This window comes from Molossus molossus, unplaced genomic scaffold, assembly GCF_014108415.1.
Source record: "Molossus molossus isolate mMolMol1 unplaced genomic scaffold, mMolMol1.p scaffold_m16_p_20, whole genome shotgun sequence".
NCBI lineage: Eukaryota > Metazoa > Chordata > Mammalia > Chiroptera > Molossidae > Molossus > Molossus molossus.
The window spans coordinates 14,133,730-14,258,801 of NW_023425356.1; the positions used below are offsets into that span (position 1 = coordinate 14,133,730).

The following is a 125,072-nucleotide window of genomic DNA, read 5'->3' on the forward strand; positions in this document are numbered from 1 at the left end:
TTGGTTTGAAAGACTGGATGCAGATTAATAAAACATTGTAAATTAAGTTAATACTAGAAGTAGTATTTTGGTTGTCAATAAAAAAAGACCATAGTTGAATTTTTCACTGCTGTAAAACTTAAAAAAAATTGAAATATTTAATATATACCCTCAACTTAAAAAGATTTTATTAAGCATATCACTTATTGCCTCCAGGGGGTACCTTGTGCATATTCTTGGTATTATTTCTTGGAGGGAGTATTTTATCTTTTTTAGGATACCTAGACTCAGTTTTCTTAAAATGTAAAATGAGTAACACTTGATCATCCTTTCCAGCTCAAAAATTTTGTAATTTTACCATAAACTAGTATGTCTGGTAAATTACATTTATACAAACAAAATGGGTTATTTAAAAATATTACTAAAGTCCGTTGGAAAGCCATCACATATTATATCTACATGCAGAAAGTTAAAAAACACAGTCAGTGTGTCCAAAATGAAACTCGTCTTAGTGTTCAAATCTGGGTACTTAGCACCACAATATTTATTCAGTCTAGTGAAACCAGGTAGTAACCTTAGACTTTTCTCCTTTCGCTGCTCACTATTAAAAAAATCATCAAATCCGCCCTGGCCAGTTTGGCTCAGCGGTTAGAGCGTCGGCCTGCGGTCCAGAGAGACCCGGGTTCGGTTCCCGCTAAGGGCACGTACTTCGGTTGCAGTTTGTCCCCGGCCCTGGTTGGTCGTGCGGGTGGCAGCTACTCGATGTGTCCCTTTCACATCGATGTTTCTCTCTCTCTCTCCTTCCTCTCTCTCCCTCCCACTCTATCTGTACAAAAAAATGGAAAAATATCCTCGGGTGAGGATAAAAAAAAAAAAAAAAAAAAAAAAAAAAAAAAAAAAAAAATCATCAAATCCTATTCACTTTAGTTCCTATCTTTTATATTTGACGCCTCTTTCTTCATCTCCACTTCTACTGTCTTAGCTCAGGTCCTCACACCTTACCCAGGTTATTGAAACTACACACACACACACACACACACACACACACACACACACTTGTTAACCCTCATCCAAGGATATTTTTCAGTTGAGGTGGGCTGATGCTCTAACTGCTGAGCCAAACCAGCCAGGGCTGAAACTATATTTTTAACTCCAGTCTCCTAAGCCTAAACCATTTTCATACAATAAAATTTCCTCTGAACTTGATCGTACCTTGTCCGCTCAACATTCTTCACGATTCCCATTCATAAAGGCTAAAATCCAAGACTTTGCGAGGCTTTCATATCTGTTCTCCAAGTCTGCAGTCTCATCTTCCCACTTTGTCCTCAAAACCTACACCACACTTACTGGACCCCCTCACTCTTGTGCGAATCTCTCCCACAATCCCAGCGCCTCTGCCGACCTTCCTTCTGCCGGGAATACTCTTTCCCCTGCTCCCTGTCTAGCCATCTGTCCGTCCTTTCATTCTCGATGGAAGCAATAACAGAAGTGTAGCACATCGCGAAGCCTCCCCTGAACGCCTCTCCAAGCCTCTGTGAAGTCCACGTTCCTGTGTCCTTACGACTCCGGCAAAATGACCACTTTTCAATGATGAGACGCGGCTACAACTGTTCGCATATCTGTTTCCTTCCTAAGACTGAGCTCGTGAGGACAGAAACTGATTTCTCACTCTCAGCCCCCAGCTATCATAGCGCTTGAGAGTTTTCCTAGCGTTCTTTAACAGCAGCAGACGCCCGGGAACTGCAAACAGCAACGCAATCTGGGAAGGAATTTCTACCGCCCGAAGGGGAAACCTCGCGAGATGTGGGTCGTGCACGCTCAGCACGCTCGCGGTTGACGGTTACTGGCGGTTATTTAGCCGGCGGTTATTTAGCCGTTAACTGCTGGCCGCGCACGTGGAGCGGTTTCCCGCCTTTTCTGAGGTTCGGAGGCCGAAGCTCTCGTGGGTTCTTTTGGCTGCCCTCCTAGATGGCAGGTGGCGGTTCTTGTGGACTTTGAAGGTATTACCGGGCAGGTGTAGCGACTTCCTTTGTGGAGGAGGAACCCGGAGCTGGGCCATGTTTTGATACTGCGCCATGTTTTGATACTGCGCCATGTTTTGATACTGCGCCTCCCTCCTCAGGCAGCCGTGCCTGGTGCCTTCTGGGTTGAGAACATAAAGTAGTGAGGTCCTCGCGCAGCGTAACTGGGCTGCTGCACGGGAGGACTTTCTTTCCAGGGGGTCGCAGCTGATGCCCTGTTCGAGTGTCTCGCTGATCTACGCCATCGGCGGGGGAGGGGAGTGGGAACAAGCCAGGGGTGCGTTTACTTGGACCACCGCAGCGCGAGGCGCTGTAGGCTCACACCGCAGCCCGGGTCCCACCCGTTCCCCTGGGTGGCCACTGAGTGTACAAACACCGCCTTTTAAAATACTAATGAGACAATGTAAAACATTCCCCCTCCCCCTCCCCGGCTTTGTGGCAATAGGTCGTCCCGGGCCAAGGCCCCATCCGTTCCCCTGGGTGGCTACTGGGTGTACAACACCGCCTTTTAAAATACTAATGAAACAATGTAAAATATGCCCCCTCCCCGGCTTTGGGCACTAGGTCGTGCGGACCGCGAGAGAGAATGGAAAAGCAGAAGCCCTTTACGTTGTTTGTACCACCGAGGTCAAGCAGCAGTCAGGTGTCTGCAGTGAAACCTCAGACCTTGGGAGGAGAGTCTCATTTCTTCAAGGTAAATTTGCATTTAAGTCTTGAATTGGACTATTCTTAACTTGAGGCAAGTTATACTTTCTTAGTGACGATATTTTTATAAGTATTTCTTTTCAGTCAATGTCTGATTTATCCAAGAATTTTGCATAGCGTTGCTTCCAATGACTAGTGAGCATTACTGTGTGTAGGCATCATTCTTTTAAAGAAATAATCACTGTGGCTTTAGGACTCAGCAGTCATAATGGAACCTGCTTAAATTAATTCTTCCTCTTTCCTTAAATAATTAGAGACAACTTATAAGATATACAATGATGTAGTAAAATGTAAATTAGGAGAATATCAGGATCAAGGAAAATTAAGAACACTGGGATAAATATATCAACATGCTCATAAAAATCAGTGTATGACTGACCTTAAAATTTGCCTCTGAACTTCCTGGTCAACAGGATAAAAGGGGAAATTCATTTATATAGTAGAGTTCTTATCTCAAGGAAGAGTTATACCAAATTTCTCAGATGAAACAAAGCTTTGCCTACCAGATTATTAAAAAAATTTCTCATATTGAACTTTATATTGGATGGAATGAAACAATATTTAAATTTTTACATACCATAGAAAAATTTTTATGTCTCTTTAGCCAAGAATGTAACATTAAAATACTATATAATAAAGATAATCCTTAATTACATCAAGAGAAAGATCATAATGAAATTGAAGAAAACTAATATCCTATTCTAATTAAAATTGCTAATGTTATTTTTGAATATTTACAAAGCATGTATTGCATAATTGATAGTTTAGCTTTATCTTTTTTTTTTTAATCCTCACCCGAGGACATTTTTCCATTTTTTTTGCTCAGATAGAGTGGGAGGGAGAGAGAGGGAGAAAGAGAGAGAGAAAACATCAACGTGAAAGGGACACATCGAGTGGCTGCCACGACCCAACCAGGGCCGGGGACAAACTACAGCCGAGGTACATGCCCTCAGCGGGAACCCAACCTGGGTCTCTCTGGACCGCAGGCCGATGCTCTAACTGCTGAGCCAAACCGACCAGAGCCATTTGATGTTTTAAACACTCTATATATATGTTAAGGGATTTACAATTATAGTTACTTCTTTAAGCAAGTATATATTATATATGTAATTACATATTACACTGCTTGTTATCAGAGTGGAACAGTATGTTTAAGAACTTCTTTGTGTTTCTAGAGTTTCAACAAAGATTTTGAAGATGACACTTGTTTTCCATTTGCAGTGACTAATCGCTCCAAAAATGGGGGAAACATTGATTCAGGTAGGAGACTAGAAAAGCAATATATCACCTCATATAGAAGCATTTTTAAAATACACATTGCTAGATATTGAAAATATAACGTAAATGTTATATTGATAGCATTGACATTAAAGCTAAATATAATGCTTAATATAAAACTAAGGTGTTGGCATATTTAATACCAGTTGTCTTTTATCTTGCAGATGCTACTTTACAAAAAGTAAACTTTTTGCCCATGTTGGAACAGGTCAGTATAGTGCCTACAGATATAATCTGTTTAGGTATTGAATTGCTTGCTTGAAAAAGAAAAAAAAAATTCTTTAGTTTCCAGTATTTAATTGCTACTATTTAGAAACTTTAATCAGTAATATTTGCTTACAGGAAACATTTACTCATTTTTTAGGTTGATAATTCTGACAGTTGTCACTACCAGGAAGGATTAAAAGACTCTGATTTCGAGGTCAGAAAATTTCCCATCCATATGAAATTTCTTGTAATTAGAGTATCATTTGTATATATTTTTCTTTTGAAGCTTCAGAAGAAGTATTTGGTTAATGATTTAAAGTATACCCCCCTTTATTTTTTTAAAGTATACCCTTTATTTTTCTTTTAAAATTGCCAAGCCCTGCCTAGCCAGTGTGGCTCAGTGGTTGAGCATGGACCCATGCACCAAGAGAAGAAGAGAGAGATAGAAACATTGATGAGAGAGAACATCGATTGGCTGCCTCTTGCATGCCCCCCACTGGGGAGTGGGTCCACAGCCTGGGTATGTGCCCTGGCCAGGAATTGAACCACGACCTCTTGGTGCATGGGTCTATGCTCAACCACTGATCCACACTGGCTGGACATTGTCATTATGTTTTAAACTTCATGTTTTTTTTAGTTAATTCTCAATCTGTTTATATAACCAAAATGTTTTAAGACCATTGTTAAAATTTATAGATTTCTTGTAGAGTGATTTATTTTAGCTGTTAACCAACCAGATTCTCTCATTGACTAAAATATTTCTGACTTTTGGCTTAGGTAACTATTGAAGTTATTTGATTTTATTGGGCAAGGTATAAACTTAGTCAAGTGACCAGTAACTTTGTGAAGTGAAGTAACTGGGACTGACTTAAGAGTTCAAAAAAGTGCCCTGGCCAGTTTGGCTCAGTGGTTAGAGCATCGGCCTGCGGTCCAGAGAGACCCGGGTTTGGTTCCCGCTAAGGGCACGTACCTCAGTTGCAGTTTGTCCCCGGCCCTAGTTGGTCATGCGGGTGGCAGCCACTCGATGTGCCCCTTTCATGTCGATTATTTCTCTCTCTCTCTCTCTTCCTCTCCCTCCCTCCCACTCTATATGAACAAAAAATGGAAAAATGTCCTCGGGTGAGGATAAAAAAAAAAAAAGAGTTCAAAAAAATTAAGGTAGCTTTCAGTATACTGTCAGGGCATAAACTAAGGAGAGAGATCTCAAATTATTATTTTTTGTTAATTGAGAATTTTTTTCATTGATTTTTAAAACTTTTTGTTTAATTAAAATAATTTTTTTTCCTTCATTGATTTTAGAGAAAGGAAGAGAGAGGGAGAGAGAGCTAGAAACATCGATGAGAGAAATATCAGCTGACCGCCTCCTGCGTGCCTCACATTGGGGATTTGGCCCACAACCTGGGCATGTGCCCTGACCAGGAATTGAACTGGTGACACCTCAGTACATGGGGTCCACACTTAGCCACTGAGCCACACCGGCTGGGATTCTATTGATTTTTTTTTTTTTAATCCTCACCGGAGGATATTTTTCTATTTATCTTCAGATAGAGTGGGAGGTAGAGAAAGGGGGAGAGAGAGAAATATGGATGTGAGAGGGACATGTCGACTGGTTGCCTCCTGCAGGACCCCAGCCAGGGCTGGGGACAAACCACACCTGAGGTGTGTGCCCTTGGCTGGAATTGAACCCACAACTCATTGGTCTGCAGGCCAATGCTCTACCACTGAGTCCAACTGGCCAGGGCTCCATTGATTTTTTTAGAGGGAGTGGAAAGGCAGTAGTGAGGGAGGGAGGGAGGGAGAGTGAGAGAGAGAGAGACAGACAGACAGACAGACATCAATTGGTTGCCTCCCAGATTCCCCCCACCCCCCACACCAGGGCTGGGGGATCAAATCTATAACCCAGGTTTGTGCCCTTGACTGGGAATCGAACCTGAGACCCTTTGGTCCATCGATGCTCTAATGACTGAGCCACACCGGCCAGGGCTGGTCTCAACTATTAAGATACTGTTACTCATGAATATTTTTAATAAGTAGATGTAGTTTGGTTATACTAAAATTATGAACAATTAACAATCATTTAAAACCTATTTTAACAGAATTCAGAGCCAATGAGCAGACTATATTCAAAATTGTATAAGGAGGCTGAAAAGATTAAGAAGTGGAAAGTGAATGTAGAATCTGAACTGAAGCAGAAAGAAAATAAGTTGCAAGAAAATAGAAAGATAATTGAAGCACAGCGGAAAGCCATTCAGGAACTACAGGTATAAGGAGATTTGGAATTGAAAATGTAGTATGGTAAATCTTGTAATACTGTTTAAAATAGAGTATTATTTCAGGGTAAGTTGCATTTATCTTGTTTCTGTGATGTAGATATTAAGGACAGTGCTCTTTTGAAGTGTCATTAATATTAGTTGCATGTCAACTTCAGAATGAACACAGAGGACAAGTTGCACAAAATAATGCAAATGATAAGGGAGATAATAAATTACTTTAGATGAAGATTGATTTAATGATTCTAATTTATTGGGGTTTTTAAAAATCAAATTGTTTTATTTGATATAATATCTTTTATTATATTGTAATATGACATTTATGATAAAACTTTACATTTGAAACTTTAGCTTCCATTTTTATGGCATAGTGATAGGAAAATGTTGAGAAAATGCAGCATTGTGTTAGAATGAAGATAAAACATCATTTCAAAATATTTAGGGAAGATAATAATTGCATTAAAGTGTTGGCTTTTTTGTTTCGGAGATGATTCAGCAAATTTGGTTTTGGATTGATGAAAGTGAGACCCATTGTCTCATGGGAAGTCCGTAAGTTGTGACAGAAAAGTACTTTTTGGTGTTCAAAGAAAATAATTTTTATAGACCATCATAGCATGTTGGCAAAGAAATACTGCTTTTGCTTTGTTTACATAGCAAAAGTATTTGATATTTTAAACACTATATGTTAAAAGATTTATAATTATAGTCACTTCTTTAAGCAGATGTATACTACACATGTAATTGCATATTACACTGATTGTTATTATACTCTTATCTTGTTAAGCAAAATGTGATGAACTATTCTTCTGTTTTGTAAATTAGTTTGAAAATGAAAAAGTAAGTTTGAAATTAGAAGAAGGAATTCAAGAAAATAAAGATTTAATAAAAGAGTAAGTAATAATTTAATGAATTTGTTTTTTCCAAATTTATTATTAAAATAATTTACAAAAAATTATTGAGCACTTCCTGTTATAAGCACTAACTTATATGTAGAATTCTACGTGGGTGCTGTGGAGAAATGAAGATGTGTTGTTTTTACATTCTTGCATTGGGCAAACTGTGGTCATTGACTGCTAATAAAGTTTCAATTTTAAACATTGAAACAGGAGGAGAAACCATTACTTGGTTTCAAGAAGTTACCTGATAATTCTGGATCCACAACTGCCTGTGTATATTGTCTACCTTTCTGTTTGACTGTTGTTTTAGGTGCAGCATTTGCAAAATAGGGCTCTACTTAGTTCCAAGAGAATTCTCACTTTCAGATTCCTATTTTTGTCAGTAGCACAATAATTCTTCCATTTACTTTGGCTTAAGAATATCATCTTTGACTTTTCCTTTCCTTTGTTCTAGGCAAAAGCCTTATTTTATGCATTTATCACCTCATTCAGATTATATCATGCAGAATTTAATATAAATACTATTTAGTTATTTTATTCAACTGTCAAGTAAATATTGAATAATTAGAATATAATGTATGGGTTTACATGGAGTGCTGAACTTGTTTATTCGTTACTTGCTTTAAGCTAAACTTGCTAAACATGGTTCTAGAAGCCTATCTATCACCTGTCAGTGAAGTTGCTAAGTAAAAAAATGCTTTTACAACGGACTGTTTTAGCCCAATTGAAAGTCAGCCTGTGACTTCCTAGATAAAATTTCAATGTTACACCTTAATTTTTTTCCCTGCCTGAATGAAGTTTCATTATAGTGGGAAGGGAGAGAAAAGAGGAAGTCTAATGTGTGCCTACTGTATGTTTGGTACTCACTGGTTACTTTTATATGGGTATGAAGTTGATTTTTTATAGTATCTTATAAGCTAGATCCTGACTCATTGGAATTTCCTAAGTGTTGAGAGTGACAGTGGTGTCTCTTATTATGCTAATGAGGTGACTTTGGACCTTAACCAAGGAAGGGGGCTGGCTGCCAGGAGAATCAGCCAGGTGATTAGAGGTTTGGAACTTTCTGTCCTTCTGCCCCTACTACCACCTCTAGGGAAGGGAGAGGACATGGAGGTTGAATCAGTCGCCAGTGATTTAATCAGTCATGACAATGTAACGAAGCCTCCATAAAACCCCCAAATGATACTATTTGGAGAGCTTTCCAGTTGGTGAACACTAGGAGGTTTGGGGAGAAAGCATGGAAGCTCCACATCCTTTCCTGATACCTTGCCCTCTGTATCTTTTCCATCTGGCTGTTCCTGAGTTAAATACTTGTATAATAAACTGGTGATCTAGTAAGTAAATTGTTTCTCTGAGTTCTGTGAGCCATTCTAGGAAATGAATCAAACCTAAGGAAAAGGGCTTGGGAACTTCTGATGTATAGCCAGTGGATCAGAGGTTACAGGTAACAACCTGGCCTTTTGACTGGTGTCTGAAGCCTAAGGAGTAGGTTGTATTTTAATTAAAGAGGCTGTCTTTGTATATCCTTGACTCCTTTGTCATAAGTGAATTGACCATATATGCTTGGGTTTATTACTGGGCTCTCTACTCTGTCCCATTTATCTGTGTGTCTGTTTTTATGTCAGTACCATACTATTTTTATTACTATAGGTTTTTTTTTTTTGTATCCTCACCCGAGGACTTTTTTTTTCCCCCGTTTATCTTCAGACAGAGTGGGAGGGAGAGAGGGAGGAAGAGAGAAAGAGAAACATCAATGTGAGAGAGACAACATCGACTGGCTGCCACTCACACGACTCCAACCAGGACCAGGGACAAACTGCAACCACGGTATGTGCCCTTAGCAGGAACCAAACCCAGGACTCTCTGGTCCATGGGCCAATGCTCTAACTGCTGAGCCAAACCGGCCAGGGCTAGCTTTTTAATATAGTTTGAAATCAGGAAGTGTGATGTCTTTAGCTTTGTTATTCTTTCTCAAGATTGCTTTGGCTATTCAGGATCTTTTGTGGTTCCATACAAATTTTATGATTGTACTATTTCTGTGAAAAACGCTATTGGAATTTTCATAGGGATTGCACTGAATCTCTAGATTGCTTTGGCTAGTATGGACATTTAAACATATTATTTCTAATCCATGAGTATAGAATATTTTTATATTTATTGGTGTCTTCTTCAGCTTCTTTCCCCTCCCTCCCTCCCTCCCTCCCTCCCTCCCTCCCTCCCTCCCTCCCTCCCTCCCTTCCTTCCTTCCTTCCTTCCTTCCTTCCTTCCTTCCTTCCTTCCTTCTCACCCGAGGACATTTTTCCATTTTTTATTCAGACAGAGTGGGAGGGAGGGAGAGGAAGAAGGAGAGAGAGAGAGAGAGAAACATCGACATGAAAGGGACACATCTAGTCGCTGCCACCTGCACGACCAACCAGGGCCGGGGACAAACTGCAACCGAGGTACGTGCCCTTAGTGGGAACTGAACCCGGGTCTCTCTGGACCGCAGGCTGACGCTCTAACTGCTGAGCAAAACCGGCCAGGGCTTCTTCAGTTTCTTTTCTTTTCTTTTTTTTATCCTCACCCGAGGACATTTTTCCATTTTTTGTTCAGATAGAGCAGGAGAGAGAGGAAGAGAGAGAGAGAGAAACATCCATGTGAAAGGGACACATCGAGTGGCTGCCACCCGCACGACCAACCAGGGCCGGGGACAAACTGCAACCGAGGTACGTGCCCTTAGCGGGAACCCGGGTCTCTCTGTACCGCAGGCTGACGCTCCAACCGCTGAGCCAAACTGGCCAGGGCTTCTTCAGTTTCTTTAATCAATGTCTTAAAGTTTCCAGTGTATAGGTCTTTCACCTCCTTGGTTAAATTTATTCCTAGGTATCTTATTTCTTTTTGTTTTTTAATCCTCACCTGAGGACATTATTTGATATTTGATATTTTGTATTTTGTTCAGATAGAGTGAGTGAGAGAGAGAGAGAGAGAGAGAGAGAGAGAAACATCGACGTGAAAGGGACACATCGAGTGGTTGCCACTGACACGACTCAAACAGGGCCGGGGACAAACTGCAACTGAGGTATGTGCCCTTAGCAGTAACCGAACCCGGGTCTCTCCGGACTGCAGGCTGATGCTCTAACCACTGAGCCAAACCAGCCAGGGCAGTATCTTATTCCTTTTGATGCATTTGTAAATGGGATTTTTGCTTAATTAGTGTATAGAAATGCAACTGATTTTTGTATATCGATTTTGTATCTTGTAACTTTATTGAGTTCATTTATTCTAACAGTTTTTTGGTGGAATCTTTAGGATTTTCTATATATAATAACATGCTGTCTGCAAACAGTGACAGTTTTACCTGTTCCTTTCCTATTTGGATCCTTTTTATTTCTTTTTCTTGCCTAACTGCTGAGACTTCTAATACTATGTTTAATAAAAGTGGCGAAAGTGGGCATCCTTGTCTTGTTTCTGATCTTAAAGGAAAAGCTTTCAGCTTTTCACCTTGGGTATGGTATTAGATGTAGGCTTGTAATATATGTCCTTTATTATGTTGAGGTACCAATCTCTCTATACCCACTGTATTGAGAGTTGGTTTTTTTTGTCATAAATGAATGTTGAATTTTGTCAAATGCATTCTTGACATCTGTTGAGGTGATCAGAGGTATTATAATTCACATAATGAAAGGCTAGTCAGAAAATTACCTATTTTATGTTTTGAAGGTAAGATAGTTAGATATTTATGGGTAATTAGTAAGTGAAAAGCCCAGCCCTTTCTTCTTATTTTTTTTTCCTTAGGCAAATCTGGAACTGTTTACTGAAAGGTTATTGTTGATAGCTACTTGCGTAGAAATTTGTTGAGTTGTTCCTTTTACTTTATTTATTTTTTTATCCTCACCCGAGGATATTTTTCCATTTTTTGTTCAGATAGAGTGGGAGGGAGAGAGAGAGAAACATTGACGTGAAAGGGACACATCTAGTGGCTGCCACCTGCACCACCAACCAGGGCCGGGGACAAACTGCAACTGAGGTACACACCCTAGTGGGAACTGAACCTGGGTCTCTCTGGACCACAGGCTGATGCTCTAACTGCTGAGCCAAACCGGCCAGGGCTTATTCCTTTTACTATAAAAGGGAGGCAGCTTTGCTAATAGTATAATCAACCCATTTTTCTTCATATAGCCATTTATGAACAATTTGTGATATATACACACTACAATGTTTAAGAATTCCTTTAAAAATTGTAACAATAGCCCTGTCTGGTTTGGCTCAGAGGTTAGAGTGTGGGCCTGCGGTCTGGAGAGATCTGGGTTCGGTTCCCGCTAAAGGCACGTACCTTGGTTGTAGTTTGTCCCTGGCCCTGGTTGGGTCGTGTGGGTGGCAGCCACTCGATGTGTCCCTTTCATGTCGATGTTTCTCTCTCTCTCTCTCCCTCTCTCTAACTCCCACTCTATCTGAACAAAAAATGGAAATATGTCCTCAGGTGAGAATAAAAAAAAAATTGTAACAATAATGTTTTATAACTTTTATATATGATTTTGCTTGCAATCAGATTAAATTTAGTCTGTTTCCTTTGTTCCAGGAATAATGCTACAAGGCATTTATGCAATTTGCTGAAAGAAACCTGTACCAGATCTGCAGAAAAGACAAAAAAATGTAAATATCTTTCTTGTTCATTGTGATTTTATAAATTTATTCTTATTTATTATTTTTGTTGGGGGTTAAGAGTGGAAGAAATTGTCTTTTCAGTGTTCAATTATAGGCAAAGTCAGAGATCAGATGGTGGTTTGAAGAATCTCTTAAACATTTTTCTCAGTGATCTCTTAAATGAGCTAAAGATTATATCTTGATGTGACACATAGAGGGTTTTTTTCCTTAAAAAATTCTTAAAAAAATATTTTTTTTTTAATTGATTTTTAGAGAGAGAGTAAAGGAGAGGGAGAGAGAGATAGAAACATTGATGAGAGAGAACATGGATTGGCCACCTCCTGCATACCCTGCACTGGGGATTTGGCCCACAACTTGGGTGTGTGCCCTGACTGGGAATTGAACCAGTGATGTCTTAGTGCATGGGCTGATGCTCAACCACTGAGCCACACCGGCTGGCCAAAAAATTCTTAATATTTGCCTTATTATATCTGTGGCCTATTCCTTCTTTATGACTGTATCTACCTCTTTCGTTGAGGCCTTATTGTCTTGGTTCTGTTGAGAATATTGAGTAGTTTTCTGAAATTTTTCATCTGGATTCTGTAGAGTTCATTTTCAGAGATAGGCTGTTCATTTTAATCTTTCATGTTGTTTCCTTTCCTTTGTTTGATAGTATTTTTTTTATAGGCATCATATAGATTTTCTTCCCATATACATCATTTGAAAAATCAAGAACTATGCAGACTAAGTAAACTAGGTGATAAATTGACTTTGGTCCTAATTTACCTCCCTTGGTTTAGTGGTTGAATCTTCTTTTCATATTTATAATTGTTTGGTAGGTCACTGAACAGTTTCTAAAATTTTCACCTTGCATAGTTGCATCTTCTTTCTGCCCCTTCTGCTGGTTTTCTGGTACTTAGTTTTTGTAGAGTATATATGATTCTGAGTAATTTTAGTGAACAAACTCAAACATGCACAAATATTTTATATCTTAAAATAGTTTTAAAAATCTTAGTTTTTAAAAATCATAATGCCTTGATTCTGCTGTTATGGAAAAACTTAGTAAATCTGGGAATTTTTCCTTTTTTCCTGGGGTTATATCTAAATTCAATACCATGTGGTAGAGAGGGACATTTGTTTCTCAGTCACTGAGCCATTGAGACTTTCATCATTTCAACTGGTATTCAGTTAATGGTCCACATGGGTTGCTGTTGAGTTGTCCCTTGTATCTGTCATCAGGGCCCATTCAGATCCGCTGGTTCTCTGTATTTTATCCCACCATGCTCATTTGCACACGGTGTTGAAACGAGAAACTCCGAAGCTGTCTAAGAGCCCATCTATCTAGATATATTTCACAGCCATTTCCCCCCCCTCAGGGTTTGTCACCTTACTTGAGCCCTACTGAAGAAAAAGGCACAATTCCACTCTGCTCTTAGTTTGCCCAAACTATCTGTTGTTTCTGTGATCCCCAGTACTGAGACTTAGCCTGGTGAATGTAGAGGTTACAGAACCCCTTTTTAAGTATCCAATAGAAGCTAATAAGTTCTCTCAGCTTCCCCATCTAAAGACCTCTTCTTGCCCTGACTGGTTTGGCTCAGCGGTTAGAGCGTTGGCCTGCGGTCCAGAGAGACCCAGGTTTGGTTCCCACTAAGGGCATGTACCTCAGTTGAAGTTTGTCCCCGGCCCTGGTTGGGTCGTGCGGGTGGCAGCCACTCTATGTGTCCCTTTTACTTCGATGTTTCTTTCTCTCATTCCCTCCCACTCTATCTGAACAAAAAATGGAAAAATGTCCTCAGGTGAGGATTAAATAAATAAATACCTCTTCTTCACAAATTGGTAAATATTTCTTAGACCTAGGATGGGAAGCTTTGTTCTGATCTATATATTTCTAAAATCTATTATATGTTTATGTCCAAATTCTTTCCCTAACCCAACACTTGGCTTTTGAAACTCAAATACTTTTTTTTTTTGCTTTTGGTTGAATCATCTTTTCTTTAAGGCAAATACTGCAAGATCTAGTTGCCCAGTATGATGGGCCAGAGTAGGTAGGCATGTGTGTGTGTGTGTGGGGGGGGGGGGGGGAGAGAGAGAGAGAGAGAGAAAGAAACTAGGGGCAAAGGGCAAAGGGAAAGGAATGGAGAGAGAGGGAGGGAGGAGGAAGAAGGGAGTAAGGTGGAAGGGAGGTGGGGAAATAGATTGATAGATGAATGAATCAATGGATAACTAGGTAAGTATCAAGAAGAAAGACCAAAAAGGTACGGTTATATTTTTACAATATTATACCACCATATTAGAACACTCTGCTACCAGAGTACCTACTTGATGCCACCTATAGCAACTTGCTCCTGACAACTGTAAAGTATATCTATACCAGTTTATTTTCTTTTCTATACTCTTATTTATTTGATTTTTAGTACTCACCCATTGGAAGAATGACTAGAAGGTATTATGGAATTACTGGTGGTAGTGGTTGTGGGGAAGGTTGAAAGTGTTGGTGACAGAATGCAATTCTTTAGATAAATAGTTTCTGATGAATAGAGAAGGTTTGTTGCTGTGTGTTAATTAGTGAAAAGGAGACAGTGAATAGATGGAGTAAGAAGTTTGAACTATCTTTCTGTTGAAACACTGATGTGTTCTGCCTCTGTTTCCTTACATTTTCCAGCCTTATAATATTCAAATAAAAGTGGTTCAGCTCCTGTTCCACATGCTATGATTAGTTCAGAGCTCTCTCCAGTATTTTTGAGGGGTTTAGGATACTTGTATTCTTCTGAAGTCAGTTCATGTTCCCTCTTGTTGGTTGTTTTGTCTCCTTGTTGACATTTGAGTAGCTGCGGTTCTCTTGTTTTGTGGCTGTTACTGAGAATCTTGGACAGACACTCCAATTCAGTGTGGTTTCTGTGTTGCTGGCCTCATTTGGGGGAATGATGAAGAAATAGCCACATGTTCATATACTGCCTTGTACCTTAATTCCTCACAGCACTACCTACCAACATTTAAGTTTTACTGACTTTACTGAAGGCTTGAGTAGAGTTAGAGGGAATTATTGCTCATGTAAAATACCAGAGAGAGAGAGAGAGAGAGAGAGAGAGAGAGAGAGAGAGAGAGCGCGCGCGCGTGCGCATGCAAGAGCAAAAGAAAGAGATCATAAGGGATTCATAGGGGATTTCTCTTTGGGGCCATTTTTAAACTCTTTCTTTCTTGCAGTTTATCTTCCTTTCTGCCTCCTTAGAGATAGAACAAGAGACAAGAGCAAGCTTTACCTTACATGTGTACCTCATGAATCTTAAATATACAAAGGGAAAAACAATACTTTATTGAATAGTTTTAAATCCCTACTTTGTTCTTTGTAAAGGCTAAAATTATAAATGTGTTTTACAAAGCTTGAATAAATTTATGGATAATAATTTTAAGGGAGGAAATTAGAGATAATTGAACGGTAGCAAGCTTTTGAGGTTGATATGAAGTATGTAACCATGCCTTCTATGAAACTGCTTTTGGTGCTACTTTAAAAGACTGAAAAGATATAACAATGCTCTTCTCTAACACAGAATTTTAAATATTTTAATGTTTTTCTGAGGCATTTTGAGTATTGTTGGCATCATAATTGTTTTAAAAATTAATTTAAAAATATTTTATGTTAATAATAGATGAATATGAACGGGAGGAAACTAGGCAAGTTTATGTGGATCTAAATAATAACATTGAGGTAAGTGGTAGTGAAACTTTAATATTTTAAACAGAGGTATTTCTAAGCAAAGTAGAGATAGCTACAGAGATATAGAAAACTGTTTTTGCTAAAGGGATTATTATTTATTTGTTGACATGATTATATCACCAATAAAACTCCTAAGGTTTATACTGTGAGTATTAATGTTTTGTTAATATTTTGAATTTACATGTTAGTGACACCATTTAACTTAATTTATAAATATTTATTAACTTTGTGTCAGTCACTAGCACATCGTGACACACAATCATTAATTTGTAAAGCATTGTAGTTTAATGTGTCTGGTTCCTGCTTAACCAGTCTTATTCCATCCTCTGTCATTCTCTACTTTGCTTCTCTGAGGTAGTCACTCTTTTTTATATTTCTCACACTTGCTAAGCTCTCTCTGATCTAGTTTCTTTGAATTTGTTATGTCTAGACCTTTTGTGTGCAAGATCTTATGCAAACTCTTAAGCTTCATTCTTCTTTTTTATTACCCCATACTACTTTATCTAAAATATGGTTCTATTCAATTATTAATCTCCTCACCTTAACTTTTCTGAAGAGCACTTAAAAATACATGACAATTATCTGATGTATATATATGTGTGTATGTGTGTTCTTTCTTATATTGGAATATAAGTTAGTTCCAGTAGGATAAGAACTTGGTCTTATATCCTAAGTGCCTAAAACACAGTGCCTGGCACATAAAAGACACTCAGTAACTACTAATTTGAATAAATGAATTCATCCAGTTTTGCAAATCAAGATTTGTTGAAAGTTGAATGAACTCATGCTGCCAGATGATGAACATATAATGTAGACTCCTATGGGAAGAAATCTCACAAAGATTATGCTTCAGTGGGGAAGACAGATATTAAATAAGTAAAAATAAAGATAAATTACAGATTTTGATACTACGGCTATTAAGTAAATGACTAGATTACTAACAATCGTTTTACTACTGTTGATATTATATAACTTGTCTCTAGTACCTGTAAGCATCTGAGAAGCTAATACAATAAGCATTCAATAAGCTTTTAGAAATTATTAAAAGTTACAGGGTTCTCATTATTCAAAGTTGTATGGTTTTAAATATAATGACAAAAAAATAAATTTAATGACCATGTGATACAAATTTATTAATATTTTTATAGTTTGAGGAAAGCTATTTAAAAAGTCTAGTGTGATTCTTAATAGTTAAACTTTATATTTCAGAAAATGATAACAGCTTTTGAGGAACTTCGTGTGCAAGCTGAGAATTCCAGACTAGAAATGCATTTTAAATGTAGGGATTCTATTTAATTTTTATGTTATTCTTCTACTGTTTATATTTTTATTAGATTCTGTTAATGTTTTTGTACCTTCAGCTTGATGCCTCAACTCTCTTACTTTCTGTGTTGAATGTGGTTTTATAAGCTCCTCAGAATCTTGTGGAATACGGCAAGGAACTGAAATATGTTAAAAATACATTTTTGAAGAAAAATAAAAAATACATTTTTGGCTTCAAAGCTACATTTTCCCTGAAATCAAACTTATTATGGTTTGTACTCAATTTTTGGAAGTATGATTTGTTCTTATTTTTACATTTCTTGGTAAAGTTGCATGTAAAAATAACAATATGATTTAAAATCTGTTATTTCAAATTAGTGTGTTATAAACAACTTTTGTATGTGCACTATTATAAAAATAGAATTTTCTTAAGTTGTTGTAACTTTCATATTAAAATCACCATTTTACTAAAATTAGCAAGAAAACAGCAATTTTTACTGGTCAGAAACATTTAGGGTTTGATATCTAGCTAAATAAGAACATGAAATAAGACACCAGAAACTGTCTGGCTGGTATGGCTCAGTGGTTGAGCATTGACCTATGCACCAAGAGGTTGCTAGTTTGATTCCCGGACAGGGCACATGCCCAGGTTGTGGGCCCCATCCCCAGTGGGGTGCATGCAGGAGGCAGCCAGTCAATGTTTTAAAACATCAGAAACTTAAAGTTTTCTTTGTTATACAATTATATTAATATATTAAAGTATATTTGTTTTATTTTTAAAGTAAAGGAAGATTATGAAAAAATCCAACACCTTGAAGAAGAATACAAGAAGGAAGTAAATGACAAGGAAAAACAGGTGTGTTTTTAAAATTAACTCTGTGTACTTTATATTTCCTAATTTATAAAACATTTAACATTTCAAAAGAAATTTGTATTTGCTGACTGCATGATAAATTTCTCTTAAGAGAATTTTAATATTCTATATATCCAAATATTCAGCCTTTTGCCTAGCAGAATTAGTTTCCATTGACTCAAATATGCACACATGATGAATGCTCGTCTTTATTTTTTATTTTATTTTATTTTATTTATTTATTTATTTACTTACTTATTTATTTATTTATTTAATCTTCACCCGAGGACATTTTTCCATTTTTTGTACAGATAGAGTGGGAGGGAGAGAGAGGAAGAGAGAGAGAGAGGGAAACATCAATGTGAAAGGGACACATTGAGTGGCTGCCACCCACACGACCAACCAGGGCCGGGACAAACTGCAACTGAGGTACATGCCCTTAGCAGGAACCAAACCTGGGTCTCTCTGGACCGCAGGTGGACGCTCCAATCGCTGAGCCAAACCGGCCAGGGCTGAATGCTTGTCTTTAAAATAAATGAATAAATCTTCTACATTAGTGAGTAATATTAGTGAATAATAGGACATTACTGCAAAAATATTTTATTTTTGTGAGAACATTTGTTCAAGCAAAAACCTCATAAAAAGATGGTGACCATTGATCATTCAGCCCACATTTCATAGTTTATTGCGAAATATACTATTCACGACACCAGTGAAGGTGGACCAAAACATTTTTTTCTTCTTTCTATTAATGTTACATAGTGTTAGACTTGAAAATTGTGAGTCTGTTATGTTCTTTGACATTAACAAGAATGTTGGTTTCAGATAATTATTATGCCAACTTTATCAGTTTCAAGCCTTTTGCTTCCCAAGGCAAGCAACATGTAGAAAGGAATCCTCTGTTTCCCCATTTTTTGTTTTTCTTCTCTGATTTGTCACATGATACCTTGTAATGATAGATAACAAAGATATCTACTTAACCAATAGTAGCAAAAGTTAATTGAAACTACAGAGAATATAGAGTTTTAGTTCCGATTTAATGATAGATTAATTTATGTGTTATGCTTAGATACTTTGAATTAGCAATTTTCTATATTTAAATGAATTTTTAAACCAGATTTTTAAAAGGAGGGGGTGTTTATTTATTTATTTATATATTTATCCTCACCCGAGGACATTTTTTCCATTTTTTGTTCAGATAGAGTGGGAGGGAGGGAGGGAGGGAGGGAGAGAGAGAGAGAGAGAGAAAGAAACATCGACGTGATAGGGACACGTCGAGTGGTTGCCACCCACACATCCCAACCAGGGCCGGGTACAAACTGCAGCCGAGGTACATGCCCTCCAGCGGGAGCTGAACCTGGGTCTCTCAGGACCACAGGCTCTAACCGCTGAGCCAAACCGGCCAGGGTGGAGGAGGCCTTTTTAAATGTTACAAGTGCGCTTACTATAAAGAACACAAAAATAGGATGCAGTGCTTAAAAAGCTTGTTGGAGTTTTGGGTGTATGGGCAGAGCTTACAGATTTTTGGGGTTCCCTTAAAATGATGGTGTGGGCAGGTAGTGTTTTTGCTGGGGACTCCTAAATGTCACTATTTTTAAGACTTTTTTTTTCCCTTCAGATTTTTGCCTGGGGATATAAACTTGATTGCTGGCATTTTGGAGCTAGATTGGCAGGGTAGGAAGACAGGCTGAGTCTCATCACTCCATGTGTTGACTTTTCAGTTATATCCTTCACCCCTACCCCTCCCTATGCTTGGTTTACCCAGGTTTAGAAATTCTCTTTTTCAATTTGATTCTGCCTCTGTCTGTTTCAAAGGTAGAGTAGGGTTAGTTCTCTGACTACATTGGCTGTTAGGGAGTAGAGTCTAGGAAAGGAGGGTTAGGTGAACGTAAGGAGGTCTGCTCTTTACAGACTTTCACATATTCTCTTTATACTTAGTCTCCTGTTTCATACCTACACTCCAAAGTGTCTGTTGTCTCTTATTCTGAAACATTCTAGGGTTCTTTGGGGTGGACTTACTTTGTTACTCATTAGTATCTTCCTTGCACCGGCTGTTTGACCTTGTTTTCCTGTGCTAAGTCATTTTCTGTTCCTTCCAACTGCTTTCTTTATATATTGTGGTCTCATGGTTTCATGGAAGGTGAAGTATGTTTCTGTTGTTTTCCTGGTTATATTTTTGGGTGATTTGGCGGTGAAAATAGGACAAAGAAGTTTTTCTGCCATCTTGAATCTGCAAAAGTCTTCAGCTTATCTTTATAAGTTTATCTTTCACCTTTTCTTCACATGCACTCAGTATTTTAGCCATCTGAATATTTTAATTTCTCTGTATGAAGCATGATCTTTTGATCCTTTGTGTCTTTGTATGAGTCTAGAATGCTTATTTCCCCATTTGCCTGATCAGTTTTTGTCTGTCAATACTCACAATTCAGTCCTCTAAGAAGGATTTTTTATTACATCCCCCAAAACTGATATAGGTGTTCCTTTCCTGATTCCTATAACATTTTTGTCATGCTACTAATAATATTCAAGTAGAGTTGTTTGTCTCCTAGTCTAGGTTATGAGTTTTTGTGAAGGTAAGTTCTCTCATATCTATGTACTCATTGGTTATTATGGTTTCTGGAATGGTGTAGGTGCTCAATAGTATTTATGGAATAAATGAACCAAATAGATTTTATTATACAATCTTCTCAGTAATAAGTTAAAATGCATACTGTAGTATCATGTGTATTGTATTACAGTAAGTCCTTACCTGATGTCATTAATAGGTTCTTGGAACTGCAGCAAAACGATATATAATTAAACCAGTTTTATCATAGGCTAATTGATATAAACAAAAGTTAAGTTCCTACAACATCTCATCAAAATTATAATCAAACAATATTGAATGAAATAATCATTTTCAAGGACCTGCTGTAGTTTCTTCATTCATTTAAATAAGTTTTTTTTTTTTTTGCAAGCATGTACTAAATGCTAGGCACAGCCAGCTGAAAAGCATATAAACAAATATATAAAATAATCATAGGTGATGATAAATGCTAAGGTGTCATATTTTATTTTTTCTATCTATAATATGTTATTTAAATTCTTAATTTTAGGTATCACTGCTATTGATCCAAAACACTGAGAAAGACCATAAAATAAAAGAGTTAACATTGCTGCTAGAGGAATCCAGAGATAAAGTTAATCAATTGGAAGAAAAAATAAGTAAGAATTTATATAATAAAATGTATCAATATGTCTTATGTATTCCTGTTGTTATATTTTAATTTTTGGCTTTCATTATAATTTTGTTATAATGCTTTCTAGTGCTGTAATTTCCAGCCTGGGGTGCACCAGTTCAAGGAGAGCATAATATTAGAATCACGTAGGGAGCTTTTGCAAAGTACATACACTCCTCTTTTTCCTTTTCATACTCTCACATTTTTTAGTTTCAACAAAGTGTTCCATATAAACAGGGACCTATGTCCTTTTGTTCACTAATGTATTCTAAGAACAATGCCTAGCACATATTAGGCACTTACTAAATATTTTATGAATGAATACTCTGAGTTCACAGTGGAGGGAATTATTAATTATTTCTGGAGCAAGACATTTGGAAAGGCATTAGGGAAAAATTGTTTGTTGACCTAGACCTTAGATAACTAAAGATCATGAGTCTGTAAATTGAAGGAGAGTGTAGGCGGAAGAAATGGCCTGTGCAAGTCATGAAAATGTGAAAGTTAAGGTATATTTGAAACACTAATTAGTGTGTCTATATCTATAGCCCTGGCCGGTTTGGCTCAGCGGTTAGAGCGTCGGCCTGCGGTCCAGAGAGACCTGGGTTTAGTTCCCGCTAAGGGTGTGTACCTTGGTTGCAGTTTGTCCCCAGCCCTGGATGGGTCGTATGGGTGGTGACCACTCGATGTGTCCCTTTCACATCGATGTTTCTCTCTTTCTCTCTTCCTCTTTCTCCCTCCCACTCTGTCTGAACAAAAAATGGAAAAATGTCCTCGGGTGAGAATAAAAAATAAATAAATAAATAAATAAAAATAAAATTCAGATAGATGAGACTGGAAAAGGATGTTTGGATCAGATTAAGAAAGATCTTGAATGTCATGTTATGTTTAATCTATCGTATTATTGAATTTTTTCCAAACTTGTTCAAGTGGCAGGGCACTTGATAGCATAATACCCTTTGTGAAACACTGCACATTTTAGAACATCATAGATCTTGTGGCATTTGTCACTTTTCTCTTAAAAACCTTTCTTCTTTTATCCTCACCCGAGGACGTTTTTAAATTTTTATCTTCAGATAGAGCGGGAGGGAGAGAGAGAGAAACATCCATGTGAGAGAGACACATAAACTGGTTGCCATCCACACAACCCCAACTGGGAGGGGGGACAAACTGTAGCCGAGGTACATACCCCTAGCGGGAACTGAACCTGGGACTCTGGTCCGTGGGCCGACGCTCCAACTGCTGAGCCAAACCGCCCAGGGCTTAAAACCCTTTCTTTTTTCACATAGCAAATAATTATCTGGTTCTCTCTAATTTAGGCCTGCTCATCTCATGTTACTGTCATTACTAGTATATCCTATACTCTAGATACATTGAAATCACTTAACTTCCCCTACATTTTATGTTCTTTCTATCTCACCATCATGATCTTGGCTACTTTTCCTGTGGTGTTTGGCTGTTGCAGCCTTGCTAAGCTGCCCTTTTCCTTGTCCTTTTTGCTAGAGAGAGCGTTTTTTGGAGCTTTCTTGGTCTCTGACGATTGGTCTTTCCACGCTGTTGGCTTCTTTAGCTCTAAGTCTAGAATATGTGAGGCAAGCAAACACAAAACACCCCCACGCCCCTGCTGGGGTCTCACCACTTGTTTCTCAGGTCTAAAGGCCTCTAAGCTGGTCTGTCTTCTCTCCGCTTTTCAGAGTCTTCTTATATTTGTTTTATGTATAACGTTGAGAGTTTGGGTTGTACTTGGGAGGCATAGGGAAAAATATATCTATTCCATCTTCCCAGAAGTCGAAGTGCTAGTGTCATTACATTTTATGGTTCCAATATTTACCCTTCACTTTGAAAGTTATATCATCTGTTTCTATTTTTTTAGAAGATACTACAACATGGATTGATTACTGTTCTCTTTTTAAAAAATATATGGTCTCTATTTTAAAAATATGTTTTTATTGATTTTAGAGAATGAGGAAGGGAGAGGGAGAGAAAGAGGGAGAGCGAAACATCCATTGGCTGCCTCCCACTGGGATTGAACTACAACTTGGGTATGTGCCCTGACTGGGAATTGAACCTACATTCTTTCAGTGCATGGGTAGATGTTCCAACTAACTGAGTCACAGCAGCCAGGGCTGGATTCTTTTTTAAAATTTTCTTTCTCCTTTGTTGATTTTGGAGAGAGGAAGGGAGAAAGAAAGATAGAAACATTGATGAGAGAGAACATGGATTGGCCGCCTCCTGCATGCCCCTTACTGGGGATTTGGCCCACAAGCTGGGCATATGTCCTAATTGGGAATTGAACCGGCGACCTCTTGGTGCATGGGTCGATGCTCAACCACTGAGCCACACTGGCAGTGCTGATTACTGTTCTTTTTCAATATGTTTTTATTGCTTTTTTATTTTTATTTATTCATTTTTTTATCCTCATCCGAGGACATTTTTGTATTTATCTTCAGATAGAGCGGAAGGGAGAGAGAGAGAGGAAGAGAGAGAGAAACATCGATGTGAGAGAGACTCTCACATCGAGTAGTTGCCACCCACACGACCCCAACTGGAGCCAGGGATAAACCGCAACTGAGGTACGAGCCCTTAAGGGGAACCAAACTGGGGACTCTCTGGTCCTCGGACTGATGCTCTAACCGCTGAGCCAAACTGGCCAGGGAGTTTTTATTGCTTTTTTAGAGAGAGAGATAGAAACATTGATGTCAGTGAGAAACATCGATTGGCTACCTCCTGCATGCTCCCTCCTGGGGACTGAGTATGCAATCCAGGCATGGGTTTCAATGTATAAAGTTAATACATTTACCTTCTTGGGTTATTTAAGGACTTTAGAACATTAATTACATTTAGTTCTGTCCCCTTCTATTTTTGTTTTGTATTTTAATTCTATCCACAGGACATTACTATTGCTGTTTTATTTATGCAGTGTTTATTTGTTTCTAGCTATGTATTTTCTTCTTTTATTGCTCTTAATTCTTTTTTTTTTTTTTTTTTGGTATCAGACCTTTCATATTTTTTTTTTTTTTTTTTTATCCTCACCCGAGGATATTTTTCCATTTTTTGTACAGATAGAGTGGGAGGGAGAGTGAGGAAGGGAGAGAGAGAGAGAAACATCGACGTGAAGGGACACATCGAGCGGCTGCCACCCGCACGACCAACCAGGGCCGGGGACAAACTGCAACCGAAGTACGTGCCCTTAGCGGGAACCGAACCCGGGTCTCTCCAGACCGCAGGCCGACGCTTTAACCGCTGAGCCAAACTGGCCAGGGCCAGACCTTTCATTTAAATCATATTACATCTTTTCTGTCTTAAAGAGGACTATTTAGAATATTTTTTAGTGAGAATATACTTGAGATACTCTCACTTTATTTGCCTGAAAATTTGTTTATTCTCATCTGTGAAGGATATCTTTGTGTGATGTGTATTTCTAAATTGGCACACTAAGTAATTTCTAGAAATTTATTTTAGCACACTGAAGGTATCATTCTGCTTTCTTTGAACTTTGTTGATTGGAAGAAAGTTGTCAGTCTTATTTTTAAAAATTGAGTTTATTGGGTTGACATTGGTTAACAAAATTATACAGGCTTGAAGTGTGCAACTCAACAAAACATCAACCTTACTCTGCATCATATGCCTATTGGCCAGAGTGAAATCGCTCTCCATTCCTGTGTGTCCCCTCTGCCCTCTTCTATCCTCATTCTTTTCCTCTGGCTGTCACCATACTGTTGTCTGTTTATGTTTTTATATATATAATTTTTTTTGCTTAATCACTTTTTTTCACCCAGCCCACCAATATCCCCTCCCCCCGAGAGCTGTCAGTCTGTTCTATGTATCTATGCTACTATTTCTATTTTGTTTGTTAAATTAGTTTATCCATTAGATTCCACATTAAGTGAGCACATACGGTATTTGTCTTTCTCTGACTGGCTTATTTCACTTACCATAATAATCTCCAGGTTCATCCATGCTGTCACAAAAAGTAAGATTACCTTTTTATGGTGAGTAGTATTCCATTGTGTAAATGTACCACTGCTTTTTTATCCACTCATCTACTGATGGGCACTTGGGTTGTTTCCAGACCTTGGATATAGTAAATAATGCTGCAGTGAACATAGGGTTGCATATATTCTTTCAAATTAGTGTTTTGGGTTTCTCTAGATATATTCCCAAAAGTGGAATTGCTAGGTAAGAAGGCAATTTCATTTTAAAATTTTTGAGGAAACTCCATAGTTTTCCACAGTGGCTGCACTAGTCTGCATTCCCACCAACAGTGCATGAGGGTTCCCTCTTCTCCACATCCTCACCAGCACTTGCTTTTTTTTTTATTTTTTATTTTTTAACTTACCTTTATTGTTAAAGGTATTACAGATGTCCCTCCTTTTTCCCTCCCTTTCCCTCCTCCTCCCTACTCCCACCCACCTCCTGCCTTCCCCACACTATTGTCTGTGTCTATTGGTTATGCATATATGCATATAAGTTCTTTGGTTTCTCTCTTCCTACCCTCTCTCCCCTCTTCCCTTTGAGGTTCATCAGTCTAACAGCCAATTTGTACTTCTTAATACCTTCATCTTTTCCACCCAACTCCGCTCCCATCTGGCAACCAACAAAAAGTTCTCTGTTTCTGTTCTGCTTGCTCATTTTGTTTGTAGATTCAATTGTTGATAGATATGTATTTATTGCTATTTTATTTTTCATATTTTTTTTATCTTCTTCAAGAAGACCTGTCAACATTTTATATAATACTGGTTTGATGGTGGTGAACAACTTTAGCTTTTTATTGTCTGGGAAACTTTATATGGCCATCGATTCTAAATGATCGCTTTGCAGGATAGAGTAATCTTGGTGGTAGGTTCTTGCTTTTCATCACTTTAAATATTTCTTGCCACTCCCTTCTGGCCTGCAAAGTTTTTTTTGAGAAATCATCTGACAGCCTTATGGGAGCTTCGTTGTAAGTAAGTAACTGCCTTTCTATTGCTGCTTTGAATATTCTCTCTTTGTCTTTCGCATTTTATGATGTGTCTTGGTGTGGACCTCTTTGGGTTCATCATGTTTGGGACTCTCTGTGCTTCCTGGACTTGTATGCCTGTTTCATTCTCCAAGTTAGGGAGGTTTTTCTGTCATTATTGTTTCAAATAGGTTTTCGATTTCTTGTTCTCTCTCTTCTCCTCTGGCACTCCCATGATGTTGGTATGCTTGAAATTGTCCCAGAGGCTCCTTATACTATCCTCATGTTTTTGGATTTTTTTTTTTCTTTTTGCTGTTCTGATTGGGTGTTTTTTGCTTCCTTATATTCCAAATCGATGGTTTTCTTCTTGGCTTCATTTACTTTACTATTGATTCCCTGTAAATTAGTCTTTATTTCATTTAGTATATCCTTCATTTCTGATTGGTCCTTCATTTATTATGCTCTTAAGGTCCTTACTAAGTTCCTTGAAATTCTCACTAAGTTCATTGAACATCCTTATAAGCACTGTTTTGAACTCTGTATCTGTTAGATTGCTTATCTCCATTTCATTTAGTTCGTTTCCTGGAGTTTTGTTCTGTTCTTTCATTTGGGACATGTTTCTTTGTCTTCTCATTTTGGCTGCCTCTCTGTGTTTGTTTCTATGTATTAGGTAGAGTTGCTATGTCTCCTAGGCTTCCTAGGGTGGCCTGTTGTAGTAGGTGTCCTGTAGGGTTCAGTGGCACAACCTTCCTGGTCACCCAGCTGGGCCCTCAAGGTGCACCCCTAGTGGGGACTTTACACCCTTCTGTTGTAATTGAATTTTGATTGCTGTTGACAAGTCAATGGGAGGGTTTTACTCAGGCTGATCAGTTGCAAGGACTGGCCATGCCCACTAACCACCGGCCTCTGACTACTTTGGAGGATCAGCTGTGCCAGGGCCCACCACACAGAGCAAGACTTACTTCAGCAGGGTTCTGGTACCCACTGAGTCCACTCATTGAGTGTGTCACTTGTGGAGGTGGTTGGGTGGTGATGTTTTGATGTGTTATGAAGCTGTCCACTAGGTGTGCTGGCTGTGGGTCAAGGTCAGCCACTGCCTGTGTTCTATCTGGGGCCACCAGCCATAAGCTACAAAGTAGTCTGCTGATGGCTGCTTCTTGTGCTGGGCTTAGAGGTGCCTAGACAAAGCGAAGCTGTGAACCAAGGCTGGCTGCTTCTAGTGCCAGGTCTGGGGCCACTCAGCGAAAGGTATGGGGCTTGCTGTGGCCAGATGCTACTTGTTTGAGAGAATTTAGGAAAATCTGAAGCAGCAGCCAAAACATGGCAATTATATGCTAAAGCCACTGAAAACAGCTTGGGTGGGCCTGAAAGTTGGGTGAGATAGGGCCTCAGGGAATCACCAGGGTGGGGCAAACAATGTGAGCCAGGTTGCTGGTGTCCCAGATATGGTGGCTGTTCGGGGCTGTCTGCCGGCCTTGTGAGGGAAGGGCTCACCAAAGGAACAATGACCTCCTCCAGCACGTCTGTCTGGGAGAAAGCTGCCTCTCCAGCCCTTGCCCTGATGCCAAACAATTCATTTCTTTCCTGTATATGTCTGGCACCTTTCAAGCTGCCTCTTCTCAGCTCTGGAGCCTGGAGGGTGGGAGTCTGAGTAAGTCCCTGAGGGCCCTTTAAGAGGAACTGCCTGGTGCTCCAGAAGCCTCAGCTTCCTTTAGCCTCAGTTTCCACTGGTTTTTACAGCCAGAAGTTATGGGGACTTTTCTTCCTGGCACTGGAACCCTAAGCTGAGTAACTGGTGTGGGATGGGACCCCTCACTCCTCAGGGAGGACCTTTCCAGCTGAGGTATTTGTCCTGATTTTTATCCGCCACACATGGGCGTGGGACCAGCCCATCTGCGCCTCTGCCCCTCTGCCCCTCCTACCAGTTTCAGTGTGGCTTCTTTGATTTAGTAGTTGGAAGACTTCCATTCAGCTCAATTTCAGGCGATTCTGAAGGATGATTGTTCTGTAGTTTAGTTGTAATTTTGATGTGGTTGTGGGAGGAAGCAAGTACTGCATTTACCTATGCCACCATATTGACCAGAAGTCAGCACTTGTTTGTTGATTTAGCCATTCTGACAGACAAGAGGTGAATCCCTCATTATGATTTTACTTAGCATTTCTCTGATGATTAGTGATGTTGAGCATCTTTTCAAATGTCTATTCGCCATCTGTATGTCTTCTTTAGAGAGGTGTCTATTCAGATCCTTTGCCCATTTTTTTTGTTTTTATTTTATTTTAATTTTTTGCAATTTTTATTAATTTATTTTTGTTCCATTTTTTTTTTTGTTATGTTTCTCTTCCCTCCCCCTAGACACTCTCCTCCCAATCCTGCCACCCCACCAGCATTGTTGTCTATGTCTATTGGTTACACATATATGCATATAAGTTCTTTGGCTTATCTCATCCCATCCCCCTACTCCCCTTCTCTGAGGTTTGTCAGTCTGAACCATACTCCTTTGTATGTCTCTGGGCCTATTTTGTTCATCACCTACTCTGTTCATTATATTCCACAAATAAGTGAGATCATGTGGTATTTTTCTTTGATTGGCTTATTTCGCTTAACATAATGCTCTCCAGGTCCCTCCATGTTGTCTCAAAGGATATGAGATCTCTGTTTTTTACAGCTGCATAGTATTCCATTGTGTATATGTACCACAGCTTTTTTATCCACTCATCTGTTGATGGACACTTTGGCTGTTTCCAGATCTTACCAATTGTAAATAGTGCTGCTATGAACATAGGAGTACATATATTCTTTCTGATTGGTGTTTCAGGCTTCTTAGGATATATTCCTAGAAGTGGGATCAATGGGTCAAATGGCAGTTCAATTTTTAGTTTTTTGAAGAGACACCATATTGTTTTCCATAGTGGCTGTGCCAGTCTGCATTCCCACCAGCAGTGTACTAGAGTCCCCTTTTCTCCACACCCTTGCCAGCAAATGTCATTTGATGATTTGTTGATGGCAGCCATTCTGGCAGGTGTGAGGTGATATCTCGTAATTGTAATTTGCATCTTTCTGATGATTAGTGACATTGAGCATTTTTTCATATGCTTCTTGGCTATTTGTATGTCCATTTTGGAGAGGTGTCTATTTAGGTCCTGTGCCCATTTTTAAATTGGGTTCTTTGTCTTCCTTTTGTTGAGTTGTAAGAGTACTCTATATATTTTGGAAATTAACCCCTTATCTGATGTATCATTGGCAATTATGCTCTCCCATATAGTTGGTTCCCTTCCCATTTTGATGCTTGTTTCTTTTCCTCTGCAAAAGCTTTTTAGTTTGATGTAGCCCATGTATTAATTTTTTCTTTGTTTCTCTTGCCTTAGTCATTGTATCAATGAAAATTCTACTGCATGTGATGTCTGAAATTTTGTTGCCTACATTTTCTTCTAGGATTTTTATGGATTCACAAATTACATTTAAGTCTTTTATCCATTTTGAGTTTATTCTTGTGTATGGTGTAAGATGGTGGTCTGGTTTCATTTTTTTGCATGTAGCTATCCAATTTTCCCAATACCATTTTTTGAAGAGGCTGTCTTTACTTCATTATATGCTCTTGCCACCTTTGTCAAATATTAATTGAACGTAATGTCTTGGGTCAATTTTCGAGTTCTCTGTTTAGTTCCATTGATCTATGGGCCTGTCTTGTGCCAGTACCAGGCTGTTTTGATTACAGTGGCTTTGTAGTATAACCTCATATCTGGTATTGTGATCCCTCCTACTTTGATCTTTTCAAGATTGTTGTGGCTATTCAGGGTATTTTTTTTGGTTCCAAATAAATTTTTGAAGCATTTGTTCTACTTCTGTGAAATATGTCGTTGGTATTTTAATGGGGATTGCATTGACTCTATAAATTGCTTTGGGTAGTATGGACATTTTAATGATGTTAATTATTCTACTCCATGAACAAGATATATGTTTCCACTTTTTTATATCTTCCTCTATTTCTATTTTCAATGTCCTGTAGTTTTCTGCAAAAAGGTCTTTTACTTCTTTGGTTAAGTTTATTCCTAGGTATCTTAATTTTTTTGCTGCAGTGGTAAATGGGATTGTGTTTGTTTAAAACTCCTCGCCTGAGGATATTTTCCCATTAATCTTTAGATACAGTGGAAGGGAGAGAGGTACAGAGGGAGAGAGGGAGGGAGAGAAAGAGAGAAAAACATTGACACGAGAGAGACATATGGATTGGTTGCCTCCCACACAACCCCGACTAGGGCCTGGGATGAATCGCAACTGAGGTATGTGTGCTTGATCGGAATTGAACCCGTGACTCATTGGTTCATTGGCAGATGCTTTAACCACTGAGCTAAACTGGCCAGGGCTGGGATTGTTTTTTTAGTTTCTCTTTCTTGTTCATTTCTAGTTCATTATTGGTGTATAAGAATTCCGTTGATTTCTTTCTTTTTAATCCTCACCCGAGGACATTTTTGTATTTATCTTCAGATAGAGCAGGAGGGAGAGAGAGAGAGGAAGAGAGAGAGAGAAACATCGATGCGAAAGAGACACATCAACTGGTTGCCACCCACACAACCCCAACTGGGGCGGGGACAAATTGCAACCAAGGTATGTGCCCTTAGTGGGAACCAAATCCCGGACTCTCTGGTCCGCGGGCTGATACTCTAACCGCTGAGCCAAACTGGCCAGGGCCTGTTGATTTCTTGATGTTAATTTTGTATCCTGCTACTTTGCCGAATTTGTTTAATAAATATAGTAGATTTTTTTTTTTTTAATCCTCACCCGAGGACATTTTTCCATTTTTTGTTCAGATAGAGTGGGAGGGAGAGAGAGGAAGAGAAAGAGAGAGAGAAACATTGATGTGAAAGGGACACATCGAGTGGCTGCCACCCTCACGACCAACCAGTGTTGGGGACAAACTGCAACTGAGGTATGCACTCTTAGCGGGACCCGAACCCGGGTCTCTCTGGACCATAGGCAGACGCTCTAACCACTGAGCAAAACCGGCCAGGGCAAATCTAGTAGATTTTTGATGTAGTATTTAGGGTTTTCTATGTACAATATCATGGCATCTACAAATAATGACAGTTTCACTTCCTTCTTTTCAATTGGGATCCTTTCTATTTTTTTCTTTATGTCTAATTACTGTGGCTAAGACTTCTAGTACTATGTTAAATAAGACTGTTGAAAGTGGGCATCCCTGTCTTATTCCTATTTTTTTTTTTATCCTCACCCAAGGACATTATTTCTATTTTTTGTTCAGATGGAGTGTGGGAGGGAGGGAGAGAGAGAGAAACATTGACGTGAAAGGGACAGGTCAAGTGGTTGCCACCCACACGACCCAACCAGGGGACAAACTGCAACCGAGGTACATGCCCTTAGCGGGAACTGAACCTGAGTCTCTCCGGACCGCAGGCCAATGCTCTGACCGCTGAGCCAAACTGGCCAGGGCATTATTCCTATTTTTAAGGGAACTGCTTTTAGTTTTTGCCCATTGAGTATGATGTTGGCCGTAGGATTTTCCATATATGGCCTTTATTATGTCATGATATGATCCCTTTAATCTCACATTGCTGTGTTTTTATCAGAAATGGGTGCTAGATTTTGTCGAATGCTTTTTCAGCATCTGTTGATATGATCATATGGTTTTTCTTTCATTTTGTGTATGTGGTTTATCACATTTATTGATTTGTGAATATTGTAGCAGTCTTGCATCCATGACATGAATCCTACTTGGTCATGGTGAAAAATTTTTTAAACATATTGCTGGATCTGATTTGCTAATATTTTGTTAAGGATTTTGGCATCTGTGTTCATCAGGGATATTGGCCTGTAGTTTTCTTTCTTTGTAGTGTCTCTTTTTAATCCTCACCTGAGGACATTTTCCCATTTTTTGTTCAGGTAGAGTGGGAGGGAGAGAGAGGAACAGAGAGAGAGAGAGAAAAACATCGATGTGAAAGGGACACATTGAGTGGCTGCCATCCTCATGACCAACCAGGGCCGGGGACAAACTGCAACCAAGGTACATGCCCTTAGCGGAAACTGAACCCGGGTCTCTTGGGACCACAGGCCGATGCTCCAACCGCTGAGCCAAACTGGCCAGGGCTCTTTGTCGTGTCTTTATCTATTTTTGGAATTAGAATTATGCTGGCTTCATAAAATGAGTTTGGAAGTCGTCTTCTTGAATTATTTATTTATTTATTTTAATTTTTTTTTTATTCCCCCATTGACCCCCTCCTCCCCACTCCCACCCCGCTCCTGCCTTTTCCCACACTGTTGTCTGTGTCCATTGGTTATGCATATAAGTTCTTTGGTTTATTTCTTCCCACCCCCCAACCCCCTTCCCTTTGAGGGTTGTCAGTCTAGCAACCAATTTGTACTTCTTAATCCCTTCACCTTTTTCACCCATTCCCCCACACCCCCTCCCATCTGGTGACCAACAAAATGTTCTCTGTATCTATGAGAATGTTTCTGTTCTGCCTGTTCATTTTGTTTGTAGATTGAATTGTTGATAGATATGTATTATTACCATTTTGTTTGTTTATATATTTTTATCTTTTTCTTCAAAAAGACCGTTCAACATTTCATATAATAACAGTTTGGTGGTGATGAACTCCTTTAACGTTTTCTTGTCTGGGAAACTCTTTATGTGGCCATCAATTCTAAATGACAGCTTTCTTTGCAAGATGGAGTAATCTTGGTTGTAGGTTCTTGCTTTTCATCACTCTGAATATTTTTTGCCACTCTCTTCTGGCCTGCAGTTTCTTTCGAGAAATCAGCTGACAGCCTTATGGGAACTCCCTTGTAGGTAACTAACTGCTTTTCTCTTGCTGCTTTTAAGATTCTCTCTTTGTCTTGAACCTTTTGCATTTTGATGATGATGTGTCTTGGTGTGGGCCTCTTGGGGTTCATCTTGTTTGGGACTCTATGTGCTTCCTGGACTTGTATGTCTGTTTCCTTCACCAAGTTAGGGAATTTTTCTGCCATTATTGTTTCAAATAGATTTTCAATTTCTTGTTCTCTCTCTTCTCCTTCTGGCACTCCCAAGATGCGAATGTTGGCTCACTTGAAGTTGTCCCAGAGGCTCCTTACACTTTCCTCATTTCTTTGGATTCTTCTTTCTTTTTGGGTATTTTTTGCTTCCTTATATTCCAAATTGATGGTTTGCTTCTTGGCTTTGCCTTCTCTACTATTGAATCTGTGTAAATTATTCTTTATTTCAGTTAGTGCCTCCTTCATTTCTGACTGCTCCTTTTTTATGCTCTTGAGGCCCTCGCTGAGGTTCTCATTAAGTTCATTGAGCATTCTTATAAGCAGTATTTTGAACTCAGCATCTGTTAGGTTTCTTATCTCCATTTTGCTTAGTTCTTTCCCTCGGGGTTTGTTCTGTTCTTTCATTTGGGACCTGTTTCTTTGTCTCCTCATTTTGGCTGCCTTTATGTGTTTGTTTCTATGTATTACTTAACAAGAGGTATGGGGCTATCTGAGACCAGATGCTGCTTGTTTGAATGAATTTAGGAAAACTTGAAGCAGAATCCAAGACAGGCCAATCCTATGGTAAAGCAACTAGCAACAGCTTGGGTGGGCCTCAGGGAATCACCAGGGTGGGGAAACTAGTGTGAACCAAGTTGCTGGAGTCCCAGATATGGCAGCTGTATGCTGCCCCAGGGACGGGCTCAACAAAGGAACAAAGGCCTCTGACAGCACATTTGTCCCAGAGAAAGCCCCCTCTCCAGCCCTTGCTCCAATGCCAAACAGCTCAGTTCTTCCCTGTATGTCTGTGGCGACCCTCGAGCTGCCTCCCCTCCAAGCTTAGAGGGAGTGAGTCCGAGTAGGTCTGTGCGCCGGCTCTTTAAGGGGAGCTGCTTGGGGCTCCAGCCGCCTCAGCCTCCCTGAGCCTCAGTTCCCACTGGTTTTTCCAGCCAGAAGTTATGGGGACTTCTCTTCCTGGCACTGGAACCCTGAGCGGGGTGCCTGGTGTGGGACAGGGACCCCTCAGTCCTCAGAGAGGACCTTCCCAGCTGAGGTGTCCTGATTTTTATCTGCCACACGTGGGTGTAGGACCAGCCCTTCTGCCTCTGCCCCTCCTACCAGTCTCAATGCAGCTGCTTTTTAAATTCCGTAGTTGTAGGACTTCCATTCAGCTTGATTTCAGGCGGTTTTGAATGATGGTTGTTCTATAGTTTAGTTGTAACTTTGATGTGGTTGTGGGAGGATGCAATACAGCATTTACCTATGCCCTCCTAAATTTTTTAGAGTAGTTTGAGGAGAATGGGTGTTAGTTGTTTGAATGTTTGGTAAAACTCCCTTGTGAAGCTGTCTGGCCCCGGGCTTTTATTTTGTTTGTTTGTTTGGTTTTTAATCCTCACCCGAGGATATTTTTCCATTTTTTGTACAGATAGAGTGGGAGGGAGAGAGGGGAAGGGAGAGAGAGAGAGAAACATCGACGTGAAGGGACACATCGAGTGGCTGCCACCCGCACGACCAACCAGGGCCGGGGACAAACTGCAACCGAAGTACGTGCCCTTAGCGGGAACCGAACCCAGGTCTCTCCAGACCGCAGGCCGACGCTCTAACCGCTGAGCCAAACTGGCCAGTGGCCCCGGGCTTTTATATGCTGGGAGTTTCTTGATTACATCTTCAACTTTCTTAGTTGTTATTGGTCTGTTCAAGTTTTCTATTTCTTCCTGGTTCAGTTTTGCGAGACTATGTGTTTCTAGAAATTTGTCCATTTTGCTTAGATTGTCCAATTTGTTGGTGTATAGTTGTTCATAGTATTTGTTAACGATCCTTTGTATTTCTGTGGTGTCAGTTGTTAACTTCTCCTCTTTTGTTTCTGATTTTGTTTATTTGGGTCTTCTCTCTTTGTTACTTTTTTTTTTTTTTTATCCTCACCGGAGGGCATTTTTGCATCTATCTTTAGATAGGGGGGGAAGGAGAGAGGGAGGAAGAGAGAGAGAAACATGGATGTGAGAGAGACACATGGACTGGCTGTCACCTACACAACCCCAACCGAGCTGGGGACAAACTGCAACCAAGTTACGTGCCCTTAGTGGATACTGAACCCAGGACTCTGGTTCACAGGCTGACGCTCTGACCGCTGCCCCAAACCATCCAGAGCTCTCTTTGTTTCTTGGTGAGTCTAGCCGAGAGTCCATCAATCATGTTTATCTTTTCAAAGAACCAGCTCTTTGTTTCATTGATTGTTTGAATTGTTTTTTAGACTCTATGTCATTTATGTCTGCTCTGATGCTTACTATTTCTTTCCTTCTACTTGCTCTGGGTTTTTCTTTTTAGTTGCCTTCTAGTTCTTTAATTTGTGAGGTTAAATAGTCAATTAGAAAATTTTCTTATTTCTTGAGGTAGGCTTGTAGTGCTATGAACTCCCTCTCAGGTCCCATAGATTTGTGTTGTTGTATGTTCATTTTCATTGATTTGCAGGAAATTTATTTCTTCCTTGATCTCCTTGGTAACCCATTTATTGTTTAACAACATACTGTTTAGTCTCCATGTGTTTAAATTTTTTGCTGTAATTGATTTCTAGTTTCATGCCATTGTGATCTGAGAAGATGCTTGATATGATTTCAATCTGGAAAAGAATGTGAATTCTGCACATTTGGGGTGTAATTCTCTATAGATATCTATTAAATCCATTTGATCTGTTGCATCATTTAGAGTCTGTGTTTCCTTGTTAATTTTTTGTCTAGAGCAGCTGTTCTTAACCTGTGGGTCGCCTGAGACTATTGGAAAACACATATTTTTGATGGTCTTTGGAACCAAGACACCACTCCTCTATCTGTCTCCAGGCGGGTCTGCCCACATGCAGACATGCCCACATACATCATGAGGAACTGTATTAAAGGGTCACAGCATTAGGAAGGTTGAGAACCACTGGTCTAGAGGATCTATTCAGTGATGTCTGCGGGGTGTTGAAGTCCCCTGCTATGATTGTATTGTTGTGGATTTCTCTTTTGAAGTCCTCCAGAAGTTTTAAAATATATTTTGGTGCTCCTATGTTGGGTGCATATATGTTTACCAAAGTTAAATCTTCCTGTTGGATAGATTCTTTCAATATTATGTAGTGGCTTTTTTTTTGTCTCTAGTTATGGCCTTCATTTTGAAGTCTGTTTTATTGGATATGAGTATTGCTACCCCAGCCTTTTTCCCCTTTCCGTTTGCTTAGAAGATTTCTTTTCCCATCCCTTCACTTTCAACTTATGTGAGTCTTTTGTTGTGAGGTGAGTCTCTTTTAAACAGTATATATATGAGTCATGCTTTCTTATTCAGGCAGCTACTCTGTGTCTTTTGATTGGAGCATTCAGTCCATTTACATTTAAGTTGATTATTGATATGTACTTATTTATTGCCATTTTTGTTTATTGTGGTTATATTTTTCTTCCTATTTCTTCTACTAATTACAGCAGTGCTTTTAATATTTCTTGCAGTGCTGGTTTGGTGCTAATGTATTCCGTTAGTGTTTTGTTTTGTCTGGGAAGGTCTTTATTTCTTTTTTTTTTTTTTTTTTATCCTCACCCGAGGACATTTTTCCACTTTTTGTACAGATAGAGTGGGAGGGAGAGAAAGGAAGAGAGAGAGAGAGAGAGAAACATCGACGTGAAGGGACACATCGAGTGGCTGCCACCCGCACGACCAACCAGGGCCGGGGACAAACTGCAACCGAAGTACATGCCCCCAGCGGGAACCGAACCCGGGTCTCTCTGGACCGCAGGCCAACACTCTAACCGCTGAGCCAAACTGGCCAGGGCGGAAGGTCTTTATTTCATCTTCTATTTTGAATGCTAGCCTTGCTGGATAGAGTAGTCTTGGATTAAGATCCTTGTTTTTCTTTACCTTGATTACTTCATGTCATTCCCTTCTGGCCTATAGTGTTTCTGTTGAGAAGTCAGCTTATAGTCTTATGGGGGTTTCTCTGTAGGTAACCTGTTGCTTATCTCTTGCTGCCTTTAGGATTCTCTTTTTGTCTTTAATTTTGGGCATTTTAATTACTATGCGTCTTGGTGTGTGCCTGTTTGGGGTCTTCTTACTTGGGGCTCTCAGTTCTTCTTGAACTTGAATGCCTTTTTCCTTCACCAAATTAAGAAAGTTTTCTGTCACTATTTCTTCAAATATATTCTCTAACTGTTGCTCACTTTCTTCTTCTGGAACTCCTAGCATGCCAATGTTGTTCTATTTCAACTTGTTCCCACAGTTCTCTTAAGCTGTCTTTCTGTTTTGTTTTTTGTTTTCTGATTGGGTGATTTTTTTTTCTACCTTGTCTTCTAATTCACTGATCTGGTCCTCAGCTTCCTCTACTCTGCTGGCTATTTCTTCCAATGTGTTCTTTGTTTCTGCTATGTCATTCTTCATTTCCAGTTGGTTGGTTTTCAATGTTACTATATCTTTACTCATGCTGTTGAGCTTCCTCATTATCATCACTCTGAACTCTGCCTGTGATAGCTTACTTGCATTTTATTCATCTTTTCTTCAGTATAGTTCTCTTGTTCTTTCATTTGGGATTTGTTTCTTTGTTTCACCATTATGGCTGTCTCAGTGAGTTTTGGAGCCTGCCAAATTCTTCCTATGGGTATTGGTGTTTCACTGATTGTTGCTCCCTCTTCTGGGTTTGGATGAGTATGGGAGGACCCATGTTAAACACCACTGTTACATCTTCCTTTCTTGGATAGATTTGCAAGCCCAGGAAAGGTTCAGTTATCCTCTAGCTTTTTGCCTGGAGGCTATTGGTCTCAGTTACCTGATGAGCCTTGGGTTGTAGCCCTCAATTGAATGAAAAACTGCCTCAGGTGTTCAGGGTAAGAGGATTTCCAGAGGGTGGGGAAGATGCTTGGGGGCTTTTAATGAGCCTCATTATGCATTTCTCTGGCCTGGGATGGTGGTGTTAAATTCCTGAGGGAGGGGTTGTTGCTTTTCCCTGGGGCTCTTGCAAGGGGCTCTTTGAGTAAGATGGCTACTGTCCAGTGAGGGAGTGATTCAGCAAAAAACTCCCATTGCCCTCCCAGCTCTCCAAGCTCCTGAGTGTCCACTCAGTTCTAATCCAGTCTGCCCTCCCTCTGCTAGAGCCCAAGATGAGTGGCTGTAGCTAATTTAGTGCTCTGTCCCAGCCTTCTGCACTGAGGTGCCAGTTTGGGATTTTAACCTCGAGGGAGGTTTTCACAGCTAAAATAGCTGCTATCTGTGGGCTCCCAGCCTACCCTCTCACACCTCTGCAGTTTCTGCCAGGCTCAATTTAGTGTCCTTTTTCTGTCCTTGGTTGTATGGGTCCTCTCCAGCTGCTTTTCTGTTGCTTTTTCTCGATGATTTGTCATTGTTTTAGTTGTAATTCCAGTTTGGTCCTGGGAGATGGTCTGTGTACCTTCTATTCACTCTGCCGCCATTTTGGAATTAGGTCAATTTTTTTTTTTTTTTTTTTTTTTTTTTTTTAATCCTCACCCGAGGACATTTCTCCATTTTTTGTACAGATAGAGTGGGAGGGAGAGAGAGGAAGAGAGAGAGAGAGAGAAACATCGATGTGAAGGGACACATCGAGTGGCTGCCACCCGCACGACCAACCAGGGCCGGGGACAAACTGCAACCGAAGTACATGCCCTTAGCGGGAACCGAACCCGGGTCTCTCCGGACCGCAGGCTGACACTCTAACCGCTGAGCCAAACCGGCCAGGGCTTAGGTCAATTTTTGAATTGGATTGTTTATTTTCTTGGTGTTGAGTTGTATACGTTCTTTATATATTTTGGATATTAACCCCTTATCAGATTTATCATTGGTGAATATGTTCTCCCATTCAGTCGGTTGCCTTTTCATTTTGTTGATGGTTTCTTTTGCTGTACAAAATCTTTTTAGTTTGATGTCATCCATTTGTTTATTTTTCTGTCTATCTAACTATTGAACCTTTGAAGGTAAGGTGGCTTTTACCTCTTGTGGCTATTTAGCTATATTTTTATTTTAGTTTATTTTTTCCATCACCATTATTCAGATGGTTTTTGCCTTATTTTTAGTATTTTCAATATGATATGTTAAGATAGGGGTTTAATTTTATTTTACAGGTTCTGGATTTTGTAAATTATTATTTCTTTTCTTTATTATATCTTTCTTTAAAAGTGTGTTTGTTTTATTTTGTTTCCTCTCCTTTTCGGACGTTGAATAAAAAAATGTTAATTTTCTAACTTTGTCTTCTGTGAGTCTTAATCTTTTCCATATTTCCACAGTTTTGCATTTCTATGCCTTATTCCGGATGATTTCTTTTAACCTATCTTGTTCACCAATTCTGTCTTCATTTCCCACCCACTAAGAACGCTTCTCTACCTTAAATAGTCTTTGGGTGTTCATATTTCTTTTTCTCATCCCACCACGATTTCAAATCAAAAGTCCAACTTTCCAGGATCTGCAAATCCCCTCAGGAAAAAAGCAGGTTCTTTCTTTGTCTTCCATCTTCAGATTTCTTTCCCTTCACTTTGGCCTGGTAATTTCTTCTTATTTTGTCAGGAATTTAATGATTTTAATACTCTTTATATTTGATCTTTTTACTCCCTTTCTAGAGGAATGTTTGGATGACATACCTCACTCATTACTCCATTAGAGTTTTCAACTTTAATTTTATATATGTCATTTATAGAAGTTTTGCTTAGTTTATGGACATCTTCCTTACCTCTTTTCCTTTTTACAAAATTAATAGAATACTTATTTTTTAAAAACCTACAGTCAGTAATTTGAACATCTGAAATCTTTGCAGGACCAAGTCTGCCTTTTGTTTATTCTGCTGACTCTGTTCATGGTGCTTTGTTTCCTCTTGTGATTTTTATTGTGAGGTCCTGTAACTTCATCTGTAGAAATTCTTTAAGGCCTGAATTGGAAGTATATTTTTACAGAGAAAATTTGAATTTGTAGCTCTGGGATGCTGGGAGAATCCAGGGGCACTTCTTTTATTTTTTATCCTCACATGAGGACATTTTTTTTTGTCCTGATATTTTGTTCAGATAGAGTGGGAGGGGGAGAGAGAGAGAGAAACATCGACGTGAAAGGGACACATCAAGTGGTTGCCACCCACACAATCCAACCAGAGCCGGGGACAAACTGCAACCGAGATACATGCCCTTAGTGGGAACCAAACCCAGGTCTCTCTGGACCGCAGGCTGACGCTCTAACCGCTGAGCCAAACCGGCCAGACCCAGGGGCACTTCAAATTAAGTTTTGGCTTGAAGCTTTTTAGGACATTCAAACAGCATACATTTAGTTCTGACACATGCCTAAGGACTAATTTGTGATTATAATTTTTCAGAGGAGACATTTGATTACCGGACTATAGTAAATAGTATCACAGTGGACACCACAGTGTTTCATTATCATTTTCCTCTCTCCAGATCTACTTTCCCTATTTTTCCCCCCAAAGTTGGAGCGCTCACTCTTTCATTTCTACACAGATTTTTCAGTAATTAAAAAAAGTGTATTAACATGAAACATCATTTTGTTGCTTAACCTTCTTTATTGTCTTTCATGGTCTTCATGACTTATGAAGTTTATACTTCTGAGGAAGTCATGCTCTTGTCCTTATTTTATTTCCAGTCATATCTGCTATGATTTCTCCCTCAATACTTATGCTATTGAAATACATTTTCTTTAGTCCTTAGAGTACATCATTCTATCTCTTTTATTTTTGCCTTTGTACATTCTCTTTCACCTGTCTGTGATCTTCTTTTCTCCTTCAACTCCCATTACTCTTATTGATTCTTACTGGCTTTCAAATGTTTCAATTCAGCTGTCATTTTCTAGAAGCCTTCCTTGAAGTTTTTTTCTTTCTCCTCTTACTTTTAACCTTTACTGAGCCTATTTGACTTAGGTACCCCTTCTATGTATATTCCCAGAACGTCTAGTGAATACCAATCAGCACTAACCATTTATTAATTTATTTTTTTGCCTGCCTGCCCATTTATATTGTAGATACCAGAAATTTTAAGGTTCAGTTTCTAGCATACATCATCGTCGTCGTCGTCATCATCATCATCATCCTAGTATTTAACATTTTTTGAAAATACACTAGATGCTGTGTGGTTAAACATCTTAAATAGCATTATCTTTTTAATCCTAACAGCAATCCTGCAAGATATGAATAACTACCATTATTCTCATTTTTCAGGTGGGGAAGTTAGAGACAGACTTAGTACCATGCTTAAGACTAGCTAGCTAGCCCTGGCCGGTTTGGCTCAGCGGTTAGAGTGTTGGCCTGTGGTCCAGAGAAACCCGGGTTTGGTTCCTGCTAAGGGCACGTAACTCGGTTGCAGTTTGTCCCCGGCCCTGGTTGGGTCGTGCGGGTGGCAACCATTCGATGTATCCCTTTCACATCGATGTTTCTCTCTCTCTCTCTCTGTCTCTCTCCCTCCCACTCTATCTAAACATAAATGGAAAAATGTCCTCAGGTGAGGATAAAAAAAAAAAAAAAGACTAGCTAGCTAATAAGAATAATTTGAACCTAGGGAAGAGTATGAACTTTATTCCCTTTGTGTTTTTATGAGACTTAAAAGTGAATGCATACATATAAATCACAGAGACTGGTATCTGTAAACATTAGTATTCAGTAAACATTAGCTATTAAATGGAGTCAAAAGCTTTTAGAAATAATATTTAAATAAATTAATGTATTTAAAAATTAGACTATCAAGATAGCAATACTAAAAATAAAATCAACATTTTATTTTTCACCATTAGGAGACACATTACTTTTAATGTGTTTGTGTATAATTCTTTCTTTTCATATGCACAACTTATGTGAGTACTTTTTTTTATTAATTAATTTTTGTTACAGATGTTTCTCCTTTTCCCCCCACTGATCCCCCCTCCCCCTCCCTCTCTGCCCTGTCCCCAGCTTTGTTGTCCATGTCCATTGTTCATGCATACATGCATATAAGTTCTGTGGTTTATCTCTCCCTCACCGCCCCCATATCTGGGGATTGTCAGTCTGTACCCCACTTCCACGTCTCTGGGACTACCCCATTCCTCAGACTGTTATGTTCATTATATTCCACAAATAAGTGAGAGCATATGATACTTGTCTTTCTCTGTTTGGCTTGTTTCACTTAGGATGATACTTTCCAGGTCCCTTCATGTAGTCTCAAAGGATAAGAGATCTTTCTTTCTTATAGCTGCGTAGTACTCTATTGTGTATATGTACCACTGCTTTTTTATCCATTCGTCTACTGATGGACACTTGGGCTGTTTCCAGATCTTAGCTATTGTAAATAGTGCTGCTACAAACATGGGAGTACATATCTTCTTTCTGATTGGTGTTTCAGGCTTCTTAGGGTATATTCCTAGAAGCAGGAACACTGGGTCAAATGGAAGTTCAATTTTTAATTTTTTGAGGTAATACCATATTGTTTTCCATAGTGGCTGCACCAGTCTGCATTCCCACCAGCAGTGTAGTAGAGTCCCCTTTTCTCCACACCCTCGCCAACATTTGTTGTTTGATGATTTGTTGATAGCGGCCATTCTGACAGGTGTGAGGTGGTACCGCATTGTTGTTTTAATTTGCATCTCTCTGATGATTAGTGATGTTGAGCATTTCTTCTTATGTCTCTTAGCTATTTGTATGACCTATTTGGAGAGTTGTCTATTTAGTTCCTCTGCCCATTTTTTAATTGGGTTCTTTGTCTTTCTTTTGGGGAATTGTATGAGCACTCTATATGTATAGGAAATTAACCACTTATCTGATATATCATTGGCAATTATGCTCTCCCATACAGTGGGTAGCCTTTCCGTTTTGATGATTGTATCTTTGGTTGTGCAGAAGCTTTTGAGTTTGATGCAGTCCCATGTGTTCATTTTCTCCTTTGTTTTTATTGCCTTAGGTGATGTATCAGTGAAAATTCTGCTGTGTATGATGTCTGAAATTTTGTTGCCTACATTTTCTTCTAGGATTTTTATGGATTCATGAGTCACATTTAAGTCTTTTATCCATTTTGAGTTTATTCTTGTGTAGGGTGTAAGTTGATGGTCTGGTTTCATTTTTCTGCATGTAGCTGTCCAATTTTCCCAACACCATTTATTAAAGAGGCTGTCCTTACTCCACTGTATGCTTTTGCCACCTTTGTCAAATATTAATTGAATCTATAGATTGCTTCGGGTAATATGGACATTTTAATGATGTTAATTCTTCCAATCCATGAACAGGGTATGTGCTTCCACTTTTTTATATCTTCCTCTATTCCTTTTTTCAATGACCTGTAGTTTTCTGTGAATAGGTCCTTTATTTCTTTGGTTAAGTTTATTCCTAGGTATCTTAAATTTTTTGCTGCAATGGTAAATGGGATTGTTTTCTTAGTTTCTCTTTCTGTGAGTTCATCATTAGTGTATAAGAATGCCATCGAGCCCTGGCCGGTTTGGCTCAGTGGTTAGAGCGTCGGCCTGCGGTCCGGAGAGACCCGGGTTCAGTTCCTGCTAAGGGCATGTACTTAGGTTGCAGTTTGTCCCCCGGCCCTGGTTGGTCGTGCGGGTGGCAGCCACTCGATGTGTCCCTTCACGTCGATGTTTCTGTCTCTCTCTCCCTCCCACTCTATCTGTACAAAAAATGGAAAAATATCCTCGGGTGAGGATAAAAAAAAAAAAAGAATGCCATCGATTTCTTGACGTTAATTTTGTATCCTGCTACTTTTCCAAATTCATTTATTAAGTCTAGTAAATTTTTTATGGAGTCTTTGGGGTTTTCTACGTATACTATCATGTCATCTGCAAATAATGACAGTTTCACTTCCTCCTTTCCAATTTGGATCCCTTTTATTTTTTCTTCCTGTCTGATTGCTGTGGCTAAGACTTCCAGTACTATGTTAAATAAGAGTGGCGAAAGTGGGCATCCTTGCCTTGTTCCTGTTCTTAAGGAAAATGCTTTTAGTTTTTGCCCATTGAGTATGATGTTGGCTGTAGGTCTTTCATATATGGCCCTTATTATGTCTAGATATGATTCCTCTATTCCCACATTGCTGAGCATTTTTATCAGAAATGGATGCTGGATATTGTTGAAGGCTTTTTCGGCATCTATTGATATGATCATGTGGTTTTTATTCTTCATTTTATTTATGTGGTGCATCACGTTTATTGATTTGCGAATATTGTACCAGCCTCGTATCCCTGGGATGGATCCCACTTGGTCATGGTGGATAATTTTTTTGATGTATTGCTGGATCCGATTTGCTAGTATTTTGTTCAGGATTTTGGCGTCTATGTTCATCAGGGATATTGGCCTGTAGTTTTCTTTCTTTGTAGTGTTTTTTTCTGGTTTTGGAATTAGAATTATGCTGGCTTCATAAAACGAGTTTGGAAGTCTTCCTTCTTCTTGAATTTTTTGAAATAGTTTGAGGAGAAAGGGTGTTAGTTCTTCTTTGAATGTTTGGTAAAACTCTCCTGTGAAGCCATCCGGCCCTGGACTTTTGTTTGCTGGGAGAGTCTTGATTACATCTTCAATTTCTTCTGTTGTTATTGGTCTGTTTAAGTTTCCTATCTCTTTCTGGTCCAGTTTTGGGAGACTATGTGTTTGTAGAAATTTGTCCATTTCGCTTAGATTGTCGAATTTGTTGCCATATAGTTGTTCATAGTAGTTGTTAATGATCTTTTGTATTTCTGTGGTGTCAGTTGTTACTTCTCTTTCATATCTGATTTTTTGTATTTGGGATCTCTCTCTTTGTTTCTTGGTGAGTCTAGCTAAGGGTCCATCAATCTTGTTAATCCTTTCGAAAAACCAGTTCTTTGTTTCATTGATCCTTTGAATTGTTTTTTTGGACTCTATGTTGTTTATTTCTGGTCTGATCTTTATTATTTCCTTCCTTCTGCTTGCTCTGGGCTTTTCTTTTTGTTTGCTCTCTAGTTCTTTAAGTTGTGAGGTTAGATAGTCTGTTAGAGATTTTTTTTTTGTTTTTTGAGGTAGGCCTGTAGTGCTATGAACTTCCCTCTCAGAACTGCTTTCGCTGCATCCCATAGATTTTGTGTTGTTGTGTGTTTATTTTCATTGTTTTCCAGGAAGTTTTAAATTTCTTTCTTGAGCTCCTTGGTAACCCATTCATTGTTTAATAACATGCTTTTTAGCTTCCATGTGTTCAAATGTCTTTGTATGTTCTTCTTGCAATTGATTTCTAGTTTCATGCCATTGTGATTTGAGAAGATGCTTGATATGATTTCAGTCTTCTTGAACTTGTAGAGACTTAGTTTATGCCCTAACATATGGTCTATCTTTGAGAATGTCCCATGTGCACTTGAGAAGAATGTGAATTCTGTAGTTTTGGGGTGTAATTCTCTGTAGATATCTATTAAATCCATTTGGTCTAGTGCTTCATTTAGAGTCTCTGTTTCCTTGCTAATTTTTTGTCTAGAGGATCTATCCAGTGATGCCACCGGGGTGTTGAAGTCCCCTGCTATGATTGTATGGCTATCGATTTCTCTTTTGAAGTCCTCCAGAAGATTTTTGATATATTTTGGTGCTCCTATATTGGGTGCATATATGTTTATCAAGGTTATATCTTCCTGTTGGATAGATCCTTTCAGTATTATGCAGTGGCCTTCTTTGTCTCTAGTTATGGCCTTCATTTTGAAATCTAATTCATCAGATATAAGTATTGCTACCCCAGCTTCTTTTTCCTTTCTGTTTGCTTGGAAGATTTTTTTCCATCCCTTCACTTTCAACCTGTGAGAGTTTTTTGTTGTGAGGTGGGTCTCTTGTAAACAACATATAGATGCGTCATGCTTTCTTATCCAATCAGCTACTCTGTGTCTTTTTATGGGAGCATTCAATCCATTTACATTTAAGTGATTATTGATATGTACTTATTTATTGCCATTTTTGTTTAGGGTGGTTCTATTTTTCTTCCTGTTTCTCCTGCTAATTACAGCAGTCTTTTAACATTTCTTGCAGTGTTGGTTGGGTGCTAATGCATTCCCTTATCCTTTTTTTGTCTGAGAAGCTCTTTATTTGACCTTCTATTTTGAATGATAGCCTTGCTGGGTAGAGTAGTTTTGGATTCAGATTCTTGTTTTTCATGACCTTGATTACCTCATGCCATTCTCTTCTGGCCTGTAGTGTTTCTGTTGAGAAGTCAGCTGAGAGCCTTATGGGATTTCCTTTGTAGGTAACCTGTTGCTTCTCTCTTGCTGCTTTTAGGATTCTCTCTTTGTCTTGAATTTTTGGCACTTAGATTACTATGTGTCTTGGTGTGGGCTCATTTTCTTCTTCAGGGACTCCTATGATGCGAATGTTACTATGTTTCCAGTTGTCCCACAGTTCTCTTAAGCTGTTTTACTGTTTTTTAATTATTTTTCCTTTTGGTTTTCTGGTTGGTTGATTTTTTTCTACCCTATCTTCTAATTCACTGATCTGGTCCTCAGCTTCCTCTACTCTGCTATTTAGACTTTCCAATGTGTTTTTTATTTATGATGTGTCATTCTTCATTTCTTCTTGGTGGTTTTTATTTCCAACTGGTTGATTTTCAACATTTCTATGTCTTTAGTTATGGTGCTCATGTCCTTCCACATGCTGTTGAGCTTCCTCAAGATAATGGCTCTGAATTCTAGTTCTGTTAACTTGCTTAACTGCACCTCATCTATCTCATCTTTGGTAGAGGTCTCTTGTTCTTTCATTTGGCTTTTGTTTCTGTTTTTCACCATTTTGGCTATCACAGTGGGCTTTGGAGTCTGCCAGATTTTTTCTGTGGGTGTTGGTGTTCTGCTGTTTGTGGCTCCCTCTCCTGGGTTTGGATGAGGCCGGGAGGACCCACTTTAAACACCACTGTCAAGTCTTAACTTTCCTGGTTAGAGTTGCTAGCCCAGGGAATGGTAGTTATCCTCTAGCTTTTTTGCCTGGAGGCTATTAGTAGGGGTCACCTGAAGAACCTTGGTTTCTGAGTTGACTGAAAAACTTCCTCAGGTGCTCAGTGTAAGAGGATTTCTAGAGGGTGGGGCAGATGCTGGTTGTTAATGGGACTCAATTAGCATTTCAGTGGCCACCGGGTGGGGTTGACTCTCTGAGGGAGGGGCCGCTGCCTCTCCACAGGGCCCTGGGAAGGAGTAAGATGACCAAAGTCCTGCGTGGCTGTACTCGGCCAAAGTTCTGAGCACCCTCCAAATCCTGAGTGTCCCCACACAGTTCCAGTCCAGTCTGCCTTCCCTCTGCCAGAGCCCAAGGTGAATGGCTGCTGCCAATTTAGCCTCTGTCCAGGCTCTGCGCCGTGGAGCTGCCTGGGACTTTAACCCGAGGGTGCTGTTCCCAGTTAAGGGTGGCTGAGGCTGCGGCAGCTCCTAGCACCCAGCTGAGGTTGCAGGATCCAGCCCAGGCGGCCGCTGGTCCCAGCCGAGGGTGTAGCATCCAGCTGAGGTTGCAGGACCCAGCCAAGGTCACAGCACCCAGCCGAGGCGGCTGCTGGTCCCAACCGAGGCCACAGGCCCCAGCCGAGGGCGCAGCTTCCAGCTGAGGCTGCTGGTCCCAGCCGAGGCTGAGGTCACAGGACCCAGCAAAAACGGCCACTGGTCCCAGCCAAGGCCACAGGACCCAGCTGAGGGCGCAGCTTCCAGCTGAGGCTGCTGGTCCCAGCGGGGGCCGCAGGTCTGAGCTGAGTCCGCAGATCCCAGCCGAGGCCACAGCAGGTCCCAGCCCAGGCCACTGCGGACCGTGGGCTCCCAGCCCCCTCTCGTGTCCTCGCAAGCCTACCAGGATTGAGTCAGTGTCCCTCGTTACGTGGTCCTCCAAGCTGCCTTTCGGTTGCCCCTTCCTGACGATTTGTCTTTATTTTCGTTGTAATTTCAGTTTGGTCCTGGGAGATGGCCTGTGTAGCTTTCATTCACTCCTCCGCCATTTTTTCTCTCCTCTGGGTATTGTTTTTAACAAACTTGCCCAAGTCTTTGCCAATTGGCTTCTCAATCAGAGGGCTAGTAAAGCAGACTGGAATTATGCTGCTGTACATTGAAGTTTTCCATTGCTGTTCCTTCTTGTAGTCAGATAAGGACTTCTCACTGCCAAATGTGCTAAAAACAGTGGTCAAATCCTGACAGGCAAAGAGCACGAATTACTGAAGGTGGAATAAAGCTGGATCCGTACTGTTTTTTTTTTTAACTTGCCCTTTTTATTCTATGATTTATTTATAAACGTCTGTCCAAATTAGTAATCAATAAATAACATCTATATTGTCATTTACAGTGGCTACATGCTATACGATTGTATGTATGTATCACTATAGTTTAATCTATCTCCTGTTTGATAGGTTGTTTCCAGTGTTCAACTATTAAAAATGTAGCACTGAAAATACTTATATAGTCACCTTTGAGTGTTTGGGAGATAATAGTCTTGAAAAGACAATAAAAATGGATGATGACCAGTACCACTGTATCTATATTTGTATGATTCTCCCTCATTTTGGAGTATCTAATGGAGAAAAAAAGTAATCGTTACAAATTATTTGCTTTCTTTGTATTTTCTAATAAGTACTACTTATCTACAACTTTCTTTTTCAGAGTTACAGAATGAAAACTTAAAAGAATCAAATGAGAAGCATGATCATATAACATCAGAACTAGAAGATTGTAAAATGTCTTTGCAAAGAAGTGTGGTATGATGTGAAAACTGATTAGTGTGTGATAAGTCTCACACTATCCATCAGTCAACAAATATTTATTGAATAATAGTACTATGTATAAGGACCCAGAGCTTCAAACAGAGAAGATACAATCCCAGTCACAAAATGCTTATGGTTTAATAAGAGACATTGGATAAAAACCATATTAAAAATATAACTAAAAGATAAGACCAACAATGTGATTCAGGAAAAAATTGCTGTAGTAGTTCTAAGAATTGTAAGAACACTGTGGGCTGGATTGGCTAGGAAGTCTCCATGGAGAGATTGGGATTGTAGGTGGCCTTTGGAGGAATGGTGAATTGAAATAAGAGTGGTGTGTGGGGTGGAAGAGGAGAGCGAAAGGATAAAGAGGGACAGCAAATTACAAAAGCAGAGTGCAGCTTTTTTTCTTAAGGGCCTTGGATCATAGCTTTGTTTTGTATTTGATTTCATTTAGAGTACTCAAAAGACTTTAGAGGAAGATTTACAGATAGCAGCAAAAAAAATGTATCAGCTCATTGGAGAAAAAGAAGCTCAAATGGAAGAATTTAATAAAACTAAAGCTGCTCATTCATTTGTAGTTACTGAACATAAAACTACTATCTGCAATTTGAAAGAATTATTGACAACAGAACATCAAAGGTAAAAATATTTATTTAACTGAATAAAAATGATTTTCTTTTAATATTCAGTGCCATTTTCTGTTCATTGTCAACTAACTTGTAATTCTGTAACATCTGTTACCAAGTTTTCCTTTTAATATATAAACTTGGAGTACATTTTTAAAGTTTGTATTGGATAGGTAGGTATCCTAAGAAAAGATAGCAGGTATTGTCTAGGATTGTTCCCATGTGTACTTTGCTACAGAGTCAAGCTAAATAGATAAGCTGCTGATAAATGCTGATGCAGTAATATAACATATTTAAATTAAACTGGATTATTACTGGCTTCATAGAAATAACTTCCTGTGGGGAAGTGGGGTTTATTTTACTAAGGTCTGTAACCTTCTTTCTGATTTATAAAATTAGCAACTAATGGTACAAAGAAGGTACTCAAACATTTTTATTTAATTTATGGATTGATGAATTAATGAATATGACTAATTATAAAATGAGCTATTCATTTACATTTCATCTAAGTAGCAGTTTGTCTAAAATGTAAGTTAAAAACTTGCTGTTTTTTACTACTTTGTATTAAAGAAAAATTCATATTAAGCTGTGTTATGAGGCCTAAGTAATTATTTTTGTCCCATTAGCATTAGGGTTAATTAAGATGAAAGGAACACGTTTCTCTTTGAATTCATGAACTAGGCCTAGCAGTATTTCTTCTCTACTGCTTGTGTCTGGTGAAGGAAGAAAAGCTAGCTTTTCTAGCTCAGTTAATCTTACATATTCTTGATTAACCTATCTAGATTATTTAAAAATTTAAAAATTGCAAGTGGTCTTGGATGTCATCTGTTCCAATTAACTCAGTTTTATAGACAGGGAAACAGAAAGGCAGAGGAGTTAAACAAATTGCACAAGTTTTCATATTTATATTGTTCCTGAAGCAGAATTCAGTATAATAGTAGTTACGGACTCTATCTCGAAGTTCTAGGATGTATTAATTTTATTATAATAAAAAACTAAGAGATAAGTTGTGACCACAAGCTTTAAGGTTTCATATAGATTAATTAATATACAAATATGTATTTATAGTAGCAATATCTTATTTTGAAATGTTACACTGTCTGGCACAGAGTAGGTACTCAAAAAATGTTTAATAATGGAATGAGTGAATCTGTGCTGAGATATATTGTTGCTAAATTGCACCAATTTTAGTTACTAGATGAATTCTGACTAAAAGAATATTTTACATTGCAAACTAACAATATATTTTATAAGATTGGAAAAAATGGAAGATCAATTGAAAATACTTACCATGGAGCTTCAGAAGAAATCAAGTGAACTGGGTAAGATTTAGAGAATGATATGTGTACATGATAATATTAGCCAATTCTAAAAACACACACATTTCAGAATAAAATATAGTTTCTGCTCTGTCTTTTACCAATAGTGATTATTTGATAATTTTTGATTTTTCAAAGATAGAAAATGTAAACCTTAAGAAAGACTATTCAAATATGACTATTCTGTATTGTAGATTTAAGAGCCATCTCATTGTCTAAATTCAAAGTTTATTATTTAATCCTCTCTCAAGGATATTTTTCTATTTATTTTCAGATGGAATGGGAGGGAAGTAGAGAGGGAGGAATGGTGGGGGGAGAAAGAGAGTGAGAAAGAGAGAAACATTGATGTGAGAGTGACACAACAATTGGTTGCCTCCCGCATGAGCCTGACCAGGGCCAGGGATGAACTGCAACTGAGGTACGTGCCCGTGGCTGGAATCAAACCCAGGATTCATTGATCCATGGGCCGATGCTCTACTGCTGAGCCAGACTGGCAGGGCAACTTTTTCTTCTTTCATTTCTTCTTTCCTAGTGTCACTGTTTCTTTCTCTCTCTCTCTCTCTCTCTCTCTCTCTCTCTCTCTTTCTCTCTCTCTCTCTCTCTGTAAGGTCCTGATAGGTGGATTTTGGAAATTCTGGATCCATCCTTCATGCTTTACATTTTTTCTTATACTTTCTATCTTTTAGTTTTTTTTCTGGAGAATTTGGGGGAGAAAGTTTTTTGGCTCCCCCCTGCTAATTCATTCTTTACCTGTGTTTAATTTGCTATTTTTGAAATCTTAGTTGCCAAATTTAAAATTTCCAAAAGCTCTAGGTAATTTATTTCATGGATATAATATGCTGTTGGAACATACTAACATGTTACCATACTTAGCAAAATATCTGCTTCTGTTTGCTCTATTAATTCTTTCTCCTTGTATTTTTTTAAAAGTTTATTTTATGTTGTTGACATTATCACAGATGTTCCCTATTTCCCACCCTTTTCCTAACCCACCCCAGGCCTTCACCACACTATTCTCACCAACATTTTTATTTATTTATTTAATTATTTTTTTTATCTTTATTCAATGTATTACGGATGTTCCTCATTTCCCCCCCCATCAACCTCCTCCGCCCCACTCGCATCCCCCTCCTGCCTTTTCCCACACTGTTGTCTGTGTCCATTGGTTATGCATATAAGTTCTTTGGTTTATTTCTTACCACTCCCCAACCCCCTTCTCTTTGAGGTTTGTAAGTCTAGCAACCAATTTGTACTTCTTAATCCCTTCACCTTTTTCACCCATTCCCCCAAACCCCCTCCCATCTGGCAAACAACAAAATGTTCTCTGTATCTATGAGAATGTTTCTGTTCTGCCTGTTCATTTTGTTTGTAGATTGAATTGTTGATAGATATGTATTATTACCATTTTGTTTGTTTATATATTTTTATCTTTTTCTTCAAAAAGACCGTTCAACATTTCATATAATAACAGTTTGGTGGTGATGAACTCCTTTAACGTTTTCTTGTCTGGGAAACTCTTTATGTGGCCATCAATTCTAAATGACAGCTTTCTTTGCAAGATGGAGTAATCTTGGTTGTAGGTTCTTGCTTTTCATCTCTCTGAATATTTTTTGCCACTCTCTTCTGGCCTGCAGTTTCTTTCGAGAAATCAGCTGACAGCCTTATGGGAACTCCCTTGTAGGTAACTAACTGCTTTTCTCTTGCTGCTTTTAAGATTCTCTCTTTGTCTTGAACCTTTTGCATTTTGATGATGATGTGTCTTGGTGTGGGCCTCTTGGGGTTCATCTTGTTTGGGACTCTATGTGCTTCCTGGACTTGTATGTCTGTTTCCTTCACCAAGTTAGGGAATTTTTCTGCCATTATTGTTTCAAATAGATTTTCAATTTCTTGTTCTCTCTCTTCTCCTTCTGGCACTCCCAAGATGCGAATGTTGGCTCACTTGAAGTTGTCCCAGAGGCTCCTTACACTTTCCTCATTTCTTTGGATTCTTCTTTCTTTTTGGGTATTTTTCATTTCCTTATATCCCAAATCGATGGTTTGCTTCTTGGCTTTACCTACTCTACTATTGAATCTGTGTAAATTATTCTTTATTTCAGTTAGTGCCTCCTTCTTTTCTGACTGTGCATTCTTCATTTCTGACTGCTCCTTTTTTATGCTCTTGAGGCCCTCACTAAGTTCGCTGAGGTTCTCACCAAGTTCATTAAGCATCCTTATAAGCAGTATTTTGAACTCAGCATCTGTTAGGTTGCTTATCTCCATTTTGCTTAGTTCTTTCCCTGGGGTTTTGTTCTGTTCATTCTTTAGGGACCTGTTTCTTTGTCTCCTCATTTTGGCTGCCTCCCTGTGTTTGTTTCTGTGTGTTACTTAACAAGAGGTATCGGGCTATCTGAGACCAGATGCTGCTTGTTTGAAAGAATTTAGGAAAACCTGAAGCAGGATCCAAGACAGGCCAATTCTATGGTAAAGCAACTGGCAACAGCTTGGGTGGGCCTGAAAGTTGGGTGGGCTAGGGCCTCAGGGAATCACCAGGGCGGGGCAACCAGTATGAGCCAGGGTGCTGGAGTCCCAGATATGGTGGTTGTCTGCCGCCCCAGGGAAGGGCTCACCAAAGGAACAAAGGCCTCTGATAGCACATTTGTCCCGGAGAAAGCACCCTCTCCAGCCCTCCACTGCCAAACAGCTCAGTTCTTCCCTGTGTGTGTCTGGCGCCCCTCGAGCTGCCTCCCCTCCAAGCTTAGAGGGAGTGAGTCCGAGTAAGTCCGTGTGCGGGCTCTTTAAGGGGAGCTGCCTGGGGCTCTAGCTGCCTCATCCTCCCTAAGCCTCAGTTCCTGCTGGTTTTTCCAGCCAGAAGTTATGGGGACTTCTCTTTCTGGCACTGGAACCCTGAGCGAGGTGCCTGGTGTGGGACAGGGACCCCTCAGTCCTCAGGGAGGACCTACCCAGCCGAGGTGTCCTTCTGATTTTTATTCGCCACACGTGAGTGTGGGACCAGCCCATCTGCCTCTGCCCCTCCTACCACTCTCGATGCAGCTGCTTTTTTAATTCCGTAGTTGTAGGACTTCCATTCAGCTTGATTTCAGGCAGTTTTGAATGATGGTTGTACTGTAGTTTAGTTGTAACTTTGATATGGTTGTTGGAGGACATGATACTGCGTTTACCTACACCGCCATCTTGACTGGAAGTCTCCTTGGATTTTATTTTAGTTCTTTTTTTTTTTTTTTTTTTTTTTTTTAGTGGCAGGAGAACAAACTTTATTGAACCCCCAGCTAGTTCTCTTTCTCCTGCACAGTCTTGGTTCCCCGTAGACGTCCAGTCCTGCGAGCAGCAATGAGACCCACTTTGCGGCCAGCAGGGGCATCTCTGCGGATGGTGGAGGGTTTGCCAATGTGTTGGTGGTTGCCACCTCCAAATGGATGCTCCACAGGGTTCATGGCCACACCCCGCACTCGTGGCCAGCAATTCCTCTTTGCTTTATACTTGTGGTAGGCACGGCCTGCCTTCAGGATAGGCTTGTCAATACGGCCACCTCCGGCCACCACACCGACCACAGCTCTGTTGGCAGAGGAAATGACCTTCTTGGAGCCTGAGGGCAGCTTCACTCGGGTCTTTTTGGTCTCGGGGTTGTGGGAGATGACAGTGGCATAGTTTCCCGAGGCTCGAGCCAGCTTGTCCCGGTCACCAGGCTTCTCCTCCAGACAACACACGATGGTGCCCTCAGGCATGGTGCCCACTGGGAGCACATTGCCAATGTTCAGCTGAGCCTTCTTGCCGCAGTACACGAATTGGCCAGTGTGGATGCCTTCGGCGGCTATGAACAACTCCGTCCGCTTCTTAAACCGGTATGGATCCCGGAAGACCACCTTGGCCAGGGGCGCGCCGCGGCCGGGGTCATGGATGATGTCCTTCACGATGCCCTTAATGTAGCCGTGCCTCTCTGCGAAGTCCACGGCGCGCAGACACGCGGCGCCCTTGCGGTGTTTCACGTGCGCACGGAACACGGAGCCAGCACCCTTCCTCTGCCCACGAATCACGCGGCCCATGGCGGCACTCTGCTATTCAGCCTGGCCGAAAGAGCTATTTTAGTTCTTTTCTTAATTGAATTTGGTTCTTCTCTTTCATGATTTTGCTTTTCTTCACTAACTGTTGATTCTTTTTTGTGTTGATCCTCATCTGAGGACATTTTTCCATTGAATTTTAGATAGTGGAAGGGAGGGAGGGAAGGAAAAAGAGACAGAGAGAGAGAGAGAGAAACATTGATGTGAGAGAGACACATTGATCGGTTGCTTCCTACATGAGTCCCAATTGGGGCCAGGGATTGAACCTGCAACTCAGATATGTGCCTTTGACAGGGAATCAAACCCAGGACCCTTCCGTGTTAGGATCGACACTCTAATCACTGAGCAACACTGTCCAGGGCTGATTGTTGATTATGAAATGTTTGCTCAACTAAGTATTTGAGAATCCATCTTCACTCACATGTATATTATAATCTGTTTCATCTGATTAGAGGAGAGAGATGGGAAGTGCTGTAAGGAAGGGTAGGCTTGGTTGCTTGTCTTCTAGGTATAAGGGATGTTTATCTTGCTTAGAGATCATGAGCTATGTGGGGCACTGCCATGTTTCTTTGGCTCCAATTCTCAGAATCCTCGAATTAACCTGAGGCTGTGTGGCGGAAGATGTGGTCACTTGGTCTAGCTGTTCCACATAGCCTTCATTAAATGAATGTGGGTTTTACCCCCACATAGAATCCTTAACCCTTTGGGCTATTAATGGTAATGTGTTGTTTTTTAAAAATTTGTATATATATGTGTGTGTGTGTATAATTTTTTCTTCTTTCTAAAACAATTATGTGATTGGGGATGAGAAAGAGTGCGGAGACATGCTAGTTTTAGAAAATTACTGTTTTTCCATTGATTTTTAGAGAGAGTGGAAGGGAGGGAGGGAAGGAAAGAGAGAAAGAAAGAAATATCGATATGAGAGAGACACATTGATCGGCTGCCTCCTGCACACCCCTACTGGGGATTGAGCTCACAACCTGGGCATGTGCTCTGACTGGGAATTGAACTGGGACCTCTCAGTCCATGGGATGATGCTCAATCCACTGAGCCACACTGGCCTGGCTGGGCTGGAAAGATAGTATAATTCATTAGTTTAATATTGAATTCATGGAAGTATGGAAAGAAAAGCATTGTAAAGCATTGTTATTTAAGGTGACAAGAAGGAAAGGTGTCAGGAAAGAAAACAGGAAGGTTCAGGAGTTAAGAAACAAGAAATCTAAATAATGCAAGATCTTGAAAATCAAAAGGGGAGAAAAGGGCTAATAGTTTCAAATGCCAGAAAGTTGTACAATTATGAGGACAAAGAATTGCACCACAGAATGGTTATGGATGATTTTTTGGGGCAGGGGGGTACGTGCCTTTAGCGGAACCAAACTCGGTACTCTCTGGCCTGCAGGCCAACACTCCAACCGCTGAGCCAAACCGGCCAGGGTGGTTATGGATGATTTTTGAGCTAGGCATCAGTTAGTTCTGCATGAGGTTAAGAAATTTGTAGATAACAAACAGGAATTTGTCTGCCAAGCAAAATGGAGATTTGTCTGTAGTATGAAGGGGCAGAAAGGTCAATCAGATCCTTTTTAAATAGATATTTAGTTGTGATGAGGGAAATGAAAGATTCCTGAACAGAGAGTCAGTGTATCTTGTTATAGCAATTAAAGTATCAGAGGAGGTGGGAATGTTGAGATGTAGAGTATAGTGGTTTGAGTTAGCTGGAGTCAAGTGGATTACTTCTTTTAAGTTTGGAGTGAAGACTGAGGCCAGATGTTTAGAGGAGGATGATGAGTTGGAAGTAAAAGCACACATATGCTGAATGACCACATTCCAAATACAGATCGATTGCTTATTTTGTGCTCATTTGGTTGTGGAATTAACTTTATAGAAAAGAAACATTATTAATACTTATTTTTGTATAGTTCCATTTGGACTTCCGCTGTGCTTTAGGGCAGCACTTTTCAACCTTTTTCATCTGATGGCACACATAAACTAATTACTAAAATTCTGTAGGACACCAAAAATTTTTTTTGTAGATCTGACAAAGGTATAATTTTGATTCATTCACACTGGATGGCCATTGTTGTATTGGCTGTTGTCATTTTTTTATTTGACAATATAAGGAAAAAGAGGTCAGTGTCCCTGACTAAATAGTCAGGTATTGCATGTTTAAAAATGTCTTGCAGCACACTGGTTGAAAATTACTGCTTTAGGGTACTTTAGTTGCATTAATCTGTCTCTTTTAGTTTTCCCCTTTCAAATGGTATTATTCACATTTCTCCTCTCCTACTCTTTTAATCCAGTTTTTAACAGATTTATATTCTTTTGCTTACTTTAGAAGAGATGACTAAGCTTAACAATAACAAAGAAGTAGAACTTGAAGAATTGAAAAAAATCTCGGTAAGTATTTAGTTGCTCTTATTTTAATACATAGGAGGACGTTTTTCCATTTTTTGTTCAGGTAGGGTGGGAGGGAGAGAGAGGGGGAGAGAGAGGGGTGGGGGGTGGGAGAGAGAGAGAGAGAGAGAGAGAGCGAGCGAGAGAGAGAGAGAAACAGAAACATAGACATGAAAGGGACAATTGAGTGGCTGCTACCTGCACAACCAACCAGGGCCGGGGACAAAGTGTAACCGAGGTACACGCCCTTAGTGGGAACCGAACCTGGGTCTCTCAGAACCACAGGCCAATGCTCTAACCGCTGAGCCAAACTGGCCAGGGCTCTTTTTTTGTTTTAAATCCTCAGCTGAGGATATGTTTCCATTTATTTTCAGATAGAGTGTGAGGGAGGGAGGGAGAGAGAGAAACATTGATGTGAGAGAGACACATTGATTGGTTGCCTCCTGCATGACCCTGACCAGGGCTTGGACCAAACCGCAACTGCATATGTGCCTATGACCAGAATCCAACTCGAGAGTCTTTGGCCTGAGGGCCACTGCTCTAATTGCTGAGCCAAGCGGCCAGGGCTATAGTAATAACTTTTCAAATCCATTGACTTAAACTCTCACACTATTGCTATTTTATGCTAGTTTTTTTAGATAAAATATTAAACAAGTACATTGGCCTGGCCAGTGTGGCTCAGTGGATTGAGCATTGTCCCATGGACTGAGAAGTTCCCAGTCAGGGCACATGCCTGGGTTTCAGGCTTGATCCCCAGTAGGGGCATACAGGAGGCAGCTGATAGATGTATTTCTCTCATATCAATGTTTCTCTCCCTCTCTCTCTAAAAATATCAATAAAAACATATTAAAATTTTTTTTTTCTTTATTGATTCTAGAGAGGAAGGGAGAGGGAGAGAGAGATAGAGACATAGATAAGAGAGAACATCGACTGGGCACCTCCTGACTGTTGACCCATGCACCGAGAGGTTGCCGGTTTGATTTCTGGACAGGGCACGTGCCCGGGTTGTGGGCCAGGTCCCCAGTGGGGGACATGCAAGAGGTGGCCAGTCGATGTTCTCTCTCATCAATATCTCTCTGTCTCAAATCAATAAAGGAAAATTACTTAAAATAAATAAATACATAAAATAGGCAGTAGTGGATTTGGCCTGTGGGCTTTGTTTGCTGACCCTTGGTTGTCTAGAACGTTGAATTCATTGTGAGCCCATCCTGATTGAACGATGGAATTTAAAACCATTTCATAGGAGAATGATACTATCCTTAAATATTTTAGAATAGTTAAGAGAAAAGTTAGGGAGTGATGATAACTTCAAATATTTACCAGTTGTCATGTGAAAGAGGAATTAGACTTCTGTGTGATTAAGGAAGGCAGAACAATGACTACTGCAGGAAAGTTATAGTGTAGCACATTTTTTTGCAATATAAGGATAAACAGGATTGATAGATTAGTGAATAACTAATAAATGCTAATAAATTGGAGAGATTTATGCATAAATTAAGGTTCAATTTCAAATGACCTGTATGATTTTTTTTTTATAAGAAAATTCCGGGGCTCTGTCCATTAATCTTGTTATCATACTGGGTTTTGGAATTAATAATGACAAATGTTTTCTTTATTTATTTTTAAAATTTTTATTGTTGAATGTAGAATGTATTACAGATGTTCCTCATTTTCCCCCCATTGACTTCCTCCTCCCCACTCCCTCCCCACTCCCTCCCCACTCCCGCCCCCCTCCCACCTTTTCCCACACTATTGTCTGTGTCCATTGGTTATGCATATAAGTTCTTTGGTTTATTTCTTACCAACCCCCAACCCCTTTCCCTTTGAGGTTTGTCAGTCTAGCAATGAATTTGTACTTCTTAATCCCTTCACCTTTTTCACCCATTCCCCCAACCCCCTCCCATCTGGCAACCAACAAAATGTTCTCTGTATCTATGAGAATGTTTCTGTTCTACCTGTTAATTTTGTTTGTAGATTCCATTGTCAATAGATACGTATTCATTGCCATTTTGTTTGTTCATATATTTTATCTTTTTCTTCAAAAAGACCCTTTATCATTTCATATAATAACTGTTTGGTGGTGATGAACTCCTTTAACTTTTTCTGGTCTGGGAAACTCTATATGGCCATCGATTCTAAATGACAGCTTTGCAGGATAGAGTAAAGACAAATGTTTTCTTTAAGAAAAGTTTAGCCAAAGAGAAACTCATAATTTCTCCACAACTTTAGTTAGGCACTTTGATTATTTTGAATATGTGTGTGATTTGGTTGTCATGACTTATTAATGTTTTTAAATAGGCAGAAAACCAAAAGCTTTTAGATGAAAAGAAACAATTTGAGAAGATGGCTGAAGAATTAAAAGGAACAGAACAAGAACTAACTGGTCTTCTTGAAACCAAAGAGGTTTGTTGGATACATTTTTCTTTTACATATTTTGTTAGTACAGATTTACAGAATAGATTATGGTATAGACATTAGCTTTGTGGAAGTTTTCTTTTTAAATTATGTGTTTCCGCTACATTTAATACGCTAACAATTGATTTAAAAACATATCTAGAAAACCTCCATATTATATATAATGTGGTAGAGAAAGGTCAGCATTTAAGGTATTAATAAGTATGTACACAATACCATGGCTTATAACAATTACATTTCTTGATGCTTTGAGTATTTCTTAATTAATACATTTAAAAGTTAGCCTTCATTAAGTTAAGTTCTGTTTTATTATTATTTTTTTAATCCTTGCTCAAGGATATTTTTCCATTTTGATCATATAGAGTGGGAGGGAGATAGAGGAAGAGAGGGAGAGAGAGAGGAACATCGATGCAAGAGAGACACATTGGCCCTGGCCGGTTTGGCTCAGCGGTTAGATCGTCAGCCCGCCAACCAGAGAGGCCTGGGTTTGGTTCCCGCTAAGGGCATGTACCTTGGTTGTGGTTTGTCCCTGGCCCTGGTTGGGGTCTTGTGTGTGCAACCACTCGAAGTGTCTCTCTCACATCAATGTTTCTCTCTCTCTCTTCCTCCCTTTCTCCCTCCTAATCTATCTCAAGATAAATGCAAAAATGTCCTTGGAAAAAAAAAAAGAGAGAGACACATCGACTGGTTGCCTTCTGCCTGACCCTGACCAGGGCGGGGGCCAACACTCTAACTGCTGAGCCAAACCAGCCAGGGCAAGTTAAGTTCTTAGTTTACAGTAGTTTTTATAGTGCTCATGTTATAATTTTAGAATGTCTTTTATTTGAAAAAGTATGTTTTTAGTCCATAATAGCATTATATTATAACTATATATGTTTTTAGATTTTTTTCTTTATTAATTTTTAGAGAGAGAGGAAAGGAGAGGGAGAGATAGAAACATCTATGAGAGAGAACATCCATTGGCTGCCTTCTGCGTGCCACCCCACTGGGGATCTGACCCACAACCTGGGGATGTGCCCTGACTGGGGATCGAACTGGTGACATCTTGGTACGTGGGTTGATGCTCAACCACTGAGCAAACTATCTTTTTATAATAGTAATAACAGCTTAGTTTTTAAGATGCTGATTTCATTAATTAATATATTTTTTCTGCCCTGGCCAGTTTGGCTCAGCGGTTAGAGCGTCAGCCTGCGGTCCGGAGAGACCCGGGTTCGGTTCCCGCTAAGGGCACGTACCTCGGTTGCAGTTTGTCCCCGGCCCTGGTTGGTCATGTGGGTGGCAGCCACTCGATGTGTCCCTTCACGTCGATGTTTCTCTCTCTCTCTCTCTCTCCCTTCCTTTCTCTCCCTCCCACTCTATCTGTACAAAAAATGGAAAAATATCCTCGGGTGAGGATAAAAAAAATATATATATATATATATACATATATATATATTTTTTCTTACTATAGCATTTTATGAAACTTTAAAAAATATGTTTTTATTGATTTTGTAAAGAGAGAGGAAGGGAGAGAGAGATACAAACATTGATGTGAGAGAAATAATCAGTCAGCTGCCTCCTGAATGCCCCCTACTGGGGATTGGGCCCACAACCCAGGCGTGTGCCTGACTGGAATTGAATCAGGACTTCTTAGTTCATGGGATGACCTCAATCCACTGACACATACCAGCCAGGCAGTAATATAGCATTTTAATGGAAATTAATTACTTGGTAGAGTAAAAGTGATAAAAACATTGTATAGTGTGTAAATATAATTTTACTGGTTGAGCTTCAGAATATCAAGATGGGATTTACTTATATTACATTTGTCATTACTCATTGTTTTAAAATTATAATGGGTATGGCATTGAATCTACTTATATTTTTAAAATATGTTAAAAATTCTAACATATTCTTACCAGATTTTTGCCAAATATATGACTTATTTGCATAGACTGACCAAGCTTTTTAAATGAGAAAGTTGTAAAACCATTTGCTGTGGTTATACATGTTTATTTTTCAGAAACAAGTACATGAATTGGAAATACAGTTAACTGCCATTGTGACAAGTGAACAACATTATTCAAAACAGGTTAAAGAACTGAAAACTGAGCTTGAAAATGAGAAGTATGTTTTCTATCTTTCTATAAAATAGCTATGTATTCAGTTACTAAGTTTCCTGATATTTAATAATAAATTAGTAAATTATGTTCAATATTTATTTGAATGGACTTAAAGTTATATTTTATTCCTAAAGATCAAAATAATTTATCAATTTCATTGCTAAGGGAAGTACGTATCATTGACATAAAAAGAGTACATGACAAAGTTAAGAACTGCTTAAGATAAATATATTACTTGGAGATATTTGGTTCCTCAGGAAGAAAAAAACAATCATTTGCCGTTCTAATTAGTTATTTTGGTTGTTTTGCTAAATTATTTCATAGGTTTGTATTGATGAAATGACAAAATACAAATTCATTTCTTGCATTGTCCAAATAAGATATTTAATTGAATGATTTACCTATTCAACAAGTTTAATTTTGAGAGAAAGTGAGACTTATTATTACAGAGAAATAAACTCAAGTAGCCAATCTAGTGGTGAGCATTTTTTGTTTTTGGTTGCTTCTTAGATCTAGATAAAAATGTGAAATAAGCAGTTTACTGAGGATCTTGTTTCTTCCTTTGCAGCTCCCATTCCCTGCTTTTGATACCTTTTCAACAGTACTGTTTTAGGGGTTCTGGGTAAAATTCATATATTAACCAATGCTTGCAATAAATAGACTGATTAGTTGTACTTTAGTATGATTTTGTTAGCCTTGATATATTTTCTTTTTCAACCTTTCATTTTTTAATGAAAACTTGAATCTACTTTTTGATGAACTTCCAGTATCAGTAAAGTAGTAGGAGATAATAAGTGCTCCTGAAATCATTCCATAGAGCCACACATTCCCCTTCACTTAAAATTGATCCTTGCTGCAACTGATAACAGCAGTAATCTCTCTTCCAATGTAGAGCATTCGAGACTTAGTAAGAGCAGTTTAATTGTCTGCACAAAGATTAAACCTCGTTTCCTTTATTTTAATTTAAAATAAGTCATCCTCATATACTAACTATTTAAGTCAAATCATCAGAAGTTCAAAATGATTTCTAAGATACAGTCTGTTAGAAAAGTTATAGAAAAAATAAATTATGTAGAAACATATGGGGGTGATGGTGTGGGAAGCATGCAAGGGAATAATATAACATCTTGAAAAATGTATAGAAAAATTTCAAACATGTATAAAGTAGAGGGAAATATGTAATGAACTAGCATGCACCTATCACAGAGCTTCAGAAATTATTAGTGGCCAATCTTACTTAATTTATACCCCCAGCCCTTCCCTGCTTTCTCCTAAGATTATTTTGAATTATATTTTACATCATATAATTTCATATTTAAATATTTGATATGACATGTTTTTTAAAAACAGGCTTAAGAATACTGAACTAACTGCAAACTGCAACAGGCTTTCACTGGAGAACAAAGAACTAGCACAAGAAACAAGTGAAATGGCCTCAGAACTTAATAAACAGCAAGAAGATATTAATGTGAGTTGAAAAAAATCACCAGTAACTTACCTGTAAAATTAGGGGGTTAGAATAGATGACCTCTAAAGATTCTTTCAGCTTTAAAAGTCTGATTATCTTAGAGCTCATACTTTGTTTTAGACGAATAATATACATACTGATCTTAGATGGTGATAATGAGCAACAGAATTAGAGGCTATCCAATGATAAAGTTAATCTAATTTTAAGCATCAAGATTTGTATAAAGTGTTTATTCAACAAGTATTTATTAAGTAATTCATATGAGACACTGTGGACGATACAGTGATGAATAAAAATATCCCTCCTCTTTAGGAGCTTATAACTCAATAGAAAAAACATGCTCAAATAACTTAAACAAAATAATAGTATGTATTGTTTTGGGGACAAAGTGTTCCCATAGGATCACTTTTGCCTTGGTGTAAGAGAAGGCTTCAGAGAGAATATAGCACTGATTTTAGCTTAAAAGATAATTATGAGTTCAGTAGGTAACAATGAGTTGAAATGCATTCCTTGAAGCCAAGCAATATAAACAAAGGATACATCTCAAATCATCATTGGGAAACAGCAAATAATGCTTGTTTTGTTAGCTGCTAAATAGAAATTGTTAGGGGAATAAAGTCTGGAAAAGTAGTGTGGAACTATACAAGTTAGACCATTCTCCTACGTTATATATAACTAAATGAATTTTATGCTGACAGATAAAGGTCTTAGATATTAATTTTATTTTTGTTGAAACAGGATAATTAATATAAACAATATTGATTATTTCTTAGAATAGCAAAAAGCAAGAAGAAAGGATCTTGAAACAAATAGAAAATCTGGAAGAAACAGAAACGCAATTAAGGCAAGATTAATGATTTGGTGGCCTCTTTTGCCTGGCAAAAGATTTTAGTATTCTTTTCTGTTAACTTGTTACAGTTAGATTAAACTTATGTTGAATATAATATAAAGTAAAAAATTAGATTTAAATTACTGCTTTGGAATCCTGCATAAAAATAAAGTTGTAATAATGTCTATTTTATACTCAGTATTGGAATAGTGAGATTAGACATAGACATTAATTTTAAAGCATTATAAGCTTTGTGATATTTATAGCTTATTAACTAAGAAGATAAATTAATCATATGCCAGAAAATTTAAAAGAGAAATAAACATTTAATATTATTTTAAGCATTATCCATGTTTCTAGGGGTTTTCACAGTTATCTACTTTAATGCCTGTATACAGTCAGTCAAGTGGATATAACATGTTTTATTTTTAATCCTGTATATGTTTTGGATATTCACATTTTACAGTTTTTCACTCAGAAATAATATTGTAGTAAACATCTTAGTACATACAGATCTTTTCCTTATTTTGAATTTGATGGGATACATTTCAAGTAAGTAGAATTTATTGAGTCAGAGGAATAATTATTTTAATGACTTTTTAAAAAAATTCTCACCTGAGGATATTTTTTTGTTTATCTTCAGTAGAGTGGGAGGGAGGGAGAGAGAGGGGGAGAGAGGGAGAGAGAGACAGAAACATTGACGTGAGAGGGACACATCGACTGGTTGCTTCCCTTAAAACCCTGACCAGGGCTGGGGAACGAACCGCAACTGAGGTACATGCCCTTAATAGGAGTCGAACCTGCGACTCTTTGGTCCTGGGCTGATGATCTAACTGCTGAGCTAAACTGCCCAGGGTTATTTATTTATTTATTTATTTATTTATTTATTTTTACTTCTCACCCAAGGATACTTTTCTATTAATCATCAGATAGAGTGGGAGGGAGGAAGAAAGAGAGAGTGAGAGAGAGAAACATTGATGTGGTAGAGCCACATCAACTGCTTGCCTCTTGCATGACCTGACTGGGGCTGGGGATGAACTGCAATCGAGGTATGTGCCCTTGACCTGGATCGAACCTACAACTCATTGGTCCGAGGGTCAGCGCTCCAACTGCTGAGCCAAACTGGCCAGGGCTGACCAGGGCTATTTTAATGACTTCTGTTTTGTTTTGTTTTGTTTTTTGCTGTTCAGATAGAGTGGGAGGGAGAGAAAGAGAGAGAGAGAGAGAAACATCGACGTGAGAGAGACACATTGAGTGGTTGCCACCCACACGACCCAACCAGGGCCAGGGACAAACTGCAACCGAGGTACATGCCCTTAGCGGGTACCGAACCTGGGTCTCTCTGGACTGCAGGCTGATGCTCTAACCGCTGAGCCAAATAGGCCAGGGCTTTAATGACTCTTGATAGTCAAATGGTTTCTAATAGGTTATATCTGTTGTAACCAAGCAATACAGCCAATATTGTATGAAAATACTGGTTCTAAAATGTTTTAATTAGTTTTGGGTATTATCATTAATTTATTTGATGATATAATAGAAAAAACAACAACTTATTGTTCTTGTCATTTGTCCTTTTCATTTTTTGGGGTAAGCATTAGAATTTTTCATGTTTGTTTGCTAGAATTCCTCTTTCTAAAATTTCTTATACTTGTTGCTCACTAATATTTTGAAGTCTTGTTTTCTTACTGATTTAGTTGAGCTTTAAAAATATATTAATCTTTTATCTTGTTTTATTTACAGCACAGATTTTCTCCAACCTGTTGTTTTTCTTTCACTTTGCGTAATTTTTTGTCATACAGAAGTTTTTTAATACTGTATTATATTTTTCTTTGTAATTTTTTGTTGTTGCTATTAATCCTCTCCCAAGGATATTTTTATATTGATTTTTACATAGAGATAGAGAAGGAGGGAGGGATGAAGGAAGGAAGAGAGAGAAAGAGACATCAATGTGAGAGAGACGACGATTGGTTGCCTCCTGCATGACCCCAACCTGGGCTGGGAATTGAACCCACAACCCTTTGGTCCACAGGCTGACACTCCAGCCACTGAGCCAAACCAGCCAGGGCTATAATTTTTCTCATTGGTTTTGTACTTAGAAATTTTTTCCCTGTCTGAAATCAAATATCGATCTTTTCCGTGGTTCATTTTAAAATTGATACTTAATCTTTTTCTTTCTAAAAAAATTTATTATTGACAGTATTACAGATGTCTCCCATTCTCCCCCTGCCCCCATTTTGTCCCCCTCCACCTAGCCCCTGCTCCCTACCCCAGGCCTTCTCCACACCATTGTCTGCGTCCATGGGTTATGCATATATGTTCTTTGGTTAATCTCTTTCTGTTCCCTGCTCCCCAACCCCGAGATCTATCATTGTGTTCCATGCATCCATGCCTCTGGATCTTTTTCTTTTTGAAATAGTAAAACTATTTCAAGAGATCAGTTTACTTCTTTTTTTTTTTTTTATAGAGTGGAAGGGAAGGTGGGTGGAGGGAGAGAGAGAGAGGGAGGGAGGGAGACAGACATTGATGTGGAAAAGATGCATGGATTGGTTGCCTCCTGAACAACCCTGACCTGGGTGGGGGATTGAACCTGCAGCCCAGGTACATGCCCTTGATTGGGAATCAAAGCCATGACTTTTCAGTTCATGGGCTGATGCTCTAATCGCTGAGCCAAATCAGCTAGGGTAATCAATTTACTTGTTAACACAGCTATGGATCTATGACCTGGATTTTGATATGCTGTATCTTTATGTTTATTATTTTATAAATAACCCGTTTTTGTGTTTTAAGTTTTTTTTATTAATTTATTTTTTTTGGTTGTTTTGTTTTTTAGAGAGAGAGGAAGGGAGAGGGAGAGAGAGATAGAAACATCAATGGGAGAGAGAAACATCCATTAACTGCCTCCTGCACATCCTCTACTGGGGATCAAGCCCACGACCTGGGCATGTGCCCTGACAGGGAATCAAACCAGTGACTTCTTGGTGCATGGTATGACAATCCACTGAGCCACACTGGCTGACAAAGTTTTCTTTTAACCCATTAGTAATTTAGATGATTTCCAAACATGTAGGGGCTCTTATTTGTACTTACATTCTGAACTATTTAAGTTTTTATTATTTTATGTTTGGTTGGAGATTGTGGTCTTTAAAACTTGACTTGCTATTTTAAATTATTTGAGATTTTCTTTAGACCCGATATACCTCCCTAATAGGTTTGTTTGAGGATTATACGAGTTAATGTGAAAAAAGTGCTGAGTGCAGTACCTGGCACATGATTTACTATTTTCCAGATTTGGAAAGTCATCTTTTGTCATACTTCTAATGATGGCTTTTGTCTTCTTTGCTCAATTTTCTTCTTCAGAAGGTACCTTCCATTATTATATATTTGACCCTTTTTACCCACTTTTTCTCCCCCCCACCCTCCCTTAAAATTTTTTTATAAGGATAATACATGCTTATGGTTCGAAATTCAAAGGGACAAAGGAACACACAAGGAAAGAAAACTACCTTTTTGCCTTTGTCTTTGCTATCCAGTTTCCCTCCCCAGAGGTATCACTGTTTCTTGTGTATGTTTCCAAAGACACTCTATTAACATATATAAGGATATATATGTATGCATATATATGTCATGTAATATCTCATTAAAATCTACTTGTGTCTATGTATTTAATTTATTTAAATAAACTTATGACTATGTCTTAGAATGATGACTGAGAAAACAGTAAAGTGAAATCTTGACTTAAATTAGAAACAAGTATTTCTTTCCTAGAGTTTTTAATAGATAAATGACTATAAGAATCCAGATAATTGCAAAATAAATGTATAATTTAAATATAGGAGTGAATTGTGCCTAACTGGTATTAATGCATGAAAAATTACCCAGAAAAATGAAAATAAAAACCAACAAAGTTTAATAGTCAATCATTTTAGAAATTCAGAAAGGGAATAAAATGAAATTATAAATGTTATCTCAATGTCACTCTTCCATTTCCTTTAAGGAATGAACTGGAATCTGTGAGAGAAGAACTAAAGCAGAAAGGAGATGAAGTTAAATGTAAATTGGACAAGAGTGAGGAAAATGTGTGTTATATTTAATAATAGATCATGTCACAAAATTTCAAATCATAAAAGCAATACCATGTGTCTAAAAAAAATAAAATGAAGTACACTGTTGAATAAATAACTAGTTATCTAGGGACTGTTGTAGGCTGTTGACCTGTAAAATATAGGCAGAGTTAGGTTATTTTGCTTATATGGTTTATATCTAGACGAAAGAGTGGTATAATTCCTAACTTTTATAAATGCTCAGTATTTAATGTTGATTTACATTTTTAGGTTAAATATTAGGCTCATGCTTTAGTAATATCAAATATACTGATAAATTGAGTAATAAGTTTGTGTTACACTTATTAAATTCAACCAGAAAAAAATGAATTTAATCTTCTCAAGACTTGCTGTGTAATTCACTACTTTAAAATTTGTATCAGATGCCACTTCAAATACTAATCTTGTTGTTTGTGATGAAGAATAATGTGAATTTGGTTTACTTTAAAATAAAAACCATCTACTAAGAATGTCAATTTATTTTACCAATTTAGAAAATATTAGTGATTAAGAAAAAAAATGTGTGACAGGTTGTTAGTATATTTACTCTTTCCATAGTTGGATTTCAGTTTACCTATTGAAAGTTTCCCAGAAAGAAGCCAAGTTGCAAACATTTCTCACATATTTTGCGTGACATTGAAATTCATTACACTTTTTTTTCTCCTTAGTTCAGACATTTATTTTTTTGTACCTACTTTATCTATCTGAACCTCAATTTCCTCATCTCCAAAATGGAGAGTATACCTATCCTTTCTATGTCATTGGGTTGTTAGATGATTTATATTAACAAATGTTTGTGAAGGATGTAGTTAAGAGATTATAAACATTTATATGCAAGTCAGTTTTTAAAAATTCAAGATAAATTTGGGAAAGCTGATAAAATATTGCAAAGTGATACTGGGCTAAGATAAGAATGATGAACATAAACATGAACACAAAGACAGTTTTTTAAAGAAAGTATACTGAAATAAACTGGGATTATTGAAGCAAAAGATTTATAATTCCACTTATAAAAGATACTTGTAGAAGAAAATAGTAATTCTGTTAACATTTTTAATCTGATGTCAAATATTTTTTAGGTTCGAAGCATTGAATGTGAAGTTGTAAAAAAAGATAAACAAATGAAGATATTAGAAAACAAGGTATTATTGCAAAAAAAACGTTTGGGAATAGAGACTTTGTAACAATATATGTATAACTAGATTCTTTGGGGCCAGTCTTTACACTTTTAACATCATTTATGCTTCAGTGGCTCTCAACCTTCCTAATGCCATGACCCTTTAATACAGTTCCTCATGTTGTATGTGGGTGTATCTGCATGCGGGCAGACCCGCCTGGAGATAGATAGAGGGGCGGTTGTGTCGGTTCCTAAGACCATTGGAAATATGTGTTTTCCGATTGTCTTAGGCGACCCCTGTGAAAGGGTCGTTCGACCCTCAAAGGGGTCATGACCCACAGGTTGAGAACCGCTGCTTTCTAGAATTCTCAATTCCCATTTGAAGGCTTTGAGGAATAATGAAAAGCCTCTGGGTTCAGGAGATTTTTGCACAGTGCTTCAAAGAGCAAAGTTTTATTAAATTCCTCTTTAGCTATCTCTTTCCTGTCCCCAAATTTCATACTCTGAGCAGCTGCATTTGTTGTGGATATCTTCAGAGTGGCCAGATGCTTTAAAAAAACTATTCTCAAATGTCTCTGCCATCTCAAGAGAATTGAAGAAAAATTTCTGCCCTCTTTACGTGAAGTGTTTTTACTGTCTGGATGCCCATCCCAATTCACTTTTTCCTTCTCTGCACCTCACTACACACTGGTCCTAAACCTGACCATCTATACAGTGAGTAGTCCTCTGGAAAGTAGAGTTCACTTTCTGAAGTTTTGGTCTCTAATAATCAACAACAGCTTTTTTTCTTCTTCTATCTAGAATTCTGATTATTAAAATTCTTTATTACTGTGAACAAAAATTATTTTACTTAAAAATGAACTGTGATAGTTTAATACCTTTTCAAGATTTCTGGGCATTTCACCAAATATATTTATTTTAATTAGTCCTAAATTTTGAAATTATTTAAATTTAAAAGGATTGAAAACTTTAATTATTTTAATTTTCATTAGCTTATTCAGAAAGAAGGGAGAGTAAGTTGGGCAGTGAGTGTTCCAAGAAAGGTATTTAACAGAGTATTTTGTGCTAATGAGGGAGATTAAATTTTTTTTCCATTGGTGTTTCTTTCTACTTTAATGGAAAGTAGAACAATTTATGTATCTGTAGTATTGTAGGACCCTGGAGAAATGTAAGCTGCTTTTATGGTACTCCAAATATTTTTGAGGCTAATATCTCTTATTCCATTTCTGCATGTGTACCCAGGTGAAGTAGTCCCTCAAAATGAGATATAAAAACGGTTCAGCTGGTATTTTTTTTTTTTTTTTTAAACAGGGATTAAAATGTAGTTAGGAGGAGACAGAATATCATCTTATTCCCCTTCCCTCTAGATAATAAGTAAAAGAGGTCTCAGAAATGACAAATGGAATTGTTTTTAAAGTAGTTGAATTAAAATGTTCTTTAAATATATGAAGAGTTAAGACTTTCAAATTTGTATTGGCATAATCATTAGTAAAGTTTGTACTCGTTCACCTGCTTTTAGACATTAATGGAATTATATAACAGCATGATTTTTGGAATGACTTCTCTATGTAATATTTTTATTAGTTTGAAATTACTTATTTTGACTAGAATATTGAATAAAATAATTATAATTTCTTATAACATTTTAGTGTAACAATTTAAAGAAACAAATTGAAATTAAAAGCAAGAATATTGAAGAACTCCAGCAGGAGGTATGTACTGATTCTCAATATCAAAGTATTTTAAAAAGATTTGTTTCACTTCAGTTTTAGAAATAATGCTTTCTTTTCCCTTAATAATTTCAGTCTAAGTTAAGGTATCAGTGCAAGTATGACTCACTTTGGTACTAAGTGTAATTGTTTATTTTTAACTTTTAACAGAATAAAGCCTTAAAAAAAAGGGGTACAGTGGAAAGCAAGCAACTGAATGTTTATGAGATAAAGGTATTTGGAATTATTATTTTTGTTTTTAATATAGTAGTAAATAGTTGAGAATTTAAGAATTTTATACCCTTGTAGCAGTTTTTAAACATCATCTTTTGAGATTGTGAGAATTCTTATAATTATAAGAGTGCTTATCTGTGATTTAGCTGTGTTAAAATGATCTAAGCAGCTTAAATATATATGTGTGGGTATGTATATGTATGTATTCGTAGTCCTTACCCACACATTGAAAATGAAGGTTGAATAGGTTTGGGGTGGAGTCTTGGAGTCTACATTTTTAAAAGCTCCACATAAAGTCCTACAACTACGGAATTAAAGAAGCAGCCATATCGAGACTGGTAGGAGGGACAGAGGCAGATGGGCTGGTCCCACACCCACATGTAGTGGATGAAAATTAGGAGGACACCTCGGCTGGAAGGTCCTCCCTGAGGACCGAGGGGTCCCTGTCCCACACCAGGTACCTCGCTCAGGGTTCCAGTGCCAGGAGGAGAAGTCCCCATAACTTCTGGCTGGAAAAACCAGCGGGAACTGAGGCTCAGGGAGGCTGAGGCGGCTGGAGCACCAGGCAGCTCCCCTTAAAGAGCCCGCACACGGACTTACTCGGACTCACTCCCTCTAAGCTTGGAGGGGAGGCAGCTTGAGGGGCGCCAGAGACATACAGGGAAGAACTGAGCTGTTTGGCATTGGAGTGAGGGCTGGAGAGGGGGCTTTCTCCAGGACAAATGTGCTGTCAGAGGCCTTTGTTTCTTTGGTGAGCCCTTCCCTGGGGCAGCAGACAGCCACCATATCTGGGACTCCAGCACCCTGGCTCATACTGATTGCCCCACCCTGGTGATTCCCTGAGGCCCCAGCCCACCCAACTTTCAGGCCCACCCAAGCTGTTGCCACTTGCTTTACCATAGAATTGGCCTGTCTTGGATCCTGCTTCAGGTTTTCCTAAATTCTTTCAAACAAGCAGCATCTGGTCTCAGCTAGGTCCATCATACCTCTTGTTAAATAATACATAGAAACAAACACATGGAGGCGGCCAAAATGAGGAGACAAAGAAACAGGTCCCAAATGAAAGAACAGAGCAAAACCCCAGGAAAAGAACTAGGTGAAATGGAGATAAGCAACCTAACAGATGCTGAGTTCAAAATACTGCTTATAAGGATGCTCAGTGAACTTAGTGAGAACCTCAGCGAACTTAGTGAGGGCCTCAAGAGCATAAAAAAGGAGCAGTCAGAAATGAAGGATGCACAGTCAGAAAAGAAGGAGGCACTAACTGAAATAAAGAATAATTTACACAGATTCAATAGTAGAGTAGGTAAAGCGAAGAAGCAAACCATCGATTTGGGATATAAGGAAATGAAAAACACCCAGTCAGAACAGCAAAAAGAAAAAAGAATAAAAAAAAATGAGGATAGTGTAAGGAGCCTCTGGGACAACTTCAAGCATGCCAACATTCACATCTTGGGGGTGCCAGAAGGAGAAGAGACAGAACAAGAAATCGAAAACCTATTTGAAACAATAATGGCAGAAAACTTCCCTAACTTGGTGAAGGAAACAGACATACAAGTCCAGGAAACACAGAGTCCCAAACAAGATGAACCCCAAGAGGCCCACACCAAGACACATCATCATCAAAATGCAAAAGGTTCAAGACAAAGAGAGAATCTTAAAAGCAGCAAGAGAAAAGCAGTTATTTACCTACAAGGGAGTTCCCATAAGGCTGTCAGCTGATTTCTCAAAAGAAACTTTTCAGGCCAGAGGGGAGTGGCAGGAAATATTCAGAGTGATGAAAAGCAAGAACCTACAGCCAAGATTACTGTATCCTGCAAAGGTGTCATTTAGAATCGATGGCCATATAAAGAGTTTCCCAGACAAGAAAAAGTTAAAGGAGTTCATCACCACCAAACTGTTATTATATGAAATGTTGAAGGGTATTTTTGAAGAAAAAGATAAAATATATGAGCAGACAAAATGGCAATGAATACATATCTGTTGATAATTGAATCTACAAACAAAATGAACAAGCAGAACAGAAACATTCTCATAGATACAGAGAACATTTTGTTGGTTGCCAGATGGGAAGGGGTTTGGGGGAATGGGTGAAAAAGGTGAAGGGATTAAGAAGAACAAATTGGTTGCTAGACTGACAAACCTCAATGGGAAGGGTGTTGGGGGTTGGTAAGAAATAAACCAAAGAACTTATATGCATAACCAATGGACACAGACAACAGTGTGGGGAAAAGACAGGAGTGGGGTGGGAGTGGGGAGGAAGGGGGTCAATAAGCGAAAAATGAGGAACATCTGTAATACATTCAACAATAAAGATTTTTTAAAAAAAGCTCCGTATATGGTTATCTTGCTGCACAAGGGATTTGATAACTGTTGACTTTGTAGGAAACAAATTAAAATCCTGGAATATAAGCTTATGATGTCAAGGTCATACTTTGTTTTCTTAGTCCCAGTTCCTTGAGATATAATTCACCTATAATAAAATGCATGATGAGCTTTGACAGATGTTTTTACAACCATGTAACAACAATCAAGATACAGGAATATTTCCATCATCCCAGAAAGTTTCCTCATGTTCTTTTGCATTTTATTTGTTTGTTTGTTTATTTATTTATTTATCCTCACCCAAGGACATTTTTGCATTTATTCTCAGAACGGGAGGGAGAGAAATATAGATGTGAGAGACACATTGAGGGTTGCCACCCACACGACCCTAACCAGGGCTGGGACTTAACTGCAACCTAGGTACGTGCTCTTAGTGGAAACCGAACCCGGGTCTCTCAGGACCGCAGTCTGACGCTCTAACCGCTGAGCCAAACCGGCCAGGGCTCTTTTGCGTTTTAAATTCTGTTCCCCAGAGGCAACAATGTTCTGCTTTCTGTCTCTATAAATTGGTTTGTCTATTCTAAAACTTCATTTAAATGGAACCATGCCAAATATATTCTCTTGTTATAAGGGTTTATTTTGCTGAGCCTGCTCAGATTCACCCATTTCCTGTAGGTATCAATAGGTCTTTTTATTTTTACTGTTGAGTCGTATTCCATTGTATGAGTATAACAAATTTAGTCTCCTGTTAATAAAGATTTGAATTGTTTCCAATTTTATATCATTATGAGTAAAACTTCTATGAACATTCTTGTACAAGATTTTCACTGGACATTTTTCAGTTCTTTTAAGTAAATATCTAGGAAAAGAATTGCTGGGTCATAGAGTAGATGTACGTTTAGTTTTATAAGAAACAACCAAGTCATTTTCCAAAGTGATTTTATACTCCTAGTGGCAATGTATGAGAAGTCTAGTTAGTCCTTATCTTACTCACATTTGGTATAGACAGTCTTTTTAATTTCAGCCATTCTTGTGGGCAGAGCTCAACTTCATGGATGTGAGACCTGTTTAGTTATACAATATCCTACACTTAGTTTCCTGCTCTATTATTGTCATCTTGAAATTTTTAATAATTTATGAACTGCATGTTCCCCTTTTCATTTTGCATAGAGCTCTGCACATTATGTAGCTGGTCCTGCTTATGGGTGTATAATATCCCATTGTGCTTTTATTTTTCATTTCTTATAACAGTGTTGAACATTTTTCCATGAACTATTTAGTTATTTGGTCATTTCATTTATGGAGTGTCTATTCAAGTCTTTTTTCCTCTTTTTTATTTTTTATTGTGGTAAAATACCCATAACATCATATTTACCATTTTAACCTTTTTTCTTTTAAAACTATACACAGTTCATTTACATTATTGTGCAGCCAGTTCCCAGGACTCTCGTTGTCTCGTAAAACTGAAACTCTATACCCATTAAGCAGCTCCCCATTCCCTAATCCTCATAGTTCCTTGTAACCACCTCTCTCTGACCTATGAATCTGATGACTATAGGTACTTCATATAAGTAGAAAAATATAGTTTTTGTCTTTTTGTGATAGCTTCTGCATTTCTGATAAAAAGGCAGAATTGTGGTAGAGAGTGCACTGAAATTTTTTCAATCAAGAGAGTGAAAAGATAACCCCCAGAATGGAAGATAGTATTTGCAAATCATTTATTGATAATGATGTAGTATCTGGGACATATAAAGAACACTTTCAATTCAACAGCAAAAGCCAATCACAGAAGGACAAATACTGCATGATTGCACTTAATATAAGGTACCTAAAACAGTCAAACTTACAGAAGCAAAGATTAAAATGGTAATTATCAAGGGATGGGGGAGGGGAAAAAAGAGGTTATTCCTCAATTTGTTTAAGATTTCAGTTATGAAAGATAAATTAGTTCCAGAGATCTGCTGTACAGCATAGTGCTTATAGTCAACAATAAATTATTGTACACTTAAAATTTTATTGAACCCTAACTGGGTGGCTTAGTTGTTTGGAACATGTCCCGTACACCAAAAGGTCGTGGACTTGATTTCTGATCAGGTACATAACTAGATTGTGGATTTGATCCCAAATGGGGTGTGCACGGGAGGTAACTGGTTAATGTCTCCCTCCCTCCCTCCCTTTCTCTCTCTCTCTCTCTCTCTCTCTCCTTCTTTCTCATTCTCTCCCTTTCTCTCTAAGAAAAGTGAATGACATATCCTAGGGTGAGGATAAAAAACATTAAGAAGTTAGATCTCATGTTAAGCATTGTTATGACAAAACAAAACAAAACAAAACAGAAAAAGAAACAAAAATACCCCAAAGGGATAAAAGGAAACTTTTGGAGGTGATGGATTGATTGTGATGGTGGTTTCATAGGTGTTTGCATATATCCAAACTCCTAATTGTATGTATGAAATATGTGTAGTTTTTGTATGTTAGTTATATCTCAATAAGGCTGTTTTTTTTTTTCCTTTTCACATTTATGGAAAGTTAAAATTGTACATTAAAATTTTAACTTGTGATAAATATGCTTATTAAATAAAAGTAGGAAAAATCCTCCAAAAATGAAGAAAATAGTTCACTTCAAATGTTACAAAGATATCCAGTGTTAAATAAAAATCACTTATCATTCCACAGTTAAGGTATCACAGTTAAGCATATTGCATACAATTAAATATTATACAAAATGTGATTTTTAATGGCTGCATAGCAAACATCTTCATATGGATATTTTTTTTTTACATTTATTTACTTATTTTTAAATTTATTTATTTTTGTTAGAGATGTTTCTCCTTTTTCCCCCTTTCCCTCCCCTCCCCAATAAGGCTATTTTTGTAAAGAATATGCTTTTTCCTTGCATCACGAGGGTGTACTGTACAAATGGAATAGTTGCTTATTTTAATAAAACATACTGAACTGAGACTAAAAAATTTAAATATTGTTGAGAAGCTCCACTAAAAGTTAAAATATGTCTACTTTAAAATATTACTTGTCAAGTCCAAATATGTATTTCAGGGGAGAAGATAGATTTTGTGAAAAATAAAGTACATCTTCCCTGGCTGGGGGGCTCAGTTGGAGTGTCTTCCTGTGTACCAGAAAGTTTCATGTTTGATTCCCAGTCAGACCTAGGTAGTGGGTTCAGTCCCTGGTTGGGGAACATACAGGAGGCAACCTATCAATGTTTCTCTCTCATATCGATGTTTCTCTCCTCTCTCTCTCCCTCCTTCCTTCTCCCTCTCTCCTGCCCCTACTGTCCCTTTTACTCTCTCTAAAAAAGTCAATAAAAAATCCTCGAGTGAAGATTAAAAATAAAGTACATTTTATCATATGAAAATGATCCAACCATAATTTCCCTGAAAAAGTAGTTTTTAAAGATTCATAGAACCATAAAATGAACACAATATTCTCAAGAACTCCACAGCATTTACTAATGTTTATGTTGTTATTATTATTTTTTTTACACAAAGGTCAGTAAATTAGAGTTAGAACTAGAAGGTGCCAAACAAAAATTTAAAGAAACGACCGACAGCTATCAAAAAGATATTGAGGACAAAAAGAAAACAGAAGAAAATCTTTTGGGAGAGGTAGGAAAAAATAAGTTTGAGAATTTGTTATACTAAATTTATATTTGTTTATTAAATAGTATTTTAAGAGAAAACTAATACTTAATTTTTAAATTATGACTTTTGAAACATATAATAAATTTATACTAGGGACAGTTTCTTATAAAAGCTAAAAATATCCTTGTTACAATAAGTGTTTGAGTATTGAGTAGTATATAATTATTTTGTAAAGAGTAAATGATTTTTACAGTGTTATACTGTCCTCTCACTTGATAGAGCACCGTATAATAAACCAGAACAATAATGCATTTTCTACTTGGTTTTCTTAAATTTCTGGTGTTTGATTTCTACATTTTACATAATAGCATATGATCTCTAAATTTAAGTTAAATTTGTTTTTTGTGCTTAATTTTAATAAACAATTGATTTGATAGGTTGAGAAAGCAAAAGTAATAGCTGATGAAGCAGTAAGATTGCAGAAAGAAATTGATATACGATGTCAACATAAAATAGCTGAAATGGTAGCACTTATGGAAAAACACAAGGTAATTTTTTCTTTTTGTGTAATGAAAATTATTTATTGGATCCATATTTGTTTATAAAATGGTGAAATTAAGATAGCATTCTGACTTACTAGAAAAATTTATTGTAATTTTCTCTGATAATTATAGATATTTATGGGTATAGATAGAATCATAGATAATTATAGCTAGAATGCCCTTGATTTCCCATTTCTCTGTTTTTGAGTGTTTTCCCTTTATTGATATTAGAGAGAGAGAAAGGGAGAGGGAGAGAGAGATGGAAACATTGATGAGAGAGAACACTGATTGGCCGCCTCCTGTATACCCCTCACTGGGGACCAGGCCCACAACCTGGGCATGTGCCCTGATCGGGAATTGAACTGGAGACCTCCTGGTACATGGGTTGATGCTCATCCAGTGAACCACACTGGCTGGGCCATTTCTCTGTTTTTGAATCTTAACCATACAAAGCTTAGCTTGGGTGTCACTTTGAGGAAATCTCTCTTTGTCATTTATGATGGATGGAAGTGGTCACTCTTTTTTTTTTATCCTCACTCGAGGACATTTTTGCATTTATCTTCAGATAGAGTGGGAGGGAGAGAGGCAGGAAGAGAGAAGGAGAGAGAAACATCAATGTGAGAGAGACACATCGAGTAGTTGCCACCCACACGACCCCAACCAGGGCCGGGGACAAACTGCAACTGAGGTACATGCCCTTAGCGGGAACCGAACCCAGGACTCTCTGGTCCGTAGACTGATGCTCCAACCGCTGAGCCAAACTGGCCAGGGCTAAAGCCAGTGCAGTTTTTATCATTGTGTCATCTTTTGCCAGTGGCAGCTTCTTCAAACTGGTGACAAGTTCTTTTGTCGTGACTTTAATAGTCCTTGATAGCTTTCTTGCTTTTTGTTATAACTATATTCAAGACTCATCTTGTATTTCCTGAGTCAAATCTGGAATCAGCCACTTTTCTAAGTGGTCCTGATTTTTCTAGCCTATTTTTAAAATTAGAAATTCAGTGTTACCAATGAAAAAGAATTATTTATTGCTCTTGTGTTATGTTATTTCCAAGACAGTTGTCTAGGTTTCATAGTTTATGTAACTGAAAATTTTTTTTTAAATGTTCAAGTATATGTATTACTTAATTCACAATCATTATTTTCTTCAAATTTTAAATGCACAAGGATACCAGTCATATTAAAGCATAATCTGTTTGGGTTCTAATATACTTAAACTGTTTTTTTTCTGTTTTATATAGCACCAATATGATAAAATCATTGAAGAAAGAGACTCAGAATTAGGACTTTATAAGAGCAGAGAACAAGAACAGTCATCAATGAAAGCATCTTTGGTGAGATACAGAACAATTAGCCATAAAAGCCAATTTTCATGTCAACAAGGCTGGTGGTAAAGAATAATATTTAATGAAGTGATAATTTTTGAGTTATAGAATACAAAATCTTAGATCTGAAAGGGATCTTATAGTTAAGTGGGTTTCCAATTTATTTTTTTAAATGGTGGAATGAACTCTTTTTTTCCCCAAATGAATAGTTAAAAACTACAGTTACAAATAAGTTTGGAGCTCTGATTGAGATTGGGAGAGGAGGGATGGGGTAGATTGGGAGAGGATGAGGAGGAGAGATACATGGTATTAAATATTTCTTTAGAGTAAACTGTAAAATATTTGTATAAATTAAATCTTTAGTTATGTTCAACTAGCAGCCTTCATGTCAGTAGGCTTTTCCCCCCTATTTTTTTAATTGTTGAAAGTATTACAGATGTCCCCCTTTTTTCTCCATTGACCCCCTCATTCCTTCCTGCCCCCTACCCCCTCCTGCCTTCCTAAGTCTAGTATCCTTGTTGATTGGTTGTGCATATATGTGTGTAAGTTCTTTGGTTTATCTCTTTCCACCCCTCCCACCCCCCCATCCCTCTGAGGTTTGTCAGTCTGTTCCCTACATCCATGATTCCATATCAGTAGGCTTTTAAAAAATATATATTTTATAAGTGAATTTGTTTCTATACAATTAAGTTTATTTGAAACACTAGTTTGCATTTATATGTACTTACAAACTTTATGTTTCTTTTTTCTTTAGGAGCTTGAACTATCCAATCTCAAAAATGAACTCTCAACCATTAGGAAACAACTTGAAATTGAAAGAGAAGAAAAAGTAGGTTTTGTGGCATTATAAAGTAACTAATTATAAGGTTTAGGTGCAGCTTTGTATTTTTATAAACATGTCATATTGGAAAATAATATGATACATTTGAGTAAATGGATTAAAAATATAGTTTTTCCCCCATTACCTTTTTTTCCCAAAAGTATTTATAATACAGGTTAAAATCAGAATATTTTGCCTCCCACTTTGTTCTTTCTCAGGATTGCTTTGTCTACTTAGGATCTTTTGTAGTTCCATATAAATTTTAGGATTATTTTTTCTACTTCTGTAAAAAGTGCCATTGGTCTGTTCTTGACTTAAAAAATGCTTTTTAAGTTGAATAACTTCGAATAAAGTGCACAAATGTTAATTATATAGCTTGATAAATATTTTTGATTGAATAGATTGAAATAGAGGGCTTTTCCATCATTCCTAGGACTTTCTCTGTCCCCTTGACAGTCAGTCCTCCTAAGGATAATCACTATTCTGACCTCTGTGACCATAGATTAGTTTGGCTTGTTTTTTTTACCTTGGTAGACATACAATCATATGGCATATATTCTTTTGTGTCTTAATTCTTTTAACATTGTATACTGGTGTTGGTAGTTTATTCTTTTTTATTGCTCTGTAGTATTTCATTCTATGCACCACTATTAATTTCTTCTTCTGTTGATTGACATTTGGGTTGTAAAAAAAAAAGTGGCATTGGTATCTTGATAGGAATTACATTGAATCTATAGATGGCTTCGGGTAATATGGACATTTTAACAATATTAATTCTTCATTCCATGAACACTGGATACCTTTCTTTTTTGTGTGTGTCTTCTTTGATTTGATCAATGTCTTATAGTTTTCAGTGTAGATATCTTTCACCTCCTTGGTAAACTTATTCCCAAGTATTTTATGTTTTTTGATGCTATTATAAATGGGATTGTTTTATTTACTTCTTTTCAGGTAATACTGTTAGTATATAGAAGTGCTACAGATTTTTGTATGTTAATTTTGTATCCTGCAACTTCACTGAATTTGTTTAGTAGTTCTAACAAGTTTTTGGTAGCCTTTAGGTTTTTCTCTCTATAAAATTATGTCATCTGCAAATAGAAAAAATTTTACCTCTTCATTTCCAATTTGATGCCTTTTATATCTTTCTCTTACCTGATTTCTCTGGCGGGGACTTCCAGGACTGTATTGAGTAGGAGTGGTGAGAGTGGGCATTCTTGTCACTGATCTTAGAGGAAAAACTTTCAGCTTTTACCCTTGAGTATTATGTTAGTTGTGGGCTTGTCAATATGGCCTTTATTATGTTGAGGTACATTTCATCTCTACCTAATTTGTTGAATTTTTATCATGAATGAAAGTTCAATTTTGTCAAATGCTTTTAATGCATCCAGTGAGATCATTATATGATTTTTATCCTTCATTCTGCTAATGTGGTGTATCACATTAGTTGATATGTATATATTGGACTATCCTTTCGTCCCAGGGATAAATCCCACTTCATCATCGTGTATGATCATTTTAATGTGCTGTTGAATTCAGTTTGCTAATATTTTGTTGAGGATTTTTGCATCTATTTTTATCAAGAATATTGGCCAGTAATTTTCTTTTTTTGTAGTGCCCTTCTCTAAATTCATTGTAAAATGAATTTAGAAGTGTTCCTTCTTAAATTTTTTGGTAGATTTTGAGAAGGATTGGTATTCATTTTTCTTTAAATGTTTGGTAGAATTCACCAGTAAAGCCATCAGGTTTTGGATTTTATTGTTGGGAGATTTTTATTTTTTTATCCTCACCCAAGGACATTTTTGCAGTTTAGCTTCAGATAGAGCAGGAAGGAGAGAGACATCGATGTGAGAGAGACACATCAACTGGTTGCCACCCACACGACCCCAACCGGGGCAGGGACAGACTACAACCCAGGTATGTACCCTTAGTGGGAACTGAACCCGGGACTCTCTGTTATGCGGGCTGATGCTCTAACCACAGAGCCAAACCGGCCAGGGCTGTTGGGGGATTTTTGATTACTGATTGTATCTCCTTGTTATTGATCTATTCTTATTTTCTATTTATTCATTATTTAGTCTTGGTAGATATATGTTTCTAGAATTTATTAATTTCTTCTAGGTTATCTAATTTGTTGGCATATAATTATTTTAGTAGTCTTTTATGATCGTTTGTGTTTCTGTGGTATTTGTTGTAATGTTTCCTGTTACATTTCAGATTTTATTTATTTGCCTTCTTTTTAAATAGTCTATCAAAAGGTACCAGTTATGTTTATATTTTCATAGAATCAGTTCTTGATTTCCAGTCAAGATGGTGGCATAGGTAAACGTGGTATTGCGTCCTCCCACAACCACATCAAAGTTACAACTAAACTGCAGAACAACCATAATTCAAAACTGCCTGAAATCAAGCTGAATGCAAGTCCTACAACTATGGAATTAAAGAAGCAGCCACTTTGAGACTGGTAGGAGGGGCGGAGGCAGACGGGCTGGTCCCACACCCACGTGTGGTGGATAAAAATCAGGAGGATACCTTGGCTGGGAAGGTGCTCCCTGAGGACTGAGGGGTCCCTGTCCCACACCAGGTACCCTACTCAGGGTTCCAGTGCCAGGAAGAGAAGTCCCCATAACTTCTGGCTGGAAAAACCAGCAGGAACTGAGGCTCAGGGAGGCTGACACGGCTGGAGCCCCAGACACTGCTCATAAAGGGCACATGCACGGACTTATTGGACTCACTTCCTCTAAGCTTGGAGGGGAGGCAGGTGAGGGGCACCAGAGACATACAGGGAAGAACTCAGCTGTTTGGCATTGGAACAAGGGCTGGAGAGGGGGCTTTCTCCAGGACAAATGTGCTGTCAGAGGCCTTTGTCCTTTGGTGAGCCCTTCCCTGGGGCAGCAGACAGCTGCCATATCTGGGACTCCAGCACCCTGACTCATACTGGTTGCCCCACCCTGGTGATTCCCTGAGGCCCCAGCCCACCCAACTTTCAGGCCCACCCAAGCTGTTGCCACTTGCTTAACTCTAGGATTGGCTTGTCTTGGATCCTGCTTCTGATTTTTAGTAAGTTCTTTCAAACAAGCATCATCTGGTCTCAGCCCCATACCGCTCGTTAAGTAATACACAGAAACAAACACAGGGAGGCAGCCAAAATGAGGAGGCAAAGAAACAGGTCCCAAATGAAAGAACAGAACAAAACCCCAAGAAAAGAACTAAGCAAAATGGAGATAAGCAACCTAACAGATGCTGAGTTCAAAATACTGCTTATAAGGATGCTCAATGAACTTAGTGAGAACCTCAGTGAACTTAGTGAGGGCCTCAAGAGCATAAAAAAGGAGCAGTCAGAAATGATGGATGCACAGTCAGAAATGAAGGAGGCATTAACTGAAATAAAGAATAATTTACACAGATTCAATAGTAGAGTACGTAAATCCAAGAAGCAAACTATCGATTTGGAATATAAGGAAGCAAAAAAAACGCCCAATCAGAACAGCAAAAAGAAAGAAGAATCCAAAGAAATGAGGATAGTGTAAGGAGCCTCTGGGACAACTTCAAGTGTGCCAACATTCGCATCTTGGGTGTACCAGAAGGAGAAGAGAGAGAACAAGATATCAAAAACCTATTTGAAACAATAATGGCAGAAAACTTCCCTAACTTGGTGAAGGAAACAGACATACTAGTCCAGGAAGCACAGAGAGTCCCAAACAAGATGAACCCCAAGAGGCCCACACCAAGACACATCATCATCAAAATGCAAAAGGTTCAAGACAAAGAGAGAATCTTAAAAGCAGCAAGAGAAAAGCAGTTATTTACCTACAAGGGAGTTCCCATAAGGCTGTCAGCTGATTTCTCAAAAGAAACTTTTCAGGCCAGAGGGGAGTGGCAGGAAATATTCAGAGTGATGAAAAGCAAGAACCTACAGCCAAGATTACTGTATCCTGCAAAGGTGTCATTTAGAATTGATGGCCATATAAAGAGTTTCCCAGATAAGAAAACGTTAAAGGAGTTCATCACCACCAAACTGTTATTATATGAAATGTTGAAGGGTATTTTTGAAGAAAAAGATAAAATATATGAGCAGACAAAATGGCAATGAATACATATCTGTTGATAATTGAATCTACAAACAAAAATGAACAAGCAGAACAGAAACATTCTCATAGATACAGAGAACATTTTGTTGGTTGCCAGATGGGAGGGGGTCTGGGGGAATGAGTGAAAAAGGTGAAGGGGTTAAGAAGTACAAATTGGTTGCTAGACTGACAGACCTCAATGGGAAGGGTGTTGGGGGTTGGTAAGAAATAAACCAAAGAACTTACATGCATAACCAATGGACACAGATAACAGTATGGGAAAAGGCAGGAGAGGGGCAGGAGTGAGGAGGAGGGGATCAATGGGGGACAAATGAGGAACATCTGTAATACAATAAAGATTAAAAATAAAAGTAAAAAAAGTCAGTTCTTAGTTTCATTGATAGTTTCTGTTGTTTTTTCTGATCTCAATTTCATTAATTTCTGTTCTGATCTTTGTTATTTTCTTCTGCTAACTTTGGGCTTTGTTTTTCTGTTTTCTTGATATATAAAATTAAGTTGTTTACTTGAGATCTTTCTTTTTTCTTAATGTAGGTGTTTATTGCTGTAAACCTTTCTCTTAGAACTGCTTGTATCCTGTAAGTTTTAGTGTTCCGTGTTTCTATTTTCATTTGTTTTAAGATATTTTTGGATTTCCTTTTGATTTTTTGTTTGACTCACTGATTATTTGTTGATTGTGTTGTTTGATTTTCACATATTTGTGAATTTTCCTGTTTCCCTCCTATTATTGACTTCTGGTTTTCTATCATTGTGGTCGGAAAAAATACTTCCATTTAAAAAATATTTGTTAAGACTTATTTTGTAGTGTAACATATGGTTTATCTCAGAGATGTTCCACATGTATTTAAGAATGAACATTCTGGGCCCTGGCCCAGTAGCTCAGTTGGTTAGAGTGTTGTTCCAGTATGCCAAGGTTTTGGGTTAATTCTCCAATCAGGGTACATATAAGAAGCAAACAGTGAATGCATAAATAAGTGGAACAACTTATCAATGTTTCTCTCTCTCTTTCTCTTCTTCCATCCTTCCCTCTCTCCCTCCCTCCCCCTTCTTCTCTCTTTTTAAAATTAATCACTAAATAAAAATAAAACAAAAAGAATAGTCTGTTTTGTTGGGTGAAAAGTTGTGTATAGGTCTGTTAGGTTTGTTTGCTTTCAAGTATAGCTCATATTCAATGTTCCTTTATTGATTTCTGTCTGGATGATTTACCAATTATTGAAGGTGGGGTATGGAAGTCTCCTATTATCATTGTAATGTCTGTTTTCCCCTTCAGACATGTTAATATTTGCTTAATATATTTAGGTGCTCTGTTCTTAGGTGCATATATATTTACAATTGTTGTATTCTCTTGCTGAATTGACCCCTTTATCATTATATAATGACCTCCTTTGGTTACAGCTTTTGGTTTAAAGTTTATTTTGTCTGATATGTGTATAGCTGTTTCTGCTCTCTTTTGTTTTCTATTTGTATGGCACATCTTTTTCCATCCCTTCACTTTCTGGCTGTGAATGTTCTTAAAGCTTAAATGAGTCTACTGTAAGTCTATCTTTCTTTGGATCATGTATATATATTTATTTAGCTACTCTATGCATTTTACTTGGATAATTTAGTCCATTTACATATAAAGTAAATCTCAAGATCAACACACAGAGAAAAAGTGAATTGTGCCTCTAAAGGCCCATAATATTTTAGATTTCTTTGCAGCTCTTTATAGTTACCTGTGTGTATTCCTTACTTTATAATCTGTTCCATCAACTTTATTTTATTAATGAGAAAGTTGAGATTCAGATTTTTAAAAGACTTACTGAAGATTCCACAGATACATACAAGAGACAGATCAGAATTTAAAAAAGATATTCAAAACCAAATGACATTTCTATAGAGAAGAACTAATTTATTTTTCTATTTTCTTTTTATTATTTTTATAAAACTTATAGGTCAGTATTTTTTTTTTTCTTGTTAATACTTAGGAAAGATTTTGATAATAGGAACATTCATTTGTGGTAATAGTAATGACTACATTGTATGTACTTGATATTCATTTTTAATAGGAAAAACTCAAAAGAGAGGCAAAAGAAAACACAGTTACTCTCAAAGAAAAAAATGACAAGGTAAGAGTTTTATATAATTTTCAGTTTTTTAAAATAACCAATTCATTTTCTAACATCTACTTAGAAAATTTTTTTTGCTCATAATAGGAAATGAACATTTAAAATATAGCACACAATTTCATTTCCTAAAGTGTTTCTTGCTATTTATTATTAATTAAAAAGCAGTAACTAAAAAATGTAAAGGAGTTGTCATTTGGAGATTTAGAGAAGGTTTCAATTTTCTATAATTTTTATTATAGTATATCTTAAATTAGGTACTTTTGTGTTTCTTGAGAATTTTCCAATGTTAGAGGCAAAATATTTTATCAAATTCTAAAGCTTATATTTAGATTATGTCTAATTTTGGGTTTGAGAGGGCTAAATAAATGACATCCTGCTTTTCTCACTTAAGTCTGAACCAATTGAGAAATACAGTGAAAACCAAAATAATATTTTATTATTGATACCTAACATTGGAGAATGCAGCTTACTTTTGAAGGTATGGGGATTTTTAAATCCTGAAATCCCAAATTAGATAAATTTGCCTACTTTGTCACAGGTAAATCTGAAGTAGGACAAGTCTATCCCTTTAAAAATGACTTCCTCTTGTAAAACATATGGCTCATGGAGGAAAGCAGAATGTGTGCTTCCTGTGGTATCCAAGAGGAAGAGTAAGGAAGGAGTTGAACTGTATTTACCTAATTTCTCCTTCCAAATTCACTAATCCCAGTAAGTCATTGTTCTTCCCCTAAGGGAACAGAGGTTAGGAATGTTACCCTAGTGTTGCTCCCTGCACATGGAAGGAAGCACCAGATATGAGGAAGAGGGATACCACTCAGCTTCTAACCCATTACAGAAGAATTCTAATTGCAAGTTTGAGTTTAAATGATTAAATATTCTTTATACATAGTAATGTAATCAGCCTTAAGTCCCCACAGAGGTTGCTTTTGACTATAATTGAAGGGGACAGAGTAGTTGAGAATAGTTTAGTTTCTAGGTGTAGACAGTGATACAATTTTGTTATACTTGGGTTCAAAGAAAGAGAAGAAAGAAAATATTATACCTGTGAGTGAATATTGGGTGTTTTATGTGTTCCAAATACTGTGGTAGGTATTTGAAAAAATTGTATTTGGAGAAATTATTGTCATACTAAAATTAGCCAGCAAATTAGATAGTCTAAGGGAAGTGTCTGATGAAGATAACTAAATTGGTTAAATTCTAATATTCATTTCTAAATATAGAATGTATTCATGTTATGAAGGTATATATTCCATATAGTTATAGAGTTGTTTTGATTCATGTATAATTTCAGTAATATATGCCTATAATATCTATTATCAAGTAGATGAGTAAATGCCTTATATTGCATCTGGGAGTCTGGATATATAATGTGTGTGTGTGTATATAATAAATATAATATAAATTATTTCTTTATATATATACTTTATCATGAATTAATATATATGTCAATAATAATAAAAGAAATAGTTTAAATAAGATTTTATTTGCTATACTTTATTCCAAGCCTTTATATAATAATAATCATTAGGTTTATCAAACATTTCTTAGTTTGGGCAAATTACTTCTTCATGCCTCAGTATCCTCATTTTTAAAGGGATAATAATAGTACCTATTTCCTAAAGTTATGCGGATTAAATGAGATAATATTTGTAAAGCATTTAAAATAGTGCTTGGCACATAGGAGAAACACCATATGTCTGTTAAAAAAGTACAACAGAGAAAATCATGAATGTTCTGTATATATGCATCACTGGAAATGTAACATTTACAAAAGACTGTAACTTGTAGGAAAGTGCATACTTTTCCATGATGTATTATGAAGAGAGTTATTTCAGTATTCTAGAATGAGGAGGGGTGTTGCATTTTCTTTTAGGCTACTAGGCTACCCAGGAAATGTTAATTCTCAAACATGACCACACGGTGGTGTAGTTGCCATTATCAGTCCTTTGGGGAGAAAATTTGTCCAAGAAAGCAGTTACATTCCGTAGACTCTTGTTGAATCCGGAGAGCAAAATAAATATTTTCATTAAAATTATGTTATCAACTATAATGTAGAAATATTTAGGAAAAAGAATGCAGAAATGCAACTCTGAAAAAATACTACTAAAATTTATACCTACTGGAAAAAGGACTATAAAGTGAAATCACTAGGACTGGGCAAGAAACCTACAAATCACCTTATTTAGCTTGATTATATAAATGGATAAATTTAAGCCTTGAGATACTTAGTAATTTACTTAAAATCACCTAGCAAAGTAGTAAAAGATCCTGGAGAAAAGAGCATACTTGACTCCTAGTCCATTGTTTTTTATAGCACTGTGGTCATGTCATAATCCTGCACCCTGTACCCTCCTAATTTGAATAATGAATTTATTCTCACTGCAGATTAACCACCAAACTTTTGAAAGTAGACTCCTTTTTCTGATGTGTGTGTGTGCTTCTTTCTTGTGAATGATTGCCATAATTGTACTCATGGATATGACGATGACCAATGAAAGTGATAAAATATAAGAAATGGGCATGAGTTTCATTTTTCCACTAAAACAGCTATTATTTACTAGCTTTTACTGAAATTTTCTCTAGTTCTTTACTAATTATAACTTTTGTTCCCTATTTTTTTTTTGGAGGGGAGTGAGGGTTGGTGGATAGGAAAATGCTGACATTTTTTAATAGATGAGGGAGAAGATAAGAAAGCATAAAAGAGAATGAATGGAAATGAGAATAAATTGCCCTTCAGCTTTTAGGCTGTTAGAATGAACACAGATTAAGGCATTTTGCCACCAGGAACAGATTTTTTTTTTGTTTTCTTTATTGATTTTAGAGAGAGAGGAAGGGAGAGAGAGGTAGAAAATCGATGAGCGAGAGAGAACATAGATTGGCTGCCTCCTGCCTGCCCCTCACTGGGGATTTGGCCCACAACCTGGGCATGTGCCCTGACCGGGAATCGAACTGGCAACTTCTTGGTGCATGGGTCATTGCTCAACCGCTGAGCCACACCAGCCAGGTGAAACAGATTTTTCTTTATAGAATCCTCAGTTTTTGGTCAGATAGAGAGTTGAGATGTCTTATTTGTTTTCATAGCAGCTCTCTGAAGACAGAGGGGCAGATACCATTTTCATCTTAAACAGGAAAATAAAGTGACAAAGAAAATTAATCAATTCATTAATTCATTATTTAATTAAATTATGAGATTCAAAGTTGTCTAATCATTAATAAATTTGGGAGTAAATTCTAGCTTATTTCAACTAGTTGCTACACTGTAATTAAAATGACATTTAATGATGATTTTATTCATTTCTGTTGTCCAATACAGAAAACACAGACATCTTTATTGGAAACACTTAAAACCAGTTATCGGAAATTTGATCCTAAAGCAGCTTCTTCACAAAATATACCTCAAAACTTCACATCAGCTGATCATAGCAAACCCAAAGATAAAAGAGGCTATCTGTGGACATCTGGCAAAAGTACTTCATCTACACCATTACCAAAGGTTGGTTGGTAAAATTTCAAAAGAAGTAGTAATTTTTTTTAATTAAAAAAAGATAGTTCTGGTATTATATACCATATATCTAGTATCAGACATAGATATAAAATTAATTTCTTGAAATTTTAATTTTTTATGATACCAGCATGAAATGTTTTTTTGTTTTCTGTCACCATCCACGACTTAATGGCATCTTGGCAGCTTCCATAACTTTCCAGCCTTTACTAATGCATAGTCCCTGAAGTAGGAAATCTGGTTCTGAGTTGACATTTTCCATTGTCACCCCAGTTACCTCCCTTTGCTATTTATTCCTTATCATCTTGCTGCTGTATTCTTTACTGAGCAGTTAGCTCTCGTGGAGCAGGTACTGCTAGCAAAATAAAACAATTCTAGCTGCTGTCCACATGTTCAGTTAATCCATGGGGAATTCATTCAACCTTGCCATGATAAATGACCATGTAGAATGCTCTACAGTACTACTGACCCCTCCCTCTCTTCTCTGCCATCCATTTCTCTCTAATTTCTTTTTACTCTGCTCAGCCAAACACAGGGGCAGATAAACTAATTCTGTGCCTAGGTTTATATCCAATTTAGGGAATGAGATGCCAGTCTCCCCTTGAAGGCACACTTAATCTTTATAAGGCTTTTGTTAAAGTTACTTCCTCACTCGCCTTGGGAGTTGAAGGCAAAAGTATCTCTACCTGTATCTACCCCTGTAAGCTAAAATTTCATGTCTTTCTCTTCCAGTTTCCTTAAAATAACTAGGAAGAAGGGAGTTGTTTGATGATTGTAGGGCTTTTACTACTTTTTAGTAAGCCCCAGAGAAGGATCTGGCCTTAATCACAGGTCACTTTCTTTAGAAGAAGATGGGTTACTAGCACTTTCTTCTCAGCTGTGTGCCCTGTTGACAATTACAGAGCAAAAGGTGGAATCCCACTCATATCCTGTTATATATATATACATTATACAACCCCTGTAAATTATGAAAATTAATCTACATAATTTAGAGAGGCTTTATTTATATAAAGTTATTTTGCTTTATTTACTACCGTATTATTCAGACTATGAAATGATATACATTAAAGAATGATCTTACTTAAAAAAAACTTTTAATTGAAATACAGGCAAGAAGAATACACAGATCTTAATTATACAACTTAATGAGTTTTTACAAGACCAAACATAACCTTATAACCATCCTCAGATTAAAACATGGAATATTATTATCACCTCAGAAGAACTTCTTATTCCCCCTTCCAGTTACTAGCTCTCCCCCAAGGCCAACCTCCTTTACCTTCTCATTAATACTTAAAAAATATACTTAAAAAAGAAAAATACTTTTTTCTTTATTGATTTTTAGAGAGAGAGGAAAGGACAGGGAGGGAGAGAGAGAGATAGAAACATCAATGAGAGACGACATCGATTGGCTGCTTCCCGCATGCCGCCCACTGGGGATTTGGCCCACAACCTAGACATGTGCTCTGACCGGGACTTGAACCAGCGACCTCTTGGTGCATGGGTCGAGGCTCAACCACTGAGCTCAAACACCAGTCGGGCACCCCCATTAATACTTTTAATTACACAATTATAATTATACAATTTCTACTATTCAGTATTTTGTATAAAACCAGTTACATTACACATGATTTTCAAATGCGACAGTAAGTATCAAACTACATAGATGTGCAAAGTTTATATACCATTATGAAACTATTGTAAAAATACCTTCAGGAAAATAAGCATTCAACCAATTTTGAATGCTTTATAAAATATGATTAGAAATACACATTTTAATTAAAAAATCAAGATGATTGATCAAAATCTGAATAATTATATTTTAAAACTTTTAATCTGTACATGAATGCAGGTTAGATAAAAATATGAAGATTATTATCAAACTGCAGTACAATAACCAGATGAACATATCTGTTGACATTTAATTCTACTAGGCAGTTGAGGTAATTTCCTACGCAGTTCCAACTTCTAATATGTATAAATGTACTACCTGTTTTTGCATTTTTTATAAATAGAACTATATTTTTTGCTTTGGTTTTTTCACTTAATGTTATGTTTGTGGGTTCATCCTTATTGTTGCTTGAAGTTGTAGATTCTTTATTTTTATTTCTGTATAGTATTTCATTGTGTGTCTGCTCCACAATTTATTGTGGTGTTAATAGACAGTCAGATAGTTTCCAGGTTGGGCTTTATGTATAGTGTTGCTATAAAAATTTTAGTACTTAACATGTATACATTCTAGTACTTAACATGTAGATTGGATATGTCTCTAGGAGTGAAATTGCTGAGTTATAGGCTTATTCATACTGCATCCATCTTAATAGATACTGCCTGAGTTATTTTTTATTTTATTTATTTTATTTTTTTAATTCCTCACCAGAGGATATTTTTCTACTTATTATCAGATAGAGTGGGAGGGAGGAAGAGAGAGAGAGAGAAACATCCACGTGATACAGCCACATCTACTGGCTGCCTCCAGCACAACCTGACCAGGGCTCGGGACAAACTGCAACGGAGATACATGCCCGTGACCAGAATTAAACCTGCGACTCATTGGTCCCAGGTTCGACGCTCTAACTGTTGAGCCAAACCGGCCAGGGCTGCTTGAGTTATTTTACTCTGATAGAAAATGTGTGTGCGTGTGTGTGTGTGTGTGTTCTACAGTTCTTCAGTTTTCCAGACACAAACTAGATGTCCTACAATTTGATTCAGTTCTGGCACTATGTGGACTTAACATAGACCCAACAAATTAAGGGCTTAGTCCCACAAGACTGCTCCCACTTTAGATACCAGTCACAGTCTCAGCTTGCCACTTGTACTACTGACCAGTAGGCCGTAAAGTAGGGGTTCCTATATCCTCCCCCTCCTCAATTTGCTAGCATGACTCACAGTACTCAGGAAGTTACTTAATATTTCCAGTTTATTATAAAAGACACAACTCAGGAACAGCCAAATGGAAAAGATGCATAGTCAAAAGTGAGAGCCTGGAAGAAATCAGATGTTATCTTGAGACAAATCCAAATTAACACACAACAACCCCAAACCTATGGAACACAGCAAAAGCAGTCCTAAGAGGGTAATTTATAGCAGTACAGGTCTACCTCAAGAAGCAAGGAAAATCTCAAACAATCTAACCTTACACCTAAAGGAACAAGAAAAAGAACAACGAAGCCCAAAGTGAGGATAAGAAAGGAAAAAATAAAGATTAGAGCAGAGGTACATGACATAGAGACTTGATGGGCTGACTCTTTTACCCTTATAAAATGTCTCTTTTGTCTCTGGTAACATTTTTTAAAGTCTATTTTGTCTGATAATTATGTTAGCCACTCCAGCTCTCTTTTGCTTACTCTATGCATGGTTTAACTTTTACAGTGTTTTTACTTTCAACTTATTTGTGTATTGAATCTAATATGTGTTTTTTGGCCCTGGCCAGGTGGCTCAGTTGGTTAGGTGTCATCTGGTGCACACAAAGGTTGCCAGTTCGATTCCTGGTCAGGGTACATGCCTGGGTTGTGGGCTTGATCCCTAGTAGGGGATGTGCAGTAGGCAGCCGATCGATATTGTTTTGCTCTCACATGTTTTACTTTTGCATTGATATTTCTCTCTCTCTTTTTTTCATTTCCTCTCTTTCTAAAACAAAAAATAAATCAATAAAAATATCTTTTAAATGTGTTTTTTATAAATGGCATATTGTTGGATTGTGCTTTTTTCCATCATTCATTCTGACAATCTCTGTATTTCTGTTGGAATGTTTATTGTAATAACTAATAAGATAAAAGTTATGTCCACCGTTTTGTTCATTATTTTTTGTGTCTTGTCTTTTTGTTCATGTATCCCTCCGTTACTGCCTTCTTTTGTGTTAAATAGGTATTTTCTAGTATACTGTTTTGTCTTGTTTTTTACTATACTTTTTGAATTATTAGTGATTACCTGAGAATTACAATTAACACCTTAACTTAAAATGATTAGCTTGACTTAATACTAGTGTAATTTCAATAGTGTGCAAAAACTTTGCCCCAGTATATCTTCATTCACTCTCTTTTGTGCTATCATTGCCATATAAATCACATATTGATACATCTAAGCCTGTTGACACAGTATTATAATTATTACTTTATATGTTTATATTTTAAATCAGATATGAAAAAAATTACAAGCAAAAATACACTTATACTCTTTTATAATTACAACTCCAGTTTTCTTTACCTGTGCTCTTTATATTTTCCTTTTTTATTTGAGTCTAGAGTCCTTATATTTCAGCCTGAAGGGGCTCCTTTTAGTATTTATGTAGGGAAGGTCTACTAGTGATAAATTCACCAGTTTTTGTTTATTTAGGAATATTTTAATTTCTCCTTTATTTTTGAAGGTTAGTTTTGCTGGATATAGGATTATTTAGTAACAGTTGCTTTTCTTTAAGTACTTTGGATATGTCAATCCTCAGCATTTTGGAACTTGGTTTCTGATGAGAAATCAGCAATTAATATCATTGTGGATTCCTTGTATGTGATGAATCATTGTTTCTTGCTGCTTTCAAGTTTTTCTTTGTCTTTTGACAGTTTGATTGTGACGTGTCTAGATGTGGTTATCTTTGAGTTTATTCTCCTTGGAGTTTGTTGAGCTTCTTGGATATGTAGATTAATGTTTTCATCAAATTTGGCAGTTCTCAGCTGCTATTTTTTCAAATATTCCTTCTGGCCTTTCTTTCTCTGCTCACATCCTGGGACTACCATTATGTGTATGATGGTATGCTTGATGGTGTCCCACAAGTTTCTAAGGCTTTGTTCATTTTTCTTCATTCTTCTTTCTATTCCTCTGACTGGATAATAGAAATTGGATTGTCTTTAGGTTCATGGAATCTGTCTTTGGACATATTTGAAAAGCTGATTTAAAGTCTTTGTCTAGGGATAAGTGGCTTGAGCAGCCAGGGATCTGTGGGCCTCCTGAAACTCACGCCTAGTGGATACCGAGGGAGGACTGAGTTTTTGGGAAGTCAGAGTTATACGCAGATTTTCAAATATGTGTGTTCTGTGCCATTAACTTCCTCCTTGTTCAACAGTCAGCTGTATTCTGTGGGCTCTTCAGATTCATTCTTTTTTTTTTTTTAAATCCTCACCTGAGGATATTTTTCTATTTATCTTCAGATAGAGTGAGGGAGGGAAATAGAAGAAGAGAGAGGGAGAGAGAAAGAAACACTGATGTGAGAGGGACACATTGACTAGCTGCCTCCTGCATGACCCCGACCAGGGCCAGGGATGAACCACAGCCAAGGTATGTGCCCCTGACTAGAATTGAACCTGTGACTCTTTGGTCCATGGGCTGATGCTCTAACTGCTGAGCCAAACTGGCCAGAGCCTGATTCACTCTTTGGTGCTCCTGCAGAATAAATTCTCATAAGAATTGCAATACAAGACATCTGGACAGCAGCTTGCATACTGTGGTAGGGTTGAGCCCCACAGGCAGCCAATCTGAGGGTCAATTCCATGCATGAATGGGAAACAGCAATCAAGACTCAATTATGTCTGGCCAGTGTGGCTCAGTGGTTGAGTGTTGACCCATGTACTAAGAGGTTGCCGGTTTGATTCCTGGTCAGGACACATGCTCAGGTTATGGGCCTGATCCCCAGTGAGGGGCATGTAGGAGGCAGCCAATCGATGTTCTCTCTCATCAATGTTTCTCTTTCCCTCTTCCTCTCACTTCCTGTCTCTCTAAAATCAATAAAGGAAAAAAAAAAAAAGACTCAATTACAACAGGAAGGCCCACATTACCCACACAAGGGACATTCCTAGAGCACTTAGCTCAGGAGATCAAGTAGACCATACCACTGGGTCCCACAGGACACCTACTACATAAGGCCATCCTATGAAGACTGGGACTCATAGCAGATCTAATATGTAGGAACAAACACAGAGGTCAAAATGGAGAGACAAAGAAACAGGCTCCAAATAAAGGAACAAGAGGAATCTCCAGAAAAAGCTGAATGAAATGGAGGCAAGCAATCAGATATAGAGTTCAAAGTAATGATTATAAAGACGCTCAAGGAACTTAGTGAGAACTACAAGAGCATGAAAAAGGACATAGAAAAAGAATGAGTCACAAGTGATAAATACCATATTTGACTTCAAGAATCACCGGAAGAAATAAAATGTAGGTTGGATAATAGCAGGGGACTGAATCAGTGATTTGGAAGACAAGGGAGAAGGGGGAGAGAGAGAAAGAAACATCGATGTGAGACAGACACATCAATTGGTTGCCTCCCTCACAACCCCAACCAGGGCCAGGGATGAACCGCAACTGAGACACGTGCCCTTGGCTGGAATTGAACCCGTAACTCTTTGGTCCACGGGCCAATGCTCTAACCACTGAACCAAACTGGCCAGCGTTAAATAATCATTTTCAATGTAAATAGCTTAAATGCTCCAGTCAAAAGACAGAAGGTAGTTGAATGGATAAGAAAGCAAAACCTATATGTATATGCTGTCTGCGAGAGACTCACCTCAGAATGAAAGATACACACAGACTAAAAGTAAAAGATAGAAAAGATATTTTATGCAAATGGAAATTTTTAAAAAGCTGAGGTAGCAATACTTATATCTGACAAAATAGACTTTATTTTTTATTTTTTTTAATCCTCACCTGAAGGTATTTTTGTTTATCTCCAGATAGAGTGGAAGGGAGAGAGAGGGAGAAAAAGGGGGAGAGAGAGAAACATCAATGTGAAAAGGGCACATTGACTGGTTGCCTCCTGCAGGACCCTGACCAGGGCTGGGGATAAACTGCAACCAAGGTGTGTGCCCTTGACCAGAATCAAACCTGCAACTCATTGGTCTGTGGGCTGACGCTCTACCGCTGAGCCAAACTGGCCAGGGCCAAAATAGACTTTAAAACAAAAGCTATATAGTAAGAGATAAAGAAGGACACTACATCATGATAAAAAGAGCAATCTAACAAGAGGATATAATTCTGGTAAACATTTATGTACCCAACTTAGGAGCACCTAAATTATGTAAAGCAAATCTTGATGGACATAAAGGAAGAGATTGACAGTAATATAGTCATGGTAGGGAATTTTAACATTCCATTGACATCTATAGATAGGTCTTCCAGACAGAAAATCAACAAGGAAATTATGGTCTTAAATGACACACTAGATCAGATGGATTTAAATATCTTCAGAAATTTCACCTCAAAGCAACAGAATATACATTTTTTTCTTGGTTAATCTTCACCCAAGTATATTTTTTTCTGTTGATTTTTAGAGACAGTGGAAGGGAGGGAAAGAGAGAGGAGAGAGAGATTGCCTCCTGCATGTGCCAGGGCCAGGGACTGAATTGAACCTGGGTAGGGGGGATTGAACCCAAAACCCTTTGGTGCTTGGGTTGATGCTCTAACCACTGAACCACATTAACCAGGGCCCAAAGCAGTAGAATATACATTCTTTTCAAGCACACATGGAACATTTTCTAGGATATCAAAGAAGAAATCAAAAGTTACCTTGAAAAAAATGAATATGAAAACAAAACAACCCCAGATCTATGGGACACAGTGAAAGCATTCCTAAGATGGAAATTCATAGCCTTATAGGCCTACTTCACTAAACAAGAAAAATAACAAATAAACAATAACTTTACACTTAAAGATAATGGGGGAAGAAAACCAAAACAATAAAGCCCAGAGTTAATAGAAGGAAGGAAATAATAAAAATCAGAGTAGAAATAAACTAAATAGAGACTAAAAAAGGAACAATACACTCCCAAAACTGAACCAGGAAAAGAAAACTTGAATAGACTAATGACAACTAAGGAAATTGAAGCTGTAATCAATAAACTCCCAGGAAACAAAAGCCCAGGTCTAGACAGCTTCACAGGGGAGTTTTACCAAACATTCAAAGAAAAAATAACACCCATTCTCCTCAAACTATTCCAAAAAATTGAAGAGGAAGGAAGACTTCCAAGCTCTTTTTATGAGGCCAGCATAGTCCTAATTCCAAGATAAAGACACTACGAAGAAAGAAAACTGTAGGCCAATATCCTCAACAAAATATTAGCAAATTGGATCCAGCAATATATTAAAAAAATTATTCACCATGACCAAATGGGATTCGTCCCTGGGATGCCAGACTGGAACAATATTTGCAAATTAGTAAGTGTGATTCACCACATAAGCAAAATGAAAGAAAAATTATATGATCATATCAATAGACATTGAAAAAGCATTTAACAAAATCCAACACCCATTTCTGATAAAAACGCTCAGTAAAGTGAGAATAGAGGGATCATATCTCAACATACTAATTGTAGGTCATATGTGAAAAACATATAGCAAACACCATACTCAATGGGCAAAAACGAAAAGCATTTCCCTTAAAAACAGGAACAAGACAGGGATGCTCATTTTTGCCACTTCTGTTTAACATAGTACTGGAAGTGTTAGCCACAGCTATTAGACAAGAAGGAAAAAAAGGGATCTAAATTGGAAAGGAGGAAGTGAAACTGTCATTATTCGGAGATGACATGATAGTGTACATAGAAAACCCTAAAGACTCTATCAAAAATCTACTATATTTAATAAGTGAATTTGGCAAAGTAGCAGGATATAAAATTAACATCCAGAAATCGATGGCATTCTTACACACCAATAATGAACACTCAGGGAAACGAAAAAAAAACCCCATTTATCATTGCAACAACAACAAAAATACCTGGGAATAAGTTTAACCAAGGAGATAAAAGACCTGTTGTTAGAAACCTACAGGACATTGAAAAAAGAAATAGAGAGGACTTCCGGTCAAGATGGCGGTGTAGGTAAACGCGGTATCCCGTCCTCCCACAACCACATCAAAGTTACAACTAAACTACAGAACAACCATCATTCAAAACTGCCTGAAATCAAGCTGAATGGAAGTCCTACAACTATGGAATTAAAGCAGCAGCCACATCGAGACTGGTAGGAGGGGTGGAGGCGCGAGGGGCGGAGGTGCAACGGGCTGGTCCCATACCCACGTGTGGTGGATAAAAATCAGGAGGATACCTCGGCTGGGAAGGTCCTTCCTGAGGACTGAGGGGTCCCTGTCCCACACCAGGTGCCCTGCTCAGGGTTCAAGTGCCAGGAAGAGAAGTCCCCATTACTTCCTACTGGACAAACCAGCAGGAACTGAGGCTCAGGGAAGCTGACACGGCTGGAGCCCCAGGCAGTTCCTTAAAGGGCCTGCGCACGGACTTATCGGACTCTCCCTCTCTAAGCTTGGAGGGGAAGCAGCTTGAGGGACACCAGAGACATACAGGGGAGAACTGAGCTGTTTGGCACTGGAGCGAGGGCTGGAGAGGGGGCTTTCTCTGGGACAAATGTGCTGTCAGAGGCCTTGGTTCCTTTGGTGAGCCCTTCCCTGGGGCGGCAGACAGTCGTCATATCTGGGACTCCAGCACCCTGGCTCACACTGGTAGCCCTGCCCCACCGAACTTTCAGGCCCACCCAAGCTGTTGCCACTTGCTTAACCCTAGGATTGGCTTGTCTTGGATCCTGCTTCTGATTTTTAGTAAGTTCTTTCAAACAAGCATCATCTGGTCTCAGCCCCTTACCGCTCGTTAAGTAATACACAGAAACAAACACAGCGAGGCAGCCAAAATGAGGAGGCAAAGAAACAGGTCCCAAATGAAAGAACAGAACAAAACCCCAAGAAAAGAACTAAGCAAAATGGAGATAAGCAACCTAACAGATGCTGAGTTCAAAATACTGCTTATAAGGATGCTCAATGAACTTAGTGAGAACCTCAGTGAACTTAGTGAGGGCCTCAAGAGCATTAAAAAGGAGCAGTCAGAAATGATGGATGCACAGTCAGAAATGAAGGAGGCATTAACTGAAATAAAGAATAATTTACACAGATTCAATAGTAGAGTACGTAAATCCAAGAAGCAAACTATCGATTTGGAATATAAGGAAGCAAAAAACGCCCAATCAGAACAGCAAAAGAAAAAAGAATCCAAAAAAATGAAGATAGTGTAAGGAGCCTCTGGGACAACTTCAAGTGTGCCAACATTCGCATCTTGGGGGTGCCAGAAGGAGAAGAGAGAGAACAAGAAATTGAAAACCTATTTATAACAATAATGGCACAAAACTTCCCTAACTTGGTGAAGGAAACAAACATACACGTCCAGGAAGCACATAGAGTCCCAAACAAGATGAACCCCAAAAGGCCCACACCAAGACACATCATCATCAAAATGCAAAAGGTTCAAGACAAAGAATCTTAAAAGCAGCAAGAGAAAGGCAGCTAGTTACCTACAAGGGAGTTCCCATAAGGCTGTCAGCTGATTTCTCAAAAGAAACTTTTCAGGCCAGAGGGGAGTGGCAAGAAATATTCAGAGTGATGAAAAGCAAGAACCTACAACCAAGATTATTCTATCTTGCAAAGGTGTCATTTAGAATTGATGGCCATATAGTTTCCCAGACAAGAAAAAGTTAAAGGAGTTCATCACTACCAAACCGTTATTATATGAAATGATGAAGGGTCTTTTTGAAGAAAAAGATAAAATATATGAACAAACAAAATGGCAATGAATACATATCTCAACAATGGAATCTACAAACAAAATGAACAGGTAGAACAGAAGTATTCTCCTAGATACAGAGAACATTTTGTTGGTTGACAGATGGGAGGGGGTTTGGGGGAATGGGTGAAAAAGGTGAAGGGATTAAGAAGTACAGATTCATTGCTAGACTGACAAACCTCAAAGGGAAAGGGTTTGGGGGGTGGGAAGAAATAAACCAAAGAACTTATATACATAACCAGTGGACACAGACAATAGTGTGGGAGAAGGCGGGAAGGGGGCAGGAGTGAGGATCAGCGGGTCAATGGGGGAAAAATGAGGAACATCTGTAATACATTCTACATTCAACAATAAAGATTTAAAAAGAAAAAGAAATAGAGGAAGAAATAAAAAGGTGGAAACATATACCATGTTCATGGATTGGAAAAATCAACATTATTAAAATGTTCATACTACCCAAAGCAGTCTGCAGATTCAATGCAATTCCTATTAAAGTACCAACGGCATATTTCACATATCTAGAACAAATACTTCAGAAGTTTATATAGAACCATAAAAGACCCTGAATAGCCACAGCAATCTTGAAAAAGAAGAACAAAGTGGAAGGCATCACAACTCCAGATATCAAGTTGTACTACAAGCCCATCATAATCAGAACAGGTACTGGCACAAGAACAGACATATAGATCAATGGAACAGAACAGAGAACTCAGAAATCGACCCAAGACAGTATGCACAATTAATACTCGACAAAGAAGGCAAGAACATACAGTGGAGAAAAGACAGTCTCTTCAATTGGACAGCTACATGCAAAAGAATGAAACTAGACCACCAACTTATACCAAACATGAGAATAAACTCAAAATGGATGAAAGACTTAAATGTAACTCATGAAATCATAAAAATCCTAGAAGAAAATGTAGGCAAAAAAAATCTCAGACATCATACATAGCAGAATTTTTACTGATACATTGCCTAGAGCAAGAGAAACAATAACAAAATTAATAAATGGCACTACATCAAGCTAAACAACTTCTGCATGGCAAAAGAGACCAGCATCAAAATGAAAAAGGAACCCACTCTCTGGGAGAACATATTTGCCAGTGATACATTGGATAAGGGGTTAATATCCAAAATATACAGAGTATTCATACAACTCAAAAAAGGGAAGACAGTCCAATTAAAAAATGGGCAGAGGACCTGAATAGACACTTCTCCAAACAGGACATACAAATGGCCAGGAGACATGAAAAAATGTTCAACATCTCCAGTCATCAGAGAGATGCAAATTAGAGATGGAAACAGCCCAGGTGCCCATCAGTAGACAAATGGATAAAAAAGCTGTGGTACATTTACACAATGGGATTCTAGTAGCTGTAAGAAAGAAAGATCTCTTACCCTTTGAGATGACATAGAGGGACCTGGAGAGTATTATGCTGAGTGAAATAAGCCAATCAGAGAAAGACAAGTACCATGTGATCTCACTTATTTATGGAACATTATGAACAAAATAAGCTGTTGACCAAAATAGATCCAGAGTCATGGAAAATAGGGAACAGACTTAAAACCTCAGAGAGATGGGATGTGGGAGAGGTGGGAAGGGATAAACCAAAGAACTTAAATGTGTATATGCACAACCAATGGACCACAGACATTAGGTTGGGGAAAGCAGGAGGTGGGTGGGAGAGGGTAGGAAGGGGGGGTCAATGGGGAAAGAAGGGGCATCTATAATACTTTCAACAATAAAAAAGTAAGTAAAAAAATAAAATAAGAACAAGTCAAAAGATCAATGAAACCAAGCGCTGCTTCTTTGAAAATATGAACTAGATTGAAAAAATCATTAACCAGACTCATCAAGAAAAAAAAAAAAAAGAACCCAAATAAATAAAATCAGAAATGAAAGAGGAGAAGTAACAACTGACACCACAGAAGAATAAGGATTGTAAGAAAATATTATGAACAACCATATGCCAACAAATTGTACAATCTGGAAGAAATGGATAAATTCCTAGAAACATAACAATTTTCCAAGACTTAATCAGGAAGAGTCAGATAATCTGAATAGACAGATTACAGCTAATGAAATTGAAGCAGTAATTTAAAAAAAAAACAACTCCCCCAAAATAAAAGTCTTGAACCAGATGGCTTCACAGGTGAATTTTACCAAACATTAAAAGAAGAACTAACAGCTATTCTTCTCAAACTATTCCCAGAAATTTAAGAGGAGGGAAAACTCCTAAGCTCATTTTATGAGGCCAGCCTTATCCTCATTCCAAAACCAGATAAAGATACTACAAAGAAAGAAAATTATAGGCCAGTTTCTCTGATGAACAGAGATGCTAAAATCCTCAACAAAATATTAGCAAACCAGATCCAACAATATGTTAAAAAGATCGTAATGCCATGATCAAGTGGGATTTATTCCAAGGATGCAAGATTGGTATAATATCTGCAAATCAAAAATCATGATATACCATATAAACAAAATGAAGGATAAAAACCCCATAATCATATCAATAGATGCAGAAAAATTTGATAAAATCCTGCACCCACTTATAAAATATCTCAGCAAAATGGGAATAGAGGGAACACACTTCAACATAATAAAGGTCTTATATGACAGACCCACAGCTAACATCATACTCAGTGGGCAAAAACTAAAAGTGTTTCCCTTAAGAGCAGAAATAAGACAGGATATCTGCTTTCACCACTCTTATTCAACATAGTACTGGAAGTCCTAGCCACAGTAATCAGACAAGGAAGAAATAAAAAGCATCCAAATTGGAAAGGAAGAAGTAAAACTGTCATTTTTCGCAGATGACATGATATTGTACATAGAAACCCTAAAGATTCTACCAAAAAGCTACTAGATCTAATAAATGAATTTGGCAAAGTAGCAGGATACAAAATTAATATTCAGAAATCGGTGGCATTTCTATACACCAATAGTGAACTATCAGAAAGACAAACTAAGAAAATCCCATTATTGCAACAACAAAAAAATAAGGTACCCAGCAATAAATTTAACCAAGGAGGTAAATGACCTGTTCTCAGAAAAGTGCAGGACATCGAAGAAAGAAATTTAGGAAAATACAAATAAGCGGAAGCATATACTGTGTTAATGGATTAAAAGAATTAACATTATTAAAATGCCCTTACTACCTAAAACAATCTATAGATTCAGTGCAATTTCTATTAAAACACCAATAGCATATTTAACAAATCTAGAAAAAATATTCCAAAAATTTATATGGAACTTAAAAAAGATCTCTAATACTCTCAGCAATCTGAGAAAGAAGAACACAATTGGAGGTATCACAATACCTGATATCAAACTATACTACAAGGGATTGTAATCAAAACAGCATGGTACTGGTATAAGAACAGGCATATATAGATCAATGGAATTGAACAGAGAGCTCAGAAATCAACCCACGCCATTATGGTCAATTAATATTTGACAAAGGAGGCAACATACAATGGGGTAAAGACAGTCTCTTCAATAAATGGTGTTGGGAAAATTGGATAAGTACATACGAAAAAAAAAAAAAATGAAACCACTAACTTACACCATACAGAAGAATAAATTCAAAATAGATAAAAGACTTAAATGTTTGTAAATCACTAAACTATAAAAATCCTAGAAGAAAACATAAACAGTAAAATCTCAGACATCTCTTGTAGCAATGTATGTGCTGATATGTCTCCTAGGTTAAGGGAAAAATAAACAAATGAAACTGTATCAAACTAAAAAGCTCCTGCACAACAAAACAAACTACCAACAAAGTGAATAGGGAACCCACTGTATGGAGAACATATTCACCAATGATACATCTGACAGGGGGTTCATTTCCAAAATATATAAAGAACTTACACAACTCAACACTAGGAAGACAAACAGTTCAATTAAAAAATGGGCAAAAACCTTGCCCTAGCTGGTTTGGCTTAGCAGTTAGTGTCAACCTGCGGACTGGGGAGTCCTGGGTCTGATTCCCGCTAAGGGCATGTACCTCGGTTGCATTTCATCCCTGGCCCTGGTTGGGGTTGTGCAGTGGCAGCCAATCGATGTCTCTCTCACTTCGATGTTTCTCTCTCTCTTCATCTCTCTCTTACCCGTTCTATCTGAAGGTAAATGCAAAAAAAAAAAAAAAAGGCAAAAACCTGAATAGAAACTTCTCCAAAGAGGACATACAGGTGGCCAATAGACATATGAAAAAATGCTCAACATCACTAATCATCAGAGGTGCAAATTAAAACTGCAGTGAGATATCACCCTACACCTGCCAGAATGACTACCATCAATAAACCAACAAATAAGTGCTAGCGAGGATGTGGAGAAAGGGGAACCCTCACGCATTGTTGGTGGGAATGCAGACTGGTGCAGCCACTATGACAAACAGTGTGCAGTTTCCTCAAAAAATTAAAAATGGAACTGCCTTTTGACCCAGTGATCCCACTTCTCAGAATATATCCTAAGAATCTCAAAACACCAATTTGGAAGTATTTATGCACCCCTATGTTCAGAACAGCATTATTTATAATAGCCAAGATCTGGAAACAGTCCAGATGCCCAGCTATAGGTGAATGGATAAAAAAGCAGTGGTACATTTACACATGGAATAGTACATAGCCATAAAAAGGAAGGAAATCTTACCTTTTGTGACAGCGTTGATGGAACTGGAGAGTATTATGCTAAGTGAAATATCAGAGAAAGACAAATACCATATGATCTCACTTATATGTAGAATCTAATGAATAAAATAAACTGACAAACAAAATAGAAACAGAGGCATGGATACCTGAAACAGATTGACAGCTGTTAGAGGGAAGGGGTTTGGAGGACTAGATGAAAGAAAGTGAAGGGATTAGCCAAATAAAATATATGCATAACCCATAGACATAGACCACAGTGAGGTGATGGCCAGAGGGAAGGGTGGGGTGGCCGGCTGGGTGGAAGCAAGAAAATGGGGGGGGGGTAATCTGTAATAGTGTCAACAATATAAGAAAAAATTATAACATCTGTGTCTATGAAGTCCAATGACTAGGCTTCCTTAAGGATTGTTTCTATTGATTTTTTCCCCCATTCCCCTATATATGGGCCATAATTTCCTGTTTCTTTGCATGTCTCTGTTTTTTTTTTTTTTTTTTAAATCTGAACATTAAAAATAATAGCGTGTGAGCTCTGGGAATGAGATTCTCCCCTCTTCCCAGGATTCTCCCCTCTTCCCAGGGTTTTTTTTCTTTTCTTTTTCTGTTTGTCATAGTTGTTATTGTTTGTTTAATAACCTTTCTAAACTAATCCTGTAAAGTTTGTATTCTTTGAGTGCCATTGGTTAGATTTATGTTCAGCAAATGTTTGAACAGAGATTTCCTTAAAAGCTTGGACCAACAAATATCCCAAATTTTGCCAAAGGACTGTTTCTTAGGGCATGCCTTTAACACTCAGCTAGATAGTTGACAACTGAGCCTTAGCCTTCAATTCCTGTTTGTGCAGATCCTCAAGATCTGACTGAGGTAAGAGCTTAGGGCCTTTTCAGGTCTTTACTGTATTTACTTGCAGCCCTGTGCATGCACATGGCTTTCTATATTTCCAGGAATATGTCAGAGCTTTTCAAAAGTCTTTAGGACATCTCATTTACAAGATGTATTCCTAAAGTTTTTTTTGATCTAGCATTTGCCCCAATTATTAATCCTTGCCTCAGGGAACTACAAAGTTAAAACACTTGGCCTGTAATCATTTTTTGAAAAATGCTACTCCCTACCTCACACACACCAATGAGAAAGCTTTTTGTCCTGAGTGAGCTCTGAGTCAGGTAAAAAATAAACTGCCTTGCCCTGGCCAGTTTGTCTCAGCGGTTGGAGTGTCGGCCTGTGAACCAGAGAGTCCCAGGTTTGGTTCTTGCAGTACCAAAAATAAATAAATAAATAAAAATTATAAACTGCCTTGTGAGATCTTCTAGAGAATCACTGTACACATCAAATAATGACAACTCTTTGGGAGTAAATGTTTAAAAGAATCCCCAGTTCTGTTCTGCTCTGTCTGGTGGCTGCCAGGCTGGACCAGGAATGTGGGTTTTTTTTTTTTTTTTTAATAGGTTTTTATTGATATCTTTAGAGAGAGGAAAGGAGAGAGAGAAACATCCACACGAGAGAGAAACATCAATCGGCTGCCTCCTGCACACCCCCTACTGGGGATTGAGCCCACAACCTAGGCATGTGTCCTAACTGGGAATCGAACCAGGACCTCTCATTCCATGGGACAATGCTCAATCCACTGAGCCACACTGGCTGGGCTGGGCTGTTTGTTTTTTAAGGGTTATATGGAGCTGGAGAGCAGGGGATGGGACAAGGAAAAGTTAAGACCCCAGAAAGTTTGCTGTTCTTACAGATGTTCAGCCACTTAAAAAAAAATAAAATCTCTAGGTTATGGCAAGCTTTGGTTAATTCCAGAGGTCTGAAAAAGCTGTTACCATGTTTATCATTATTTTCTTTGTGGTATGGAAGAGTGAATTTTTGGAGCTTCTTACTCTGCTATTTTTGCTGATGTCACTGACATTTTTAAAAAGACTTTTTAAAAATTATAAAACTTAAAAAGTAGTATGAAGACAGACAAATGGCCAAGAGACATATGAAGAAATGCTCAACATCACTAAAAATCAGAGAGATGCAAATTAAAACAACAATGAGGTATCACCTAACACCTGTCAGAATGGCCATCATCAACAAATCATCAAACAAGTGTTGGAGAGGGTGTGGAGAAAAGGGGACTCTAGTACACTGCTGGTGGGAATGCAGACTGGGGCAGCCACTATGGAAAACACTATGGTGTTACCTCAAAAAATTAAAAATTGAACTTCCATTTGACCCAGTGATCTCACTTCTAGGAATATACCCTAAGAAGCCTGAAACACCAGTCAAAAAGAATACATGTACCCCCACGTTCATAGCAACACTATTTACAATAGTTAAGATCTGGAAACAGCCCAAGTGTCCATCAGTAGACTAATGGATAAAAAAGCAGTGGTACATATACACAATGGAGTACTGTGCAGCTGTAAGAAAGAAAGATCTCTTATCCTTTCAGACGACTTGGAGGGACCTGGAAAGTATTATCCTACGTGAAATAAGCCAAGCAGAAAAAGACAAATACCACATAATCTCACTTATTTGTGGAATATAATGGATATAATAGTGTGAGGAATAGGGTAGACCCAGAAACATGAAAGTAGTGTACAGACTGACAGCCCTCAGAAGAGGGGGTGGTGGGGAGAGGGAAGAGATAAACCACAGAACTTTATATGCATGTACACATAACCAATGGACATGGACAACAAAGCAGGGGACTGGGTGAGGGGGAATGGGGAAGAGGGTGTCAATGGAGTAAAAATGGAGAAACATCTGTAACAAAAATAAAATAAAGTAATATAGAATAACAAACATTGACTAATATGAATTACTTTATCAAAAAAATTGGCAAACCTATTTTCTTATAAATCAGTAAGGATTTTTGTTGAGAGAGCAATACTCACTCAGTTCTTTGGTCTTAATAATTGCTAGATAAATTAAAGTCCTTCTTAAGATTGTTGATTGCTAGAACTATAGTGTCTCTTTCTCTTCCTCTCCTTCTTTCCCTCTTCCCCCTCTAATATCTTCTTCAGTAAGTTCAAGGGAAAGAGAAAGTTTACTATTCCATATATTTTTTAAAAATTTATAAAAGTTTTATTAACAAGAACATCTAAAATAAATTCTTATCTGACGTTTTTTTTTTCCTCACCCAAGGACATTTTTCCACTTTTTGTTCAGATAGAGTGGGAGGGAGAGAAAGGAAGAGAGAGAGAGAAACATCAACGTGAAAGGGACAAATCTAGTGGCTGCCACCCGCACCACCAACCAGGGCCGGGGACAAACTGCAACCGAGGTACATGACCTTAGCAGGAACCGAACCCGGGTCTCTCTGGACCACAGGCCGACGCTCTAACCGCTGAGCCAAACTGGCCAGAGCTTATCTGACATTTATACTTCATATACAGGCCAACAATAATGGAGTGTTATTGATTACTAAAGACTCAACTTGCCTTTGTTAATAACATGTTTTATTTGATGACATAATGTATTGTTTTTCTTTTTGGATAGGCATATACTGTGAAGACACCAACAAAACTAAAAATTCAGCAAAGAGAAAACAAGAATGCAACCATTGAAGAAAGTACTAAAAAGAGAAAAATGGTCTTTGAGTTTGATATTAATTCGGATAGTTCAGAATCTGCTGATCTTTTGGTAAACACATTGTAAATAATCAACATTGTTTGTTTACATTATTGTCTATTTCTTGATACATATGTATGTGTTCATAATATCTATCAATGCAATACTGAAATACAGTAGAACTTTACTATAATAGAACCCTATGTTTTTACAGCATTTTAAAGAAATTAGGGTTCAAATAATTTCTCTAAATTTCAGAAAACATGACATATTAAAGTACTTGATATAGCCGGGCCAGTGTGGCTCAGCAGATTGAGCGTCATCCCATGGACTTAGAGGTCCTGGTTCGAATCCTGGTCAGGGCACATACCTGGGTTGAGGGTTCAATCCCTGGTCAGGGCTTATATAGAAGGCAACCCACTGATGATTCTGTCACATTGATGTGTTTCTCTCTCTCTCCTCTCCCCCGCCCCCCTGGAATCAATAAGCATATCTTTGGGTGCTGATTGAAACAAAGAAAGCTTAGGTGAATATTTTTAATATTGCTGCAGCCAAATTTTTTATTCAGGGACCTTCTTGATTTTACATATTATACATACGTGTTCCTTTATTTCACACTACTTATTGGTTGAAATCTATATCAAGGCATTGGTTTACAACTATAATATTATCATTTTTAAAGAGTTAATATATTAAAGATGGCCTGTTTAAGGGAGCATATTTCTCCTGGCAGTTTGTATGACTAATTACTTCCTACCATGAGTGTATTTACACATACCAGTATTTTCTAAAGGCATAATAATGATTTATTGAGAACAACTGGACTTAGATTTATTTAATATGAAAACAGATAAACCTCATCACACTAATGGAAGAATGAACCAAAGATCCTTAATTACAAAATAACAGCTAACATCCTTTGTTTCATTATTCCCACTCATAACTGAGACTCTTCAAGCATTTCTACTGTTTTGTGACCCTCTGTTTTTATTTGTTCTGAAGTAAAAGGGTAAGGCCTGAAGTCTAAGGCCCTAATTATTGAAGTTAACTTATAGACTCCCTGCTCTAGTAGTACCTGTTTGTTTTATAGATAATGATTTACATTTTAATGATTAAAATTGTGAACTAGGCACTTGGTAAAGACTTTACACAGTTTACTTCAGTTAGTTCTTACAGTAATCCCATGTTATAGGAGTATAGATGTTGTTTCTATTCTCATTTTACAGAAGAGGAAACTAAGTCACACAAGTACCTTGCCCAAGATCACATAGCTAGTAAAGCATGGAGATGGAATTTGAACTTAAGACAGTATGGCTCCATTGCCTATGTAAAACTGTACATAATATTTGCCAGTTCAAACTGAAGCCAAGATATATAAAAATGTAATAAGAATTAGAAAGAGCATGAGCTTTAGAATTAGACATTACTGTCTTTCTAGCAGTGTGAATTTAAGCTAGTTTCTTAGCTGACTGGAGAGTCAGAATGATTCATAATTTCATTTCATTTTTGAAAGGAGAATCTCAAGTTTACAACACAATAAACATAATATTACATAATTGCATTTAGTAGTTTAAACTAGTCTAAAAAGGTAATTCACAATGGATTTTATTGGTTATAATTATCACTTGAAGTTACTAAAATGTTTGAACTACTAATCAAAAAGCCTCTCAAGAAAGAAAAGTTATTGATCAGATGGCTTTATTAATGCATTCTACCAAACATTTAAAGACTTAACACAGTCCTTTTCAAGCTCTTTTAAAAAATTTGAGGCCAGAATTACCTCAGTATCAAAACCAGATAAAGACATCACAAGAAAATTACAGATCATTATCTTTTATGAATATAGATGTAAAAATCCTTAACAAAATATTAAATCCAACATTAAAGGTATTATTACCCATGACCAAGTAGTATTTAGCAAAGAAATGTTAGGTGGTTCAATATTTTTTAAAAAACAATGTAATACATCATATTAATAGAACAAAGAGAAAAAAAACTCACATGATCACCTCAATTGATATAGAAAAGTCATTTTACAACATCCAATATTTCATGACAAAAACTCATAAAGCTGGGAGTAGAGAGAAAATTTCTACAAATGATAAAGTGTACTTATGAAAACCCACAGCTAACATCATACTCAATGGTGAAACATTGAAAATTTTCCCAAGATGAAGAATGAGACAAAGAAACCCACTCTCATCACCACTGATAGTCATCATCATACTGGAAGTTTTAGCCAGAGCTCTTAGGCTATTAGACAAAACAACAACAACAACAACAAAACAACACAGAAATCGGGAAAGGAAGGAAGAATGGAAGGAAAGGAAGAAAGACATGCAACTGGAAGAAAAGAGATAAAACTATCTTAATTTTCAGATGACATGATCCTATTTATACATGTAAAATCACAAAAATTCCACAAGAAAGCTACTACAGCAAATAAATGAATCCAGTGATACTGGAAAGTATAAGATCTACACATGAAAATCAGTTTTGATTCTGTACACTAGCAATGGATAATACAAAAAGAAAACAATTCCATTTATTATAGCATCTAAAATACAAAAGCAGACTTAGGAACAAATCTAAGAAAGTAAAAAGTATAAAATTATAAAACACTGCTGAAAGAAATTAAAGAAGACCTAAAGTAATGGGGAAAAAATGTGTTCATGGATAGGAAGACTTAATTGTTAAGATATTGATACTACCAAAGCAGTCCACAGATTCAATATAATCCCTATCAAAATTTCAATAGTCTTTTTGGCAGAAATGGAAAGTCTGATACTCATACTCATATAGAATTGCAATTCATATACAGTCTTAGAAGGATAACATTGGAGGACTCAACAATTCTTGACTTTGAAACTTACTACAAAGCTAGTAATTGAAACAGTATAGTACTGTCATAAGAACAGATATAGACCAATGTGATAAAATAGCCCAGAAACATATCCTCATATATACACATTGATTTTTTAAAAAATCCTCACCTGAGGATATTTCTCCATTTAACTTCAGGCAGAGTGGGAGGGAGGGAGAGAAACATCTACATGAGAGGGACACATCAACTGGTTGCTTCCCGCACGACCCCAACCAGGGCTGGAGACCAAACTGCAACCAAGGCACGTGCCCCTGACTGGAATCGAACCCGCGACTCATTGGTCCACAGGCCAATGCTTTAACCGCTGAGTCAAACCAGCCAAGGCTAGTCAACTGATTTTTGACAAGAGTACCAAGGCCATTCATTGGGGAAAAAACAGTTTTTTCAACAAATGGTGCTAGGAAATCAGTACACAAAAGAATGAAGTTGGATTCTTACCTTACACCATACACAAAAATTGACTCAAAATGAACCAAAGAGCCAAACTTACAGGCTTAAACTCTGTAGCTTTTAGAGGAAAGCATTGGGGAAATCTTAATGATACTGAATTTGGCAGTGACTTCATGAATATGACACCAAAAAGCACAGGCAAGAAAAGAAAAAATATATATTTGACTTCATCAAAGTTAAGAACTATTGAGAATCCAAGGACACTAATATTTAAAAACTGAAAAGACAGGCTAAATAATGGGAGAAAATATTTGCAAATCTTATATCTCACAAGGGGTTAATATCCAGAATGTAAGGAATTGCCGGGGGATACTCAATGACAAAAAGCAACCCAGTTAAAAAATGGGCAAAGGAGTTGATTAGACAATTTTCCAAATATATAAAAAGGCCGATGAAAGCATGAAAAGATGACTGCTATAGAGTTTAAGGACAAAGCTTTTGTTTATTTTTTATCCTTATCTGAAGACTTTTTCTCCATTTTTGTTCAGATAGAGTGGAAGGGAGAGAGAGGATGGGGGGAGGAGGGAGAAATTGATGTGAAAGGGACACATCAAGTGGTTGCCTCCTGCTTGACCCCAACCAAAGCCGGGAACCAATGGTAACCAAGGTACGTGCCCTTGGCTGGAACTGAACGTGTGACTCATTGGTCCCTGGGCTGACACTCCAACCGCTGAGCCAAACTGACCAGGGCAAAGGCAGACAAAGTTTTGTTGTTCTAAGTTGGGTTAATTTATTATTTTTATATGGGCAGTCAGTAATGAATGATCAGTTGCTGTGTACTAAGTAAAATTTTAATGATTGTTTACAACATGCTTTTAAAAAAATTTATTTTTTCTAAGCTGGTAAGTTGGTTCACACTGGTTCTGAACATATCAGAAAAGAGTTCTTCATGACATTGAATTCTGCTAAAATCTTAGAATTCATGAAAATAGGAATATTTTCATCTATGAAGCCTCTGAAGTTTTTGTTAAATGTGACTTTAATGAGCAGGAAAAGATAATGTGAACTGATTGCTTTTCTAACTAAATTTGTGTAGCTTATTCATTAAGAAAATGGGTTCTGGAGCTAGCCTACTTGGATTTGAATTCGGGTTCCACTTCTTACTAGCTGTATAATCTTGAGCGAGTTACTTAATATTGTGTCTCAGTTCTTCCCCTTTAAATTGAGTATAATAATATACCTACTTCACAAAATTGTATTAAAACGAATAAAATATGCAAGTGCTTAAAACAGTGCCTGACATAAAGTACTAAATAAGTGTTAGCAATTATTACGTGTGAGAATTACAACACTCATAAATTGATAATTGGTATTTTCAATTTTTATTATAAATGTTTCTTATATAGAGCGTAAGTGTGAGTTTGAGTAAATAGGCTGGGATTAAAGGGAGGAGAAAGTGGTAATATAAAGACTCTGAAACTGAAATAGGAATTAGAAAAATACTATTCACTTGCATCCTGTGTTTTATATAACCTTTCAGGAATATCGTTAATAGAATCAAAATCTAGGTCTTTGGCAGATTGAGGTTATCAGTCTTCTTTCTTCTCTCTTCTCTCTCTTTTTTTCCTCTCTCTTCCCTCTTTTCTTCTTCCCTCCTCCTTCTTCCTCATCTTCTTTGTATATTGTATGTAGACAAAATTTTAATAATGTAATATTAATGATGGAAGCCCCCAAATTATATTTTTGTATTTTTCTTTCAGACCATGGTTTCAGAGGAAGAGACACTGAAAAATCTATGCAAGAATAATTATTCAACTTCTCATTTTTGTGTCAAAACACCAAAAAAGGTAACATATATTTACTTCAGAAAGCAAATTTCAAAAGCTGGACTTTATTTTTTATAATTAATCATATTATGATCTTATTTTGTTTTTAGAACCCTTCACCTCTAACAACCCCTGGATCCACGCCAAAGTTTGGAGCTATGAGGAAAATGCAGGATGACCGTTGGGCTGTAATTTCTAAAATGGACAGGAGAAAAAAACTAAAGGAAGCAGGAAGGCTCTTTGTTTAATTTCAGAAAATCAGTGTGATTAAGGAGGCTAATGACATAAAATTTATAGTTAATTTTTTCTCACTTTATAAAGAGCCAGACTTTTTCTGAATTGAGACTTTTTGATATCTGCATAAATTATTTATGTTTTTTTTTTTTGTATTTTGGTCTTAAATGTGAAATAACCACATTATCTGAAAATTTGTAATTGTATTCAGATAATTAGATAATTTTGTTTTTACCTTCTCTTGTATTCATGAAAACTGTTTTGGCTAAGTTTTCAAATTGTAAAGTTATAGCTATTGAATGCTAGGAATAGATTATTGAGATTTACTCTTAATTCTTTACTATTAAAATATTTTGGATGCAAATAAATGCTTCTCCTTGATTCTGTGAGGTCATCTAGACAGCCAATCAATATTTTGATATTACTCACTTTTAAAATCTCAAGCTCATTTTAGCCAATGTTTACAGTTCTGAAGCAGCTTTCCCGTTTATAAAATTGACCATTTTTTTTCAGTTGCTGGAAAAAGGGCTATACCAGTATGACTTCCTAAATTACCTCATTCATTCAATGTTTATTAAACAAATATTTATGGAGTGTCTACTGAGGGTCAAAGCACAGTTCTAGATACTGGGATACAGCAGTGAACAAAACAAAAATAAACCCTCTGTTCTAGAGCTAACATTTTAATGAAGGAAATAGACAATAAACAAAATAAATAAGCAAAACATACAGTATATTAATTAATGATAATTGCTAAGGAGAAATAAGACAGGGAAGAGTAAGTGTTACAGAGTATGAAGGGAGTTGAAATTTTATGTAGGGTGGCCCTCTCACTGAATGACAGTTGAATAACACGTCTGTGGCTATCTGGGGAAAAACGTTTTTGGCAAAAGGAACAGGCGGTACAAAGGCCCAGAGGTGGGGGTATGCCTAATATATCTGGGAAGTAGCAACTGTGGCTGGAGGATAGTGTGCAAAAGGGAGAGTAGAAGGAGAAAAAGGCTCGATAATAGGATGGGGAGTTTGGGTGGGCAGATTATGTAGTGCTTGTAGGCCACTTTAAGAGCTTTGGCTTTTACTCTGAATAAGATATGAAATATGTAGATTTTTTTGAGCAAAGAAGAGCCATAATCTGACTCACTCATGTTTTAGCATCTGGATCTTTCTTTCTGACCACTATATTGAAAACATGAAAAGGGGACAAAAGGCTAAAACAGAAAACGGGTTTGATAATGCATATGAGAGATGGTGGTGATTTGAACAAGGGTGTGAACAGCAGGGGAATAAAGTGGTCAATTTCTGGATTTATTTTGAAAATTAGATGTGGGATGTGACAAGAAAGAGAAAGGACCAAGGATAGCTTCAATATTTTTTACCTGAGCTGTAGTTTTGGACATGTTAGGTTTGAAATGCCCATTGGACATCCAAATAGAGATGGTAAATTGGCTTAGAGACAGGTCCAGGGTAATGGTATAATTTTAGAAGCCAACAGCATGTTTAAAGTCTTTGAAGTAGTCCAGGTTAGAGATGGGAAAATTTCCTAGACTGAAAGTTTCAGTTACAAACTTTAAGATTAGATCTAATACCTGTCCTAAGTAAAATATCCATAACTTTTTCACTCTACTAAAATGTCTCCTACTTCATGTAAATGTAACAATTAATGATGTCAAAGAGCAAGTTGCTTTGGTTGATATAAAGGTTAGAAATAAATTATTCATAATTCAGGCAACCTGAATTCAGTATAATTAATAGTCCACAGGCTTTAGTAGTACATCAAGAACTTTAATCAGGGAAGGTCAGCTGTGGGTTAGAAATAGGAAAAGACAAACAGGAGACAGATAAGAAAATATTTTTGAAGTTATCAAATCATGGAGTTTAGAGCTGGAAGGAACCAAAAAGACCATTTTATTTCAACAGATCAGTAATTTGAGGCCTATAAAAGGAAAAAGAAAAGAAAGTTTTAAAAAATGGCTTAAATTCTATATATACATACTTTACAGAAATACATAAATTGTGCCCTCTCATTTTTCCCCTTTTTCTTTCTTCCTTACCCACTCTTGTCTCTTCTCCACACACATCAGGGTCGCCCTCTACCAAATTCCCCTCTACCTTAGATAACCTTTGAGAAGAACCTAGATTGTATCTCCCCTCCCCCCTTCATGATAGATAGATCTAGATATAATGTTTTTAGTAAGTTATATTTTTACATATACATACACATACAGAGTTCTCTGGTCACCGTTAATTACAAAAATGGGATAGTATGTATGCTTTTCAGAGTTTTACTTTACTCAGTATCTCATGGAAATCTCTCTAAAACATGATATAGTTCCAATTTATCCTTTTGATAAATGGCTGTGTAATATTTCATGATTGCACCATAATTTAGTTATCTATTAGTGTATGATAGAGACCTATGTCCAGTTCATCTCTCCTTTCAGCACATAGAAAATTACACTTCCCCTCCCACCTTTGGTGAGGCTGTAAGATAAGTTATGGTCAATGGATTTTAGGTAGAAGTGATGTGCACTAATTACTTTTGTGCCAGAGTACTTGATTGAGAGCGCGAGACCCTCTGTCACACTATCCTGTTACAGCAGTTTGTGTTGTTACAGACGATGCAAGCTCTGTCATCCTAGGTTTGTGAGTGAAAATTATGTGGAATAAAAGTTCCCCCATTAGCCCAAGAATAAGAAATAAGACTGTGGTGTTAAGCCCCTGAGAGTTTGGGGTTGTTTGTTATTGTTGGTATAGCCTGTTCTATCCTAACTGATATAATGGGAATTCTCTGTTTTCAGTTTTTTGCACTATCAACAATGCTAATATTCGTGCTTTTATTTCTTCTTTTTTTTTTTTTATCTTCACCCGAGGACATTCTTCCATTTTTTGTTCAGACAGAGTGGGAGGGAGAGAGAGGAAGAGAGAGAGAAACATCTACGTGAAAAGGACACATCGAGTGGCTGCCACCCGCATGACCAACCAGGGCTAGGAACAAACTGCAACGGAGGGACGTGCCCTTAGCGGGAACTGAACCATGGTCTCTCTGGACCACAGGCTGACACTCTAACTGCTGAGCCAAACCAGCCAGGGCTGTGCTTCTTCTTTTTTTAAATTTTTTATCCTCACCCGAGGACATTTTTTCCATTTTTTGTTCAGATAGAGTGGGAAGGAGAGAGAGAGAGAAAAACATCAACGTTAAAGGGACACATTGAGTGGTTGCCACCTGCACGACCCAACCAGGGCCAGGGACAAACTGCAACTGAAGTATGTGCCCTTAGTGGGAACTGAACCCTGGTCTCTTGGGACCGCAGGCTGATGCTCAAACCGCTGAGCCAAACCGGCCAGGGCCAGGGCTGTGCTTTTATTTCTGTAGGATAAATTATTAATTTTGGAATTCATGGACCTATAAATATATATTAAAAGTTTTAATAGATGTTGCTTAGGAATGATAGTAGAAATATGTAATCACTGGTATGAAAATACTTATTAAATGTAAAAATCATTATGTATGTAAAAGTTGAAAATAGGTTTTATGATAAAAATATATTCTACATCTCTCACATCAATCTCTCTCTCTCTCTCTTGACTGGAGTCGAACCTGAGACTCTTTGGTCTGAGGCCTAACGCTCTAACCTCTGAGCCAAACCAGCAGGGCACATGCCGGTTTTTGGTGGACATTCATTTTCAATTCCTTTGCATAAATATCCAGGAGCACAATTTGCTGGATTGTATGATAAGAGCATGTTTAGTTTTATGAGAAATTGCCAAACTATCTTCCGAAGTCGCTATAAGCATTTTCACCAGCAATTTATATTGCTCCACATCCTCACCAGCATTTGATGTTGTCACTGTTTTGGATTTGGGCCGTTCTAATAGGCGTGCAGTAGTATCTTACTGTTTTAATTTTCTTTTTTCTGGTGCATATGATGTGGAGCATCTTCTCATATGCTTATTTGCCATCTGTATGTCTTCTTTGGTGAGGTGCCTGTTCAGGCCTTTTGTCCATTCTTAAATCAAGTTTTAAGAGTTCTTTGTATATTTTGGATAACAATTATTTATCTGATATGTCTTTTACAAATATGTTCTCCCAGTCTGTGTCTTCTCATTCTTTTTTTTCTTTTTCTTTTTTATAATCCTCCCCTGAGGATATTTTTCCATTTAGCTTCAGATAGAGTTGGGGGGCGGGGCAGAGAGAGAAACATCGATATGAGAGAGACACATCAACTGGCTGCCTCTCGAACAACCCCCACCAGGGCCAGGGAACAAACCACAACCAAGGTACGTGTCCTTGACTGGAATCGAACCTGCAACTCTTTGCTCCATGGGTCAGTGTTCTAACTGCTGAACCAAACCGGCCAGGGCATCTTTGACATTAAGGGCTTTTTAGCTATACTTTCATTTTTAGTGGTTGGTCTAGGATTTGCAATAACTTATCACAGTTTACCTTCAAATACTATTATGGCACTTTACATATAGTATAAGAACCATACAGAAAAATATTTCTATTTTTCATTTCTGTCCTTTGTTTTATTCTTGACATACAGTATACTTCTACATATGTTATAAACCCCACAATACATTGTTATTTTTATTTTAAGCTTTCAATTGTCATTTTTTAAAGTTAGGTGAAATTCATATAATACAATTAAGCACTTTAAAGTGAATGATTTTCTGGTGTTTAATACATTCATAATGTCATGCAAGTATTACTTTATCTAGTTCCAAATCATTTTCCTCACCCCCCAAAGAAAACCCTGTACTCATTAAGGCCCCCGAAGGAAACCCTGTAATCATTAAGTCATTATTCCCTATTTCCCACTTCCCCAGTCCCTGGTAATCAGCAGTCTACTTTCTGACTCTATGGCCTTACCTATTTTGTCTATTTCAAATAAATGGAATCATACTATAGGTGATCTTTTGTGTCTAACTTCTTTCACTTCAGTTGTTTTTTATACACACATGTAGTGAAGGAAGTTAACTGCATTATTTAGTTTATTTTTCCTTGGTGACCACAGATTAATTTGCTAACAGAATTCTTTATTGATTTTTACATATGATCATACTATGATTCTTTTAAAATAAAAGAACAAAAATACTGAACAAAAATAAGAAAAGTTAAAGTAATTTTTGGTGAGATTAATAACATTGCTGATTAGTTGCTGAGAAGTGGTTACACATATTATTGTGAGTACAGTTAATACTGCTCATATTATTCAGCCAGAGAAATAATATCTAATTACCAAGAGGTTATATAAAGTAACAAAAATAGAGTGAATGATATACTAAGGAATAGAGAAATATGTTTTGATATACAGGTAAGAATACTTGATACTGATCTTTTATAACACTATGAATTTTATTACAGAATATGTTAGCAATTCCCATTAACATTTATATATGACCTTAACTTAAAAATGTTTTGAAATGGAGAAAGCTTTTGTAAATTCATATAAATGTGGCATATTGGGGGCTTTAACCTGTTACCAAAAGAGAGAAATAAATTGACATAATTTTTATACATATTAAATTAGTTTTGTCTCTACTTGGGAGCTTCAAGATAATACGTGATCAATATTCACATTAGGTCCAACTCTACTTGCTATCAATTATCTGTATTGTTTAAGAAAAAAACTGAAAGGAGTTTAATAAAGGAGATTTTATTTCAAATGACAAATTCTGATGTCACAGATAACTCAGAATTCAGATGGATAAACTGATTTTTTAAAAAATACCCGTTATACAGAATTTTTTAATTTCATGAAAGTAGAGCATCAATATTAATAAGTCTCATTCATAATCAATGCCATTCCTCTGTTTAGCTAATTGAAGATTGAGGCTTTTTTTTTTTTTCATTTGAAAGTAAGTTAAAATTTTAATGCAATAAAAAGGATATCAGGAAAGTTTGATTTTAGCCTGGTTTTGCTGTGACTATAGAACATTAGAGCAGTTAATAACCTCCCCATGTATCTAATTATAGACTCTGGAAATAGCACCTGTATTTTCACTTATTTATGCATTCAGTAAGTATTTATTGAACACCTAATATATGAAATAGTCTGATTTTACCAAGACCGGTAAGCCCCTCCCTTTATGGTGCTTACATTCTTGTTGGGAAAAACTGAGAATAAACATGTAAACAAATAATATCAGAAAGTTATAAGTTCTATGAAGAAAGAATTAGATAGTGGGATAAAAAGTGACGGGGCAAATTTAATGGTCAGGGAAAGCTGTTCTGAGGAAGTAATTTTTTTTTAACAATTTTTTTCTTGCCCTGGCCAGTTTGGCTCAGCTGTTAGAGCATCGGCCTGTGGACCAGAGAGTCCTGGGTTTGGTTCCCGCTAAGGGCATGTACCTCGGTTGCAGTTTGTCCCTGGCCCTGCTTGGAGTTGTGTGGTGGCAGCCACTTGATGTGTCTCTCTCACATCGATGTTTCTCTCTCTCTCCCGCCCTCTCTCCCTCCTGCTCTATCTGAAGATAAATGCAAAAAAAAAAAAATGTCTTTTAATTCTTAGTCTTGCCTAATTTCTCTGGCTAGGTTTTCCAATATACTATGTTGAATAAAAGTAGCCAGAGTGGGCATGCTTGTCTTGCTCCTGATCTTAGAAGTAAAGCTTTCAGCTTTTTCACTATTGAGTATATGCTAGTTATGCATTGTCATATATGACTTTTATTATGTTGTGGTACATTTCCTCTATACATACTTTGTTGAGAGTTTTTATCATAACTGGCTGTTGAAAAATTGTCAGATGACTTTTCTGTATCTATTGAGATGGTCATGTGATTTTTATCCTTCATTTTGTTAATGTAGTATATCACATTGATTGATCTGCAGATGTTGAACCATCCTTGCATCCTTGGAATAAATCCCACTTGATCATGGTGTATGAATCTTTTAATGCATTGGTGAATTAGCCCTGGGGTTTGGTTCAGCTGTTAGAGCATTGGCCTGTAGACCAAAGAGTCATGGGTTTGATTCCGGTCAAGGGCATGTACCTCAGTTGCAGTTTGGTCCCCAGCCCTGGTTGGGGTCATGTGGGAGGCAGCCAATTGACATGTCTCTCTCACATTGATGTTTCTCTCTCTCTGTCTCCCTCCCATTCTAAGTGAAGACAAATGAAAAAAATCCTCAGGTGAGATTTTTAAAAAATTAATAATAAAGTATTCGTGAATTTGGTTTGTCAGTATTTTATGGATAACTTTTACATCTAGGTTCATCAAAGATATTGGCCTGTAATGTGTGTGTGTGTGTGTGTGTGTGTGTGTGTGTGTGTGCGTGTGTGTGTGTGGTGTTTGTGTCTGGGTTTTGATATCAGGGTAATGCTGGCCTCATAAAATGAGTTTGGAAGTGTTCCCTGCTCTGAAATTTTTTGGAAGAGTTAGAGAAGGATAGGTATTGAATCTTTGAATGTATGATGGGATTCACTAGTGAAGCTATTTGGCCTCAGACCTTAGTTTGTTGGGAGGTTTTTGATTAGTGATTCATTCTCCTTACTAGTATTCAGTCTATTCAGATTTTCTATTTCTTCATAACTCAGTCTAGGAAGGTTGTATATTTCTGAAATTTATTTATTTCTAGAATGTTTGATATTTTTGTCTTTTAGTTGTTCATAGTAGTATCTTATGATCTTTTGTATTTCTGTAGTATCAGTTGTAATGTCTCTTCTTTCATTTCTGATTTCATTCATTTGAGTCTTCTCTGTTTTATTCTTGGTGAGTCCAGCTAAGGGTTTGTCAATTTTATTTTTTCAGACATTAAACTCTTAGTTTTACTGGTCTTTTCTATTGTGTTTTTAGTCTATATTTTATTTATTTGTGCTCTGATCTTTGGTGTTTAACTTTTTAAAAATATCCTCACCTGAGGATACTTTTTTTCCCATTTATCTTCAGATAGAGTGGAAAGAAAGGGAGGAGGAGGAGGAGGAGGAGGAGGAGGAGGAGGAGGAGGAGGAAGAAGGAGGAAGGAGGAAGGAGAAGGAGGAAGCGAGAGAGAGAGACATCAATTGGCTGCCTCCTGCACAACCCCGGGCCAGGGCATGGGACCAAACTGCAACCGAGGTGCATGCCCTTGACCAGAATCAAATCCGCAACTCTTTGGTCCATGGGCCATCGCTGTAACTGCTGAGCCAAACTGTCCAGGGCTGTTATTTACTTTTTTCTACTAACTTTGGGCTTCACTTGGTCTTCTTTTTCTAGTTTCTTTAGGTGTAAAGTTAAGTTGTTTACTTGAGGCTTTTTTTTCTTTTTCTTTCAGTAGGCCTGTGTTGCTATGAATTGCCATCTGTAGGACCACTTTTGCCACATCCCTTAGATTTAGTATGTTGTATTTCTGTTTTAATTTGTCTCCAGGTATTTTACAATTTCTCCTTTGATATCTTCAGTGACCTATTGGTTGTTCAGTAGCCTGTTGTTTCACCTTCACTGTTTTGTGTTTTTTTTAGTTTATTTTTCTTGTTATTGATTTTTAATTTTATACCATTGTGGTCAGAAAAGATGCATGATATTTTTTCAGTTGTCTTGACTTTACTGAGACTTGTTTTTTGGCCTAACACGTAATCTATTCTGGAGAATGTCCCGTGTGTACTTTAGAAGAATGTGTAATCTGCTTTTGAATGGAATGTTGTGTGTATGTCTATTAAGTACATTTGCATCTGGTCTAATGTGTCATTTAAGGCCCATGTTTTCTTATTGATTTTCTGGATGATCTATCCATTGACGTAAGAGGGGTGTTAAAGTCTCCTACTATTATTAAAATGCTATCAATTTCTTTTTTAGTTTTGTTAGTATTTGCTTTATATATTTTGATGTTTCTGTGTCGGGGGTGTGTGTGTGTGTGTATATATATACACACAAAAGTTTATATCTTCTTTAAATTTCTTTAAAAAGTTTATATCATATATATATATATATATATATACACACACACACAAAAGTTTATATCTTCTGTTAGATTTACCCCTTTATCAATATATAATGCACTTCTTTGTCTTAATGCACTTACAGTCTTTGTTTTAAATTCTATTTTGTCTAATATGAACTTAGTTACACTAGCTTTTTGTTTTCATTTGCACAGAATATCTTTCTTCATCCCTTCACTTTCGGTTTGTATGTCCTTGCTTCTGAAGTGAGTCTTTTGTAGCCAATATATAGATTGATTTTGCTTTTTATCCATTAATTCACTCAATGTCTTTTGATTGGAGAATTTAGTCTATTTACATTAAAAGTAATTATTGATAGGTGTTTGCTTATTGCCATTTTGTTCATTGTTTTATGGCTGTTTTTATACTTCCTCTCTGTTGCTTTCTTCTTTTCTTGTGGTTTGATGGCTATTTTTAGTGTTGTTTTGATTTCTTTTTTATTTTCTTTTATGTATTTACTATAATTTTTGCTTTGTGGTCAACATGAAGTTCATTTAAAAATATACCATGTGTATAATGGTTTATATTAAGTTGATATCAACTTAAATTTGAACACATTCCAAAACTTTACATTTTTACTGTGACTTTGCCATTCACCACATATTACATTTCTGATGTCACAATTTATCTTTTTGTTTTATGCATCCCCCTAGAGTTTTATTTTTTATTCCTTACCCAAGGATATTTTTCTCTTTTTTTTTTTGGTATGTGCCCCTAGCAGGAACCGAACCTGGGACTCTCTGGTCTACAGGCCAATGCTCCAACTGCTGAGCCAAACTGGCCAGGGCGATATTTTTCTCTTTATCATCAGATAGAGTGGGAGGGAGGAAGAGACAGAGAGAGAGAGACAGAGAGAAACATCGTCGTGATAAAGCCACATCAACTGGTTTCCTCCTGCACGACCCGACCAGGGCCGGGGAGGAACTGCAATGGAGGTACATTGTGTTGACTGGAATCGAACCCATGACCCATTGGTCCATGGGTCAACTCTCAGACCGCTGAGCCAAACTGGCCAGGCCCCTCCTAAATAGTTTCATTTTACTACTATTGTTTGCTTTTTATCCTCACCGGAGGACATTTTTCCATTTTTTGTTCAGATAGAGTGGGAGGGAGAGAGAGGAAGAGAGAGAGAGAAACATTGACGTGAAAGGGACACATTGAGTGGCTGCCACCCGCACGACCAACCAGGGCTGGGGACAAACTGCAACCGAGGTACATGCCCTTAGCGGAAACCGAACCCGGGTCTCTCTGGACCGCAGGCTGACGCTATAACCGCCGAGCCAAACCAGCCAGGGCACTACTTTTGTCTTTTAAACCTTCATATTTTCTAAATGATTGATTCACTACCATTACTATCTATTACCTCTACCAGTAAGATTTTTACCTTTGTATAATTTCTTGTAATTAATTAGTGCCATTTCTTCTCAGTTTAAAGGAATCCCTTTTAACAATTCTTATAAGGCTAGTTTAGTGGCAATGAACTCCTTTAGCTTTTGCTTGTCAGGAAAATTTAATTTTTTCTTCAATTTTTAATGGTAATCTTGCCATGTGGAGAACTGTTAGTTTGAAGTTTTTTTCTTACAGTACTTTGAATACATCATGCCATTCCCTTCTGGCCTGCAAAGTTTCTGCTGAAAAATCTGCTAATAGCTTTATGATGTTTCCCTTGTATGAACAAGATATCTCTTGCTGCTTTTAAGATTCTCTAAAGTTTATCATTGACTTTTACCATTTTGATTGTAATGTGTTTTGGTGTGGATTTATTTGGGTTCATCTTATTTGGAACTCTGAAATTCCTGGACCTGGATATATGTTTCATTCCCCAGATTAGGAAAATTTTAGCTATTTTTCTTTAAGTAAATTTTCTTGCCATTTTTCTTTCTCTTCTCCTTCTTGGACCCCTATAATGGAAATGTTATTCTACTTGAATTGTTCCAAAGGTTCCCTTAAGGAATATTCACTCAAAAAAAAAATTTTTTTTTCTTTTTGTGTGATTTCTATTGCTTAGGCATTCAGATCACAGATCTATTTCTTTTGCTTCATCTAGTCTTCTGGTGAACCACTTTAGTATATGTATTTTTTAGTTCATTTGTTTTATTCTTCAGCTCCATAACATCTTCTCGGAACTTGCTTATATTTTCTGTCTCTTTTTTGAAATTTTCACTGTGTTCATTCATTCTTCTCCAAAGTTCAGTGAACAACTTTATGACCATTACTTTGAACTCATTATCGGGTGGGTTGCTTATCTCCATTTCATTAAGATCCTTTTCTGAGTTTTTTTCATGTTCTTTTGATTGGAATATATTCCTCTGTCTCCTCATTTTGCCAGACTCTCTGTGTTTGTTTCTATGTATTAGGCAAATCAGCTGTCACTACCTTGAGAAAAATGTGTATTCTGCTGCTGTTGAATGGAATATTGTGTATATGTTAGATCTGTGTGATCTAAAGTGCACTTCAAGTCCATTATTTAAGTCCCCTGTTATTATTGCATTGCTGTTTATTTCTGCCTTCAGATCTATTAGTTATTATTTAATCTAGTTAGGTGCTGCAATATTAGATGCATATATATTTATAATTATTATATCCTCTTGCTAAATTGATCCCTTTGTCATTATATAATGACCTTTGTCTTTTGTTAAAGCTTTTGTCTTAAAGTTTACTTTGTCTGATATAAGTATAGCTATCCCTGCTCTCTTTTGGTTTTCATTTGCATGGAATATCTTTCTTCATAACTTTGCGTTGAGGCTATGAGTGTCCTTAAAGCTTAATTGAGTTTCTTGTAGGCAGCATATCAACGGGTCTTGTTATTATTTTTCTATTTAAAATCCACTCAGCCACTGTACATCTTTTATTTT

At 37.5% G+C, this 125,072-nt stretch overlaps 2 protein-coding genes across 3 annotated transcripts; one reads left to right on the forward strand and one right to left on the reverse strand.

The window, feature by feature from the left end:
- Window positions 1-2,581: 2,581 nt before the first annotated feature.
- On the forward strand, window positions 2,582-113,666 carry SYCP1 (synaptonemal complex protein 1). Of its 2 annotated transcripts, XM_036272419.1 has the most exons (31): window positions 2,582-2,694; window positions 3,881-3,965; window positions 4,148-4,191; window positions 4,348-4,404; window positions 6,287-6,451; window positions 7,283-7,350; window positions 11,915-11,988; window positions 15,627-15,685; window positions 16,904-16,973; window positions 17,740-17,813; window positions 20,906-21,014; window positions 48,451-48,545; window positions 49,009-49,193; window positions 50,435-50,502; window positions 56,887-56,948; window positions 59,244-59,348; window positions 61,363-61,466; window positions 62,813-62,930; window positions 63,704-63,774; window positions 67,754-67,835; window positions 70,626-70,688; window positions 70,857-70,919; window positions 76,748-76,864; window positions 77,278-77,388; window positions 78,621-78,713; window positions 79,459-79,533; window positions 85,658-85,717; window positions 89,031-89,210; window positions 107,897-108,040; window positions 113,003-113,089; window positions 113,179-113,666. In XM_036272419.1, the coding sequence occupies exons 1-31, from the start codon at window positions 2,587-2,589 to the stop codon at window positions 113,314-113,316; spliced, it is 2,934 nt and encodes a 977-aa protein (XP_036128312.1). In that variant the 5' UTR covers window positions 2,582-2,586; the 3' UTR covers window positions 113,317-113,666. The 2 variants fall into 2 exon arrangements, with proteins under 2 accessions (XP_036128312.1, XP_036128313.1); XM_036272420.1 differs by lacking the exon at window positions 79,459-79,533 and having other exon boundaries at window positions 2,586-2,694.
- LOC118637216 (60S ribosomal protein L8-like) lies at window positions 53,739-54,568 on the reverse strand. The gene has a single exon (XM_036272421.1). The coding sequence runs from the start codon at window positions 54,537-54,539 to the stop codon at window positions 53,766-53,768; it is 774 nt and encodes a 257-aa protein (XP_036128314.1). The 5' UTR covers window positions 54,540-54,568; the 3' UTR covers window positions 53,739-53,765.
- Window positions 113,667-125,072: the final 11,406 nt, after the last annotated feature.

Coding starts and splice junctions, on each gene's coding strand:
- SYCP1 (XM_036272419.1), top strand. CDS start 2,587: ATGGAAAAGCAGAAGCCCTTTACGTTGTTTGTACCACCGAGGTCAAGC. Junction 67,836..70,625: donor TGGACAAGAGTGAGGAAAAT/GTGTGTTATATT, acceptor ATAACATTTTAG/TGTAACAATTTAAAGAAACA. Junction 70,920..76,747: donor TGAATGTTTATGAGATAAAG/GTATTTGGAATT, acceptor TTTTACACAAAG/GTCAGTAAATTAGAGTTAGA.
- LOC118637216 (XM_036272421.1), bottom strand. CDS start 54,539: ATGGGCCGCGTGATTCGTGGGCAGAGGAAGGGTGCTGGCTCCGTGTTC.